We start from the raw sequence: 144,179 nt of genomic DNA, 5'->3' as shown, positions 1-144,179 counted from the left end.
CAAAGACATGTGAAGGACTCAGGTGATACCAAGATAAAAGCTAAATGGTTTTACTAATCAATCCGTCCTCCTCCCCCCTTCTAGATCTTCCCATATCCTCTCACTCCAGAAACAAAGGCAAAGGTGAGTAAGCCAACACTTCCTACCTAACCCCTGCTATGTTCCCAGCCAATTTCCTTGTCCATCTGTTTTAGGGTTGACCTAAATCCATCCAATATTTTTGTTACTCTGAAGTTAAAGCCATCAGTTGTTCCAGAAACCCTTTGCCAATTCTCTGGGGAAACCATCAGGACTTCGTTACATTACAAGATAGCACCTAGCACCCCTTGATATTAAGTATAAATATCTGCTCCAGCTTTAGCCTTGTATACTGTATGTATGGAGTCTCTTCCAGTCACTGTGTCACTCTCAAATGCCATATGAACGACATCCTGCTTTCTGTGGTTTCCTCTGCAGGACAGGTATATATTACCCTCTCTACAGCCCTAAGCTTCTGCTATCCAATTTCTGTACCACAGGCGGGTTACAGACCCATTTGCTCCATGAGGGAGCCGCAGCAGCCACACCGCACGGCTCTCGCACGGAGCAAAAAAGAAGCTCCATTTTGGAGCTTCTTTTTGCGGCGCCTCTATGACGTCACGAGGCGCCTGGGGCGGACTCGCGATGTCCAGACGCACAGCGTCCGATACGTAAAGATGGCAGCGCCCGTATGAACAGGGAGCCGCCATCTTGTACGTATTCGATACCGCCCCTTCCTAACCCTAGTACGTATAGAATACGTACTAAATGGTGGTGTGTAACCCACCTCAGTTTCGATTAGTTCTGTATGGTGTTGTTGTTTGAAATACTATTGTGTGTTTGATTGCACTCTTGTGTATTTCTAAATAAAAATCTTCTGTAGTCACCCAACTTGGAGTCCCCCAGCAGTTGTGTGTGTGTCATGATCCTTTCTGTCACTTCCAATTTATGGTGATCCTAAGGCAAATGTATCATGGGTTTTTTTGGCAAGATTTGTTCAGAGAAGGTTTGCCATTGCCTTCCTGTGAGGCTGAGAGCATGTGACTTGCCCATTGTCATCTAGTGGGTTTTATGGCTGAGAGGAGAATCAAACCTTGCTCTCCAGAGTCCTAGTCTAACACTCAAACCAATATGCCAAATTGGCTCTCCCTCCAGATGGAAATGATCCTCAAGTCACCTAGCCTCTCATAAGCTTCACTGAGCAAACCAATTTCCCCAACACTTAAATAAATGCTGACATAGTTGGTGGGGACCCTCCAGTCTCTCCCACCTTTGTGTTTTCTTTCCCTGGATAGATGGATGGATGAATGCACTTCACTGGATGCCATCTGCATAGTCAGACTGGCTTGAAGCACTGGCATAGGAGTGTGGGGTTTATTACCGCACACCCTGACACCAGCGTAATGCTGGCATCATGCCTTGCAACCAACTAAACAACGGGAGCATTACAGCGTTCCGTTGGCACAGCGTTGAGTCATGCTGTGCCAAAGGAATGCCAAAAAGCCATCGCCACAGTGGCAAAGATGCCTTTTTGCTGACACTAAAAGGAGTGGCATTTTGCCATTCTTTTTAGCGCTGCCAAAGTGCCAGATCAGGACTGTGGCATGTGGTGAGGAAAGGGGCGGTCTGTTTTGCTCCTTGGTCTCTAAATTCTACTACTGTACCATGACTTATGGTTATTATCTCCCTCTGAGAGGACCAGCAGAACCAGCAAGGATACACTCCAGTTAGCAGAACAGGTTATCTCTTTGCTCTAAGACATTCTTTACATGTTGAAGATTAGAAACAGGCAAATGATCACCTAGAGTTAAGGGTTTCAGCTATTGTCTCTTCAACAGAGTTCTTATAATTACGTCCTATAGAGGGGGTGAAACAGAATCCTCTTTCAAAGAAATATTTACACCCTCCACCACCCAATTAATCAGGCCTTCCTAGCAACTCTAGTCAGGATGGACATGTCTCTAACAAGTAGTTGGACACATTTCTCCAGGCAACTGGTCCATATGATTATGTTGAATAAACTGAAACTCTCCTACATCAGGGTAGTGTGTGCCTCCCTAGAATCTACCTCCACTGTGGAGCTCACATTCATTTGGACTGATTTTCTCTGCAAAATGTTTTTGAAAAAAGTGTTTGAAAAGAGTGCTGTCTAAAGAAATATAAAGACATGGGATGACACTACCCCTCATGCCTTGTTCCCGTGGAAAAATTGAGACTTCTTACTTTTTAAAGTTTACCAGCTTAACCTTGATTAGACCATACTCCCCAATACAGTAAACTTTATTTTCATGTCATTTAATTCCATATCGAGTATCAGCATGTTTAATTCATCCTTTCTTCCCAACACTTTATGCTTCATCTCATGTTTTCCATTCATTACAAGATCACTTAGTGATGGAACCCATCTGTACCTTTATGAAAGGATGATGGAGGAGCACACCACGTGTTTCTCTTCTTAGAGGGACATTTCAAATGGTGACACACGTTGAAATCAATGGTATCACATGCAGTCATCTAATCCCTTACATTTTGTGATGTTTGGATATGTCTAGGTAATCTCCAGCTTGTTAAATCCTGACACATCTCTAATGCAGATGACTGCTTATCTTGTTAAGCAATTATGCTGGGTTAATTGATTTCATTTGCTGTAGTGTTAACTCTGCATTAGATGTGAAATGAACAGTAGAACTGATTTCAAGTCCAACCTATGTGCCTCATCAACTGTTCCAAACAATTCTCAGCAGCCTACTGTTCTTCCCAGCATTCAATAAGGTATACTATCTACTCTTGACAGCTGGAATCACGTATCTCATTTCAGACACCCACCCCCCCCCAAAAAAAAAGCACTGTGTTGATGGAATGTTACAGGAAAGCTTTTATACACACACACACACACACACACACGGAAAGCTTATGTGTGATATGTATTTAGAACTTAAATGCACAAGACTAAAATAGAATAATAAAAGACTCATACTGTAAGCAATAAGGCAGGAGCCAAAGAAACTAAAGCATCATTTCCTATCCCCTCCCCAAGGGTTTTATGTTTCTTCATTCTATTTAAGTCTAATTGGAATTATTTCACTTTGCATTGCTACCAAGGGGATTTGACAACAAATGACTTTAAGTAATATTTAAAGGCAGAAATTTAGAAAAGGGGGGGAGGTGGAACCAATGCTTTACATTTCCTCTCTCTGTGTTTTTTCATCACATCAAAAATGAACTTTCATATCCTCCACTGTGGAGAGATGTGCAAGACATCGCCTCATTAGGAGCTAGATTGTTTCATAGTGGTGGATGGGAAAGAAATGTTGCTATTGCTGTTTGAAACTCCATTGTGGATTTTATAAGGAAGGCTGAACATTTCCCTCACAAAATACAACTATCCTTTGTGTCATTTCTCTCTGACAGTGCTTCAAAACAGGTTAGCAGTAATAAAGTTCCCTTTTCCAGTCTTGACCATTTTTGCTCTATACACAAAGGGAGCATTATATTGCCTGACCCCACTTGCAGAAAACAATGCAATATGTGGACATGTTTAGGAAGCACCAGAGAGAATGTCCAAGATGGGTTGTTTGGCCAAGAGGAAATCTCTGCTGTTCCTTACTCATACAATGTAAGTTTTTCCCCCCATTTAGTTTACAGAAGGCCAGTTCCTGGTAGAACATTAACCCTGGAGTGGGAGAATGTGGGTTTAAATCACTTTATAGTCTTCTTATTTATGTATTTATTTCATTTGTGTGATGACTTTCTCCCAGAAGGGACCCAGATAAAACCCATTTTGAAAAACACTACAATAAAAATTCAAAACAAAATAATCTAACAGCATAAAACCACATAAAAATATACAAAAGCTAAAAAGCACAACCAACACCCCCCCCCCAACAAAAGCCACCCTGGAATGATTATATATTAAATAATTAATATATTATATGTTAAATAGTTGCTTTAAAAAAATACGTCTTAGCTTGCCAATGAAAGGCAAGCAGGGAGGGGGGCAGCCTCCCTGAATGTCAGTCTTGAAGCTCATAGAGTGACCAAGTAATAAATCTGATGCCCATCCTACCACAAAGGGTTATAAATTTAGGCAAAAATCCTATTGGGCTGTTGTTAGAGCTGTAGCTGCACTTTTTTATACAAGGTGTTCAACAGTCTGTACACCTCAACCTAGAACAAGCACTTCATTGGAATGTAATCACAATCTCCATCATTCCAGCCATGTACTATGTACAGGATGAGCTTGATAAAAATGTTATAACCATCCATATCAACTCTGGGTGATAGAGGTTGTAGATAGATTGTTTTCACATCCATCTCTCTTTATTAGTTGAGCGACCTGAATTAAAGGGAAGATGCAAATAAGCAAAACCAGATCTGTCTGCACATTGCAGCATTTATTCTCTTATTTGGAAATATTCCATAAAATCTGTTCCCTGCCCCATTTATTTATGTGGTATTGTTTGCTTTTCTCATTATTTTTTTTGCGGCTGTTAATTTTCACTCATTTTGTAGCTTTATGGGGTTTTTCATTTTTGTAATCTCTGTTTATGCCATTTATACTTCAGTATCTGAGTACTTTTAAATGCTACATTATGCACTTCCAACTGCTTGATTGGCATTAAAAATGTTATGAACATCCAAATCCTATTGCTGTCTCAATCAACTCTAATCCTTGCTAAAATATTATTGCCAGGGAAATTACATGGTGACACTTCAAACTGTAGGTTGCCCTCCTTTATCTTTCTTTCTTCTTCTTCTTCTTCTTCTTCACCTTTGCCTTCCTGAATTAGCCATCATTACACTACAGTCCATGCATATGTGTTTATATGTGCTTGTGTATCTTTTTTATATGGGTCGATTCAGACAGGTGGCAGATTCCGTATTATCTGCTCAGGAGAGCATGATAACACCATCCTACCTAGCTCTGCTTACAGGATTGCATTATTTATGTCAGGGTGAGCAAGTACATGGACTAGCGTCTAATCTCTCCACCAGGCTTCCTGTGGCCTACACCTCCCCAGCAAGCCAAAATACCTCTGCAATCCCCCTCAAAGTGGTGACAAGAAATGAAAAATTGTCACTTTTTGACACCATATTGAAAGAACATACAGAGGAAAACTGAGGTATCTAGGTATAGTATTGACTTATGGGGGGTGGGTGAGTGTGTTTCCATGTGTTTTTGTGGGCTTTCTGCATGTTTTGGGACAAAATTTGCTTTAAAATCATGTTTATTTTTAAATAAAAAGTTGATGTGGAGTTTGAGCCTTTTGGGGAATAATGGTAGGCCTCAAGGCCACAAAGCGAGGACCAGGGATTGCATGCAACCCATGGGCCATACTATGCTCACCCCTGATCCATGTGACTGTTATTTAATATACCCATAAGTTTCATATGGAGTGATATATTAAGACTTCAGTTCCTGTGACAACAATTGATTTCCCAAAAACTGCTGCTCTCAACACAGCAAGTAGAGAATTCAAATATAAATAAATCAAATGGGGACACCATTTCACACAAGCAAAGCTTTTATTCACTGTTTTACTTCTGTGTACATGATGATCATTACCTCATGACTATGATGCTCTCACTCATCTCAAACAGCCTATATTTATTGTAGGGATGAATCCTATTGGTACCCGTAACTAAAGTTGACATATTGAATCAATGGGAGCCATGTAAATGTTGACTGACTCTTCAATCACTGATTTATTACATCTACTGTACTGTATTGGTGACTACCAGTAGGACTCGAGGCCAAATAACCCTGATAGTCTGTTATGGGCAGCAAATGTAGTTTATGGAAGATAAACCAATGCGCTGTGATCAGACTTTGTCTTGCAGTTATAAGAAGGCCATTGTAGAGAAATAATGTATACTTACTGCTCCTGACTGTTACATATAAGCAGATCTAATTAATTTTTTTATTTATTCATCTTATGGTTGTGATCATGAATAGCAGAGATAAACTGGACTGGGTAAATTTATTAAGGTTATTTTATAATCTAATCTCTCATATTAGTGTTATTTTCTTTCTTTTTAAGTAAACATCTGAATATTTGATGAGCATTTCTTTGATGATTCTTCTGTTTTATTTTAATTTCAACTCAGAAGGCATATTTAGAAGTATTTTTAAAAAGTGTTGAATTTATTAATGCCATTTCCCTTTTCTTTTTGTATAACTGTCATGTTTGTTTATATATAAGAAAAAATTGTTGGAGGAATGAAAGATTCCATTCTAGTGATCACTGACTGCATCAGTACAGTTAACTTCATGGAGTGAGACACTGATCCTATACAATAAATTGCTAAAGCTCCAGCCTCAAGAGTCATAGGTAACCATCAGATATCACATGCACTACTGCTCCAAAAAGTGATGAATCCAAATGCTCACTCTTCCTTGTTCCTCTCCTCCTACCTTCACACACCTATCAGTAAAGCTGAGTTCATGAACAAAAGACAACCAAGAAATCTCCAACCACTAAATAACCACTAAAAGCTTTGTAAAGTCAGTTTATCATGATGTCAAATGCATGAAACTGTAGTATGAAATCTTGATTGGTAGAGTGTACTACACCAATACTAAACTGTGACTGCAGCCTTGATTTGAAGGGAACACTCAAACTACTGCTTTTTTGATCAACCATGAAGTCTTGCTTCAAGATATGTGTAAGGGAAAGAGAGGACAGGACATTGCAAACTCCCCAATCTTATATGTTTCATAGGATAACTGAAAGACCATAATCTGCCACTCAGTTGAGCTTTCAGCTGACACTTCCAACTAGATCTTTGCAGCCATAAGATCTAACAGGTTTCTTTAAAATGAAAGTAGATTCTCAAATTGTGAAAATCTGTATTCCTGCAGCATTGATTTCTGTGGGCCAAATCCAATGGGTTACTTTCACTTGACAGAACTGCTTTTGTTTTAAAATCAGGAAAAGATGGTCCCTCTCCATACTGCAACCCACTCTATACCATTAAAAATTGCTCTAGAAGGCTGCAGGTCAGATTTCAGATGAAGGGGGCTGCAGGGAGAGGACCATGAGATCCCAGTGTGACACTGGATGTAGTAGTCTTCTGAGTAATGCCAAAGTGAGGATGGAAAAAAGCAGGAGAACATCTTGATGATAAGGAGATATTCCTCTGACAGTGAAAATCATTTTGTGATGCCTTCTGCTAAAAGGAAATTGTTTGCACAAGCAATTATTATCAGAAATAGTAGTGAGAAATAGTAATTTCATTAGTCAGAAATAATAATTTCCAAACATATGCAATTCAAATATGTATCAAGTTTGACAGTTTCTAGGTCAGAGTTTGGGAAATGGACCGATCCCAGATGCTGTGTACTAGCACAGGCAAAGCTGTTCTAAAGTATGTCCAGAATAAATAGTATATTCAGTATATTCAGAGTACTGTTGTCTCTCCTGATTTGCGGTTTTGCCATTTGCGTCCCTTAATGTTTTGCAGAGAGCAAGCTGGGAGGGACATAATGGTATACATGCCTGAGTCACGTGCACAGTGCTGCACATGGGAGCGCCCCCTCATTGTAATCCATGGGGCTCCAATGTTGTCAATTTCTCCAATTTGTGTGTGTGTGGGGGGGGGGGGGGCAATGGATCCCCTGTGAATCAGAAGGGACAACTGTATATTTAGGTGTTGGTTGCATAACTGAATTCATAAGTAGTTCTCATATGCTCTGTGAAGAACTCATAACTGCACACACAGCCTTTCTAAGTGGAAGAAGCAGAAGCTTTAAAAGGCTTGCCCTGAGTTGAAGTCATGCATTATAGCATTTTATGATATCTTCAAGAAGAGCTTATTGCTTCATCAGTCTCCATCATATTTAGGTGGTTGGTGGGCTGATATTACGGGGCTTCCAAATTCTTCACCTGACAATTTTGAATGACCAGTATGGGCTCAGTGGTGGACAATGTCTGTCATTCTTCAAGGAAGTTTTCTGTTTTTCCTCAGAATCTGCCTTTGGTTTGTTTAAGGGTAATAATAATAATAATAATAATAATAATAATAATTTTATTTATATCCCGCCCCTTTGAGGTCAATTGGGGCGGCTAACAATAATAAAATACAATACAATATATACAAAAACTTCCCTCTCCCCCCCTTAAAAAGTTATTAAATCACTTATAATTAAAACCAACAAATTAAACAACATAACACATACACACCATTACAAAACAGACAAAAACAAAACAGCAAACTGTGCCAGCAATCCACTCAAATTTCCAGAGAGGACCTTAGGGACTCTCATGAGAAGAGGGTTCTTGAGGGTGGGATTATCTATCCAGGAAAGGCCTACCGGAAGAGATCCATCTTGACAGCCTTTTTAAAGCTGTCTAAAGATGTCAGTTGACGGATCTCGTCCGGCAGGTCGTTCCACAATCTGGGAGTGACAACAGAAAATGCCCTCTGGGAGGTAGCCGAAAGCCTAAATCTTTGAGGCTGCAGCAAATTCCTCCCAGAGGACCGGAGTGTGCGGGGAGGATTATATGGGAGGAGACGGTCCCTGAGATAGTTTGGACCCAAGCCATTTAGGGCTTTAAAGGTGATAACCAACACCTTGTACTGGGCCCGGAAACTAATAGGCAGCCAGTGGAGGGACTTTAATACCGGAGTAATATGGTCCCTCCTCGATGTTCCTGACACTACTCTGGCCGCCATATTCTGCACTAATTGCAGTTTCCGAATCAAGCACAAGGGTAGCCCCATGTAGAGCGCATTACAGAAATCTAGACGTGAGGTTACCAGCGCGTGTACAATAGTCTCGAGATCCCTTACTTCCAGAAAAGGGCACAGTTGGCGTATCAGCCGAAGCTGATAACAGGCGCTCTTGACTGTCGCATTTACCTGATTTGTCATCAGGAGCGACGAGTCAAGGAGAACCCCCAGTCTGCAAACACAGTCACTGGAGGAGAGTGTGACCCCATCCAGGACTGGGGATTGCAACCCAATTCTTGGTTTCGGGGCTGCTACCATGAGCACCTCCATCTTGTCCGCATTCAGTTTCAATCTGTTTTTCCTCATCCAGCCCATTACTGCCCGAAGACATTCATTGAGAGAAGAGACACCATCAGAATTCGAGGCCGATGAACGAGACATGGAGAAATAGATCTGGGTGTCATCAGCGTACTGATAACACCCAGCTCCATAACTCCGAATAATCTCACCCAACGGCTTCATATAGATGTTAAATAACTTCGGGGACAGTATAGCACCCTGTGGAACCCCACAGGTGAGCTCCCTTTTACTGGAGCAGCTGTCCCCGAGTAGCACCCTCTGGGACCTGCCCGAGAGGAAGGACCGGAACCACTGCAATGCAGTGCCTCTGATACCTAACCCCCTCAGGCAGTCCAAGAGGATGCCATGATCTATCGTGTCGAAAGCTGCTGAGAGGTCTAGGAGCACCAACAGGGTCACACTGCCCCTGTCGATGCTCAGACGCAGATCGTCGGTCAAGGCAACCATGGCAGTCTCAACCTCAAAGCCTGTCCTGAAGCCAGTTTGAAATGGGTCTAGATAATCGGTTTCATCCAAGACAGCTTGGAGTTGAAGAGCAACCGCCCTCTCGATCACCTTGCTCAAAAATGGTAGTAAAGAGACTGGCCTGTAATTATTCATATCCAGAGGGTCAAGGGAAGGTTTTTTCAGAAGTGGCCTAACAGCCGCTTCCTTCAAACAAGATGGAATATGTCCTTCCCTGAAGGATGCATTGATGATATCCATAAGGAACTTCCTCAATGCATCCCCCCCCCCCCCAAGACGGCCAGCCATGATGGGCAAGGGTCGAGAGGGCAAGTTGTTTTCCTCACCCTACCTGCAGGATCTTTTGAGCAAACTCAGCATCTGAGGGGTCCTGAGGTTGAGTCACAGAAATATGTATGTACAGTTGCTTGTTCTTCTGCAATGAATCATATTTCTACTCCTCTCTGTTGCAAAATTTTAAACTACTCTTTCTTTAAATATAATTAAATAACAAAATCAGAATAAGCCATGCCATAGTATTACTAATTTCTATATATGACTGTGAAAGCTGGACAGTGAAGAAAGCTGACAGGAGAAAATCAGCTTACTTACATATGGTACCAGAGAAAATTTTTACAGATACCATGGATTGTGAAAAAGACAAATGAATAAGTCATAAGTTTAATCATTCTTCACTAGAATCCAAGATGACTAAACTGAGGCGATCATACTTTATGAAACAACATGACATATTGGAAAAGATGATGATGCTCAATAAAGTGGAAAGCAGTAGAAAAAAAGAGGAAGAATGCACTACAGGCAAATTGATTAAATCAAGGAAGCCTGAGTGGTGTTGATGGAAGGGGCTCTTGGATCTCTCATTTGCTGCCTTGGAGAGTGGTGGAGTCTCCTTCTTTGAAAGTCTTTAAACAGAGGCTAGATGACCATCTGGCGGGGGTGCTTTGATTGTGTATTCCTACATTACAGGGGTTGGACTGGATGACCCTTGAGACCTCTTCCAACTCTAGGATTCTATGATTCTGTTCATAAGATTGTCTGTCAAAATTGATTTGATGGCAAATAATAACAGCCCCTCTTTCAATACTGAGTTCTTACATGTTATCTGTTCCTTATTTGCTATAGTATTGAAAACAACAAATTACCATAAAGCTGAGATGAAAAATTTATGGTCTTCCAAATGTTAAAATCTAACATGCATCTGTCTAACCATCACGGCTGTCAGTGACCCCTAGGTGGACAGCAGCAGTTATACTCTAAAAACAACTGGAGGGCCACAGATTTCCAGCTCCCATCATAGAGAGCAATGGATTCATGATATCCTATGCAGAATAAACATTATGTATCCTTGCTTGTCCCAAGCTGTCATAATTCATTACTATTTTTATTTAAATAAGCTTACGTGCTTATTTACATGAGCCTACTCTGTATTATTACTGTCCTACAGCTGTTTTGGATGCCAATTTTTATGCAGCGAGGTAGGATATAAAAGGTAAGAGGTAAAGGTAGTCCCTTGACATGAATGTCTAGTTGTAACCGACTGTAGGGGGTGGTGCTCATCTCTGTTTCTAAGGCGAAGAGCCAACGTTGTCTGAGGACTGCTCTGGTGGTCATGTGGCCAGCATGACTACACCGAAATGGTATCTATTTATCTACTTGCATTTGCATGCTTTCGAACTGCTAGGTTGGCAGAAGCTGGGACTAGCGACAGGAGCTCACCTCATCATGCGGCACTCTGGCCTCAAACTGCCCACCTCCCAATCTTCCAATCACCAAATTGGTGTCTTAACCACTAAGCCACCACATCCTTGCAAGGTAGAATATAAGTCTAAACAAATAAATACCACCAATGCCAGTAGAAAAGGCTTCAGATCCCAAAGTGCTCTAGATAGCGCAGCTGACATATAAGTTTATGGTGTCAGTTTTGGATTTGACCTTCTTCCAGTATCATTTTGCTAACAAATATTTAATTACTCATTTCTGATTTGTAAGGGATGCCAAAATAGCAGTGCTATGCATTTTTAGAAAGCATACTGTATTCTAACCATTGCTTACTTTTTTTCTCTTGATTATCAAGGGGGCTCTCATTTGTTTTTTTCTCCCTTGGGTAATCACTTAGGCAGAATTTGTTCTACATCTTGACTTTTTTGTAACCCATTTGAAGGTTTCTGTGCTAATTTAATTCATGGAGTGTTACACTTTGTATACTTTCCATTTATGGAACTTGTTCTCTCACACAAATATAAACAACTGAATTAGCCTGCATTCTTCAGACCATCCTGTCCACACTCTGGGAAGCAAACCAGGCTTCAGAAATGTCATTCTCCCATTTCTCAACTCATGTCAAAATTGCTCTGCAGTTCTGCAGTTTACAACTTAGGGGGCTGGACTGGATGGCCCCTTTGGTCTCTTCCTACTCTTTGATTTTATGAATCTATGAACTCAATCTCGGCAAGGACTTTTGAAGTTCTCTGACACTCTGCTTCTGGTGGTTCCCCCTCCCTTTCCCCATGCCTGCCCAGGCCCTGTAACCTTCCTTTGTTTGAAGGTGATTAATTCATTTGTTCTGCCTCAGATAACTGCAATACCTCTCTGCTGTCAGTCAGCAATTCTCATCCTATGAGTTCCCTTATCCTTTCTCTCCCTCTCCCTTGCTGAGCAATCCAATAGCTCTACTTTAGCAGCAGTCTGCTTACAGTGGGGTAATGTCAGCACAGCTTAGTTTAACACCACACTAAGTGAATGGTAGCCACTCCTCTGGTCACAAAACTGTTAATATATTGAAGGTGAAAATGTTCAGATGTGGCAATGGTTGCAGAAGCCTAGATTAGCTACAGCTGGAGTCCAGAGCAGCAGATGGATGTTCAAGGTCAACTGAGCTGGACTAAATGTAAATATGCTATGTCACTAGTCTAAAGAGGGATTGGTGTCTATGGTGCATAGCAGCTTGTATAGGAAGAGGCTGGGCTAAGTGGTCACCTCATGGTAATTCTGTATATAAGCAAAACGCTGTGCTGTGGGATTGTGGGAGTTTGAGACAGTGTGGTGTGTTGGTTAGTAAGAGATTTTGTATAGTGGTGATTAGCTTGTGTTATTTGAAACAAAGCAATAAAGCCCTCTTAGGAGTGAACTGCTGGAGAGTGCTTCTTTGATCTAGCAGCTGTTTCTCCAGGCATTCTTCCAAGCAAGCCGAAAGCTTGTGTCTGGAGCTTTGCTCTGTTCCTGTGTTGGAGAGATAGCCGACGTCTTCATACATCAGACTGGAATCACAGGAATCACTGGCAAGATTCATCACCCAAATATCAACAACTCCCTCCTTGTCAGCCAAGCAGACAAAGTTAATCAGAAGCTCCAGAGTTTTATCAGAATAGGGGGGGGGGGGGAGCCAGTGTTAGGGGGACCTTCTTAAAAATCTATTTGCTTTAATAGTAATGTTTGGACTAGATTACAATGCCCAGAATTCTTCAGCCAGTGGTTGCCATAATAGCTGGGCAATAGGAGTTGCAATCCAAAAAGTAATCTTTACAGACACTGCTTTTAGCTTAGAGCCTCTTTTGTTGATGTAATACAGATCTAGTGCAGGACCACAAGTATGGTTTGTCTTTATCCCCACAAAGTCCATAGCAGTGGCATTAAGAAGTAACAGGAGTTGAAAAGGTGACAAACTGGTCAGAACTGGGAGAAGACAAGTATAGTGGGCCTTTGTTATCGCTGGAGTTTGGTTCCAGGACCCCCCGGGTATAACAAAATCTGTAGATGCTCAAGTCCCATTAAATACAATGGCATAGCAAAATGGCATCTCTTTAATAAAATGGAAAGTCAAGGTTTGCTATTGCTATTTATAGATTTTATACTTTTTAAAAATATACTTTTAAAAAATATTTCAAGCTGTGGATGCTTGAATCCATGGATAAAAAATCTGTGGATAAGGAGGGCTGTAGTTGTCCTGTACCCAGGAAGCAAAATATCTGGTATGCCTTTGATTTGGTACATGGTGGAAGGGTAGCACACATTTTGTAGTGCTTGAAAAAATTAATTTTTGGATTCTAACTTCCAGAATCACCTAACTAATATGGTCATAGTCTAAAAAAAGTACCTTTTCCTAACCTCTGGTAGAGCATATCCTGGTTTGTGTATGTGTGGCAGATTTTCCTATGTGATCATCATGGGATCTTTAAGAGCGGCAGAACATCACTGTATCTCTACAGCATTAATAATACAGTGATGCCTTTCTTAAAAAGTTGTCTGCTTATTCCAGATGATTGCATGGTTGTTTTCAAGCATAAGTACTTGACTTACCTTTGACTTATGATGACTTCATGAATTTATATGGTTTTCTTGGGCAAGGAATCCTCAAGAGGTGTTTTTGCCAGTTCCTTCCTCTGAAATGCAGCTTACAGCACCTGGTATTTGTTGGCAGTCTCTTTTTCAAGTACTCACCAGAATTGACCCTGTTTAGCTTCCAATATCAAACTGGATCTGGAGCCTTTAGAGAGGACTTCAAATCTGAAAACAATCTAGCAAGCACATCTGGAATATAAAATTATGGGATGAATGTAAGATTTATTCTGGATGAGACCTGTTTACCCAGAAGAGGAGAGATGGCTTCCACCCCTTTCTTGAATGATTAAATCAAATTTGATTTGATTCTTGATTGATTCAAAATTATAGGGAAGAAGAATGTGCTTACATATATTCAAACACGGGCTTCTCTAAGATAAACTGCTTCCTTCCTCTTGTGCTGTTTTTCTACATTATGTCTGCACCAAAGGGGATCTAGGTCACACATTCCTTTGTGCAGTTTCTTTAGGAATTTTGAATAAAAGTACAGTTTTCATACCCTTCAACAAGAGGACCCCCAGAAAAGAAAAGCAAAGAAAAGAACTACAGCTTCCAATAGTCACTGGTCCTGCTGGCTGCAGGGATTTTGGGAACTGTACTTCAAAATGTTACTCTTCTGCCTTGAACAACATGAGGGCCTATTTTGTATCACAGGGCAGTATGTGAACACTGAAGGTAAAATCCTCAAATGAGCATTTAAAAAAAAACACAGTGATATCAATCATAGTGCTAAACATGAACTTAATTTACTGTCTGGTAACAGGGCTCAGCTTTAATTGGATCCTACCTGGGATTTCCTAATTATTCAGCCACAGCTAAAAGAGTCAATGACATGGAAATAACAGGGTGTGGCAAGACTGCAGCTTTGCAGTGTAAGAGCAAATAAACTGGTTCCAGCCCTGAGCAAAACACACTTTGCAGTGTTTATATCTTTTCAGCATGTCACCTAAATCAGCATAGCTGGATTTTAATTTTCTTTCCTTCTTCAGTGTGATGCTGTAAGCCCTGGTAACACTGCCTCCATCCGTCATAAATCAGAAGCTTTATCCTGTAATCCTTCTGCACTTGAATGAGCACTTCAGCCTTAATGAAAGGAAAACTTCAGGCTGCTTCTTTCTGTGTTATATTTTTGAATTTCTTCAGTGTTCTTATACACTGTTTGCAAGACATAACATGCAACAAGGGGAAAGGGACACAGTTCAATGGTAGGGAACTGTTCGTTGCATGCACAATGTTCCATCTATACTATGCCCAAGTTAAGGGCAGGATAGGCTCTGGTCAGTTGCTGCCAACAGTCTGATGCTCTCGAGGCAGATATATTCAATGGCAGCTCGTAGCTTCCATGCTAGAAAGATGGTGAATCTACTCCAATCTTTAATCCAAACTTTAAAGGAATTATCCAAAGGGCTGAAACCTTTTCACAAAATAGGATGGACAACTTCTTTAAAGTTTGGACTAAGATTCAGAGTGCGTTCTCTGCCCACTGGCATAGAAATAATCACCAGTGTGCTCCTATTGCACATCAAGACCCAGAATCCTGGCCAGGGTCATGTTGGCTGGAGTATTCTGGAAGTTAAAGTCCAAAATAGCAAAGTTTCAAAGCTCTCTGTGTGCAACAACTGCAACATCTTTCCCTAGTCTACCACCCTGTAGAGGTGTTTGATTCCAGCTCCCATCAGCCTAAGCCAATACATTTATGCAGGAAGTGGATGATACATACTAAAATCCAATACAACTAACTGGAGGTGCCAGGCCAAAGGAGAATGAACAGGACCATAGTCTTCAAAAACTTCAACGCTGTTGTTTATCTCATCTGGAGTTATAACCAATATTAATCCAATGAACACATTTGGTTCCTTTATATATACAGTAGGAAAAAGTATTTGGCTTTTAAAATTTTGTGACTCCCAGAGATGCTTGGCTATGGAAAAAAATCAGGGTGAAATTAATCCTTTTGATGGCACATTTGAATGGATGAGCTGTTTAACTCTTATACCAGCCTTCCTTGTTGATTTTATATATCTTTTTTGCTTTGAAATCAGGCTAATGGGCTAATTCCCATTTGAGGTGCTTTTTTCTTTTCCACAGGCCCTCAAATGCATTAGCACCTTTGTGCTAGGCTTTCAAGAGGAGCTACAGAAAACCATCACTTACAGAAATGTACTCATCCTTTCAGTCAAATGGCATAAACAGTTTTTATGTGGTAATGGCTAATGATCCAGTCAGCAGAACAAATTTCAAATTAGGTTTTTAATAGATAAGTATAAGGCCCAGGCTTATTATGGGATTATGTGATTGAGGAGAAAGTGGAATATTTTGAGAAAATTACTTTGTGTTGTCGATGATGCGATGGAGTGCACTCTTTATCATTTGCATTTCCAATCCTAGCCAAGTTTAGACATTACTGAATGTGGGCAGCACAGAGACTGTGAAGCTTTGATAAATATCCCTCCCTCCCCAATTCTACTTTTATACTGATTATATATATATATATATATATATATATATATATATATGCATGACTGTTTGCACCAGAATATAGCAACAGCAATAGCAAGGACCTTTCTGTATCGCTTATCAGTGAACTAAGCACTGCCTAAGCGGTTTACAATGTGTAAGCTAATTGCCCCCCAACAACCTGGGTACTTATTTTACCAACTTATGAAGGGATGCAAGGCTGAGTGGACCTTTGAGCCCCTGGGATCAAACTCACAACCTTTTGGCTGCAGTACAGGCATTTAACCACTGTGCCACCAGTGCTCCTTTAAACTTTTATATTTCTACAAATCAGGCAAGCAAGAATCTAGAAGGGAATAGAGCTGCATTTAAGCTTTTTCACTAACAAAGATTTCAGTTACAGAAAATTAATTCCATACATCTTGTAAGCATCGAGATTTAAAACTTTTTCATCGTTTCAGGTGGGATAATTTCTGACATTTGAATTTGCCAATAAGACACAGAGTGAATGATGTCATTTGTAGTACTAGCAACTGTTATCTGTGAAATGGAGATATTTATTTGGGGTGGTAATACATTGGACCACCACAATTAGTAGAATATGATAATGAATCTAAATAGGGTTTTAAAAAATATATGCCAAATTTCCACATTAACAGATAATATATGTAGTTTTACTATATGAATATCCAAAGATGAGGCCAATCCATAATATATATGGCAGTAAATATACTTTACCTATACTGCAGGGATGTTACATTTTTATAATCCTGTACGTGAAGCAGTCCCTTCAGATTTTTGAAAACGTGGAATTTTGAAAGCATGAAAACCTCTCACCCAGGGCGTGGGAAATGGCTTTTGGTAATGGGAGGAATATTAGAAAATATTTGAAAAAATGGTTGGAAAACATGTTCTGTCAAGATGATTTCTGGGATTCATGAGACTCTTTTGCAGCTCAGGACTTATTCCTCATTAAATTTTCTTATGGTTCCATTGCACAGAAAAGAGACTATAACAGAAATTTTCTACACAGAAAATAGGATTTTTGCAGAGAAATACTATGTTCTGTGCAGAAAATAGTGCTTTAAGTATAGAAAACAGTGTAGTTTTTAACGAGTCTCACAGCAGGAAAAAAATTGTTAAAATTGCTTGTTGCTTCCTTTGAGAAGACAATGAGTGAGGAATACATCCCTAATGGCTGTTCATCCAGAATACAACACAGCATGAGGGGTTAAACTCTCTGCACCTCACACTATGGTCCTGATTCAGACTGGCTGTTATTTAAACTTTCAACACTACACATATTCTGTTCACAAATTTGACAGCTTGCCTAGTTTAATTCTGAATAGCAGCTCTGCAGAGCTCCTTTTAGAATGTGATGATGGCTTATGATAAAACTGTGTTTAAAAAAGGACTAGAGATTTCTGAACCCCCTCACTATAAAAGGGATTTTCATGCCAAGGAAAGAGGTCAGTATATTCATTAGGCAAGGTGAGATGGCTGTGAGGAGACTTTGAGAAGCTCTGAGAACCCAACCAATGCCCACTGAGAGGGTCCCACTGCTCTGGACAACCTCACTGGATGTGAAGGCCAGTATGAAACTCTGCAAAGCTGATCAGATCCAAATGCTTGGCTCTGAATAATCCTCCTCAACCTCTTCCAAGGATCAGTGGAGCCTGCTGAATAAGGCAAGCTGTGACATGGGGGATGTCTCATGGGGAAAAGAGGAAATTTCCGAAAGCAGAACAGACATAGTAGCCAAGAATGGGCATGCCATTTAACTGCCATATACACATTGCCCAGTTTTCATTGTTTTCTCTCTTCCCCCTTGGACCACAGCCAACCCCATTCAGCAACGTACCTGATTCTTGAGAAATGGTTGGTGGGTTGAGGAGGCTTCCAAGAAAAGGTAGGAAAATCATGTACTACCAGCTGTGATCTGCTGGTGTGTCTCTGGACACAAGCCAAGAACTTGGTTTTGATGGTTACCAGTTATGACTGCTGGATTTACCCAAAACATAAAAGTGAAATACAACTGAAGGAAGCAACTGTTAAAAGCATTTGCTGTATCAAAGTGCAAAACCATTCCTGGGATCTTTCTAGGGTTATGTTTATGTTTGTCCATGTTTGCCTAACAAATAGCAAACACATGCCAAACTGGTGATTGGATGGCACATATGAGCTGAAGAGAGTACACAAAAGATATAGAGGGAGCTCCTAAGCACATCTGCCAACATGATATGAATTTAATCTGTGCTTTGAAAATATACACAGCATGAATTTGTTGGGAGCTGGGTTCTGATAAACTAATTGTAAACCTTGTGACACTACTTGAAGACCTCCAACATGCTGGAATGAATATAGTGCTCTGTGGACTAGGGAACGTCTCCTCATAACTTGTCATCAGTCCCAAACCCCTACTATTAATTGCTCAGTTATGACAAATTGTCATTCATTAAAATCCAACAGTGTAATGAGACCAAAGAATTCTTGCACTGATCTCGACTGTGCAATATGTAAAAGCTCCTATAAATATTGTATGATATTTATTTATCAGTGATCACTGCACTTTCAAATACTTAAGGACATAGGCTGGCAAAAATTCAAAATCAGAAACATGAACATGTCCAAATACAAAGCTGAAATAATATACAGTCTCTTTTTTACATGCAAATGAATAGCAAAGATAAATAAAGGACAGTCTACAGATTTTAAAAAGTATTATGTGAGTAGTGAACAAATAAAATATATTCACAGTGAACCTGTCATCTTAGCAACAGAGTATGTTCATTAAAACCAGCTCCTGACACATTTCCTGCTCTCCCACTGTAATTCATTCCAGAAACAGTGGTATGAACTGACGGTTCCCTGGTCAAAGACCAGCATCAAGCTGCATGCTTTTTGAAATTCTTCCAGCTTCAGTTTCACAAATTTGTTAATGCTGCAGAACAATGCTCACAGGCCTTTTTGTTCCTGTCATTTTTCCCCATTAAGGAAAGCTATACTTGCAAGTGATGTGTATTAAAACAAAAGAGGACATTTTCAATATTGTTGGTATGAAATCTGGGACATAATCCCAATGGGACCTGGATTGGAACCAACTGTTGCCCCATCATGCCACCATCCTTGAAACTGCAAAGCTGTTTATAGGTGCAAAACCTTTTCAGGACTCAGTCTTAGAACCTGTTTTAGTACTGCAGTGGTTCTCAAACATGGGCCTCCAGATCCTTGGGACTCATCTCCCAGAAATTGGCCATGGTGGGTGGGATTTCTGGGAGATGAAGTCCAAAACATTTGGAGGAGGAGAGATTGAGAAAGACTGGGGTAGAGGATTTATTGCAGGCAGCTTGTGAATAATAATGAGTGCAAATGATTAGAACTAGCCAAAAGCATGAGGAAGAACATAAGAGAAGCTGTCCCACATTAGACCAAAGGTTAGTTGGCCACAGTAAGAACAGTACATAGGAAGCCCACAAACAGGACATAAAAACAACAGTATTCTCACTTCATGCAGCCCAGCTACTGATTATGAGAGGCATACTGCCTCTGATGAAGGTTTAGAAGAGGTAGACATTGGACTTGAGTTTGACTAGTCGTTTTTATTACAAGTAAAAGATGCCCTTCTCAAAGGAAACTGGGTTGGCTGTCCAGCTGCAAATATCCCCCTGCCATTTGACTCAAGCCTAACCACCTAATTATGTCTTACATCCATTGGGAAGTGAAAAGCCCTATTGGTTCCAAGCCAAATGCTGTCCAGCTCTGCTGTCTGGCATCTACTACTGAGACAAGAGCCCAGCCCAAACTCCCTGACAATGTTCTCAAGGACAAAACTGTTCAGGATGAAAGAATATCAAATTTGCAGATGACACCTAATTAGGAGGAGTAACTAATACCCCAGAGGAGAGGATCAAAATGACCTTAATAGATTAGAAAGCTGGGCAAAAACTAACAAAATGAAATTCAACAGGGAGAAATGTAACCTAGGGAAAAATTGAAATGCATAGATATAGGATGGGGAACACCTGGCTTAACAACAGTACATATGAAAGCGATCTAGGAGTCCTCGTAGACCACAACTTGAACATGGGTCAACAGTGTGATCTGGCAGCTAAAAAGACTAGTGCAATTCTAGGCTGCACCAATAAAAGTATAGTGTCTAGATCAAGGGAAGTAATCGTGCCACTCTATTCTGCTTTGGTCAGGCTTTACCTGGAACACTGTGTCCAGTTCTTGGCACCACAATTAAAAAAGCATGTTGACAAGCTGGAGCGTGACCAGAGGAGGATGAAGGGTCTGGAAACCATGCCCTATGAGGAGAGACTTAGGAAGCTAGGTATGTTTAGCCTGGAGAAGAGAAGGTTAAGCGGTGATATGATAGCCCTGTTTAAGTATTTGAAGAGGTGTCAAATTGAGGATGGAGCAAGCTTGTTTTGTGCTGCTTCAAAGACTAGGACCTGGAGGAATGGATGCAACCTACAGGAAAAGAGATTCCACCTAAACATTAGGAGGAATTTCCTGGCAATAAGAGCTGTTTGACAGTGGAACACACTCCCTCAGAGTGTGGTGGTGTCTACTTATATGGAGGTTTTTAAACAGGGGCTGGATGGCCATCTGTCAAGTATGCTTTGATTGGGAGTTCCTGCATAGCAGGATGTTGGACTGGATGGCCCTTGAGGTCTCTTCCAACTCTATGATTCTATGATTCTAGGACCTTCCCCTAAACTTTCCAGGTTAGGGACTTTCACCACACTAGCCCACTTGTCATAGGAAGGTGTTTTAATTCCTTCTGTCCTCATTTAGCAATGAAAGCAGATATTCCCAGTCCATGTATGATACATAAATATCACATTCTTCCCAAAATGGGTTGATGGCATGCATCTCAAATTGATGTGCCATATCCATAATAATGACTATCACTATACACACTGTGAGATCATAATCTTGGCAAAGTCCCTATTAACACACAGAGCCAAAACCAATCTCAGCCACAGTAGGCTTCTTGGCAATCTTGCGAAGGTGACATTTCTATCTGAGCCACAGAATTATTTAGAGCAGCCCATGGATAGTTATTTTAAAACAATTAATTACAATTATGGGTATGAAGTTCCAAATCAGTTGACCTTAGAGCTGCCATTTTCAATAAGGAAGTCTTTTGTGTTTTTTATTTTTGTGTTTCTCAAAAGTAATGTGAACAATCGCATTTAGTAACTCTAACAACCCTGTCTGTATGCTATATGCTGCTGTCCTGCAGCGCAAAACATACTGTCTTTCTGTCATCTCATCTTTGCCTCAACATCCATAACACAGCAGGAGGCACAGTAGGAGTCTGGACTTGAACCACGTAATATTCTTTGCCCCTGTTTAGTAAGGATAAGCCAACCTGCTGTAACTACAAAACTAATGTTGTGTAGCTAATTTACAAAGTAGAGTTATTAACAGTTAAATTATAATCATAACATAATGAAGTTATATTCTATTACTGGAAAAGGGATTACAAGAGATTTTTTTAATAACTAATTACTTTCAAATTCAACATTAAAGGAAAACTCCAAAATATTTCCCAAATCCCTGAAACTTGGGATCATCACAATCCATTTTCTTCCATATTGGTGAATAGCCAATTCTTATTTTGTCCTGGTCCTATGTCCAAATGTGGTACTTCCCCCTGCCTTCTGGCATAGAAATTTTTATTTTTCAGACAATTCATAGAATCATAGTTGGAAGAGAACACAAGGGCCATTCAGTCCAACCTCCTGCCATACAAGAAATCATAATCAAAGCACCTCCAACAGATGGACATCCAGACTCTGTGAAGTCAAAGGCTTTCATGGCCAGCATCCATAGTTTTTTGTGGGGTTTTGGGACTATGTGGCCATGTTCTAGAACATGGCCACATAGCCTGAAAAACCCACAAAAGACCATCCAGACTCTGTTTAAAAACTCCAAAGAAAGAGACTCCACCACACTCTGAGGGAGTGTGTTCCACTGTCAAACAGTTCTTATTGTCAGGAAATTCCTTCTAATGTTTAGATGGCATCTCTTTTCCTGTAGCTTGCATCCATTTCTCCAGGCCCTAATCTCTGGAGCAGCACAAAACAAGCTTGCTCCCTCCTCAATATGACATCCCTTCAAATACTTAAACAGGGCTATCATATCACCTCTTAACTGTCTCTCCTCCAGGCTAAAAATACCCAGCTCCCTAAGTATCTCTTCATAAGACATAGCTTTCAGACCCTTCACCATTTTAGCCACCCTCCTTTGGACATGCTCCAGATTCTCAACATCCTTTTTGAATTGTGGTGCCCAGAAATGGTCACAGTATTCCAGGTGGGGCCTGACCAAAGCAGAATAGAGTGGCACTATTACTTCCCTTGATCTAGACACTATACTTTTATTGGTTAAGTCTAGAATTGCACTAGCCTTTTTAGCTGCCACATCACACTGTTGACTCGTGTTCAAGTTGTGGTCTACTAGGACTCCTAGATCTCTTTCACATGTACAGTTGTTAAGTCAGGTGTCCCCCATTCTATACAAGTGTAACCATACAAGTGCAGTACCTTATATTTCTCCGTGCTGAAATTCATTTCATTAGCTTTGGCCCAGGTTTGTAATCTTTTAAAGTCATTTTGAAATTCGATCCTGTCCTTTGAGGTACAGTCGGCCTTTCTTATACACGGATTTTTTATTCATGGATTCAAACATCCACGGTTTGAAAATGCTAAAAAACCCTATAAATTTCAAATATCAAACCTTGATTTTCCATTTTTTATAAGGGACACCATTTTGCTATGTCATTATATTTAATGGGACTTCAACATCAACAGATTTTGTTATCCATGGGGGATCTTGGAACCAAACCTCAGCGTATAACAAGGGTCCACTGTATTAGCGATTCCTCCTAATTTGGTATCATCAAATTTGATAAGCATGTCCTCTATTCTTTCGTCCAAGTTGTTGATAAAGATGTTGAATAGCACTAGGCCCAAGGAATTCCATTTCAGTTATATTCTATGGAGGCACTGTTAAATTGTTTCATGATGTGTGTGTGAAGCATGCCACTGACTTACTGCTTTCCTTTTCTGAGAAATACGTGATCACAAGATCTTTGATCAAAATTGGAAAAATGGGATATAAATAAACTATTTATTATTATTTATTATTATAAGATCTCAGAAACAAATGTTAGTGAGATAATGCTCCAGGATGCATGCTGGAAAAATAATAATGGTTTTTTTAATGTGCATCATTGTGTGTACACATGGCTTATGTAAATGGCAGCACACACTCAAGCAAAAGGAACAAAACGTTGCAGCAAGCTGCTGTCTGAAAGAATTTCTCAAGGGGAATTCAGGAGACCAAAGAGGATGCAGAAAAGAATCAACCCATAACAGAATTACACAATGGAACATGGGAAATCTACTCAGTCCTAGTTAAAACAGTGTTGACACTGACATTTATTAAATGCATAAAGAGATTTTAGGCTAAAAATCATTAAAATGGGATTTAACTGTACAAGCCGAAGTTTTGAGCTTTTTTAGTCTTTGGAAGCAGCTGGGAAGCTGAGCAGTCTTGTTAAATCTGAAGCCAAATAATGTTTTATTTTTATTTTTGAAAAGGGATGTCACAAAATGTGGACTCTGTGACGGTTATCAAGGGCTGTCCATTTTTGGGGAGCAAGAAAACAGACTCAGCTTGAGCCTGAGTTCACACATTGAATTCACCTCTAACTGACTGCATGCTCCAGTGATACGTTACAGATGTGAAACATCAGACAGCAGATGACCATATACATAGCACTTGTATCACCTCATGTAGTTTCAGATACAGTCATCATAGTCCAGGGAAGAAGTCTAGTAGATAGAATCCTATTTCTTTCTGCAAATTCCTACTGACTCAGAAAACACACATGCAAAATGGTGAAGCTGATTCCCATGACCAGATTCATACAGGACTCAAATTTGGCTTGTTATTGGCTTTGAACTGCATGGACTATGCTGAAAAAATGGTCAGTGTGCCCATCTTTGGCAATGTCTTTTATCTAACTGAATGACAACCAGGATCTATATTTTTCAACACAGACAAGCCACACACTCTGCTGCAAATGGCTGAGTGCTAAATAACAGTGATGACAGTATATAGGTCAGTCAGCCTTCAGTCAGCCAAAACTAGAAAATAATGTAAGTCAAATCAAAAGCAAATCCTTTGGTTAGCACCCGACAAGCCCAGTCATGGGGCATCTTCCTAAACTGAAAGAATGAGATTTTAGTTTTCTTAAAATAATAATAAATACAGAAAAGTTAAATAAATTGTATTTTGATAGGACATGATTTGATAGTGATGTGAGCTTAAGACTCATTCTTTTCACCAAAGTAAAATGCTATGGTTTAGCTTGCTCTCATATATCATTTTATATGCTATTTGATGGGCTTGAAGGTAGGACTCAATATTGACAGATGCAACTGTCAATTTTAAGGGCCTGCAGAAATCCACTTTCATTTTGCTTTATCTCTTCTGTCTTTCATTATTATTTCCCTCAAAAAAAAAAGTATTTCATTGCCATCCCTTTTTCTTCCATTTTACTCTTTCTTTGATAAAGTCCTGAGCTTAATCTCTTACAAGATACCTGCAATTATAAATAACATGTCATTAATGCCATTAATTCATTTTCCTAATAACAAAGTATAACCACATTATTACTTGGGGGGGGCATCACTCTATTTGTGGTATAATTGTAACTTACAATGGTAGTTGTGGGGTAGTTGTATACTCTCACTAAATGGTGGAAGAGGAATATCACGTGGCTAATGGGTTGGCTCATGCTGCACCAGCAGTCTGCAGCATCCCAATTTGTTTTTCAGAGTAATTAAAATGTACAGTATTCTAGTTACTTTGGGGAACAGAAAAGTAAATTAGAAGTATAATAGAATGATATACTTTTGAAATAATAACTACAATAAATTATTTTGAAAGTACCTAACTATCTGAGCTTGGATGCCTCCCAAAGACATCACATACTCCAACTTTAGGAGGCTATAGCCATTGTTGTCTTGGTCCACTTAATTCTCACATCAGAAGGAAAATAGTCTCTTCATGTAAACTACCTCCACCAAGAATATAAAAGTATATTAAAAGGGACAGATGTGTGGTACTGCACATGCAGTATAAGCACAGGACTCCTGTGTCATATATCATGACATATGCTTTAGTACACCGGCATGGCAACCAAAATATCCACCTCTTTTTGAGGCACAGACTGAAACTATGCAATAAAATAAATCCCAATCCAAGCAATTTTATGATTGACAATAATCTAACAATGTGGAGTTGAAGGCTTTCATGGCCGGCATCCATCGATTTTGTGGGTTTTTTGGACTATGTGGCCATTTTCTAGAAGAGTTTATTCCTGATGTTTCGCCAGGAAGTCACTCTTTTTAATACATTAAATGTACACAACAGGAATTGTCCTTTTTCATTCCTACAGCTTTTGAAAATACAAAATAGAAGTTAATTTGGAAAAAGTTATATTCAAAATCTAAATCAATTTACATGTGGTCAGATAAAATATTATTCATGCAGATGAAAGTTAATACATAAATTCCATGCTTTTCTAATTTGTTGTTAACTGCCCTCAAGTCGATCTCAGCTCATGGCGACCCTATGGATGAGACATCTCCAAGATCCTCTGTCCTCTACTGCTCTGCTTAATTCCTGCAACCCCACACCCGTGACCTCCATCTAGCATGTGGTTTTCTTCTCTTCCTACTTCCCTCTACCTTTTCCAGCATTATTGTCTTTACCAATGAGTCCTTCCTTTTCATAATGTGTCTGAAGTATGATAGCCTCAGTATGGTCATCTTGGCTTCCAGGGAGGTTTCTGGCTTGTTCTGTTCTGGGACCCATTTGTTTGTCCATGGAATCTTCAGCACTCTTCTCAAGCACCACATATCAAATGAATGGATTTTTTTCATAGAATCATAGAATAATAGAGTTGGAAGAGACTGCAAGGGCCATCCAGTCCAACCCCCTGCCATGCAGGACCTGTCTTCTTTCTTAACTGTCCAGCTCTCATCCAGCTCTTACATCCATACATGTTAATAGGGAATACAATGGCATGTATTAACTATCATCTTGGCCTCAGAGGGAGCGATCAGGCAGACCCAGCAACATCAGGGACTGCCTGAAGGAAGAGGCCCCTCCCTCCTTAACTGTCATCTTGGCCTCAGAGGGAGCGATCAGGCAGACCCAGCAACATCAGGGACTGCCTGAAGGACGAGACTTCTCCCTCCTTTAACTGTCACCTTATATTTTGTATTGTATTGTAATTTTTACTGTACACCGCTATGATCATTGTGGAATAGCGGTCTATAAATAAAATGTATTATTATTATTATTATTATTATTATTATTATTATTATTATGTATGATTCTAACTTTTGTACTCAGTCGTATATCTTTGCATTTTAGAATCTTTTCAAGTTCTTTCATAGCCACCCTCCCCATTCTTAATCTTCTTCTGATTTCCTGACTGCAGTCTCCATTTCTATCAATGTGTGATCTCAGGTGTGGGAATTCTTTTATTATTTCTATTTCTTCATTGTCTAGGTTGAACTTGTGAAGGTCCTCGGTGATAATTATTTTTGTTTTCTTTATGTTCAACATTAAGCCTGCTTTTGCACTTTCATCTTTGATCTTTCTAAGTAGGTGGTTCCAGGTCTGTGAGGTTTTCTGCTAGTACTATGATGTCATCTCCATATCTTAGATGGTTGATATTCCTGCCTCCTATTTTCACTCATCCTTCTTCTGTGTCCAAGTCTTCTTTTCTTATAATATATTCTGCACCACTTTATTACCTTTTTCAGTTTGCAAAAGACTCTGAAAAAAGTTTTCTTTGAAATGAACAAATACTGTATATGTTTGCGTATAAGTTGACCTCACATATAAACTGAGACCAGGTTTTGGGGCCAAAATTATGGATTTTCATATATTGAGAATAAAACCTAAGGCCATGAAACAAAGGATGTAAAGGATAAAGCAATGAAAATGATGCCATAAAACTTACAAATTCCAGCAGGCATAACTATTTGTGCTCAGCTTAAAGCCTGCATTGATGAGGAGGGAACTACCATAAATGGTGGCTGTGTGATATTTAGGGGAAGTAAGTAGGCATGAGTGGAGCTAAAAAAATGCACACATACCAAAAAGAAGAAGAAGAAGAAGAAGAGGAAGAAGAAGGAAAGAAAGAAAGAGAAAAAAGATGTAAAGGCAAGAGTTAAAGTATAGTATTAACTCTTATCAAAAAAGACCCATCCCATTCTCTGACTAGAGTAGGAAAAGGTGACAGCCCATTAGAGTGGCAAAAGGTGAAAGCTTAGCCTGGGAGAACAGGATGGGACTTAAACTGTTCTGGTGGCAGTTTCCAGTGCTCCTTTGAAGGGAAGTGCCAAAGAGCTGCCATCACTGCTATTTCTCCAACCAAGCATTCAAAAAGGCCAGAAGTAGTGCCACAGTGGAGAGAGCAGGGGTTCTCGTGGGACAAACTAAGCTCTCGCCTTTCACCATTCTACTCAGAGAAGGGGATGGTTCCGTTTTTTTGTTTTCATAAGAGTTAAAGTAAAATACTTACATTGACCCCCATGGATAGGTCAACCCAGCTTTTTTGGGTCAATTTTATACATGAGTATATAATCTATACAGTCCAGTTTTGGGGTGCGGTGGAGTCTGTTAAGGTTTACTGTTTTTTAAGTACTTCCTTTGAGAATTGTTTTATTTTCTTCCTATCAAAGTTTTTCTTTTCATTTATGCACTGGCTACTCGCCTATTTTGGGGTGAAATTGGAAGTTCTAGTTATGACCTATGAAACTGAAATTATCTGGGATCAGGCTACTCAAAACTGAAATAGTCTGAGACAAGGCTATTTTCAATCTCTCACCACCTTTTTATACAGTCAAGTGGGACACAAGAGGGTTTTCTCAGATTTTTGAAGCCTCTGGGCTGAAAAAGACTGTCAAAAATGGGCAGCTTGAAGCTGTCCCTTTCAAAGACAGATTGTGGCCACAGAATCCACATGCCACACCCCTAATCTGCTTTGAAGCCAGCCCAAAAAGGAGTGGAAAAGATCCATGCCTTTTGGGGCTGGAAAAAAACCCTGGCTTTTGCAGCTCCACTGAAGCCCAAAGCCAGCTTCAAGATGCTTTGGCAGTGTGCAGTGTGTAAATGGTGTGCCGCTGGAGCATCTTGAAGCCGTGCATGTCTGGGCAGCTGCCTGACTTCCAGGAGGCTTCAGAATGCATGGCATATAAACACCGCACTCCCAAGCTGCCTAGATGGTGGCTTTAAAGGGTAGTCTGTTCCAGTCCTGTTAAGAGAGTCAAGGCTGGTTCCCTTCACTGTCATTCTACTGGTAGGCAAAGCTAGATTAAGTGCCAGAAAAGCCTTTCACTGTTTGAGTGTTTCTCTTAACACATGTGCTTTCAACTATGCTTTAAATGTGTTTATGCTTTAATTGGGATTTGTTTTTAAACACATTTTATATCTGACAGTTGGGCTGAGCATCATTTTAATTTTTTAAAAATAAATAAATAGTTAATAAATAAATACATGATTTGAGATTTTTTAGCCTGATCAAGCTATCAGGTTTTCCTCCCTCCCTGTAGTCCTGTGAGAAAAAAAAATGTAAATAGTATTGATTAGCTAGTTGTGAAACAGAGGGGAGCCCAATTTAATTGTTCATGCTCCACCTCCCAAACAGCTAATCAGTATGTCAACACACCTAATCAATGTGATTTACTCCATTTCTAAAACTGTTATCCAATCATAGCCTTGACTGTTGCACACATATACACCCAAATTAAATTTCTTGTGTTTAATCATTTTAGGAAAGATCAACATGTAAAAGATGATCTAACAAGGCATCATCATCATCACCCCCACGTGATTTCACAATTTCTCCAGGCAATATTATGTCTTGAAATTATATGCACCCTTTCTCAAAAATGGGTTTGGCAACACTTCCAGTTATGTCCTCTTACTAAGGCTTGCATGAGGAACGAAGAGGTCCAAATTTCTGAAAGAAATCCTCCTCGGCACGTACCAGAGCTTCTTCATCAATATAGACAGCTGCTCTCCTGGAGGCCACAAAATACTGCACTTTCCTCAAGTTCCATCCCAGCACATATTTTAACCAGCCACAGACTGCAGCTGTGGACCTGCCAACACCTGCATTGCAATGAACATAGACAGTGTGCCTGTTCTCCAACAGCCCATGCAGAAGACAAACAGCCTGGGGCAACATCTGTACTCTACCTAGGATTAAAAAGAGAACAACTGTCACATGCATGTCCCCTTCAATAAAAGGAAGTTAAAATGCTGCGATAGCTTTAAAATGTATTATACTTTATAACCATAGTCCTATAAAGAGCAGTATTCACTGTGCAAGAATATTAAACATAGAGATACATATATACACACAAATATACAATGGTAAATTTTTTTTTAAAAGCCCCTCTACTTTTGTGACTTCTAATTAAATACCTGTATTAATGAATACAGATCCCTACCCTCCCAGCCTGCCTGCCTGATGGAACTGTACTCTAAGGTTTTGTCTAGATGGGTGATTTACCCCAAATTCCCCATGGGCTCATTGTGTTTGTTCACATGAGACAGTGCCAAAACTCCAAATTGGTTCTGGACTGTTTTCATAATACCTCTGCCTGATTTGGGGCTCACTTCCCCTAACCTGAATTTAAATAATTCATCTTTTGCTGTGGGGTTTAAGCTTTCTTTGCAGTGATGGCAGTAGCTATCTTTTCACTTGCAGTCCCTGTGAGCTGCCCAGCACCACGGCTGCAGGTACAATTCACTCTGAGGTCAGAATAAGGCATCCATTATTGATAGCATGACTAAGCACCTCATTATGACCTCAGCAGCAGTGCCAAGGGATGAACAGGGGCCGCATGGGGAGGTAGCCACCCACCATTCATTGCGCAAGCCAAAAACACTCAGCAAAAGATACTGTAATTAAGGGTGCTCTGTTGGTCGTAGCACAGGTGCCATCCAACTGACACTATAATAAAAACTTACAATATGTTATTTTGGATTATTGGATAGCTTTTATAAAGAAAAGAAATGTGATGAATGGAGGATTCAGAATAAAACACATGCCTTGGCCCAATCCAATAACAATGCTTCACCCACAAAAAGGGCATGCATGCATACTGCACTTGAGATGGAACAAGCAACTGTGTGCATGAATCCATGTTGAGCAAAAGGGGTTCCCTCTCATGTCACCATATTTCTCTCATCCCCAGATTGCCTGATGCTGCTTCCTAAGCAGACACTTCTATTCCATGGTTCCCCCCCCCCCCCCCCCCTATTTCCATCCTATATATAATGCAATGCATTTCCTAAAAGGCTGAAAATGCAAAGAACTAATTCACAGTCTCCCAGCCCATCTTCTAGCTCAGATTTTCTCAACATTTCATTCCTAGAGGAACTCTTGAAATAATTTTCGTGACTCAGAGTACCCTTGTATTAAAATTATTTACACCTCTCTCTCTCCTCGCCTCCTTCTGTAATCATGATTTCTTGTAGAACCCCTAACTGTCTCTTGTGGAACTCTAGGTTTCCAGGAAAAAACCTGCTCTAAGAGATATCCAGCTCCACTACCAAGAATGGAGAAATCCAAAGTTTGTGTCAGCAAGAAAAAGGAAACAGAAATGAAGAGCAAAGAAAAGGGCATTTAAAACTTTGTAACACTTCCTCCATGAAACTACTAGTATTAGTTGACACTGCCCTTTGGCAACTGCCTGAAGGTTGATAATAATGATGTAGAACAGAGCAAAGTATTCAGTAAACGTGTAACATGAATTCTAAAAATAATGGGATCACGCACTCACACGAGTAATAACAAATTACTACTTTTTGTTGCATATGTAACTGAAAAACAGATTAAAATTAAATACGCTGTAGAGTTTAAAAAATATAGTCTCCCAATTTTGTAAACTAAATCCTCTTAAATGGGTACCCAGAGGTGCAGGGAGGGATGTACAAATGGCCTGTCTTCTCCTTGCCATTAGTCTCATTGCTTCTCATATTTTTCTGTCCCATAGAAAGGAAGAAGAAACCAGGAAGACTGTGTGCCCACATGGTGGTCAACAGGCACAGAATGACTGAAATCTGTTCAACATTTTTAAAGGTATTCTTTTGCAAGTTATAGATTCTGGAAGCAGTTAGTGGACAAGCACATATTGAATGTGCTCATCATAGAACAATTTGGCAGGGATAAGTTAATCAAAAAAGGGACATGTCAGTGGCAGATTCTGGCAATAGATGGATTCCTGAGGCTCTTTATAGGGAACACATCCTACCTTGCTGTTTCTAGCCTGCCCCCTTTTACTAGTCCACTCTCCATCATATATCAGCACTAACAACCAAGCAAACTCACAAACTAGGCATTACACTGTTATGTGTAACAAAATTAGCAATCTCTTCTAAATGAGAGGCTAAAACTGAGAACAGAAGAGCAGCATGGAAGTGTGTGTGCATGGGAAAGTAATAATTCCTTGCCCTACCTGCTGCTTTTCCACTCAAAGCCTGGTTTTTCTTGCCACCAAAACAATGGGAGAGGATTTTCAGCAGAAAAATGGCAGTCAAGGAAAATATTAAATACTCAGTCTCCCCAGCTATTTTCTATTTCTGATTGCAGGTTCCCAGTAGCAGTAATAGTAGTAGTAGTAGTAGTAGTAGTAGTTGTTGTTGTTGTTGTTATTGTTGTTGCTATTAAAACTTCAGGACAGAATTCATGTAACATCTAGTTAAGTTCTTTGTAGGAGTCCCATTGCCAAGAACCTGAATAAGAAAATGAGCAGCAGCTGAACCGGGTGCTATGGAATTCATGGTAAAAGTATAATATCTAATCCTAGACACTTATTTTATAGCAAAAATTTTATGATGCCTGATCCAACTCCAGTTGTGGTCCTCAATGGGGCACTGAACAAGTTGCAGCCCTTTGTCAGAATATTACTTCCCCATCTGTATTAAAGATTGCATCAACAGATTATAGGTGAGCACTGCAACACCAAAGCCTTTCTAGATGCTAATCTGTTTTTACATTAACTTTGCAAACGGAAGCCTACTTTTATATGTGCCCCTTCCTGTACTGAGGAATTTGCTTGTCACCATTTTAGGAAATGCAGATGTGAGTTCCTGAAAATGTAATACAAAGAAACCCATTGATTAAATATGTGATAAGTTTTGTCATTTCCATTCAGGGAAAAGGATGACCTGCTATAGGATACTATGTTTTTAGATGAACAGAATAAATTATTTTTAATAAAAGCAACTTCTAATGGAGATGGTGCATTGCTCATCACTTGTGATTTAAGAAGAAGGTGTGGAGGAGAAGGAGGAGACATTTCTCCTAAAGGATGTCTTTGGAACTGAATGAAGATCATTAATGAGTGCAGGAATTTAGTAACCCATCCTGAGGTAGAGTAGCAGAATCAGCAGAAAATGACTGGGCAGGATTCATATCAAGCATGCCAAAGGCAAGACAGAACAGTCTGAATTAAGACTCAGACTCTTTCTGATTCCTTTACAGCAGTTGGGTAATTTTGGTGGTGCTAGAGGAAAATTTCAATAATCTGGAAGCTACCAGGAGCCATAACGCCAACATCATGGTATTTGGTAGCAAAACAACAGAAGCAGAGCCTCGTCCTTCTAGCAAGGTTATGTGAATGTGTATAAAATATGGAGCTTTCAATTAGTAAACTGCCAAATTTGGCAGTGACAGTGGGTCCCCACAAAAGCATATCGGGGTATGTGTTGTTCACACCTACTTTATAGAGACTTCTGGGCATAGCAGAAGTCAAAGAAGGCAAGGCTGCTTGATGATCTCAGTTGAGTCTGTATTCCAAAGTGGGGGAGATGAAAAGAGATTACACACACCATTGGCCTTGTGAAATAAGTCAGACAGCTCATCACTTTAATTCTATGGATAACTTTTCAATTACTCATCTGAGTTTACTGACATATATATATATATATATATATATATATATATATATAAACTGCCTTATATCCAAAGAGTTAAATATTTATATGACCTCCACTCCTATTTACCCAGTTACAGTCTAAACAATTACTTACTGGTAAAGGTAGTTTAGCCCAGAAAATTAAACAATCCTCAACTGCATTTTAATTTTATGAAAGTATTCAGTCTAACAGCCAGTATGGTAAAAGTAGTTTGGGGCAACAAACATGGGTGGAATAGGAGGATAAGTATGGGAATTTGTATACTTTCTGATGATTGACTCTCTTTGCAAGGTACCATTTCTCTTAAAGTCATAGGCCTAAACCCATACAAATTTTGTTTGCCCTGTCTTTTTTGCCTTCCAATTAAAAATGATTATCTGCACTATACAATCTTACCTGAACCTTAATATTATTATGTTTGTTTCTTTATGTATTTATTTTGCAGACACTTCTGCAACTTTTCTTTCCCTCTTGAGATATGAAAGAGAGGTGGATAATACCAAATTAGGAGGATTTTTTCAACAGAGACACTTAGGCTGCATCCTCACTGCAGAAATAATCTCGTTTGACACCACTTTAACTGCCATGGGCTCAATACTACAGAATTCTGAGAACTGTAATTTGTTGTGGCGCCAGAGATTTCTGTCAGAAAAAGGCTAAATGTATACAAAACTACATTTCCCAGAATTCCATAGCACTGAGCCATGGCAGTTAAAGTGGCCTCAAATTGGATTATTTCTGCAGTGTGGGTGCAGCCCCAAGCTCTGGGACTCTTTTATTGGGGAGATCAATTCTGTCCCTTTCCTGTTGGTTTTTCATCTATAAGCAAAAGTAAGGATGTTCTGAATCTGAAGTAATCTTTCCTGTTGACTGCTCTGATGGGCTTGTTTTGGTGGTTCCTTGTTGTGCTTATTTCTGGTTAGTTTTATTAGATGGTTTTGTAAACTATGTTGTGCTTGTTGAACAATTCAAATATGAAAACCAATAACTGTTGGCAAATCAGTGTTGCCTAAGTGCAAGTTTTGATCTTGAGTCTTAAAATCAAATGAGCAATTGCTTTCATCATGTAGCCATTGAGAAATTGACAAGAAATAGTCAGTCTGTTTTGCAAACAAAGGTATTATATAATCTTGGGGCATTTTACAAAGTAACACATTTATTGTGTCATGAACCTTTGTGTCAGAGAACAAATTTCAGATGCATTGAAGTCACACTGAAAGACCTTAATCAGTTGTGATTCTTTTGACAGTTTTTGGCACATCCAGTTCCTGGGGCAAAGAGAAAGAATAGATAGGAGGAAGTATATTACTTGTGAGATCAACTCTGCTGTTCTGCTTGAAGGTACAGTTATTTATATGTGCAGTGATATCCCACATCCTGAAATAAATCACTATGTTTTGAGTACTGCTGATAAAAACAAATTATAATCCACTGGGTATGTGTGGTTTCTTACCCTTACTGCCATCATCATATTATTAATCTCAACAAGAAAAGTAGAACATTCCCTCAAGTAGTGCTGAACATTAAGTGTATTCAGAGTATTACAAAAATATTCAGAGAATAGTTAATTACAATAATAATTTAATTGAGATTTTATATATGAGAGCTACGTTGTAACTCCATGGATCAGTATAAGAACACCATATCTGGTGTATGGTAGCATGATGCAATTACATGGAGGTTAAGATTAAGACATGAGAGCCAGTGTGGTGTAGTAGTTTGAGTGTTGGACTATGACTCTGGAGACCAGGATTCGATTCCTAGCTTGGCTATGAAATCCACTGGATGACCTTGGACAAGTCACATGCTCTCAGTGTCTGGGGAAGGCAATGGAAAACCTCTTCTGAACAAATTTTGCTGAGAAAACCGCTTGATGGATTCACCTTAGGGTCACCATAGGTCAGAAATGACTTCAAGACACACAACAACAACAAAACAACAACAAAGAGTAAGATGCTTGTAAAGCTGTATAAAGGTTAAAAAGCTAGCCATTCACAGAAGATACAGTAGCTATATTTCTGAATAGATGTTTAGTTCTTCTGTTAATTCTACTAGAGGAAGAACGTGGATGTTACCTTCTGTACTCATGTCTGGTGTTGGCATCCAGACATAAGCAAGGCCTTCTTCTTTATATAGCTTCATGAGAACTTCTGGGCTCATTGGTTCTGGATAGCGATTGCATCCCCAGGAATTCTGAACAACATCCCATTCAGTCTGGAAGTTCATGATAGCTGTAATACCCAATTCATGTTTTAGCTTCACAGTCACATGTTCCACTTGACGAGGGCAACTTCCTAACCACAGATTTGGCAAAATTCTATCAGAGGAAAAAATGGTCATATGTTGAATGTTAGAATAATATATATAAAAAAATCTATATAGCAATATGATGATATAAATACATTAGAAACACAGCATAGGGATCATGGTTGCAATAGCAGAAAATTCATGCTGTACTTTCAATGTATTTATCCTGATGTACAGACTGCTGCAATTCATGTGCCTTCTAGTTTCAGGCTTATCTTTGCAAATGGACCCCCTCCCCCGCATCTAATTACCCATAATTTTATGAGAAGAGAATGTGAACAAGATATATACAGAGCACATAGGGAATCACTGAAAGCTAAACAACAAACTAAAAAAAAAAAAAGGGGGGGGGATAAATTGTAACAAGGTTCTCCTGGTTACAATAATAATCTTCTTGCAACTATGTAATTATTATATACCAGGGGAAGTGTGACCCTGCTGGTGCTTTCGGACCTCTCAGCAGCCTTCAATACCATCGACCATGGTATCTTTCTGGAACGCCTGAGAGAGTTGGGAATTGGAGGCAATGCTTTGCAGTGGTTCCAGTCCTACCTCTCGGGAAGGTTCCAGATGGTGTCGCTTGGGGACAGTTGTTCGGCAAAGAGGGAGCTCAAACTGGGCGTCCCTCAAGGCGCGATTCTGTCCCCAATGCTTTTCAACATTTACATGAAGCCACTGGGTGAATCATCCAGAGTCATGGGGTGGGGTGTTATCAGTACGCTGATGACACCCAAATATATTTCTCTGTGTGTCAGACTGCTGCAGTGACTAAGGAGGGCATCTCTCCTCTGAATGCCTGTCTTAATGTGGTAATGGACTGGATGAGGGAAAACAAACTCAAGTTGAATCCAGGTAAGACGGAGGTACTAGTAATAGGAACGCACAATCCGGGAATGGAATTATGCCAGCCAGTTCTGGACAGGGTCATATTTCCCCTGAAGGACTCTGTTCGCAGTCTGGGGGTGCTCCTAGACTTGTCTCTCCATTTGACGCCCCAGGTGGATGCGATGGTCAGGAGCACTTGCTTTCAGCTTCAGCTAATGTGCCAACTGCGCCCCTTCCTGGAGCGGGAAGACCTTGAAACAGTAGTACATGCACTGGTAACCTCTTGGCTCAACTTTTGTAATGCGCTCTACATGGGGTACCTCTGTATCAAGTTCGGAAACTTCAATCGGTACAGAATATAGCAACCAGGCTGGTTACTGGCACATATAGATTTGCCCACATTACACCAGTTTTAAAATTCCTTCACTGTCTGCCTGTTAGTTTCCGGGCAAGATACAAAGTGTTGGTTTTAACCTTTAAAGCCCTACATGGCTTGGGTCCTGATTTCTTGAGGGAATGCCTTCTCCCATATCATCCTCCCTGCACTCTTCGTTTTGCTTCAACCAAAGAGGACTAAACTTTCGGCAGTGACCCAGCGTTCCTTTTCAGTAGCTGCTCCTAGACTCTGGAATGACCTGCTGGACGAGATCCGTCAGATTACCACCTTGTAAACCTTTAAGAAGGCTATTAAAACGGATCTCTTCCGGCAGGCCTTTCCAAACTAGATCACCTCCATTTACCTGCCTCCCCACCACCTCCACTTTTTCTCCATCCTCATTTCCATCCTATCTGGACTCCGCTATAAACTTTCTACAAATCTCCTACATAGTTTAACTGTTATTTAATACTATTGTTTTAATGTTCTTCTGGTTCAATCTCCTTTTAGTATTACTATGTTTTTATACTGCGGGGAGAGGGGTAGATTTTTTTTAGAATTTTTAACTGTATCTTGTTTTATTGTTGCAATCCACTTGAATTCCGAGTGGTTAAGTGGAATGATAATAATAATAATAATAATAATAATAATAATAATAATAATAATAATAGATCATTAAGCCTTACCATAATGAGTCTTCAGAAGGCAAGAAAACTACTGTATAAGTCTACATTGAGGCTCCAGACCAGGAGTCCATGGATACAAAGTCTTTGAACAACTGTAACTCTGAAGGGATGTTACTGCCAGAGCCCACACTCTGTCTCCTAAGCCCTGGATAAGCCCTGGATAATGATGGGTGAACCTCCCACTCCCCAAAGCATCCATAGAACTTTTCCCAGTGAAGCCTCATGACTTCCCCATAACAATCTATTGCCTAGATTTTGATAGAAGCAATATCTTCATAAAATGTCACTGTCCTTTTAACTGAACAGAAGCAACATTCAAAGGGTGATGCTTTGGCTTTTATTCTTTGGTACACATATTTTAAAACTGGCAATTGCTTCAAGTCACTGCTGAGAAAACTTTTTCCTTCTGTTACAAGACTGCTAGCTGTGAGTCTGAAGTGTAGCTACTCAACTTTGAATAAATACTTCTGTCCCTATCCAGGGTACCGACAGCACCTAAGCACAAGGTCAGCTCTGGAACATTATACTAACCGATATCGCTGTCACTTGTCTCACTGGCTTCTTGCAATGGCAGAAATTGTGGTGCATCAGGATGTTTTACCCACTGTCAAATAAACACAGTCTCAAGAGAAACAGTTACTGGTCCCTTCCTGATAAGAAAGCTTTTTGTTTTTATGGAGACTGCCTGAGAATTACAGTCTTCCTCTGACGTGCTTCATTGTGTTCACTGACTCTCACAACCTGGCTCAGTTTGTAGATCCTGGTTTACAGCTTTTGGTCCATCACTGATAACTATCTATAACTCAGTTCGACACAAAGATGGAAAATTTAATTTTCCCCTTACTCTGGTACCTAACGGAAGTAAGAAAAGGGAGGGAACAGATTTAGAGGAAACTGACACTTTACATTTCTAAAAATCCTACTATGGAAGTAAACTTATGGAAGTATTTAAAATATATCAAATAATAGAAGTCAATAAATAGGTTAGGTATATATAGGGCAGCCTTCCCTAGTTGGGTGTCTCCCAGCATTACAACTTCATAACCATTGGCCTTTCTACTGAGGTTGTAGAAGGAGTGAAGTAAAAAACATTTGGAGGGTATTACATCAAAGAAGGTTGATACAAGTGTTTCAATTTACACTTGTATCAATTTACACTTAGTTGCTTGTATTTGTTTATGACTAAAGAGAACGAACGGAGAAGAGCTGCAGGAGACACATTCATCAAGATACTGGAAGATGTGTTTTCGGTATAGCCCCACAAAGAAAACCTCAGAGTATCCACAGGCTGAAATACAGTATTCTTTTCAGCAAATAAAGACTATCTTCTGGCATCTTGAAACTTGCCTCTCTTCAATCTTATTATTTATTACTCAGCCAGGATACTTATTCTTTAACAAGGAAGCTGTTCTTCACAAAGAAAGAGGTGGCTGAATTTTGATGGTACATTTTAAGCTGGAGATGAGATCCAGGGCCACCCATATAACACCGATATTAAAAGATCTCCATTGGCTGCCCATTCGCTTCCGAGCGCAATACAAGGTGTTGGTTATCACCTATAAAGCCCTAAATGGCTTGGGCCCAGGGTACTTGGAGAACGGCCTCTCCCCATATAATCCGCCCCGCACACTCAGATCGGCTGGGAAGCATTTGTTGACAGTCCCAGATTCTAAATACGCCACAACATCGCATAGAGCCTATTCCATCTCGGCTCCTTTGCTCTGGAATGCGCTTCCCAGTGAGCTCCGCTCGGCCACCTCCCTTGAGTGGTTCAGGAAGGAATTAAAAACCTTCCTGTTCCAAACAGCTTTCCCCTAACTTTTCCCCTTTGTAGCCTCCTTCCTCCCCCTCACCATTATTATCTTTGTTGTAAACATCTTATGCTAGTTGGATATTGCTATTGTGATTTTAATGTATAATTGCTGTTATTGTGTATTGTGTTTTTACTCTGTAACTGTTATTGTTGTAACCCGCCTTGATCTACGGAAAGGCGGGCTATAAATAAATATTTTATTTATTATTTATTATAACATTTCAAGTTCTCCACAAATAGTAAATTAGCACATTATTGCTATAATTTTCTTCATGGTATGCAACTCTACAACATGCAGAATTTTTTTTTCAATGTGAAGGGGTATCTACAGTGTGAAAGGATTCCACTTTCAATCAACTACTTAATTCTGGGCAATAATCAAAAAAGCTTCTCATAACCGTCAAATTCAGTGCTCTATTGAAAGTACAGTTGTCCCTTCTGATTAATGGAGGATCCATTCCGGACCCTCGCCGAGAATCTGGAAAATTGCACAAGTGCAAGCCCTATTTATTTGAATGGTGGTGCATGCTTGCTTGCACTAACACACGCAACCCATTTTGTCCCTCCCCACCTGCTGTCCACGAACGAGTGAGGCCGCTGACTCCAAGTTTATGTATCAAGAGGGAAGAGTGTAGTTTATAACTTCTTAGAGAGTTGCTGTCATACTTTGGCAATCTATGGAAAAGGTCATTTCCATAGCCAATGGTTACTATTATACATGGGACACAAGTAAGCCATCACACTTCAGAACTTTTCATGAGAGCAATACTGAGATCTAGTAACTGAGAAAAAAGTGGCTAAGAATCCACTCACCTGGGAAATCCCCGAATCATTACTAGGCTTATCTATTTTTGATGTCTAAATCAGTCTGCAACAGAATCACTCTGGATGTTATAAAGCAGGATGCAATGTGCCATTACTTTTCATTTGTACTCCATTAACACTCACATTCTAGGAAATATTTTTTTCAGAATGAAGACAATTTTCTTGACAGCTTAAGAAACCATTTTTAACAGCTTAGAGAAAGTCCTTCTGCATTGATAGCAACGAAGCCTGTTAGATGAGTAATAGATACGAACATACGATATGGCATATTTGTTAAACAATGATACTGACATGAGGATTGTCATTATAAGGTATAATAGAAAATTATACTATAGATTCAAAACTTTCCTAAGAAAGACTCATTTGATTTGACTGTGCTTTAATTAGAATAGTTTAAGTTCTGCATGAATATCTTCTCTACAACAAGAGGTTTTTGCTTCCCTACAGCAGAAGCAAATTTGCCAACTAGTGCATAATTCTTCTTGTATGATATGCTTTAACTACAGTGCTGCAGAAAACAAACATTAATGTCATATATAATTCTCATGCATTCTCTTCTTTGGTATTACTTCTGCCAAGAAATATAGCTAGACTGAAAAAACAATGCCCCCTTGCCATCAATGTCCAACCTTTAGAGATCAACTATTTGGACAGATGGGTGATCTGTCCATCCAGATGGTGGACAATCAGGAATGTATTAGACTCTCTAATTAGCCTTACACTACAGCAAATCTGGCCAGCTACCCAAAGCTTGGAGACTGAAGATTTCCAGATATGTTGCTGGGGGTTCAGAACTTTTGGCCCAACTGCGATGATCTGGTGTGGGATACAGAAGAGGACAACATGATGTACTGGTGGTGTCGTGTGTTCCCAATGTTTACAAGGACTGTCAGGTACAGAATAGAAAATTTCAGCCTCAAATAAATATTTGGAATTGCCTTTTCATTTATCCTCTCAGTAGCTCCTTTCAGAGTATATCTGGAACTAATCCTGTCTAGTCTTCATTTAGTTGTCTCTAATCTACAGTATCATGATAACTTTTTGTGGGTTTTTTGGACTATGTAGCCATGTTCTAGAAGAGTTTATTCCTGATATTTAGCCTGCATCTATGGCTGGCATTTTCAAAGAATGCTGGCATGGAAGAGAGTTGTGTGTGTGTGTGTGTGTGCGTGTGTGTGCGCGCACACACACACACATATACACATACAGTGTTACCCTGGATAGGGAGTAATGATTTCCATGTTAATCTGCATATTGTTCTTTGCATATCCTCCCACCCCGAGGCCTTGTCATCAACAACAGAACAATACACAGATTAACATGGAATGTTAATATGGAACATTCCTCCCTACCCAGGGGTCACACAGTATATATATATATATACCCAACTCTCTTTCAGAACTAGAAGACTCTGAAAACAAAAGCAAACAGATGGTACAGAATGCTAAAACTGTTTGGACTTAATATCCAACATTCATTTCATTTATTATTACAGCAAATAGCCAGAATAAAATATCCAACAAAGCCATTTTAACTAGCACTTTCTCTGACAATACCTGAAAACACACACAAAAGCCTGACATAAAGTCAATGAGGTCTCTAAGGGACGGAGCAGACAGGCAGGAAAAAGTGGCTTGAACTTGCTTTCTCCAAAAGTGGCTCAAATCCCCACTGTCTACATAGTCCGCTCCCAAGGTGGGCCAAATATGCACACTAGTGATGTAAAGAATTCTTGTCAAAATTCGATAAACACATAAAATATCTGTTATTCAAAGATTTCGTAAGCTTTTTAAAGAGAAGAAATTATTAGAACTTCTCAGTCAATGAGTAAGAATTTTGGTTTTTCATCATTTCCAAATGAAGTGAAGGGATGGGATCTTTCAGCTGACAATCCAATGGTCAGGATTTGTGTATTTTGCATAAGCAAAGTTGTCATTCATACTAGGTTTTACCAGAGGCTTTTACCAGAGGTGGTGGTGGATATCTTCAGGACCTTCTCCCCTTTCTCATCATGCTCTCTCATTCAAATCCTCACAGAAGAGAAGGAAGTCGCAGGGGTGAAATCCTAGCATTGGAAGGGATTTCCAAGGGTCATCTTGTCCAATCCCCTTCTACCATGAAGGCACACACTTCTACCATGGATTTACATGGCTGAGCTGGGATTAGAACTCTAGCCTCTGATTTCACCATGGAAACATAGACCTTGGCAAGTCACATGCTCTCAGCCTCCAAGTCCAACCCTAGAATCCTAGGTATTATTTCATGGTAGAAGGGGGTTGGGTGAGATGACCCTTGGGAATCCCTTCCAATGCTAGGATTTCTCCATGGCAGAATTCCTGCTTAGCAGAAGAACATATTTGGCATTTCACCCAACCCCCATCCCTTCTTCTCTTTTGTGAGGGCCACACTCTCTCAGCCTTAGGAGGGCATGACAAACTTCTGTCTACACACTCACTCTCTCATGTTGATTCTAAGGCAAACTTATCATGGGTTTTTTTTTAGCAAGGAGAGCTCAGAACGTCCCTAAGGCTGAGAGAGTGTGACCCACCTAAGGTCACCCTGTGGATTTACATAACTGAGCTGGGATTAGAACTCTAGTTTCCCACAGCACCATAAAAAATTGGACAAGTCACATACTTTCAGCCTCCAAGTCCAACTCTAGAATCTCAGGTATTCCTTCATGGTGGAAGAGGGCTGGACTGCTTGGCAGAAGAGCATTGCCATTTGTGACCCCACCCCACCCCCTTCTCTTCTGTGAGGGTCACACTCTCTCAGCCTCAGGGGCAGCCCATAGCAAAACTCTTTATGCCAAGAAAACTCTGTGATAGGTTTGCCTTAGGATTCCATCCTCCACTGCCATCCTGATGCTGAACAGGAGGTCAGACTACATGTCGTCTATAATCCTATGTATTCCTTCATAGCAGAAGGGGGTTGGACTGGAAGGTCCTTGAAGGTCCCCCCAACTCTACCATTTCTTGTTGGGGCTGTAATCAAAGTTTATTTGTTGAGACTGGTCCTTTTTTTTTTCTTTTTCTGTGCCTTCAAGTTTTTTCAAGCAGAAGAATGTTCTTTAAACCTCTGCCAAACTTTCATTTGACATGCTAATTGAGTTTGAAATGCAATTTAAATTAGCACTAATATACGTAATTAGCATAAATGTTCGCCTTGTCTTTTATTGTCATTTGGGAAATCTGTGAACAATACTTCTGTCACCCCTGACAGGGAGAGACAAAATAACCATTTGAAAGTGGGACTTTTGAACCGATTTTTTTTTAAAAAATCGCATCTAGTTCTCAATGGATGAGAAGGAAAAAAAGTGGTTTGTCACAACACTAGGCGCAAGCTGCACCACTGGCTATTTTTTCTTTGGTTGCCTCCCTACCATGCACGTGCACCATTGCACAAACACAGCACCTCCAACCTCCAAGTACCTCCCATGTCTGCCCAAATGCCATCCCATTGGATGGCTGCCACTTTGATTGACCACACAGTCACATGTGCAATGTTCTACCTGTAGAGGACATCAGTGCATCCATGTGAAAGTGATACACTGGCAAAGCACAATCATACATGACCCTTTACCCCCCTCCTTCCCCATTGGACTGTCTGGTTTGTGTATTTTTAATTACATCCATTGGAATTATTACACTTTCATTTTATTTGCTTTGCTGCACCCCACACTCACATTGGGGCATTTATATGCAGGCAAGAAGATGTGCATTTTCCAAGCTAAACTGGAGTATACTGGCTTATTTTTTGCTTCCGTTTTTAGCACCAGAGTGCAGCTTCATTTTGGTTTCTACCTGCCTTGGAGGCGTGCATCATATAAATACCCTGCCTTCAAAGCAGCTGGAAGCAACTTTATTTTGCCCAGCTGTTTCATCCCAAGAAACCATTGTAATTGTAATTACAGGTACAATTACAATTATCTTATGAGAATTTGCATGGACCAGACATTTACAGGGAAAGGTCTGAGAGCAATACTCTGAAAGCATATTCTTCACCAGTTTAGAGTTCCTCAACTCATTATTTCAGTTGGAGGACAATTTGACCCAAACTGGTAACATAGGCAAGATCTCTTCCATTCAGCTATGATAAGGTGTAGGACAGATTCTGGGAGGTTTTAAAAATTTGCAAAGGAAACCAACATAAGCAAAGTAAACATGGGATTCTCAAAAGCCACATTTACTGTTAGCATTTTGTCAATCACCACACTTATAATTATTGTAATGATGCCGAAGCACAAAATGCTTGGATGATTCCCTTCTCAATTTTGCACATTCTTAATTAAATTTGACAATTCACTCTGGATACAGCTGAAACTACACATTCATTTTATTTAATCAATACACATGTGAATCATCTTCTGACCCACAGAAATGCTATGAGCCTGGAGCCTGAAAAGATCATTGCTGTTCTGACACTATTTTGCACTGTTCTCTGCTACTTGGAAGCATTAAGAAATTATCAGCTTCATAAAGCTCCTTCTACTCCCCTGAGCAACCCATCCCTATCCAGAAACCCTGTCAAAGCAATCCTGTGTAAGCAGACTTTAAGTGATGCATTTAACTTGTTTATCCATAATGAGGCACTGTATGGCCATCACCTATAGTTAAAGCTAAAGACTTGCCAAAATTAAGCTACTTTGCAAAAGAGAATGGAAATAAAAACACTCAGCAGCCATTAAAGCTGCTTATACTGCTGATGGGAGCCAGTGCAAAACATACCAATGAATTTCTGCTTTGAGATCTGCTTATAGTAAATTGCACTAAGTTTCCACAACTTAACAGCTCATTCTTCTTGGTCAATCTTATGCTTGGTTCAATTTTATTTAAGCTTGCTTCACTTTTTGGATGATAGGTTTTCTTGCATGTCTATCCCTAGGGCCATTAATTTCAACTGGTTTAGGCTGTGCCTAACAGGATATAGGACTGAGCGTGGCAAGCGCACACCTATTCATACATACTAGACATAAACCAAGGAACTGTGACTGTTTTTAGTTTTTGGATTCAGGTCCACGGGCCTCAGATCTCATTTCCCCTTCAAAAGGACAGTCATGTACCTGGCCTTCCCTCCTCTCCCAAGGGTACCAGGACAAAAAAACCCTGCTATAACTGGAATTTTTCTAGTGAAATATTTGGCCCAACACATTTGTCAAAAGAGAAACTGAATGACAGCCAACAAGACATCAACTCCAAGGAGCTTTGCAGGCAAGTCACAAGGAGAAATAGGTAGCAGGATTGGTGGGATAACAGGAAACCAGCTCCCTAGGCTTGGGAACAAAACAGGAAAAGGCAGACTTAAAGCAAGAAATAAAGTCTGGCAGTTGCACAAAGAAAAGAAAGAGGAAAGAAAAGTAAGTGACCAAACACAGAATAGCGATGGAACAACATAAATAGATAATATAAATAGGACACAATATGTGGGCTTCAAAAAGCCTTGGGCTTTTGTGAAAAGATGCAACCAGTGGTGTTCGAATGTAGTGCCAAAAAAGCCTGATGCTCAGCATGGCATCCAAAGATAAACTCCTTTGTCCTCTTGAATTCAAGCTACACACAAACACAAACACACCTACATATCTAGAGATATGCCTTTGAGCTTTGTGTATTGTGCCATTTAACTTCATATTTCTCTGCCGTTGTGGGGCGAAACAAACTGCCCTTTTGCTTGGTAGTGGCATCAGAGTGCCTCATGATGCAAAGCCACAGAGGCGGTGGAAAAGCCGGCTTTTTGCTGGCTCAAAAAGGAGCGGCATCATGCTGCCTCTTTTTGGGCTGGCAAAAAGCTTGATCAGGACCACAGCATGCAGTTGCTGTGGCGCCAATCTGGCTTTCTCTGGGGAGGCTTGAATGGCTGTCTGTTTTGGCCCTATGACAATGTTTCCCAATCCACAGTCACAGATGTTCTTGGAATTAAACTCCGTCACCACTGATGTTTGATCATACTGACTGTAGAAGATAGGAGATGTGGTGCAAAAACATCTGAAGACTCAAGTGTGAGTAACACAGTGCAACACATTTCAAACCTTTTTAAAAAATAGAAGGCATTATGTGCAAAGTTAGAATGAGTTTAGACAAGGGGTGAGCAAAATGTGGCATGCAGACCCATGACTCCATATTGTTTAAACAAATTTATTTTGCTTAAATATGTAAAACAATAATCAACATATACACATAAAACAATATACAGAACAATAGTAAACATATCCGCACAAAGACAAACATTAAAATGCATAAACATTCTACAATACAAATATACATTAAATAGCACAAAAGATTAAAAAATGTCTTCTAGCTTTCTTACTAGAAAGCACAGCATATTTATCAGATTTAAGTTAAATTGCCTTTAATTTGCATATTAATATACTAACTCACCTACCTATTTTGTGAATTTAGCTAGTGTTCTGCTGCCTTCCTGTATAAATACCCAAAATACTTTTCGGGGTGGGGAGATGTCCTCAAATACCCTCTAGTAGGCATGGGGGAAATTTTGCCATATTGCTCTCCCTTGGGCCATTTTAAGCCCAGAAGAGGCCTCTTTTCTGACAGCAAGTGACCTTGCCTTTGACTTCCAGGTCACTTCTGCTGTAAACAATGCTTCTCCTGAGTCTAAAACACCTCCAAAAACATTGCAATTGCCTCCATGCTTCCTAGAAGGGATTTGGGAGTAAATAAAGAAATTTGCTTTTATTTGTTTGCAAGAAGTTGTAGCAGTTGCAGCCCTGTAATGTCTACTGGGAAGGCCTTTGGAACAACCCCAGTTGTCTTTGCTAATTCACTAAATAAAAGAGTTGAGTTGGACCAATTTAGTTATTTATGTCAGGGATGATGGGAGTTGTAGCTCTTCACCTCTGGCTCGAACTCACCACCTTGTTACGCACCGGCGCTGACCAGTTTTGGCCAGTGGTTAAAGCTTTGCTCTAAAGCAGCAGAGTTACAGAGAATAGGCTGAAGACCCTGACAAACTCTCCAAGCCTTCTCACTCTCGCTTCCACAGAAGTCTTCACACTTCTTCAGGATCCAGCTGGCTCCAGTATCTTCACCCAAGACACCAGACAACTCAGTAGTCTTATATAAAAGATCTACTTTATTCTACTATATACAGCTCCAAAACTATCCAATACTCCTCACTACTACTACCCACAAAATACATTGGGATTCATAGCCATTATTATAGTCATTGGAAAATACCACCCACTGTTGTCTGTTTCCACCCAGTGGGCGTGTACACCATTCTCATTGGTTCAACCCACAATTAATGATTTCATCATTTCACCTTGTCCACTTAACAATTCTCAGGTGTGTTCAATTATCCACTTTACATTTCTGTCCTTGGCATTTAGGACTTGTTAATTCCATTACCTTTTACACCTGTGTGGCTCTTAGTTGCTTCTGCTGAGTCACCCTGACTCTCACATACATGTTTTATTTCATTCACTGTATATCCCATGTTGCTTTTTCCTTAACAATTTAACCATAAGAGCCTCATAGTGAAAAATCAGAGATGGCTGCTATAACTTTAATGGCTATGTAGAAGAGGGAATTTCAGCTGAAATTTCAGCTGCTTATTACTTGGTTGTGCAACAAGCAACACCTGCTGAAATTCCCTCTTTTACTAACAGTTAGAAGTAGAGGAGCTGTCTTCAGTCGTCACTCTGGCAACCGTAATTTCATAACAATAATCTGTATTGTCAAAAAAGGATGCAACCACTTGCAGAAAAAGATTCAGTGGCCAGTCTACATGGCATCTCTATGCAGGCAGGCTGACCAGATGTCATAACTGCAAAGGAGGACAAGGCACCGTAAAATATAGGACATTCAAGAAAAAAAGTAGGATGTGACCAAATAAAAGCAAACAACACTAATATAAATATAAATTCATGCTTCTTAGTCATGTTCAAAACTGACATTTTAACATTCTTCCTGGGCAGAAGGTTGAAATATAGGACCTATCCTAGAAAGGGACAACATCTGGTCACCCTGTACACAGGCAGCAGGCAGGCACTATTTTATTCTCCTGAAGATGAAAACTATTTTGAGCTGGCCCCGCATGATACATAACCATTCACATAAACATGCTGATCCTATGCATGTAAAGGATCTGCCTACAGAACTTTCTAGTGCTATTTTTGGTTCAGAAAAAAGTTTCCTGTCATAGGGGAATCAAGAGGAAAAGAATCTTGCCTTTTAAATTTCTATCTTATTTGTTACAGTAGTTTATTTTTTTTAAAGTCAAATCTACTCTGGGGCTTTTTAATGAGGGGACATAGGCTATAATACATTTTCTGTGTTCATTCCCCTTACCTTTCATTATTTGTGGCACCCTGATGAAAAGTAATTAAGCAGTGGCAAATTTTCTTCTTCAATGTAATTTAGTCTACTAATCTGAGCTCCTCACATGGGAAGAGATTTGGCAACTAAAGTAAGACACCTGTTTTTATCACTGCTTAACACCTCATTGTTTGTGTGGCAATACACAACATCTTTGAAACCATGGAATACAAAGCATTATGCCAACTGTTTATGTTACTGTTTATGCTGCATCAATCTGGTTTACTGATCTACAAGGTGAATCGTCTACTAAGATGCCTTCTCAGTGTAATGGAAGGGACACAAACAGAAAAAACAAAAACAAATGAGATACATGCATCAGGCAAAGACGAAAGCACTACAGAAGTATGCAAATACTGCATTTTAAAAATTAATCTCAAGGTTGCAAGGTGTTAGAGAATTGCAGGAAAACTGTGAGAGTATTAACAGGGAAGCAGTTAATTGGGCTGCTTATCATCGTAAGAGGGCAATTCGCTGATGATATTCTCTCATACATTAAAACTGTATGCATGAACTAATATTTCTGATTAGCTACAGAAACATAAAAATATTCCTAATCAACTGGAAGGCAACACAGGGGACTGACTTATGAAATGGTTACATGCACATCATTGCAAGTTGCTGCTTGGTAAAAACAGATCTCAGGAGTCACCATTGTCATGAAAACTGAGATACCTGTACCATTAATTTCCAAAGAATTAAGATATTTTGCCCCATTTCAATATTTCTATTTCCCCACTACAGTACTCCAGAAAAAAGTGTAATTACTGTGTCTTTGGGGGGGGGGGGGGGTTTCACTGTTAAGATGAAAGAACTTCATTTTCTCTGATTTTTCAAAATTCTTTTTTCCCCCTGTTCTAAACTACTTAATCTCTTGGCAAACCATTTTAGTTTTTTTTTTTTTTTTTGGTGAGCTTTATTAATACACGTTTGAACATACAATTAACCATACTTAACCATGATTATTTCATATTCCACCATATCTCCACAAAGTGATAAACATTATATTATTAAAAATTATAAAAGTACAAATACATACATTTATCTCTTTCTATAAATTTCAATTCCCATTTAATCTACTGTAGTTCTCTTACCCCTAGTATTTGTGCTCCAACCAATTTTTCCATATAGATTAATATTCTCCCCCTTCTGGAATACTAAAATTCTTGATTGTTTTCTAAGTCTGTACAGTATCTTGAGCTTGATAATATTTTTCTTACTACTAGTGTGTTCTCTATTTATCTTTCTATTAATAATTCTAAATCCGTGTAGAGCTTAAATTTTTCCTCTCATTGCTGTATATACCTTTTCTTTAAGAAAATGACTGATATGTTCCAGGAGCACCTAAATTTAGAAATTATATCTTAAATTCAGTTATTTTATACTCACCACATAACATTGCATTTGATTCCACCTAACATTAATATTAACTTCAATTATACCACAAATAACCACATTAGAAAAGATCCCTACTGTTATTTTTCAACACATTCTTTTTTATTATTATCTTTGTTTTATTTTTGTTTATTTTTATTCTGTTAGTCTTTGTTCTTAAGAAAGTTCATTAGTAACCTCCAATCTTTATTACAGCCCTCTTTCCATGTTCCCTTTAGTAACAGTGTAACTCTGTCTATCTAGATCTATCATTTCAATACTTTTTAACAGCCATTCATCTCGTGATCGTGTTTCTTTTTGTTTCCATTTTTTTTGCGTATATAATTCTTGCAGCAGTAATCAAATATAACCACTGGCAAACCATTTTATAAGGGAGACTACAGATTGAGATGTGCCCTTATTTTCAAGTCCAATGCTGCTAAAGAGCAAATAAAATTCATATTTGAAAAAGCTGGAAAATTGATAGAACTCAGTTTTTATTGTTATTATTATTATTATTTTATTTTATTTTATTTTATTTTAAAACTGTCATAGGAGCTGTAACTCCTCTAGTATCACAATAAAATCTCCCATGGCACAGCACTAAAGTAGAAGAATGGTTTTTGTTTTTTTCAAATGAGCCTTTTTAAGTATGCCTTCTACAAGAGCAGCCACAATTCAGCTGTTTGGAGTTGGGAGTTTTGTGGAAACAAAAAGTTTCTTGGGAAAAGAGAGCAAGAATTCTGTAATGTTTATTTACTTCCAGAAATAAGAGATTTTGTTCCAAAACATGAGCTCTAGGCAAACTAAAGGGAATATCCTAGTTCTATTTCTGATAAATTCTATGCTGGCTTCCCAGCTCACATATGGAGGCTTTAGATAAGCCCTACACAATATACAGCCAAAAGACATAAATCAATCACATCTGTGGGATTTTGGCAGTCCCTAAGGGAACTTGTTTTCTCCTGTTATATGGCCTACTGTATATGAGAAGAAACCCTGTATTCTCATTGGCTGGTATGAAGCTGGAGTATTGCCAAAGAAGAAGGTAGAAGGAATTTTGCAGGAGATGCTGAGATCATAAGTGCTCTCGCAAACAAAATGCACAAGATGAACATTTCACAGGCATGATGTTTGCACAAGAGAACAAAGTGGGGGGTCTAGACACTGAAGATATGACTCAGGAAACATGCCACCAGAATCTCCTGTGACATCACAAAGAATATGGGGAGGAAGGGACTTCTGAATTTTTGTTCTGCCCTTGTATTGGTAGAGAGGATTTCTACCAAAAAGAGACCTATCTAAGTTTATTGCTAAATCAACATTCTTTAATGAAATTACAGAATTGTAAAGTCAGAAGGGACAACAGTAGTCCAAATCACTGCAAACACCAATGCCATAGTGCATATTATTGATCATTAGGAATGGACATTTGCTGAGTGCCAAGACTTAATGTTTGTGTTTATTCTTTTGACTGGGCAATATAACTTTATGAGGATAGAATCTGAGATTAATGCTTTGCAGATTTGTGTGTGAGAAACATGGTTGGCGATCTTTTTTAAAAAAACAGGGAGAGGATGGAAGGCAAATGGGAGAATAGTTGAGGCGTGGAGATATAACATACACGCCCTCATTTCAAAGAAGAAAACTGGAACACGTGGTCAACAGGGCAAAAATTATTAAGAAGGAAACAGGCAAACTAGCAGAGGCTGCAACCATTTGCTTTTGCCTGAATCTACTTTGAGGGACAGGTTTCATCCCTTCCTTCTCTTCTCTCCTCTGATACGTTAATTGTGTGCAGATTACTTTGTACTCAGTTTGCCATAACTGAAGTAAGCTGAGGGAAAGGGGGGGAAATGAGAGGAGAGAGAAATTGGGGGGAGGAAGAGTTTTTGTTTTGTATTGCTGGGGATACCTTGTGCATTCAGTGAGCAATCAGCCATGAAAATATCAGAAAACTAATGGGAATGAATCAGAAGCATGCACAATATGGAAACGAAGCAGATTCAGAAGCGTATTTGTTTCATTCTAAGATCCTAAGCTGCAGAAGCAACAAGAATGACAGTGAGAAAGATGAATTATTGGCAGCTGATTTTGAGCAGATCAACTCTGTCAGGTCAAGCAAAACATACCCCTTGGCTAAATATTTGATCAAAACCATAGGTCTGTTGGTTAGGCTATGGATTAGATTGGTCTCGGGACTAATTAAGGAGCAGCAAAAAGAAGGAAAAAAATCCTTTACAAATAGGAGATAGGAGAGTTGAAGACAATGGCAATGTGTCCAGGAGCTTTTGCTGTAGAGTCTGGGGCTGAACAGGCCACCCCTTTCAGCGCCAGACAGGGGCTGTGGCAACTACATGTCATGCCCCCGATTTGGCTTTTGTGCTGTGAAAAGGGCGCCTTTGCTTCTGGTGTTCCTGGATGCAGTGCCAAAGGAGCACTGTGATGCCACCCACCATGCGGTTTGGTGCACGGCATGACGGCAGCGTAAGGGCATGGTTGTGTGATCACCATGCCCCCACTCTGCCCCGAGGCTGGCGTTTCTTGCCGTTCTATCAAGCTGTAAGAAACATAACCAAAATGGACACCTTCTATTAAGGATGAGAATATGGTTAATCAAGAAAATGAAAAAGTGAGAGTGTTAATCTGTTTTTTCTTATTGGACTGGGGCATGTTACAGTCTAACTCAGGAAAAAGGGACTTATAATCTTCCAGATGTACTTGGACTACATCCTCCACAGTTTAGCTAACAATGCCAGATCAGAGGCCTGCAGGCCAACAACATCTGGAGAGCAACAAGGCCTACATCCCTGGTTTTCTTGTTCTGAACCTGGGTGTATATCTCTTGTTTAGGTAGAATCTCTTTTCCTGTAGTTTTAATCCATTACTCCATGTCCTAATCTCTAGACCAGCAGAAGACAAGCTTTCCTTTTATTCAATATGACATCCTTTCAAATATTTAAACAGGGCTATCATGTCACCTCTTAACTTTCTCTTCTGCAGGATAAACATATATAACTGGCTCCGCAGATGGTGCCACCAAGAACGGTTTGGATTTTTGGATCATGGTCTGAGGTTCCATGAGGAGGGACTTCTGGCAAGGGATGGGTTGCATCTCATGCCAGTTGGCAAAAACGTTTTTGCCAATAGTCTCAAAAATTTGATCAGGAGGGCTTTAAACTGAGTTATGTGGGGGAGGGAGACAGTATTTTGGAAGGCAAAAGGGCTGGAGAAAATAGTCAAACTGTCATAGAGGGAACAAGGCAAACAGTGCAAGGACTCAACAGTTGGAGGCAAAAATGTTTGCACAGGCAGCAAGTCAAGGGGACACATGGTCTTCAGTGTCTCTACACTAATCCACAGAGCATGGGAAACAAGCAAGATGAACTCGAACTCCTAATACAACAAAGCAAATATGATACAGTAGGCCTCACTGAAACCTGGTAGGATGAGTCTCACGATTGGAATGTAGAAATAGAGGGGTATAACCTTTTCTAGAGAAACAGGCCAAACAGGAAAGGAGGAGGAATAGCCTTATATGTCAGGGACATTTACACCAGTGAAGAGATCCAGAACATCAATCCTGGAAGCCAGGTGGAGAGCATCTGGATAAAAATTAAAGGGGAGGGAAACAACAAGGATGTTATGGTGGGAGTCTACTACAGACCCCCAAGTCTGATGGAGGAATTGGATGATGCCTTTCTAGAACAGATGACCACACACGCAGAAAGGAGAGATGTAATAGTGATGGGCGACTTCAGCTATCCTGATATTTTCTGGAAGTCAAACTCAGCAAAATCCTCAAGTCTAGCAAATTGCCTGGAAGACAATTTCATTGTCCAAAAGGTGGAAGAGGCAACAAGGGGGTCAGCTATTTTAGATCTGATCCTAACCAACAGGGATGACCTAGTTAATGGAGTGCAAGGGGTGGGATCCTTAGGTGGAAGTGACCGTGTACTACTGGAGTTTGTTATACAGTGGATCCTTGTTATACGCTGGGGTTTGGTTCCAAGATCCCCCGTGTATAACAAAATCCATGTATGCTCAAGTCCCATTAAGTATAATGACATAGCAAAATGGTGTCCCTAATAAAAAATGGAACATCAAGGTAAATTTATACTTTTTTGGAACATTTTCAAACCGTGTATGCTTAAATCCGTGTATAGAAAATCCGTGTATAAGAAGGGCCGACTGTACAATGGAAAGGAGAAGCCAGGCATAGTTTCTCAGAATGGCTTGGAGAGCAGACCAACCATTCCACAGAACCTCACTCTGCTCCTCTGCAATGCCAGGTCAGTCAAAAACAAGACCCACATCATCCAGGACCTCCTTCTGGATGAGGATGCCGACCTGGCCTGCTTCACAGAGACCTGGCTGGGAGAGGATAGCGCAGTCACCTGGGCGCAGGCCCTCCCAGCTGGGTATTCTGTCAGTGAGCAGGTGAGGAGAAGTGGGCGGGGGGGGGGGGCGGAGTGGCTCTGGTTCACAAGAACCATCTGACCTTGACCAGGATACCTGTCCGGAACACAGTCCACTTCGAGTGTATGTATCTCAGCCTGAAGACCAGGGATAGTCTGGGGATTTTGCTAGTCTAACAACCACCCGTTGTCTAGCAGACTCCCTGACTGAGCTGACACAGCTGGTCTCTGAGCTACTGTTGGAGTCCCCCAGACTTCTAGTTTTGGGGGACTTCAACATTCCACTCGAGACCAGCTTAACAGGTGCGGCTCGGGAGTTCATGGAGACCATGACAAACATGGGCCTATCCCAACTGGTCATTGGGCCCACACATTGTGCAGGTCATACACTCGATGCGGTCTTTAGTACGGAACAGCAATATCCGTGGGCGGAGGTGGTAAGTACCTCCGCATTGTCATGGACGGATCATTTCCTGGTCAAGACGGCACTAAGAGCCAATATCTGCCCCACCGGGGGTGGTGGACCCATTCGAATGGTCCGCCCTCGAAGGCTAATGGAACCAATAGGATTCCAGAGAGCCTTAGAGGGTTTAATGGTTGGGAATGCCGGTGACCCTGTCGATGCTCTGGTTGATACCTGGAACACCGATCTTACCAGGGCTATCAACACGATCGCTCCCAAGCGTCCTTGCCAATCCGCTTCAAATCGTAGGCCATGGTATACACCAGAACTTAGGAGAATGAAGCGGTTCGGACAACGACTAGAGCGTAGGTGGCGGAAGACTCAACTCCTATCTGACATAACTCGCCATAGGAACTTTCTTTGTTCCTATCGGGAGGCAATTCGTGCAGCAAAGAGAGCTTTCTCCTCTGCACATATTGCGTCTGCAGAGTCCCGTCCAGCACAGCTGTTTAAGGTGGTGAGGGAAATGACGCAGGTACCTCCTGCGCCAAATTCCTTGCTTAACCCGACGACGGCCTGCTGTGACGCGTTTAACAACTTCTTTGCAGATAAAATCTCTCAGATAAGAGCCGACTTAGACGCCACTGTTGCAACAGAATCTATAGGCGAGGTGTCCAGTAACTCCGTCGACGAAGTTATTCTGGATCAGCTCCAATCAGTGAGTACCGAGGACGTGGACAAGCTGCTTGGTAAGGTGAGGAAAACAACCTGCCCTCTCGACCCTTGCCCATCATGGCTGGCCGTCCGGGGGGGATGCATTGAGGAGATTCCTCACGGATATCATCAATGCATCCTTTAGGGAAGGGCATGTTCCATCTTGTCTGAAGGAAGCGGCTGTTAAGCCGCTTCTGAAAAAACCTTCCCTGGACCCCCTGGATATGAACAACTACAGGCCTGTTTCTTTGCTGCCATTTTTGGGCAAGGTAATCGAGAGGGCGGTTGCTCTTCAGCTCCAAGCTGCCTTGGATGAAACCGATTATCTAGACCCATTTCAAACCGGCTTCAGGACAGGCTTTGGGGTTGAGACTGCCATGGTTGCCTTGACTGACGATCTGCGTCTGAGCATCGACAGGGGTAGTGTGACCCAGTTGGTGCTCTTAGACCTCTCAGTGGCTTTCGATACGATAGATCACAGCATCCTCTTGGACTGCTTGGGGGGATTAGGTATCGGAGGCACTGCATTGTGGTTGTTCCGGTCCTACCTCTCAGGCAGGTCCCAGAGGGTGCTGCTCGGGGACAGTAGCTCCAGAAAGAGGGAGCTCCCTTGTGGAGTCCCTCAGGGAGCTATTTTGTCCCCAATGTTGTTTAACATCTATATGAAGCCGCTGGGTGAGATCATACAGAGTTATGGTGCTGGGTGCTATCAGTACGCTGATGACACCCAAATCTATTTCTCCATGTCTCGTTCATCGGCCTCGAATTCTAATGGCATCTCTTCTCTCAATGAATGTCTTCGGGCGGTAATGGGCTGGATGAGGAAAAACAGATTGAAGCTGAATCCGAACAAGACGGAGGTGCTCACGGTAGCGGCCCCGAAACCAAGAACTGGGTTGCAACCACCAGTCCTGGACAGGGTCACACTCTCCTCTAGTGACTGTGTTCGCAGTCTGGGGGCGCTCCTTGACTCATCGCTCCTGATGACAGATCAGGTGAATGCAACCGTCAGGAGCGCCTGTTATCAGCTTCGGCTGATACACCAGCTGAGCCCTTTTCTGGAAGTAAGGGATCTCGAGACTGTTGTGCACGCGCTGGTAACCTCACGCCTTGACTTCTGTAATGCGCTCTACATGGGGCTACCCTTGTGCCTGGTTCGTAAACTACAGCTGGTTCAAAACATGGCAGCCAGGCTTGTGTCAGGAACATCCAGAAGGGACCATATCACTCCGGTTTTGAGGTCCTTCCACTGGTGCCTATTGGTTTCCGGGCCCAGTACAAGGTGTTGGTTATTACCTTTAAAGCCCTAAATGGCTTGGGTCCAAGCTATCTCAGAGACCGCCTCTTCCCATACAATCCTCCCCGCGCTCTCCGGTCCTCTGGGAGGAACTTGTTGCAGCCTCAAAAATCAAGGCTTGCGGCGACCTCCCGGAGGTCTTTCTCTGTTGTCGCCCCCAGGCTCTGGAACGACCTACCGGACGAGATCCGTCAATTAACATCTTTGGACAGCTTCAAAAAGGCTATCAAGACGGATCTCTTCAGGCAGGCCTTCCCAGACTGAAATATCCCGGCCTCAGGATCTCAGGATCTCCCCCCTCCTCAGTAATGTCTCCAAAGCCCCCTCTTCTTTAGAACTGAAGTTGCAGTGGTTTGTTGGTTGGTATTATTTTGTTTAATTTATTGTTATTTTAACTAGTTATTGTGGTTTTAAATTAGATATGTTGTTTAATAACTTTTTAAGGGGGGAGGGAAATATATTGTTTTTATGCTGTATGTTATTTTAATGTTGTAAACCGCCTGGATTGGTTTGCCACAGGGCGGTATATAAATAAAAATTTATTATTATTATTATATAGTCAGACAGGCATTCTAGACTTTAGGAAAGCTGATTTTAGTAAACTTAGACCCCATACAGACAGGCCAAAATAAAGCTGCTTCAGGTCACTTTGGAGGTATGCTGTTTCAATTATGCATGCATAGTAAGAGTCCAGAAGCTGTGCCAAAGCTGCGCTCTAGTTCTTAGAACTGGATCGTGGCTTTGGCGCGGCTTCCGGACTCTTAGTACGCATGCATCATTGAAATAGCATACCTCCAAAGTGACCCGAAGCAGCTTTATTTTGGCCTGTCTGTATGGGGCCTTAGAGAAATACTAGGGGCGATACCATGGTCAGGAATATTAAAAGAGAAAGGAGTTCAAGATGAATGGGAGTTTCTCAAAAGGTAGATACTGAAGGCACAATTTCAAACAGTTCCAATGAGGAAGAAAAAATGGAGATGTCTCAAGAAACCAGGATGGATGACTAAGGAACTTTCAACTGAGCTAAGTTTGAAACGAAACATGAATAAGTCATGGAAAAACAGGGAAATCACCAAAGAGGAATTCAAACAAATAGCTAGCATGTGTAGGGGTAAAGTCAGAAAACCAAAGCGCAGAATGAACACAGGCTTGCTAGAGAGGTTAAGAACAACAAAAAGGGCTTTTTTGGATATGTCCGCAGCAAAAGGAAGAAGAAGGAAACAGTAGGGCCATTGTGCAGAAGGTGGCAAAATGCTAACAGGGGACAGAGGAAAAGGCAGAATTACTCAACACCTTCTTTGCCTCAGTCTTCTCAGAAAAGGAAAAGGGTGCTCAACATGAGGATAAAGGAGCAGAGGACAGAATAGGGGAATTTTAGCACAGAATAAGTAAAGAGATAGTAGAGGAATACCTTGTTAATCTAAATGAATATAAATCTCCAGGACCAGACAAACTACATCCAAGGGTATTAAAAGAACTGGCAAATGTAATATCGGAGCCATTGGCAATAATCTTTGAGAACTCCTGGAGAACAGGAGAAATCCCAACAGACCGGAGGAGGGCAAACGTCATCCCCATCTTCAAAAAGGGGGAAAAAGAGCATACCAACAATTATCATCCAGTTAGTCTGACATCAATACCAGGAAAGATTCTGGAGCAGATCATTAAACAGAGTCTGTGAACATCTATAAAGCAATGCCATAATCACAAAAAGTCAACATGGGTTTCAGAGAAACAAGTCATGCCAGACAAATCTAATCTCTTTTTTTGATAAAATTACCAGCTTGTTAAATGAAGGGAATGCTGTGAATATAGTATATCTTGGCCTGTTACAGACAGCCAAAATAAAGCTGCTTCGAGTCACTTTGAAGATATGGTATTTCAATGATACATGCGTCCTAAGAGTCCAAAGGCTGCACCAAAGCCATGCTCCAGTCCTAAGGACTGGAGTGCAGCTGTGGTGAAGCTTCCAGACCCGTAGGGCTCATGCATCATTGAAATACCATACCTCCAAAGTGACTCGAAGCAGCTTTATTTTGGCTGTCTGTAACAGGCCCTTGATTTCAGTAAGATTTTGACAGGGTTCCCCATGACATTCTTGCAAACAAGCTAATGAAATGTGGGCTAGACAACATAACTGTTACATGGATTTGTAACTGGTTGACTGGCCGAAGCCAAAGGGTGCTCAACAATGGCTCCTTTTCATCCTGGAGAAAAGTGACCAGTGGGGTCCCACAGGGTTCTGTCCTGGGCCCAGTGCTATTCAACATCTTTATCAATGACTTGGATGATAGAATTGGGGGTATACTTATCAAATTTGCAGATGACACCAAATTAGGAGGAGTAGCTAATACCCCTGAGGACAGGATCAAACTTCAGATTGACCTTAATAGATTAGAAAGCTGGGCTAAAGCTAACAAAATAAATTTGAACACAGAGAAATGTAAGGTAATGCACTTAGAGCGGAAAAATGAAATGATGGGGGACCCTGGCTGAATGAGACTACGTGTGAAAGGGATCTGGGAGTCCTAGTAGACCACAAATTGAACATGAGTCAACAGTGCGACGCGGCAGCTAACAAAGCCAATGTGATTTTAGGCTGCATCAATAGAGGTATAGCGTCTAGATCAAGGGATAGTCCCACTCTATTCTGCTCTGGTCAGGCCCCACCTGGAATATTGTGTCCAGTTCTGGGCACCACAATTTAAAAAGGATGTTGAGAAACTGGAGCGTGTCCAAAGGAGGGCAACCAAAATGGTGAAGGGTCTGGAAACTATGTCCTATGAGGAACGACTTAGGGAGCTGAGGATGTTTAGCCTGGAGAAGAGAAGGTTAAGAGGTGATATGATAGCCCTATTTAAATACTTGAAGGAATGTCATATTGAGGAGGGAGCAAGCTTGTTTTCTGCTGCTCCAGAGAACAGGACCCGGAACAATGGATGCAAGCTACAGGAAAAGAGATTCCACCTCAACATTAGGAGGAACTTCTTGACAGTAAGGGCTGTTTGACAGTGGAACAAACTCCCTCAGAGTGTAATGGAATCTACTTCCTTAGAGGTTTTTAAACAGAGGCTGGATGGCCATCTGTCGGGGATGCTTTTAGATTTCTTGTATGGCAGAGGGTTGGACTGGATGGCCCTTGTGGTCTCTTCCAACTCTATGATTCTATGAACTTGACACAGTATTCCAGGTGAGGTCTGAGCAAAGCGAAACAGATTGGTTCTATTACTTCCCTTGATCTTGCCACTATACTATTGATGAAGCTTAGAATCACATTGGATTTTTAAGATGTCACATCACATTGTTGAATCAGGTTTAGCTTATGCTCTACTCAGACCTCTAGAACTCTTTCTGTGTTTTTGCTTTTCTGACTTTTTTCCTATATATGCTGACTATTAATTTGAATTCCTTTTTGGTGATCCCCCCTTTTACAATTCTTGTACTTGTTCCCTTTAAATCTTATCTCAGTTTAAAGTTCTTTAAACGTCTATCCTGGTTTCTTTAGAAACTTCCCATTTCTCCACCTCATTGGAACTGTTTGAAAATTGTGCCTTCAATATCTTACTTTTAAGAAACCCCCATCCATCACTAACTCCTTTCTGTTTTAGTATTCCTGACCATGGAATCACCCCCAGTATTTCCCTAAGTTTATTTGAAATCAGCATTTTTGATGTCTGGAATACATATCTCACAATAATAATAATAATAATAATAATAATAATAATAATAATAATAATAATAATATAAATGATTTATTTGTATTCCTCCCAGTGACAAAAATCCGGGTGGGTAACAATACATTCAAAATACAATAAAATTCAGACTAATCTCTTCCCACCCCCACCCCCCCATCCCAGTGCTAAAACAAACAATATCAATAAACAATATAAAAACATTAAGATGGATTAGCTAAAACCTGGGGGAGGGAATTAGGTGGACAGAGAGAAGGACAGTTAGCAGTCGCATTCATATATTCTTGTTCAGGGAGGGGAAGCTTGGCTTCTGCCTTCTGCTGTTTAACAAACTCCAGGAGAGCATGGTCACTCCCACCTAAGGATCCTGCCATTTCCATCCCATTAACTAGGGTTCCAAACATACTGCAGAAATAAACTAGTTTGACACTGCTTTAACTGCCCTGACTCAATGCTCACGAATTCTGGGAACTGTAGTTTTGTGAGACATTTAGCCTTCTTTGTCAGAGAAGTCTGGTGCCACAATAAACTACCAGTTCCTAGGATTCTCTAGCGCTGAGTCAGGGCAATTAAAGCAGTCTCAAACTGGATTGTCTGAGCAGTGTGTTTTGGATCTAGGTTATCCCAATTGATTAGGATCAGATCCAAAAAGCTGATCCCCTTGTTGCCTCTTCCACCTTCTGGGCAACGAAACTGTCAGCAAGGTAAGTGAATAATTTGTTAGACCTTATATTCTTAGCAGTGGTTGACTTCCAACAAGTATTAGGATAGTTTAACTCTCTCATTAATATTACACCCCTCCTTTCTGAATGTATGGTTATCTGTGCCAGGAAGGTATCATCCAAGACCTCAGTCTAGCTTGAGGTCTGTAGCAGACCACCATAGGGACGTCCCTGTTGTTTCTGTTTCTCTTAATTTTTACCAAGATGCTCTCAAATCTGGCTTCCAGGATTTAAATAACTGATCTCATCACAGGTTTAAACATCCTTGATATATAATGCTACTACTACTCATTTCCTGTTTGGACTATTTATTTGAAATAGGTTATACCTCTCTATTACTACATTCCAATCATGAGAGTTATTTCTCCAGGTTTCATTGATACTTATTACATCATATCTGCATTGCTATGTTGAGTTCAAGTTCCTCTAGTTTATTTCCCATGCCTGATCAGATTTGTGAGACTGCTAGCAAAAATGCTCCCTCCAACTTTTGTGAGTTGCAACCCATCCCTTGCCTGAAGTCCTTCTTCATGAAACCATAGACCATGGTCCAAAAGGTCAAATCATTTCTGGTGGCACTATCTGCAGAGCCAGTTGTTCACAGACATCCTTAGTCTTCAGTGCTCTGCCATCCCATTGCATGATATCAGACTCTGCCTGAATGTATGCATGTGCACGCACATACACACACAATTTTTTCTTCATAATTGTGAGAAAGTCCCATTAAACTCAGTAGGATTTTAAAGTAAGTATTGAGAGGGTAAATTTCATGGTAAAACTGGCCCGATACAAATAGGCACTTTGTGGAGCCCTGGCGCCAAAACTAGGGTTCGGGAGAGTGGAGCGGCCACACACTCGCAAACCCTAGTATGTAACGGTGTTGCCATTGTGGCAGCCTCCCGTCCACAGGGGGGCTGCCATCATGATGCAAGCACAGCGCCCACATGGCGCGCTGCCACGATTACATCATCAATGTGCGACAGTGCACCAATGGCGCACTCATGGCATCCGCCACATAAGAACCTGTTTTTAGCAGGTTCTTTTTGGTGTGGAGGGAGACCATGTGGTTTGGCTGCTGCAGCATCCCTCAGGAACAAAAATGCGCGCCTCCAGCGTGCCCTTTTGGGGCGGTCTGTCGAGTCCCACTATGAGTAATTCTGAGGCAACTCTTCTTGACATTACTTTGAGCTGTTATTGTTAGCCACATATCTATCTGGGATATTTCAATCGTAATTGGTATGCTAAATACGTTTAACGTTTCTGAGCCATTTGAATTCCAATGCTGTTCACTCTTAAATCATAGAATCATAGAATCACAGAACTGGAAGAGAGCACAGGGTCCATCAAGGCCAGCCCCCATCATGCAGGAATATATAAAGCACCCCCGACAGATAGCCATCCAGCCTCCAAAGGAGGAGACTCCACTGCACTACGAGGCAGGATATTCCACTGTCAAACAGATCTTACTGTCACAGAAAGTTCTTCCTAATGTTTAGGTGGAATCTCTTTGGTAAATCTCAATGGTAACATTTCCAATAGCTTCAAAAAGGACAGGAAAACATATTAGCATACATGAAAATAAATACTGTTCCCATTTTAACTGAAACCCTATATATCTCTATATATTTTTAAACCTTGCAATACAATCGGTAACACTTACTCTGTGGGTTATTATTTTTTAGCCTCATTACTGATGCAGTTAGAATAAGAGAAAGGAAAATGGAGTTCATAATTTTGTTCCAAAGGTAAAAATCCCAAAAGACGTCATAGCTCTGTTCTTAATTAATTATTTAACCACAGGGCATCATTTTAGCTTTCTACTCAAATGGCACAGCTCACTGAATTCCAGTTAAAAGTCATCACTTTCCCCACCATAGTTCTTTTTATAATTTAGCAATAAAAATCACTCCAGGGTGACACTTAGCACACAGGTTATTTTTCTATAAATTGTTGAATGGATTTCTTTCTTTCTTGGTTCAGTATAGGGAAAAACAGACAAAAGTGTTTTTTCTTCTGAGAGGTGTTCTAGTTACATAATTCAGTGTTGACTGTATGTTATTAATGGCACTCAGGAGTGTTAATAGCCTCTAAATAAGAAGTCTATGACCAAAAATCCAAGTTAAAAGTTAAAGAAAAAAATACCACAAACATTTATTACTATAAAAATGTTCATCTAATTTACAAAGAGATATTTTGAGCATGAGATTTTTCCTCAGGGCAATGATAAAGCAATATTGGAAACTATATACAACTTCAAGGTAGCATTTCCAGATAAGCTTAGTGTTTCTTTTCAAATGTTATACTTTAAGCATTGCAGTACCATACTTACAAATATAAAATTTGTGGTACTGTAATTTTGAAGCCATGGGAAATTAACATTTTCTCTGGCATGAGGGGGGGGGGGGCAAGGAGTGGAAGAGACAGAAATGTTTGCAAAAATTAAAACAATGTAATAGTTTTAAAGTTGATTTCTTATTTTAGGAATATAAAATGAATTACCATATATTCTTGTGTACCAGTCAACCTCATGTATAAGTCGAGGGAAAGTTTTAGGGTCAAAATCATGGATTTTTATATGACCTGTGGATAAGTCGAGGGTAAGACTTAGGGGGATCTAAAGGGGGAAATGCCACTCCTGTCCCTCCTTCTCCTTCTCCAGACCTCTCCCAACCACCTAACACCACTTCCCTGCTGCTGGAAGAGGCTTTAACATGGGATGGGGAAGGGAAAGAAGTGGTTTTTTGTGGGTTTTTCGGGCTATGTGGCCATGTTCTAAAGATGCCAGCCACAGATGCTGGCAAAACATCAGGAAGAAAATCTTCTAGAACATGGCCACATAGTCTGAAAAACCCACAAAAAAACATGGATTCCAGCCATGAAAGCCTTTGACTTCACATTGGAAAGAAGTGGATTTAAATGTGGGGTTTGGTAGGGAAGAAGGCTTTTAACATTGGATGAGGAAAGGAAAGAAGTGGATTTAATGTAGGGTTTGGCGGGGAGAGAAGGCTTTAACATCGGATTTGGAAGGGAATCACCTCTTTCACACACATACACACACAGACACACTTACTCCCTCCTTACTCTCTTTCTGAAATCTGCCAAGGCACATGGGGTGATGCATCTTTCAGGACCTTTCTAAGCACTATTACTGTATTGACCCATATATGTCAACCCAGGATTTTAGGGTAAATTTTTGGGCATAATTTTCTCAACTTATATAACTTAGTCTTATCTCACTTTGATATATCAAATTCTAAACATAATTTAATTAGACAACAATTGTTTTTACTTTAAAATATTTTTAAATTTTGGTAAAAGTGGAACCTTATGAACTTTAACAAATTTAATATTTTTAGTTTTTGTAAATTTAAGAGAAGCAGGTAAAAGGTTAACATTGAAAACAGAAGAAAGAATCAAGATTATAGTACAGTGGGCCCTTCCCTAACGGGGGTGATCCATTCCAAACCCCTCTGCATAAGGGGAGTTCCGCATATGCTTGAGCCCCATTATAAATAACGGGGTTTGTGCCCACAGCCCATGCCATTACCCCTTTTAGGATGCGCTGAGGCTTCTTCTGGCACGGCTTTCAGTATATGCTGAAAGCTGCGTATATTGTGTCTGCGTATGGCGCAGGCATACTCTACAGCAAAGAAAGTTGTTATGTATTGTGAACTTAATCACTTCCAGTGTCAAGGAAACACAGAAGGCATTCACTTTCAGAAAAAGAGCTTAGAAAAAAGGGAATCACCTAATATCCATTTTGCTACATTAACATTTATCTAATCAGTATAATTTATGAACTATTAGAATTAGCAGTTTTTCCTTCTTCTCAACCTTTATTTTCATTGTTTTCATAGATTTCTGAAACCTAAAGCTTTGTCTGGCTCCCTCTTAAAGCAGACAGGAATGAACACTGAGAGGGGAAATGAGCATGGAGTTACACTGCAGGGGTGTAGCAACACGGAGAGCAAAAGCGGGTTATTACGACTCCCCACAAAAATTCTTCTTTCACAAGAAATTTTCTTTCAGTCTCAAATTTCTAACATTGCAGTAATGTCAAACTTCAACGGATCACTTAGAAATACAATTTAGGCACCCAAAGAAAAGGAGCAGGCAAAGTTACCAAGGGAATACAAGCACAGCATATATGAGTTCTAAATATGAGCAGTTTTCCTTGTCTCACTCTCTGCAACGCTAGAAATTTGGGGATAAAGAAAAATTTCATGGAGGGGGCAGAATCTCATTTGGAGGGGCAATACCCTCATTTTGCCCCCTCTCCTCCCAGCTATAGCCCTGCACTGTATTATATCCCAGTTTGAATTTTCAGCCTATTCAAGGCTGCTACTTTCCAAACAAATTCCAATGAAGGTGCCATCGGATCTTCTCTGCTTCCTTCTGTAATTTACAAATACACATGCACTCTGAGGTGAAAAACAATATTCTATAGAACCTGTTTTATAGGCATCTTTTTGTTTACAAATAATTAAACATAAAGTGGATATTCTGGGGAAAACAGATTAGAATTCCTTCCCCTGTGCTATGTAATTTCTGTGGGAGTCATTTGCAATTTTACAAAGAGAGAACACTTAAAGAATAAACCTTGGCATTGGGTTCTCCCATAAACTTCATTCAGTTTGTTCCACGTTGGCTAATTTCAGTCACATAAATATCAGGGAGACGTAAGCTGCACCTGCAGTCTGACAGCAATCTGGCTCTGTTTACAAGAACCAAACTTAGCTTATCTCCAAGTGTCAGACGATTGGCACTGCACTCACCTTCCAGTCTTATACTTCCTACTGCCCAGCTTTTTGACCCTGCCACTGGCTTCTGTCTCTGTTGCCAGCTTCTGTCTTAGTTCATCTCTGCCAGACAATGAATTCCTTATCTCATCTCTTTTGTTTTCCACATTTATTTTCTCATTGTTCAACACCTGGCATTGGATATTACTGATGTGTTGAAAGTGGAGATCAGCTACCTATCTGAAAATGCTGCAAATGGCTATTGAAAATCTTGTTAACTAGACAATAACTATTTTAGTTCTGGAGGACAGAAAAGACAATCTCTGGATACTTCAAATGAAATGGAGAGCAGTTGGTGTTGAAACTAAGCATCCCACTTCATTCTAAAATTATGTAAGAACAAACTGGCAGTGTTTACTTCTGACTGATACCAATCAATGATGTTTCCAATTGTATCAGTAAAACAGGGCATTTATCTAAATGTATTAAGCATGCAGAATGGTCTTCTGGTTGTCCAGGGAAATCAAAACTTTGACTTCACAAAGGTGTGTGAATTATTAAACTATGTTCTTTAGACAAAATGAAAGTTCTTAACTCTCACAGTTCCAGGCAAAACCTTTGAAAATGTGACTGAAACACATACTATACTATACGTTTCTAAAATTCTGATACTTATATATGATCATGAGGAAAACCAAATTTAGTTGTTTCATTAACATCCTACCTTTCCTCCAATGATTTCATAACAGTATATACAGATTTCGTCTTCCCCATTTTATCTGTGCAGGATCCCTGTGAGGAAGGCCAGGCTACTGTGGCCCATAGTTACTCAGTGAGGTCCTTGGCTCAGAAAGATTGAACTCCCTGGCATTAGTAATGACTAAACTACACTGGCTCTCAGATTACATAACAATTTGCATTTGCCTACATTTGCAATGACTGTATATTGCAAGGATTGTAAGTATAGGTATTAGGGTGCAAATCATTTTGCAACACAGTGCAACTTATTTCTGAGTAAACATGTGACAAATTGCCATTTAAGTCCCCAGATTCCTAATCTGTTTTCTGTAATGCCTAACACTTCTCTGTAGCTTTGGTGGGGTTTGGGGGTTTTTTGGTGGTTACCTGGAGTAGTGAATAGCTTGATGTCCAGCAATATTAAAATAAAAATCAGTTGTATGCTTCATCTCATCAGTGTGCCCAGAAACTTCAATCCAGTGCCCTATTGGGAGGCAGTAAACTCCATCAACCAAGTTGCTTGGGTTATAAACACTACATCGATCATGGTGAGGCCCATTACCTGAAAGTGAAACACACATGCTGCTAGTCAATATCGTTCAAGGACATAAACATGAAGATGCTTGAATTTATTGGTTTTTCATGCAACTGACAGATAGCTACACATTCCCAGAAAGCCACATGATACAGTTAGAAAACAGGGGCAATCATCTAGTGGGGGGAGTCATCCAAGGGCACTGTAAATAGTTTTTGTTGAGCATTATGTGAATATCTAAAGAACTGAATCGTTTCATATGTGAAGCAAAAGGACTCCATTATTTCACATGTGCACATAATGGCAGCAACCAATATAGAGCTGGGTGTATGTAAGCCTACAGAAGCATTCCTAAATCTGTCCCTGTTGTTGGCTGATTTTATATGACCCCACACATTGCAACATTTTTGAGAAGGTGCAAAAGACAGAATTTCTGTTAACAATTACTAAAGTTCATTTCTTTGCAAGCTAACTTTGTTTAAATTATCAGATTACCTACGAAAGATGTTGTTTGTACACATATAACTTAAGGTGCATCGTCTTATCTACCAGGCTTTCTAACATCTTTTACTATTCTGACTAAAAACCCCATTGCTTTAGATATGCAATGAATTCCTGAGCAGACAAGCACTAAATTAGGCTCTGTGTGAACTGACCTAAACACCAGCAAACACTTTGTGCTAATTTAACACCAGTGATTTCAACACTGTAGAAAAGACAGCATTTTGGTGGTGGATTCTTTCCCTAATCTAGGCATTAACAGTGCCATCTGCTGCAGCAAAAATGACATGTGCCATAATTTGGCAGTTTACTTCTGAAATCTGTGGCCTGAATTGTAAACTTGAACCCCCAATGTAGAAAGCTAAATGAAGCTTTTTACAGCTTTCAAATAGACAACTGATGAAAGAGCTAGTTAATTTTCATGGAAAGACACACGAAGTGAGATGTAATGGGCTAGAAGGGACTAGTTTTACAAGAAAGGTGGATGAAAGAGACTGGGAATAATATCAAAGATGGATCAAAATGCTTCATTCCTCTGCTCAGGAATAAATCCCACTAACCCATGTACTTACTCCTGAGAAGGTTGAGGGGGGGAATTACATTCTGTTATATCAAGATCCGATATAAACCTTCCATCTCTTAATATCTCAGTGGACATCTTGCTTAATATGATACTAATTAGAATTCAGTTTAAAGCACAGAGCACAATCCTTATGATAATGGTCTCTTGTTACAGACTTCTTCCCCGAAACTTGCCATAGCCAGCCCAAGCATTAGGAATAGCAATTGCCACTGGCAGCAGATATGGGGTGTCTTTCCACACACGTGTCTAATTTGCAGTCAATGTATTTTTTAAATTTTTTTTTTACTGCCAGTGATAGGGAGGGATACTTCTGGGTTTCTCTGCCTCACATTGGCCAAATTACACTGTCCTGTTCTGGATGCTGTGCAGTTTAATTTGGGCAATGGAACAGGAAGTATTTGCTTAGGTGGTGATCATGGTCACATGTTGCTCTGTTTTAGGCAGAAAAATGTCTTGGACAAACTCTGCCTTGTTGCATAACGTACCCCTGTGCCTATGTTTTCTCCCTTTAGGAAAGCTTAACACAGTTCCCTTTTAATAATGTCTTTTAATCTAGCAATATTTGGGATCATGATGTGGTTTTAACTCTGTTATAGTTGTCCCTGTCTAGCTTCACTGTATCAGATTATGTCTCACACATACTTCTCTTTGTCTCTATGTCTGTTGACTAAGACTGTCCCGATTCTAAAACCAAAGTTGTCACACAAGTGGTTAAATATCACAGGATGCTATTTTTTCTGTTGGGTGCCTTTCCAACTTATGGAGACCCTAAGGCAAACCTATCACAGGGGGTTCTTGGCAAGATTTGTTCAGCGGAGGGTTGCCTATGCCTTACTATGAAGTTATGACTTTCCCAAGGTCACCCAGTAGGTTTCCACAACTGAGCAAGGATTCAAACCACTATTTTATCTATTGTTAGATAAATTATCAATTTCATTAAAGCAAAGGCTTCAAATTGCCATTACTGAGTAACCATTATCTTTATATTGGGAAGTCCTATGACTGGCTACTCAGTTTTTATTTTCAGCAGTCTGCATTATGCACTTCCAGAAATCTTGGCCTCTTCAGTTTCCACTTTCCCCCCTTTATCATAGCCAGAGTTTAAAACACAACAAAATTAATCTTTCTACCTATCCCCTCCTGCTCTTGTTGAATAATAAATGAAACAAGAACAAAAATCACCTTGGAATTGGGCTGTTTGCAAACAAGAATGTATTGTAAAACATAGCTCAATTGAAAAATACATTTTCCATTCATCTTGAGAGTTTTTGCTTTTCTATTAGAACAAACATACATTTAAAATGCTTTTTTTAAAGGCATTCTCATGCCATGAAAAAGAACACAATTTTATATTACACCATTTACAAGTCATAGGCCTGGATCCTAGATTAATTTAATTTAGGGATTGGGAATCAAAAGGAAACTATTCATTGTGGTTAGAAGCTAGAGCCATTAGTCACAAAACTTCAGCCTTCTTTTCTCTCCCTAGTCTTTGTTTATATGGAGACCTTGGAAACAGCTCTTTTTTTTTCATATGTGTTGTCCTGATTCTCTGTTTTCTAGAGCAGATAATTAAACACAGGGTCTGTGAATATTTTGTGATTCCCATAATCACAAAAAGTCAACATGACTTCTAAGAAACAAGTCAATCTGTTTTTTTGATCAAATGACCAGATTGGTAAATGAAGGAAATGTTGTGGATATAGCACATCTTGATTTCAGTAAGGCCTTCGACAAGGATACCCACGATATTCTTGCAAACAAGGTAGTAAAATGTGGGCTACACAGAGCAACTGTTAGGTGGATTTGTAATTGATTGACCGGCTGAACCCAAAGAATGTTCACCAATGGCGCCCCTTTATCCTGGAGAGAAGAGACATCTCAAGTCACATGTGCCACAGGATTCTGTCCTGGGCCCAGTGCTATTCAACTTCTTTATCAATGACTTGAAGGGATAGAGGGCTTACCTATCAAATTTGCAGATGACAGTACAATAGGAGGAATAGCTAATACCCCAGAGGAGAAGATCAAAATTAAAAATGACCTTAAAGATTAGAAACCTGGGCCAAAACTAACAAAATGAATTTGAAGAGAGAGAAATGTATGGTACTGCACTTAGGCAGTACCATGAAATGCATAGATATAGGGCACCTGGCTTAACAAGACTACATGTGAAAGGGATCTAGAAGTTCTAACAGACCACAACTTGAACATGCATCAACAGTGTGATGTGGCAGCTAAAAGGGCCTATGTGATTCTAGGCTGCATCAAGAGACGTATAGTGTCTAGACTGAGAGAAGTAATAGTACCACTGTATTCTGCTTTGGTCAAGCCTCATCTAGAATACTGTGTCACGTTCTGGACACCACAATTCAAAAAGAATGTTGACAAACTGGAGCATGTCCAAAGGAGGGCAACCAAAATGGTTAAGGGTCTGGAAAATATGCCCTATGAGGCACAACCTAGGGAGCTGGGTATCTTTAGTCTGGAGAATAGAAGGGTAAGAGGTGATATGACAGCTCTGTTTAACTATTTGAAGGGCTGTTATATTGAGAATGGAGCAAGCTTATTTTCTGCTGCTCCAGAAAATAGGACCTGGAGCAATGGATTCAAACTACAGGAAAAGACATTCCATCTCATCATTAGGACGAACTTCCGGACAGTAAGAGCTGTTTGACTTTTTAACACACTCCCTAGGAGAGTGGTGGAGTCTCCTTCTTTGGAGGTTTTAAACAGTGGCTGGATGGCCATCTGTTAGGATGCTTTGTGTGTTCCTATATGGCAGAGGGTTGGACTAGATGGCCCTTCTGGTCTCTTCCAACTCTATGGACTTTATCAGACTGGCAAAAAAGACAGGAGCATAGTGGTATGCTCCCATTAATATTACACAATAATGCGAAGAATATCACACAACATCGCAATTATCCCATAAATAAAGAGGAATTCTAGTGCCACTTTTTATTCACGGGAAAATCAAGTGAATAAAAGCAGCACTAAAATGCCTCTTTATTCATGGGATAATCGCCTGATAATTGTGACATCATGTGATGTCATGTGATAATCTTCACATTATTGTGCGATATTGATGGGAGCATACTGGTATGCTCCTGTATTTTTTTCCAGTCTGATAAAGTCCTGTGATATCTCTCCCCACCCTGCCAACCATCAAGCCTAGAGAGGAGCTGCTGCTACTGCTTACTGGTGAGGAAGAGAGGGAGGCAATTCATAGGAGGAAGATGTATCTCATTTCAGCTGTGAGGAGGGGGAAAAAAGAATGTTTTTCTAGATGGAGTGCACTTTCTTTCCTTTTCCTTTATAGTTAATATCAGGTACTTCTTCCTCCTCTGAGTTGCTTCCCACCTCCCCTTCCCGCCAGGTGGCATGACATAGTAAGCAGTAGCAACAGCAGCAGTTGGCTACACCGGGCGGCTCCACAACTGCCTGGCTTGGGAGAGATTTCGGATGCAGTGGAAAGCTTAAGGAACGGCCCCCTGCACCCAATCTAAAAAGACACATGGACACATCAGCCACACTTATATGTGCATATATCACCAAAAGGCTGTCAACTTTTGAGTTTTCATCTTCATCTTGAAATCACTCTAAATATATCTAGTCTGCCTCCCTGAGCTTTAACAGTGGTAACTCTGTTGTGCTTAGCCTCCTAAACCTTGTTATTTCAGTACTGTTCTTCCTACTTTTTACTTGGAAAACCTTTACTACTCACCCTTTAGGTACTAAGACTGATACACCCATAAATTCTGCTTTCTTTACACAGGTAAGATCAAAGCAAAAATTATGTGTTCCAGCTATAAGCATTTTTGAGCTAACTTCCTATTTTGTTGAGCTGCAATATAATATTTGCCATGTGCACACATCTCTGTAAAAGATATGTGTTTTCAGGGTTATTGGATATATACTTTTGAACAAGGACATCTTGTAACAGCTTGAATATTCCACATGGAAGGGTATTTTTATGTCTAAAAGTTTAAGAGAAAAGAAACTGAACCCATCACTGCCAAACATTAGAAACCAAAATAATGATTATTCTTGAAATAATATATATTATTCTATGTTGGATTCTTAACGTAAGTCCTTTTGTTAAAAAGCAAAAACAAAAACAAATTCCATGGTTGTTTGAAGAATCTTCCAAGCAATTTGCTTGCACGCCACCATGTTCAAGAGCAAAGCAATCAGCAAAGTCTGCCTTACGAATCAATCTTTAAGAATAGTTATTCCTTTCAAAGCCTGCAGGACTACCCATATGGCTCCTGGCATGATGTATAAGAAAGATGATCAAGCTGGCATATCAAAAAAGTCACTGGCTTTATTACAAAGCAGATTAAAACAAAGATCTCTGAGCAATGTGTAGTTCATATGGGAGAAAAGAACAAACAAGAATATAAAAAGTGGGTAAGACATGATCAAAAGAGATACGTAATCCATTGTAGCCAAAGATCAGTGATGGGTGGAAAACATAAACTCCAACACCAAGAGGGGAGTGTGTGTGTGTGTCTATCTCAAAAGAGTTAAACTGAAGCATATAGCATAGCTGTGTGGTATACTGTGCATTGCAAGCTGTACTGTGAGCTGAGTAAGCATCCAGAGCAGTTCACAAGTTCTTCAAACTCCTTACATCCAAGTTTCTTTCTTGAAAAATAAAGTAAGTTTTAGCCTTTATGACTGCAAAGAAAAAAGGGCAAAGGTGGCAAAGTTTCTCAAAGAAATATTGTGCTAGCCAATTAAGCAGCAGGGAAAAAAATCCTATGGATACATCATATATGATACCCAAGAAGATTTTCCACAAATAGAAGCAGGTTTCCACCTGGTGGCATCTTCAATCGCTCTGAAATCATGTGAGCAAATTATAGCTGTGGCTACTATTTCTGAAACGGGAACATTGGAGCTGGTACCAAGGGTGCATACCAATTTTCATTTGATGGACTGAGACTGCATATGACATGCCAACCACACACACATCGTGACTCCTCACCATAGCTTTGGCTGTGTCAATCACGTGTGCGTATATTGCTGTTTTGTTGTTGTGTGCCTTCAAGTTGTTACCAATTTATTGTGACCCTAAGGTGAAGCTATCATGGGGATTTCTGGGCCTGAGAGTGTGTGACTTGCCTAAGGTCACCCAGAGGATTCCATGCTTGAGTAGGGAATCAAATGCTGGTGTCCAGGACTGTAGTCCAGTGTTCAAACTACTACATCACACTAGCTCTCAGGCCTCTTTCTCTCAATCCAAGTGAGTAGTGAACTGAAAACTGATATCATTAACCCCCTCACTGAGGACAAGCATGTGTATACCTTTGGAACAGAGCCATCATTTCAAAACCTGTCTTGTGCTTATAAGTAACTGATAAAGTGTCTGTGGCCAGTTCCTGCTGTAGCTAGAAGAGAAAGTCTGTAAGCACTTAGTAAGTAATGCTGTAATTACTGAAAGTCATCATAGGTTTCTCAAAAAAAAAAAAAAAAAAAAGTCATGCCAGACTGATCTTATCACTTTTTTTGACAGAGTCACAAGCTTGGTAAATTATGGGAATGCTGTGGATATAGCATATCTTGATTTCAGTAAAGCCTTTGACAAGGTCCCCATGATATCCTTGCAAAAAAGCTTGTAAAATGTGGGCTTGACAATGCAACTATTAGGTGGATTTGTAACTGGCTGACAGACCAAACCCAATGGATACTAAACAATGGCTCCTCTTCATCCTGGAGAGAAGTGACCAATGGGATGCCACAGGGCTCTGTCCTAGGCCCAGTAGTATTCAACATCTTTATCAGTGATTTGGAAGATAGAATACAGGGCATGCTTTTCAAATTTGCAATTGACACTAAATTAGGAGGAGTAGCTAATACCCCATAGAACAGGATTAAATTTCTTGAAAAATTTTCTTCAGAGGAGGTTTGCCATTGCATTCTTCTATGGCTGGGAGAGTGTGACTTGCCCAGAGTCACCCAGTAGGATTTCATTTACTCCATGTGCAAAACTATTCAAAAGTAGCCCCTTCCTTTGCTTAGGATACTTTCTCTCTTCTCCCCTCCCAGTAGAACAGTGGAACTAATACCAAGAAACAGGCATGTGGGGGAGAGGCGCTAGGTTGTCACCCAAGAGGAAAGGGGGCGGTAGCCTGAGAAAGTTTAGGGACCACTGATCTAGATCAAGGGAAGTAATGGTACTACTCTGTACTTTGATTCCATCACTCTCCAAGGCAGCATATTCCACTGTCAAACAGCTCTTACTGTTTTCCTGTAGCTTGAAGTCATTATCTCTTAACTATATGTCCTGAAGTTAAACTCCCAGAAAGTTGGCTAGATTTGGCAATTATTTCCTACAAAATAGATTCTGCAAAAACAAAAAACATGTTTGAATATAAAGGTTAAGGAAGTACATAAGCAGTATACTGCTTGCTTTCGGCCACAGGGGAAAGCAGTGACAAACATCACCTGAACAAATCTTGATATGAAAACCCCATGATAGGTTTGCCTTAGGGTCACCTTAAGTCAGAAACGACTTCAAGGCACACAACGACAATAAAAGCTTAAATAATAGTACATAACCAGTGTCTGCTCCATCCCACCTCCACTCCACCCAGCCACAATTTGATAACTAAAAAACCCCCAAAAAACAACTAGTGACAATCTATCATAATTATTCGTTCGGGAGGATTCCTTGTAAAGAAAATATTTACCCATAAGGAAAGTATGGGTCTCTTCCTCCCAAATCCACAACATTTCTTTGTGCACTTTTAATATGTAATAAAGGAACCATGCACTTGATGAATGGAAGTTGCGAGTGTTTCATACTGTTGTGGATTGTTTCCTGATGCAGGTGGAATGCATTATAACTATATCCTAACTACCCATATTATTCTATCCAGAATTCAAATGTCTGGTATTGAATTATAAGGATCTAATAACTTGGGTCTTGCAGAACTTAAAAAATGTCCATGCTCATTATGATCTTCAAGCCAAACTGATAACATCTTTCCAATTATGAAAAGCATATTTCAAGCCATCGAGATAGGCAGACAGGCAGATCTAGCCCAGCTTGCTACTTTAAGTGTTTAAAAAGATGCCACAAGAAACAGAAGTGTGATACAAACTTTATGTCACATTGCCACTCTGACAGAAGGGTCACTAGAAAGCATGGGGTTTGCCCACCCCCCACATCGGGTGACAGCAATCATAGTGACACTAGTGAGTACAATGATCTCAAAAATAGCTGTTCCCCCAAATTTAGTTTAAAAACGTATATTTTTAGAGCCTGTGATGGACAAAGCTGATACACACCATCTACTGGTCAGGGACGTAGCCGGGGGGGGGGGGGTCCTTGGGGTCCGGACCCCCCCTTCCATTAGAAAAATGAATGGTGTGTGCTGCTGCGCCGCCACACCCAAGCCCCATTATAATGGTGGCACTTAGTCTGGACCCCCCCTTCCTAAAATCCTAGCTACGTCCCTGTACTGGTTTCAGTCTATAAAAACCTATCCAATGTTGTGCAAGGAAATTGGAGAAAAGAGGGGAATCTTGTTGGAACATTTTTTGCATTCTTTCTTCCCTTCCTTAGATTTTCCTGCATGCAAATACTGCTGTCTCATCTCATTCAAACATCCCATTTGCTCCTACTAAATCACAGGGCAATAACTTTGCAAATTGATTTCAGGTCACTTCCCCCTTTTGGAAAGTTCTTTCTCACACAAAGATTCTTTCCTGCCCTGTTGGGTTTCCTATCTTCCTCCTCTCTCAAGTATCTTTGGAAAGATGGTGACATAAAAATTTCTTCTTTACCAGAACTATTCATTAGTTAGATTAGGATATACCCTCTATGCATATGTAGATTTGAGCCATTTGTAAACTTTTGTTTAAACTGCAAGCTACTTGTGTTGTTTTAGAATCAGTCTCAGGACCTAAAGAAGCTTAGGCAGGGTACAGACCGCCCCTTTGGGGCAGCCTGCAGGCGCCACAATTCCCGCCATATCGGGGCCTGAGCAGCCACAGTGGCAGCCCTGGAGACCCCAATCCACTGCTTTTCCAGGCCTCCGGGAAGCAGCAAAACACCGCTTTCCCCTGGCCTGAAAAGGGGTGTCCTTGGGGCTTCATGCCCCAGGACATCCCAGGGAGCTGTTGCCGGGAGAGAAAGCGGCTGCTTGGCCCCTGTCCCTATGGCTTCGTTCCCGCAGCCGTTTGGGGGCTGCGGGAACGAGGCACTCCTCAGGAAGGAGCTCCATTTTGGAATCCTTGCGGCATCTCTGAAAGGGCGCCACAAGTGCCCTGCAGCGGCGCGGGCACGTCACAATGGCGGCGCCCATGTATACAGGGCGCTGCCATTATGGCATGGCAGGTATGTGCTAGGGTTGCTGGGCATCTGTAAAGGACATCCCGAGGCAACCCTAGCACGCCACGATGGTGCCCCATAGTGCCCTTCTGTAAAGCACCATAGTTAGACAAGGACACATTTCTGCTACTCTGCTGATTTAGTTAGACCCTAACAGGCTTGGTTTTGGTATTTTGATATTTAACTTTTTTTTTCCTTAACAAAGGCTGAAGCTTTAGGGAATTTGAATTGCCCTACAAATCTAAAATCAGTTTGGTAGTTCTGGAGATCTAGGAGGAGGCTGTATTTTTTGGAGAAGCAAGAGAAGGCTAAATTCTGGAGGGATAGGAGTATTTCAGAGGAAGAAAGAAGCAAGACCATATCTGAGTATTCCTTGTGTAAGAAAACGCTATGAAATTCAAAGGACCACCATAAGTTGAAAGGCGACTTGAAGAGTCGCCTTTCAGATGGAGAAGGGGATAAGAGAGATGTGTGGTAGAGTTCAGGAAATGGTTAGGAAGGATGCAATTCTATAAGACTGAACTGAGTACAGTAAACTCATTTATACAGTGGCCCCTTGTTATATGCTGGGGTTTGGTTCCAACATTCCCCGTGTATAACAAAATCCGTGGATGTTCAAGTCCCATTAAATATAATGACATAGTAATATGGTGTCCCTTATAAAAAAATGGAAAATCAAGGTTTGATATTTGAAATTGTTTGTACAATTTGCACAGAGTCAGGGTGCCCTGAGGGGGGCCGAGTCAGTCATGTGTCATCAGGATGCTACACCTCAACTCTGCCCTCAGGCCAGCCTTTCAGGCCAGTCTGGACAGGGCCTTACTCATGCACAAGGTCTTCTATGGAAGGGGTTGGACATTTTTGTCCAATATGGAATGTCCTCATTTAGTTCAAAGTTTCAGGAATGGGGTTGTGCATGGTACGCATGCTGTACCATTGCATGTGGATTTTATATATATATATATAAAAGATGGCAAGGGAAATAATGAGTATCTTCAAGCATTGTGATGGCAATTTCTCCTCTAATGGTCCAAAAGATGGAAGCAAAGCTGCCATAAATGGGAAGAGGAACGGCTTCAAAATCTAGAAACTGCATTAAATTGGCAGCAATGCTCAGCTGCTGAATTTATACCAATGCACTCTAAAAAAAGTTATAGTATTTTAGTGGGAGCAAGAATATCGGCAGGAAAGAAGGCAATTATATCTCTCTGCATTTGTCTTTCAGACGCCTAACATGAAAAAATCATATTTCCTAGTATTTTCCCAGGGGGTGCTGCAATTTCAGTAACTTGTGACCTATTACACTGCTTTTAAGCATGGAAGGCACCAGAGAGGATAAGTGAGGAGGCCCCCTTTTTTCTTGCCACAACCATCCACATCCTTTATATGTAACTAAGGAAGGTACCGCAAGCCCCCAAACACATACTTTCAAGTCCAGTAGAGTGCTGCAGCATCACTTCTCCTGCAGAAAAACAAGTTCAGGAAGAAAAAAGATTTTCATAGAGACTTATAAAAATGTTTGACATTTGACAGGGTGACAAAAATACAATTTTCATGTTGTCTTAACAGATGTTTTCTAACACATACATCCTTTTTCATTAGAGTAATCCCTTCCTGCTTTCTGTGATCTTGCATTACAATGAAATAGAAAGACCACTGAATATTTCTAGTAATCCATTTTTTTTACTGCATGGCATAATTTCTATTGCTATCATAATTTGGCTTCCATTACTACATACACCATGTCTCCTTTTAAAACAAAACAAAACAAAACTTTGATATTGGAGCCTGTTGTGGCAGCCTCCCTGCTGTCTGTCTGAAATTCAATCTTAGATGGCTTAGAACAGAGTCTGCTTCCATTCAAGTAAGACTGAATTGTTATTGATTGTTCCAACACAGAACTATGGACGTGTTGAACTTCCCTCATCTAAATATAGATGGCTTAGACCTTTTGGCAGGGGGTGTACGTTGTTTCTAGTTGTCCTTTTCTCCCATACGTTTCCAAAACTGTAGCTACCAAAAATGTAAAATACATCTCACAAAATAATATTTTTTTCTCTCTGTTAGAGACTTATGGCTAATTGTGAATTTTAAAAACGGTACAATTAATAATACACCACTTTTTGTTGTTCTGAGGTTTGTTTTAACAGTAATATTAAACCCAGCTTTGTCAGAAAGTTAAATATTTCCACAATGGCATATATTTGCTATCCTAAATGTGCTCAGTATTGATCATAAGATAATTCCAGAAATGTATCTATTTCTCTTTTGAGAGCTCCTGCTTGATGTTACACATAGTATCTATACATACAAATGTGAGCTTTATCATACAAAGAAATAAACACACAGGCCTAGATCCAAATGTTAGCCCCAACAAAAGTAGATTCATTAAAACCACTGGGAACCTGGTAAGTCAACACTGATGTAAGTTCCATTGATTTAGTAGGTCCAATTTAAGACTAACAATTGGATTTAGACCAGAGGATCCAGAATTTCTCCAAACCAGTAAAAGAATTAAACTTTCAAAATTTCAGCTCTCAGATCATTTATAGACAATAGCATAAGTGTGTGTCTGTGTGTGCATGCATGTGTGTCATAGAAAGAGAAGAGATAAATAAGCCCCGGTACAGATTCTCTGGATTGTTGCTGCGGCAACTGCACAGCCGTGGCAACGATCCACCCCAAAAAGGAGCTCTGAAATGGAGCTCCTTCCCACAACGCCACCAAGGCACCATTTGTGCCCTGGGGCGTCACAGTGACATGTCTTGTGCCATTGGGCGCCGCCCATACGTATTAGGTTTTGGGAGCATGCAGTTGCTGCATGCTCCCGAACCCTAAAATCACCACCAGCACGCCACAAAGCGCCCATTTGTACTGGGCCTAAATCTCTCTCTTTGCTTTTTCTTGCAATTGAAATTGGACCAAATATAAACATAGGACCAAAGTCTTCCTAGTTTAACGAATTTTCACTTCCAACCCCTTTTAACCAAACAAAAAGCTTACATACACATCAATAAAAATAAGAGACTCTCCCTCATTCTCCTGTAATCTGACTGAATGGCTGCTACCAGGTGGCAATTGATAGCTGAGACCTGACCTCAGCTAGCCATACATCCTTTTTCTTTCTTTCTTTCTCTCTAAGCACTTACTCCACAACGTTGTGTAAGAGTGGTCTCACTATATGTTGCTCAGTGTTGTTTTTCCAACAAAGAGGTTTGCTGAAACACTCATAGAAGCTTGTAAACAAGGCAGAATGGCCACATTCTTCTTCTTTTTTCTCAGAAAATATTTGTTGCCTGAGCAAACAATACAGACGTCCCTTTTGTCTATCATGGTTAATGCTTGTACAAATTAAGTTTAGTTTGTGTGAAGTATCACTTTTTTTTATCTGTCATGAATCTATCACTAATCAATTTCATAATACAGGATTGTATTACCCAATAGTGGCTTTGTATGTATGTGTCTTCAATAGGCCTCCAGACTTATGGCAATCTCATTAATTTTTCATAGGGTTTTCTTAGCCAAGGAATACTCACAGGTGGTTTTGCCTGGTCCTTCCTCTGAAATATAGCCTACAGCACCTGGTATTTATTGGTGGTCCAATTCAAGTACTAACCAGGGCTAACCCTACTTGACTAACAAGATCAGACAGGATCGGGTAACTTTGGGTACTTAGGCCCTTTGAACTAGTGGAAAGGACTTGGGTGAGGCATCCATGTCTTCCTAATGTGCTGTCTTTTAAGATGCTCTGTGCTGTGTCCCATAAAGTTCCACAGCCTCCACTAATCCTCAGGAGTAAGTTTATAGGACATAGGAGGTTGTATAAGAGAGATCTGGGGAGGGGGGGGGGAAGTGTCCTGCCTTTGCTAGTGAAACTACTTTCCTCTAGTGCAAACCCACCAATGGCTTCTAGCCAGAGTCTATAAAATATTTCTTTTTATCGAAGCAGTTCATAGTTTTATAATCATTTGGCCTGTTTGCTCTTAAGGCCAACTGAAATGTTACATGATTGACGCACATTTTGTCATTAATCACTTCTGTCTCACTGAGTCTATTTCCTAAGCTGAAAAGTCTGTGTCTATATCCTCCCTTCCTAGAAAATATGCCCGAAACCTTATTTTGATTTTTCAAGCTTTATAACCTTTCTGAAATGAGATGATTGCGCCAAAGATTGTACCAAAACAGACTGAGCCGGAAAAAACAGAGTCACACGAGGTAGAATGTTTGCTGCAGTGGTTGATAGCCCTCTGTGTTTGCAAAAGTTGCAGTTAACATGAATGATACAGACCTTTTGGTACCATTTTCTGTTTTTATTCTGTATCTGTAAAAAGAAAAATGTATTTAGAAAGTAGCTAAAATAAAGGTTGCAGGCTGTGAAATTCTGCACCAAAATGTAATTCTGAGGACTAAAGTGATGAGTACTTACTTCATGATTTGCAGTCTTATACTGTAAGAGAATTTGCCTTGTTTATTACTATTGCTGTTGTAATTACAACTGTTGTTAAAGACCCATTTACTAGCTAAATCTTCTAAAGAGGATCTTTTTTCTGTTGCCCACCTTTGCTGCATTGGACAGAATATCTGCTATTTCAGATGTTGGCAATTCTTAATGCACTTGGTCCCTGCAAAACCTAGAGATCCACACTACTGGTACCTTCAGTTTTTTAGTTTAATTTTTAAAACTTTTTTAAAACTAAAAATACATCCATACTTTCAGGGAATGGGGAATACATTTTGCAATGTTTCTGACTCCCTCCTAAGGGTGTTTTAGGCCAAAACAGATTTTTATTTAACTAGGAAGAAAAATGAAGTTAACTTCTTGAAGAACTTGAAAAATGGCCTTGCAGGTCATATGTAGCCTACAGACTCCACTTTCCCCACTCCTGCACTATGTGAAGCCCATTAATTTCCAGAAACAGAGTAAATGACCAGATGGGTCCAGAACCATCTATAGAAAATTAGATGATATGCATGCTCACAAATACAAACATACTTCTATAAGATATACCATAACTGTCTCCCATTGATTTTTTTTTTTTGGGGGGGGGGGTTAGGGCAAAGCTCAGGGGTGGAAGGCAAAATACTCCAGTGTCCATGAAGTTCCTCCTCCTTGCAGACTGCCATTTTTCTTTCCAGATCCTCAGTATGAGATGATATAACATTTCTCTGATGAAGACTTCTCATGGTGGTAGTTTCTCCCTCTAATTCTCCCTGCCTAAAAAAAAAAAATCCTGAAATGATTCATCTACTTTCACATCCTGTGATTATAGGCATAAAATGGGGAGGCAGTGATTTCAAGCTGTACCTCTAGATTTCTCTGCAGAAGAATGCACTGCATGCAATATTTTGATTTTACAACATTAACATATTATACACCATAAAAGGCAAATTTATAAGTACTGCATATTTAATTTAGATACATAAAAAACGATTACTCTATGTCAGGTCAAATTTATTTCTGGTCACCCATATCAGCAAAGGATCTTTACACCTGAAAGCATAAAAGCTTTGTTTCTTAAAATAAATTATTAGGCAATAAATGTTTAGTTAAACATAATGTTCCTTCCTTTTCATTATTTCTTAGGCAAGATTGAACTGAGCAACAGAAATAAATGTTTAATTTGTATTTTACCATCAAACACATAAACACTGGATAGATTCCACTAAATGTTGATTAAGTTCTTGTAGTAGAGCTTTGTAGGATAAAAGATTTATTCTCAGGTAGAACAGTGACATCTAATGGACATTGTAAGTAAGTCTTTGATGTACATTCCACTGATTTTATCGTATGAGGAAAGTAAAAGTAAAGGGGAAAGCAGAGAAGAGATGAAGGATGTGTGTTTATGTGACTTCAAGTCACATGTCAACGTATGGCAACCCCATTAATTTCACAGCGTTTTCTTAGGCAAGCCAGTTCCTTCCTCTGAAATACAGCCTACAGCACTTGGTATTCATTGGCAAAGTCCCACCCAAGTACTAACCAAAGTTGTCCCTGCTTAGCTTCTAAGATGGCCTGAGAAGGCAATTGCCTTTCCTAGATATACTTAATTATCAGTAAAATGTGCTTCTGAGGCCTCTTATTTTGAGTGTTCTATCCTCTGGCATTAAAACCCCCACAGCAACATTCAGAGTATAAATATTTAAAATTTATTTCCAACTGTTTTAAATGTAATTTGGATTCCACCAAATACTCTACACTGGCATATTCTGTCACTGTAATAGCAGGCTTCTTCATTCAAATCACACATAGAAATTCTGAGTGATGTGATAATTCATGTGCATCCCCTACTGCAAGCTATTTGATGTCACATTTTCTGCAACTCAAATTTCATTCAAATTAGATGTTGCCAACATTGGATGGATCTTGAGGAAAACAGCTTCTTGGCACTGACTTTTTGTATCATGAATACTAAAAAATAAAAGCTACACAATTCTGAACAGTTACAATTTGGCTTTGCTGCTACAATATGGAAACAAGTGGTAATACAATATCTGATCTATTTGTCTTCTACTAACTGAAGTAGTAGCTCCTGAACCTCAGCTGTCCTTTTGCACTGTATCAGGAAAGTCTCAGTGGCCTCAATCAGAGATCCTTAGAAATCAGATTTACGACACTCCATAGCTAACTTCAATATCTTGGTCCATTTTAACCTTCAGTTTGATTTATTTGGTTAACACATATCCACTCCCTGCTGCTTCCAATACCGTCACTCTTTTCAGGACATTTACAAATGTAGCTGGGTATGTCAGCACAGTAAAAACTTCCTATGCATTTCTAAGTAGAAAACTTTATTACTATTATTGACAGTTACACACAAAATCCATCTGATGGACCCTCAAGCATTTTGCAGGTATTAAAAATGTCCGCTTTGAACTTTTGCAGCAATATAAAGGAATACCAATATGGTGTAGATATATCACCCCTGCCTTTGGCTAAATACCAGATGTATACAGTGCAACTTTCAAGCACATACTTTGAAGTGTAAGTAAAAGTATAAGAAAAAAAATATATACCAAACTGCAAAAGTAAATGTGTTTATTTCCATTTGTCATTCCAACCTTAAATCAACATGCCTCTTAAGTTTCCTCTCTGTAATACAGATAAATATTTTTGTAAGATATTAAAACATTCAAAGAGATTCCTTTTTACCCTGTAATAGTTTCTGTAAGGATGACACCGTGAAGAAATGTTTGGTTGTATTTAGTATGTTTAAAATGTGATGGTATGATTGTAATATTGCAGTTTTAATCAATAAAATGTTTTATTTTAAAAAAGTTTCCTCTGTGGAAAATTTTCGTAGTTCTTTAGTTATAGCAATTCATGAACATTTTTATCTGGAAGCTATATCAGGTAAAATATATCCCTAGCTGTGGGTTATGCTGAGATGTTATCTTACATATTATGATTTTAAAGATATAAGCCCTGCCAGACCTCTATGAAGGCAAAAGTCTCCTCTGCCATCACTCTTTTGGCTTCAACTGTGGACAGACAAGTGCTTTGCAGATTGTTTCAGAAATCCTCCAATTTTTAACAGCTGGATTGACAGGACTCACATAGAAGCACTCCTGGTTAGATTAAGAGTCTCATACTTGCACTGCCATACTTTCCTACTTTGGTGCTGATGTGGGGAAAGAGGACAAGAAATGCCAGCACTGCACTAGATTCTCCCCGTATTTCTTGTGTGGGGTTGTTTTATTGGTAAAAGGCAGCAGGAAGGAAAAGATTTACTGTAACAATAGGCCATAGCAGATGATTTAATGGCACCTTATGGCTTTTTATGAGATCAAGTCTTCCACTTACTTTTCTTATTATCTGCTGTTTTACTTGTTGTTTTGAAACAGCTTTTGCTTTACTATTTTACTGTTATGTACTTTTGTTGACCATCTGAAGGTGTATACAAAAGGAAGGAAATAAATACCTAAAATAAATAAATAAATAAATAAATAAATAAAAACTTTTATTTATATCCCGCTTTTCTGTGACAGGACAATCAAAGCGGCTTACGTTAAAAGTCTTCCACTGGAGAGAAGTGACCAGTGGGGTCCCACAGGGGTCTGTCCTGGGCCCAGTGCTATTCAATATCTTTATCAATGACCTGGATGACAGAATTGGGAGCATACTTATCAAATTTGCAGATGACACCAAATTAGGGGGAATAGCTAATACTCCAGAGGACAGGATCAACATTCAAAATGACCTGAATAGATTTGAAAGCTGGTCCAAAGTTAACAAAATGAAATTCAACACAGAGAAATGTAAGGTACTGCACTTAGGGCAGAAAAATAAAATGCACAGATATAGGATGGGGGACACCTGGCTGAATGAGACTACATGGGAAAGGGATCTGGGAGTCCAAGTAGACCACAAGTTGAACATGAGTCAACAGTGCGATGCAGCAGCTAAAAAGGCCAATGCAATTTTAGGCTGCATCAATAAAAGTATAGTGTCTAGATCAAGAGAAGTAATAGTGCCACTGTATTCTGCTTTGGTCAGGCCCCACCTGGAATATTGTGTCCAGTTCTGAGCACCACAATTTAAAAAGGATGTTGAGAAACTGGAATGTGTCCAAAGGAGGGTGATTAAAATGGTGAAAGATCTAGAAACCATGTCCTATGAGGAATGACTCAGGGAGCTGGGGATGTTTAGCCTGGAGAAGAGAAGGTTAAGAGGTGATATGATAGCCCTGTTTAAATATTTGAAAGGATGTCATATTGAGGAGGGAGCAAGCTTGTTTTCTGCTGCTCCAGAGAACAGGACCCGGAACAATGGATGAAAGCTACAGGAAAAGAGATTCCACCTCAACATTAGGAAGAACTTCCTGACAGTAAGGGCTGTTCGACAGTGGAACAAACTCCCTCGGAGTGTAGTGGAGTCTCCTTCCTTGGAGGTCTTTAAGCAGAGACTAGATGGCCATCTGTCAGGGATGCTTTGATTTGGATTTCCTGCATGGCAGAATGGGGTTGGACTGGATGGCCCTTGTGGTCTCTTCCAACTCTATGATTCTATGAAAATCCACATTTACAAATTTATATCCCAAATTCCCCCCCATTAAAACAGGATTAAACACATTACAATTAAAACATCTGTTAAAAACACAATAAAAAATACAGCGAGGACAGAGCGGTGGGCTGATACATGATGTGTTACTGGCTATCTTATACTCTTCAAGCATCTCACTTATTGTCTATCAAGAGGGTAAGCAATGTGCCAGTCTTCCCTACCCACTTCCCATGCAAGGCTAGCACAAGGACACTTCAATCACTTCTTAGGGATCAAAGGAATTGTTTCATTCTAGTCTATATAGAAAAGATAGGTTTTCAAAGAGCTGGGGAAAACATTGCAGAACTGTCAAAATCCACTCTGTGTATCTGTCAGTGTCTGGACACATGTTCGTTTATTCTGTTCTGTCACAGTCTTTGGTCAAACTAGTTTTCCAGGTTCCCGGCGTGCTCCAAGTAGTATCTAAACTAGGCATGGACAAAGCATGATCTGTGGACAAAGTGTGGCCCATGGACTGCATGTGGGCTGCCAGACCCAAAAGTGTGCCCCCTGGCATCTGGAACCACCACAGCCCCACAAAATGGAGAAACTCCTAATACTTCAAACAGCTAATAACACTTGCCACATTTGGGCAGAAACAAGCCTTGTCTTGCTGTGGAAAACAAATGATTTGCAAATGCTCCCAGCCGCTCCTTCCATTCTCCTTATGCCAGTCTTCCCTTAAAAATCTTGTCCCTTGATGGCAAAAATTCCCATTCCCTTCTACCCCCATTACTCCAGTCCCAGCTTAAAATTAATTACTCTGTTAATATCAATATTATTTTATTTAAATTTTTAAAGGTGCAGCCCTGAGTAGTTCCCAATGCCTGAATCTGGCGCCTGTTCCTCCCGCAGTTGCCCACCCCTGATCTGATCTAAGCTGAGTAGAGCCAAAGCTAGCATCCAGAAGCATAACTACTGCATTTGTATTGCACTTACACACATTTTGTGTGATCATAAGCACCAATGGGCTGCTGCAGACACCAACTAGGTATAATGCTTCTGTCAAGAAGCCAGAATTTGGGAAATGGTTTTATTAGCAATTATTTAAAATGTAGAAAGGTAAGAATGAATTATACCGTGAGAAGTGAGATAGCAAAGCATCCTCTGTCAGCCTGGCTAGAAGCAGTTGCTATGTCTCACTCTCTCTTCCCAAACAAATCATAGGGAGCCCAAGGAATTGCTTGTTCATCTTTTTCTTCCATGCCCCTTTCCACCTCTGTATCAAATAAACCACAAGCCATTATTTTAAACTTGAAAGTACTGGCAGTATATAAATACAGTAAATAAATAAAATCAAAACATGTAGTCGCTTCCTTACTTGTCAGTTTTAAATTTTCTTTAGTTTTCCCATTCCATTTAATTCTGTTGACCACTATTTAGCCTTCTCTGCATGATGTTTTGACATTCAAATAATTTTTAAAATTCCACATAGACTCAACCGAACTCACTATTCACTGAGTGTTTATAAAGAATATATAAGATGGACTTAATACCTCCCCTACCACCTTTCCTTTTTACTGTGTATCCTGTGTCTTATTTAGATTGTATGCCTGAGGGCAGGAAACTGTCAAATTAAGGCTCTGCAAGCCACTTTGGGAGCCTTTTGGGCTGAAGGGTGGGTATAAAGAAAGCCAGCATGGCGTAGTGGTTAGGGTGCAGCTTTGGAGATCAGGGTTCGGTTCCCCTCTTGGCCATGAAACCCACTGGGTGGACTTTAGTACTTCACATGCTCTCAGCCTCAGGGATGGCAAGAGCAGCCCTCCTCTGAACAAATCTTGCAGCAACAACAACAACAACCACCCCATGACAGGGTTGCCATATGTCAGTAAACAACTTGAAGGCACACAACAACAACAACAACAACAAGAAGCTACCTTGGGAGGCTTTTTGGATGGAGGGTGGGTATAAATACTCTAAATAAATAATTATCACCATTTTTGTACTGCAGTCAAACCCCTGGGGCCACAAGGCACGCATGCCATGCAGCCTTTGCAGACTGCTCTTCTCAATCAAAAAATAGTGCACTTGCCATGGCAGGGATGGAGAAGAGTGCGCAGAGATGTATACACAGCTGAACTTCAGTCTACAGTTTGGCACTGCTTTGTCTGGCTCAAGGCTATGGAATTCTGGGAGTTGGAGTATGTTGTGGGGGCCAAACTCCAACTCCCAGAATTCCATAGCCTTTAGCCAGAAAGGAATTAGTCCAGTCTCGGACCGCTTTAATTGCCCCTGGCTCAGTGCGAGGGAATCCTAGGAACTGTAGTTTATTGTGGCACCCAGAGAAGGCTAAATGCCTCACACAAAACTACAGTTCCCAGAATTCCCTAGCATCAGGAGGCCCAAAGGCTGAGAACCAGAGGGAGTTTGGCCACGCCTCCTCTAGAGCAATGGGTCCCCAAACTGTGCTCTTTTTAAGGGGTTTCGGGCTTCAGCTCCCAGAATCTCAGGCTATTGGCCAACATGGCTTCTGGGAGTTGAAGTCCAAAATCTCTTAAAGGGCACTGTTTGGGGACCACTGTCAGTGCTCTTTAAGGGCTTTTGGACTTCAGCTCCCAGAATCCCAGGCTACTGGCTACCATGGCTGAGGCTTCTGGGAGCTGAAGTCCAAAATCTCTTATAGGACAGTTTGGGGGAACCACTGTTCTAGAGCGAGTTTGACCACGCCCCTCCTCCTCTTCCGACGCATGCGCACAAACGCAGATGCCCGCCAAAGAGAGGTGGGAGGGGCCGGCGAGCGACACTTACCTTCCCAGAGAGTGTCGCCAGTCTCGCGCCGCCTCAGGAACTTGTACCAGAAGGTGGAGGCGGCCTCTTCCTCGGGCAGCGCCGCCTCCGCCAGCCACAGGACGGGCTCTTGAGCGGGCAAGGGAGCCAGGGGCCGCACGGGCTTCATGGGCAGCGCTTGCTTGGGCTCCCATTGGCCCAGCTCCGGGCGGGAACCTGACACGCAGAGCACTGTGCCTCCTTCGGCCAGCCGCGCCGGCACAATCACCCCGAAACGGAACAGCATGGCAGCGGCGGTGGCCAGGGGCGCTTCCGTTCCCTGCCGCTAGGGGCGAAAGAGGGAAGAGCAGGCAATAGTAGAAGGAAACAGACGGCGCAAGGCTTGGCTTCCGCTCCCTGCCGCTAGGGGCGAAAGGGCAGAGACGACGATGACGATGACTGCGGAAGGGAGACCCTCAAAGGAGGCGGAGGGAGGGTAAACACGTGACTAGGGGGCGGGGCTTCAGCCACCGTTAAAAAGGGGGGGCGGAGAGACTAAGGCCAGTCCTCCTGAGGAGACCAAGCATAAGGTGACCAGGCTCTTCGAAATGGAGCACACTCAAGAAACAGTGTCCGTCGTGGCCAAATAAAAGTGTTAAAAGCACTCCTATGAAGTTAATAAAATAAATAATCCTTTTTTATTTCTATCAAGGATAATGGAGGCGGCCTCCATATTAAAACTCCATACAAAGTCCCAATATCCCCCTCCCCCACAACAGAATTAAACCATGAAATATTAACGCATCCTTCCCAGCCGTGCTCCCAACGGAGGGCATTCAGGAAGTCCTCCTGGACAGAGGCTCAAATGTCTAGGGTGTTTCCTAGACAAGGAGGGCCCCTGGCCACCCTTCGCAAGGTGCCCTGAGCGCACCCCAAAATGGGGAACGTTCCAAGAAAGGATGGTTTACAAGCATAAAGCCCTCATTTCTTAGTCATGCTCCAGAGGGCAAGCATCATGGAACTACTCCTGAACATTAGGTTGAAATGTAGGCTATGTCTTGAAAAAGGAGGACCTCTAGTCAACCTGGCACTGCAAAATGTAGGACTCTGAAAAAATAAGGGAGGGCATGACACAATAAAAGCTGTAAATTCACGCTTCTTAGTCCTGCTCCAAATGGAGGACATGGCTGAAATGGAGGACCAGTCCTGGAAGACAGGCACATCTGGGCACCCTGTATTCACCACAAAGCAGGACAAGGCACCACAAAAGGTAGAACGTGACCCATCAAAAGCCAAAAACAGTAAAAAATATATAAATTCATGGAAATAACCCGGTTTTCAGGCCAGGTTAGTTTTTCAGTGTGAATGGGGCCATTGTCTTTTCTAGTGATCCCTGCCTTCTTATAATGTGGCCAAAGTACAACAGCCTTTGCACTTTCCTCCCTGATTTTCCTTAGTAGCTGATCCAAGTCTGGGATGTTTTCTGCTAGTAGTATGGTGTGGCCTGCATCTCTTAAGATTGTGATATTCCTTCCTCCTATTTTCACTCTTCCTTCTTCTGTGCCAGATGGAAGGACTTAACCAGGAAGGCTGTGGTCCCCCCTTATCCACAGGGGATAAGTTCAAAGACCTCCAATGGATGCCTAAAACCACAGATAATACCAAACCCTATATCAGTAATGTTTTTGGACTCTGATTGACCATGGTAACGGAAGCTGAAAAGTAAACCCATGAATAATGTGGACTACTGTGGCTCTAAAATGCTTCCTAAATTGTGGACAATAAAGATATTTCCAGAACCACTGCCACAAATTAAGTGATGTATGAAAGTTAACCCTTATATATTCAAACAGAATGGTGTAAAGATGTAATAGCCATCAGAGGATATGATTTCATTATAATGCTAGAAGACAGACAAGAATTATTATAGTTCAGATAAACAACAAGAAATATTCCCAAAATACAATTTCGCCTTCAGACATCTCAAATGAATTTACATGTTCACTTATTAAAGTGTACCAAAGGAGAAATCCTAGAACACAGTTCTGGAAATTGTATTTCATAGTGACGTTCCTTCACCACCTTCAGCCTACTATGAGATAATTAAAAATAATTTTAAAACAGACAGCTTGGGGTGGGAATTGTGTGACTCTGCAGAACTTGCTGAACTGCAATGCTCAGCAGTGCCAATGGTGAGGAACATTGAATTGCAGCCCAATAATTTGGGGAGAGTTGTGTAAAGCCTGACTCAGGTTACCAACAAGAAAAATCATACACTAAATGAAAATGGCAAATGTGTTTTATTATGATTGACAAGATGTTGTAAAATAGCATTCACTGAAAACATTTAAACAAGGTAGTGTATTGGTTAGAGAAAGAAATTGCTGTGAATATGAAAGAAAGGCAATGCAAGTGGAAAAAATTACCATGAGAGACCCAAAGGCAAGGTACAGTACAGGAGAAAGAGTATTGAGAAATACCACTTTTTAAAAAAACAGAACAAAACTGCATAGCAGTAAAAAAAATACTGGTATCGGATTTATGTTGCATTTCTATACATAAGAGTAAACCAAACTGATTTTTACAGCGTTGTTTTAATAGCTCTGGATTAACTTTTTAAAAAAACACAGTATCTAGATTTAAAAGTAAAAGTGCATGTAGTGTTGAGAATGAAGTGTTCAAAATGCTTAATATGGTAGGAAATAAACCAATGGCTCACCACAGGTGCAAATGGTTTTCTTTTGAAGCTAGAGAGCCATCTAGTGTAGAAGTTCTTCAGCTGCAGTCTCTTCTAAGCAGCCAAGATATATTTCTGCCAACTTCTGTTCAACCACAAAATATGAAAGTTCATATGGGAAAGATATCTGATGGCAAAATAGTAGTGTATACAGAAGTAACTTGGTAAACTTGGAATGAATCTTCTTAGTTATTTCAAAATGACAACTCTCTTTAGAGAAATGCAAATGCCCACACACTGCTGAATGAAATCTTACTATACTTGCATACTGCAGGTTTTTTCTGAGTGTAGGGATAAATTAGATCAGAAGGTTCAAAACATTACCAGGCCTAATACAAAATGAGGCCTTGGATCCCCCTTCTCCAAACCACTATGCCTAAATCCAGCATTCTGTGAGTAGACAACACAGCTGAACGTTCTCATCCTCCCTTGCCCCTGCACATGTCTACATTATCCAAAGTGGGGATCTGGAGGGCTCTTCCGCCCTCCAGAGCTAGATGTGAATGCACATGGAGCTGGAATGGCAAGGACGAATCACCTCTTCCTGATTCCACTAGCATCTTTTATTCTGCCATCAACCATCTGCTACTGGATCCTGACATAAAGTGAGAAGTGTTCTTCTGTCAACAACATTCTGCAGGGCTGAAGGAAAACTTGCCTCTTTGAAGAGAAAGGCAGCTTATAAACAATTAAGTGATCCCAAAGTCCAGCATTACAAAAATCAGCTATACAGAGCAAATACATTCCTTAATGATCTCATCATATGGCACTAGAGAATGAGGCTGAGGTTTGTTTGTTTTTTAAGAAATGGGACAGCCTGAGTAATGAAAAATGTAATTATTTCCCAGATTAGATTCATATATATTGAACATATAAACTCCTGGATCAAGTATACTTGAGTTCATTAAAAAATTACAAACACAACCATTTTTATAATTATTTTTCAATGCTCTTCTTTAAAAGTGAAAACACTTTATCTGTAGTATCAAGCTCAATGATCCAGTAGTAGTATCAAGAATGAAAGCCTCTTTGTTATCCTAATATAGTTAAAGGCATCCTCATAGTTACAGTAAACATTCACCATAATGTCCTCATTAAGGAAGACTATGCTATGGAAAAATAACGGAGTTATAAAATGAATGCCTATGGGTTTAAGATATGCTTAAGCAATTAATAGGTTTCTCATCTTATAAAGATGGCACACTGGCACATCTATCCTAAACATTTTGATGTTAAGATCTGCTGAAATTTGCAAAGTGTGCTCAGAATCAGTCTCTTACAATCCAAAAGAACCTTGAGGCCTAGAGGTACATCTGTAGACGTGTTAACAGTAAGACGTATTTGATGAACATCAAAAATCTGAAGCCCTTCATTATATGTAGTAATCTAAAATTATGAATTCTGTGTAGCTAATGTACAGCAAGATTTTGTTAAATTCATCTTTTATCACGTAAATCAATAGAAGGAACATGTGTTAAACCAAAATGCTAGTCCAGGTGTACATTAATAACTGAAATACAATAGCAATTTGTTCCATTAGACTGCTAGTAGGAGCAGCAACATATATTGACCATCAAGAGAAGGTATCATTAGAAACAAATCTGCTGCCTATCAAATTCAGGTAAGACAATTTTCTGCTCTACTAAAAAGACTTTTGCCATTGCCTTCAAAGATTTGGGGACTGATGTATAACAACACTAAAGTATACATCCTATAACCAAAAACAGCATTAAATATGATTCATTCAACATACAGTAAATGAGCAGTCTTTCAAAAATGAAAAATCAGATCAAGACCTGCACTGCTAAATGCTGACTAGACTTCAGTTTTTAATTTGTTATATCCTAATTTGTAAAGAGACGAAACATATAAATTGTTTGTCAAATTATTTTCTATACCATTCAAAGTCATCTCTGAATATGCATACCTGTAGTAATCAGAAGGTAATCTTAAAAAAATGGATACCAATAAATCAGAGATATTCCCAATTAAAAGTTTACAGATTGCAGAAGTTATATAAAACTATCCTGTCCAGCAAGTTCCAATTTTTTCCAAACATTAAGGCAACTTTCATTATTTCTAACCAGGCAATGTTATAAAAAAATAAATGCCACTTCAAAACATTATGTACATAATGTCAAAAAAATCATCTTTAGTAAACTAATAAAGTGTCACAAAACATTACAGAGGTTATATATCAGGTGCTTGAGTGTGTGTGCAACTGGGAGAAAATTCTTTGTGTCTAAAGTACAGGTTTCAAGACAGAGCGCAATGACCGTCCTTCCTTTGTAAGCTCTCGTGTGACACACATACATGGCAGTGGCACAGCTTCCTCTCGTCTCTCCACAGCATTATAACTGCATTTCTTCAAGTGGTCAGCCATGCTTACAAGGTCAGCAAACTTCCATTCATTTACAGTACAAAAAGCTGTGCTGAATCTCCACACCTAGGAAATTAAAGAATAGTATCAAAGTCCATTACATTTAATTTCTTAAGATTCAAAGACCACATCAAGATGTTTAGCCAAACTAAACCAAACTAATTAAACAAAACAAAGGACTAAGCAGTCTTTTTTTCAGCAAAAAAATTTCTCAGAAGTTTTTTTTAAAAAACAAAGAAAAAGATTTTTATAATTATTTTATATGTGCTGTCTTTTCAGAGATAACCTAATATTTATTGTGGCAATATTTATATTTTGCTGCTGGAGAGCACTGCTCATCTTAAGTCTGTAGCTTAAGCTGACCTTGAATACTCTTTTCTGGATCTTGTGATTTATACACACATTATGAACCTGTTAACTTCAGCTGGGGCTGTTCTCAGCGCTGGGATGAAGGCAAGAGACTAACCACCTGATTTACCCTGCAGCCTACCTTGCTGCCGCCTCAGGTACGACACATCTACTTGGGTCTTGTATCCAGAAAATAAGCATGGTTGGCCAGGAAGATGAGACCAGCATTCCAAGACTCCAACAGGACTCTGCCAAACAATGTCCTTGCTTATGCCTCCCTCCCTAATTTCACTTCTATTATTTCTGCCTTAATTTATACCAGTCACAAGTTGATGGGTCTGAGAAGGAATTTCACTTAATGCTCCTGAATGGCTATTAGTTTCCAAGGTTTTTGCCTTCCTCTGTAGCAAACATTTTTGGTTGCACACATCTGCTTTCATACCTTTGCTTTTATTGTCTTAAATACAACTAACGTGTTTAGCGCTGGGCACCATGCTGGGACCACATCCTAGTCTTTTGGGAATGCATTATTGGGCCTTGTAGCATTGCTCTTAAAAATAAACCATAATTTTTTCTTACTGAGATTGTCATTTTATACAATATTCATTTATTCTTAAAGTTGCTGAACTTTATCAATTTAAGAACATCTTCCATCTCCTGTATATATCACTGTATAAAGTATATTTACAGCACACTGTATAGTACTTTTCATTCTCAAAACTTATATGCCTGTCTTTCTAGACTTCTGGGGGAAGAACTGTGAGGCTTTAGTGACTAGGTGAGGGGAAGGAACCATATGGCTCTTCAGGTGTTGAACTGCAATTCCCAAAAGTCCTAGTCAGAATATTCAATGGCAAAGAGATACAGTCAAAAGCATCCCAATAGGCCATAAATCTCACCCTTACTCTAGATAAAGAACATGAACATTCCAAATCACTAAAAAACCAATGTTCCTATCAAGGAAAAGTATACAAACCTTTTCCTTTACTTGCCATGAAAAACTTCCATCTGGATACATCCTCTTTTCCCAAAGCAGTACAACCATTCCACGTGCCTGTAGCAAACTTCCGCATACATCCCTCATTAGGTGTGATACTCGTGAAAGCTGACACAAACTAAAGCCATCCAGAAATCCTGCAATGTGCTGCAGAACTTCAAAAGGAAGATTACTCAGATGATCACTACGCAGTCCTAAGCAGCATCTCTTGTCAGGCTCTGTAAGCTTAGTGGATATACAGGGCTGCACCCCAAATGATCGAAGATGTCGATCATGAATAACTTTTGCCCCTTGTATTGAAGGACAAAATCTGCGCTGAGAGTATGTACATCCATAATAAGCAAGAGGACACCTCTGCTCCATCCAACCATTGAGACCAGCATGAATATCACCATGTACATTCTTAAAATGTGAAGAAAATTCATTCCGTCTAAATAGCTGTCCACAAACAAATGTAAACATTGAACGCTTTGTTTGGTATCTAGCCACACATTCTAGTACCAAGTCTAGCCCAAGAGTCTGGAAAGGGCTTGGATTTGAGAGCTGTGGATTTGCATGATCACACGCGGAGGCTGAAGCAATTTCTCCTACCATTGTGTTTGTGGCTAGGATTGCAGATGGGAGAGAAAATGTCTGAGTCCCAAAATCAACATGGTATCCATCAATAATACGACTATCGGATATTCCTCTCCCACCAGGAGAGTCTCCAAGGCAAAACAGTAAAGCTGCTGTGATTAAATCTATTCCCTGAACACCCATAGGATCTTCTGTTATTTCCAAATCTGATGTATCTACTGCTTTGTCTTCCTTTGGTACTGGTACTTTACAACATGTAAAATAGTGATTTGCAAGGAAATTGTAGGAACGATGAGGAATTAAAGAAAATGCATCAATGTTTCTAAGTCTGTCTTGTTCTACTTGCCTCTGTAAAAGTTCCTCACTACAGTCACGTGGCAGGTATACATGATTAATGGTGCCATTAGATAAAGTATGCAGAGGTATTTCTTCCCTAACTTGGGTTGATACAGGAATAGGATTGCAAGAACTCAATGTTTCATCACAAGGAGATACATTACATATACCATTTGTCAAACTAGATTGGTCAGATTTGCATCCATCTAGTTCTTCACTTTGTGACAACACATTTGTGTCTGCACTGTCTACATGGAAGCCATTACATAAAGAGGTATTATCAAGGTTCATATTCAGTGTGTATTGTTGGATGATATCATAACAAATGTCACTTGAGCCATTTTTTTCTACCTGGGCATTTTGAGTCAAGGCATCCAGCTGCATGCCACCAACTGCTCCTGTTTTATCATCATCTAGATAGTCATGCTCTGCTTTGTCACACATACTTGTATCAAAATTCTGCTCTTTTGTTTTAAAGTTTTCACTTGCTTCACGTGGTGAAAGACTAAGTTTCGAACTCAACATGTTTATATCTCTAGTAGCAGTGTTAAGGATATCTAGAGCTGTAGCTAAACTCTTAGTTGTTTCCATAGTAGCCTGATAAAGTGCACCATATGACTCTTCATCTACAGGCACCAAGCCGTTAGAAAGTGTAGCATCTGGAGCACTTGCAACAGAAGTCTGTTCTCTGGATTTTGATATTGGATCAGCTGTTTTTGATGTCATCGTTGCTACTCGAAGAGATTCTAGAAGCATTCGTTGATCTTGAAGGGCAAGAGCCATGTCTAACTGTTCAACTTCATCAACATCTTTACTTAGATTTTCGTACGATTTTCGATCTGCATAACTAACGGGCCATCGATTCCATTCCATTGTGCAGCATACCACACTTGCAGGGCAAGTTTCTAAATGTTCAGCAATTTTGTTTCGAGCTATAGTAAATGGACAGCCAAAACCACTGTTTAGACAAGGCACTCTTTCAAGTGGACAAAGAAGGCGATGTTCTTCAGCTTTACATGAATGAAACACTGCTCCACAAACCATAGAGCAACCAATCAAGTCACAGGAAACACCAGCTTCTGGTCTTGTCATACAACGTCGGCTTACACAGTTGACACAATGTAGATGTTGATGTTCTTCCATGGTATTAGGTTCAGCCCTAGGAAGAGGGTGAAAAAGCCAAGAAAAACAAGATGTTTGTGTTAACATCAAAACAAAATATTTGCTCTATTTGATTTATATACTATCTTTCTCCTAATGAGAACACATTGAGATACAGCTCACTATTAGATATAAATAAAAACACAAGAGGCTGAAATATTGAAACACAATGAAACTGTAATATTAAACACAATTGAATTAAAAGCAATTTTAAACCACAGTAGTATACTGTAAAAGGATAGCACTCATTCATTTGAAGCCCATACTTAACCAGCAAGCATAACTACTGTATTTTCTGGTGTATCCACGTATAAGACTTTTTAACCCAGGAAAATCTTCTCAAAAGTTGGGGGTCGTCTTATACGCCGGGTGTCATCTTATAGGGCAGGTACTGAAACTTCTGAGCCGGACTGGAGAATCTGCGATTGCAGCATGTGGTGGAGAGAGCTCAAAAACAGCCGCAGCCACATCCCCGCCATATGCGACAATCGTATGAAAGCAGCTACCGCTCTGATAGTCTTGGGGACAGGTAGGGCTGGGCAGGCAGGGAGAGCTGACCAATCCTAGCAGGCTTTGTATACAACAAGGTTTCCTGCTAAGTACCTGCATGTTATTTGAATTAAAATTACCATATTGAAATCAAATCTGATGTTTTTAAAAATTTTATTTGGTGTGTGTTGGAAGAGGGGTAGGCTTATATGGAGAGTATATCCCAAACTCTATATTTTAACTGGAAAGGTTGGGGGTCATCTTATATGCCCAGTCGTCTTATACGCCGGAAAATACGGTAAATAAAAAGGTCTTTGCCTGCCACTGAAAGGATATAAAGGAGTAAGCTAGCCTAGTGTTTTTATTCTAGAATAGATATATTAAGGTTGTACTGAAAATAATGCATTTGTGTCATTTTTCTCTGAAAGTATTAATCCAAAAGTGATCCTATCATACCACAACTGATATAATTTCTGCATTTCTAGGTGTTGCATAACCATGGATATGAAGCAGAAACAGGAAAAAGTCATCAGCTTCTTGACCAAAGAAAGATGTACTGCTGCCAACATCCACAAAGCTCAGAAATGTGTACAGTGAGGTGACAATTGATGAGAGTAATATGCAAATGTGGGTGAGAAAGTTTAAAGAAGGTGAAACCACTGTTGAAGACAAACCACGTCACTAAAACAGGGTGGACAACATGATTCAGGCAGAGCAGCATATGACTGTCCAAGAGGTTGTTGAGGAAACTGGCTGTGGTCACAGTGCTATTGAGCAGATTATCCACAACCTTAGACACAGGAAAGTGTGTGCCAAGCGGGTTCCTCATCAATTAACAGAGGGTTTGAAAAAAGAAGGGATGCACATTTGTTCAGAACTGTTGGCAGCATTTGAAGCTCACGTGGACAGCTTTGTCAGGAATGTTGGCATTGGTGATAAAACCTAGACATATCTGTATGACCCAGAGACCAAGAATTCGTCCATGGATGGCAACATTCAGCATAGAAGATTATGGTGAATGTCTTTTGGTATGACAAGGGGATGATTTTGCTTGATTTCCTTGAGAGTGGGACAACAATGAACAGTAACCACTACACTGCATCACTCTGGAAACTTTGAGATGCCATCCGTAAGAAAAGACCACAGAAACAGCTGAATACAATCTAGTTACAGCATGATAAAGCATGACCCCACACTTCTTCGGCAATGTCACAGGCTCTTGCACAAATGGAATGGTCAGTGATGCCACATTTGCCTTCTGATCTGATCACATCTGATCTGGGACCTTCAGACTTTCACTTGTTTGGTCAGATGAAAGAAAGCCTTTGGGGACGATGATATAAGCAAAGTGGAAGACGCTATCAGGCACTGGGCAGGGAGTGCCCAAAAAAATATTTCCAATTTTAAGATATTGTACAATTGATTTTTTACTCACCTTGTAGCGTTCTTCAATCGTTGCAAGGAAGCAGGGAAATTTCTTCTTTTTCTTCTAGACACAAAGTTTGCATCAAGAAGAAATCTCCCTGCTTTCTTGCTTTCCTTGCAACGGTTGAAGAACACTACAGAGGGAGCTCCATTTCCTTGATGACTAATGGGTGCTTCCAGCATTCAGACAGAGGCTCATTTCCCTTTTTACCAACTTTTGGAGGGCGATTTCCCAGTGATGAAGGCAAGTGTGAAAATCTTCAAAATGGTGAAAGGTCTGGAAACCATGATCTATGAGGAGCGGGTGTAGGAACTTGGTATGTTTAGGCTGGAAAAGAGAAAGTTAAGGGGTGACATGATAGCCTTGTTTAAATATTTGAAGGGATATCATATTGAGGATAGAGCAAGCTTGTTTTCTGTTATTCCAGGGACTAGAACATGGAGCAATGGATTCAAGCTACACGAAATGAGATTCCACCTCAATACTAGGAAGAACTTTCTAACAGTAAGAGCTGTTTAACAGTGCTACATACTCCCTTGGAGAGTGGTGAAGTCACCTTCTTTGAATGTTTTTGAATAGAGGCTGGATGGCCATCTGTTAGGAGTGCTTTGACTGTGTATTCCTGCACGACAGGGGGTTGGACTGGGGATTCTACTTAGTCTGCAACCCTAAGGGATTACTTCTAACAGTGAAATTTTTCAGTTTGTCTTGTGAAACCCTGACAGATGGAGCACTACTAGACAATTTGTGACTCTCTCAGACAGACCGAAAAAGCAGAGAGAATGCTTGTCAAATAGAGAGACTACAAGATGAGGTCATAAAATGTGAAAGAAGAAAAGGGCAAAAGCCCAAGCGTGCGTGCACACACACGCACACAAAACCCAGCGGGGGGGAAAACAGGAAGACAAGAGAAGAAAAACAAAAGTAAAACAGAATAATACAAGATTAGAGAAAGAGAAGGAGAGAGAGACAGAGAGATGAGGCTACTTAAGTGATCAAACAGATGATGAACACTCCAAAAGACACTGCTCTTGAGGAAGACAGAGAGACAATTAAGAGAGGCTTGGGCAGGAGCATGTGATATAGAGAGAAAGGGCAGGGTTCCCACCCAGACTACACTCATCCCTTCACATTTGCTGGGGGTAGGCACACAGGACCCCTGTGAATGTGGAAAACCACAAATAAAAACACTACATTTTTACCTGAGAGAACACCTCTCTAGGTATCACTAGCTCCTCCAATGCAACTCTGTGATCAACATCTGCCAGACACTGACTATAGAATTGCACTGGAGAAGCTACAAATGCTTAGTGGAGTGTTCTCTCTAGGAATCTCTAGGTCCTTCTGTGCAGCTTTTGGTTAAAGTTGACCATGGAGTTGTGCTGGAGGACATAGATATTCCTAGCAAGAACATATTAATAAAATCTATGAATAATCAAAGCCGCAGAAGTAAAAGCATTCTTAATAATACAGTTGGCTCTTCCCTTACACGGGGGATCCGTTCCAGACCCCGCTGCGTAAGGGAAAAACTGCGTAAACTCAAGCCCCATTGGAAACAATGGGGCTTGTTCTCATGGTGCGTACCTGGCATGCCCCATTGCTTCTTCCAGGGCATGGGAGAAGTCTTTCCGGTGCAGCTTCCAGCATATGCTGGAAGCTGCATATGGCACGCCCATGTATGACGTGGGCGTGCTGTACTACAATTTCATAGTTTTAAAAAAATAAATAAATGTTAAATTGGAATAATAATGTTTAATTTCAAAACAATGATGAAACTGGGGCAATTTGTTCTCAGTATCAGATTAAGACAGTGATTTTTACAAGCACTGGAGTCTTAATACTTACTTTTTTCCTTCAGGCAAACTCAAAGCTGAAACAGTAGGAATTCCATCTCCTGCCAACAGTGCAAACATGGTGAAAGAAATATTTCTCTCTTCCGGAATCCTGTGATACCTGTTATTAAGACACATTGTAATCACTAGATTATTTCAAATAAATTTGCAAAAACAGATTTTTAAAAAATTGCTTATTTAACAACTTATTCAAATGAGCTGTATTTCTATATTATAATTACAATACTTATAGTCCTTTGGGTATCTTGCCTACAAGCACAGAAGAACACAACATTCTGCCAACTCACAAGTACTGTAAAGAAATTAATTAATTAATTAATTAATTAATTTTTTAAAAACCTCTATCTTCCAAACAAACCAAACATTACTAATATAGATACATACTTGAATATATTCTCCCAAGTTTTTCAGAGGTCCTGAAAAAAAAGATTGACATTAAATGAAAAAAGGAAATATTACTACTTCCCAGAGAGTCCCATATAGCATTAAAATCATTTAATCCCTCATTTGTCAAATGTATTCATCTCTTAAAGGCAAAATAAGACAAATAAAAGGATAACTGTGTTTATGATTCAAAAACCAGAGAAGCACCCTGAAAAAGAATTACAGTATGTAGGCACTTAATCAGTATTTAGAAGTTTCCAGCCGCAACAGAGGCATCAAAAGTATCAACCAGCTTTATTAATAAATAACAATTTTACAGATAATCTAAGGATTTTGTCCTAGGAAAACTAGAGAAACCATTATTTCCCTGGATTGTTTTGTATCAACCATTACTAATGCTTTCTTGAAACAATGAGCTTAGATGTTTGCTTTCTTCAAGCAGTGTTCAAGATTTTCTATCAAGCATCAGAAGCACTAATCCATGTTAATGTAGTTGCTGCAATGATTTATGTCTTATTATGACCCTAATATGTTGGGAGTATAGCCAGACTCTCTCCAAAAAAGCATTACTTGTGTTAATATTTACAATTTACATAAACCATTTCAAATGTTCCAAATACCAAGTTCCCACAGACCAGTATGAATCTCACATTACAGATGAAAAACCAAGGAAGCTTCCTGAAGCTACCTTGTGAGTCAGTGATCAATGCAAGACTTGAACCAGGAAACTGCAGTTCACACATCTCAAACACCAGCAAGCACAGACTAAAAGGCTTCTAAATGTACCAAAATAAGCACTGATCTTTTTTCTTTCATGCACCAATTATATCTTGGACATTCTTAGATGGAAAAACTGACTCACCAAATCAAGACCTTCCAAGAGATAACAAAGCAAAGGGACTTTTTGTGTACTCTCCATTTCTGTTATATGCAGGTGAGGATAATCCCACAGCCAACACACTGGTAAAATAGATTCAAAAATAAAAACTGAACAAAACTCAGTGAGCTTGGGTATCAAATATCAGAAGCTACCAATTATCATAATCCCTTTCCCATTTATGGCAGGATTGAATGGTGTAAATGTTACATCTTAAGACTATCTTGTAATTAAATAGTTTAATCAAAATGATACCATGGCCTGTTACAGACTGCCAAAATAAAGCTGCTTCGGGTCTCTTTGGAGGTATGCTCTTTAAATGACACATGGGTCCTAAGAGTCCAGAGGTTGCGCCAAAGCCACACTCCATTCCTAAGCACTGGAGTGCAGCTTTGGTGCTGCTTCTGGATTCTTAGGATGCATGCATCATTTAAACAGCATACCTCCAAAGAGATCCCAAGCAGCTTTATTTTGGCAGTCTGTAACAGGTCCATGTTTAACGAAGTTCACCCCATCTCTCCAGTCTATGAACTATAGGCCTGTTACAGACTGCCAAAATAAAGCTGCTTTGGGTCTCTTTGGAGGTATGCTATTTAAATGATGCATGAGTCCTAAGAGTCTGGAGGTCGCGCCAAAGCCACACTCCATTCCTAAGCACTGGAGTGCAGCTTTGGTGCAGCTTCAGGATTCTTAGGATGCATGCATCATTTAAACAGCATGCCTCCAAAGAGACCCAAAGCAGCTTTATTTTGGCAGTCTGTAACAGCTTTATTTTGGCAGTCTGTAACAACAATAAACTATAAACTCTATTAACTTACCTGCATATTATTGCTGGAATGGTGGTTGGTTTATTTTTTCCTGTAAAAACAAAACAAAAAGACAAATATGTATAGTAAGGCTAATGAGGTGTGTCCTTTCCTTTTAATTTAATTTTAACTTTTTGATGCATGTTGACTTATTAGAAAGAAAAAAATCCATTGTCGTATCATTGATGTGAATTTACACTGCCATATACTGTGGATGGAACTATAGGTGGCCTCGCAAATATTCTCCAAAGTTACTGCCCAACAAAGCTCTGTCATGCATACTTGTTCATTCATACTATTAAGTCATGGGAATTTTGTAACTTGTGTGTAGCTAGGCTATTATATTAGAATCAAAGTACACTTTTACAGACATTTCACTGAAATAAACAGTGATTTTCAAGTAAAAGTGTTCAGTAATCAGTATCAAGTTACATCGAATTGACAGAATACCATGCCAATGACAACAGAATGCCTCACTTTGTTTGTATTTCACAATCCTGTGCTGTGTCATTCTTTTCATGGCTATAATATTTTAATTCCTAGTAATCCAAGCACTAAACCGGTTTGCACAGTTAGAAGTAGCAATCTTGTGGGTCAATTGCAATGCATGTGACTGCAGATTATGATAAATCCCATAAATGCTATTCAAACATATTTTGACTGCTTCAATAGATCTTGATCTGTAGAATTTTCCTTTCCTAATTTGTTAATTTTAGTTAATCATTTCTGTCAAAATGCAACATATCCACATTTAATGAAAGCTCTCATCTTCTGTCTCAAAGATCTCATTTTCTTACTTTCAACTCAAGCAGTTTATTATTTTATAATTTACTGCAGGAGGGATGTGTCTCTTTTGTAGACAGCAGTGTTTCAAACCCAAACAAAACCTTTCTGGAAGTTATGCTTCACAGGTACTGCCATCTCAAGATTAGAAATGCAAATAAACCCTACTCCATGTTCTTAGAACCATTATGAGACAGGACTTTTAATAAAAATACAAATATGGAGATTTTTTTAACATACTACATCATACAAGTCCACACATTGGTCTTATTGTAAAGAAGACCAATGAAAAACAAGAATAATGGGCTTGCAATCCAGCCTAGTAAATCTATTAACTCGAACAAATTTATTTCATTTATTACACCCCAGCAGCAGTTCCCAACCTATGCTCCAAGGAGCCCTTAGGGCTCTGAATGCACTTCCCAGGTGCCCTGCAGCCACTCGAGGAAAACAAAAGGAATAAAAATAGAATGAAATTAAAGGATAAGAAACAAAATTAACACTATTCCATTAACTTGTAAAACATAGGGTAGGTCTCTTAGAGGCTCCATCATAGAAATTGATTCTAAAAAGGGCTCCATGAGTCAAAAAGGTTGGGAATCCCTGCTCTAGGGCTTTGGGCATGAATGCTTATAGAGTATTTTTGTTCCAATTATTATCAGATTTTATTACAAACTTTTAAGTACCAGACTTGAAAAAGCCTAAGTACACAGTGAATTTTTGGTTTCTAATTCTATACAGACAAGCTTATATTAAGTAGCATTTGCTTCTGACTTTTACATTTGTTATCATCTTTTGTACACAAAAACAACTTTTTCAGTTCTAAAGGTGTATGATTCCAAAGGGTTGGTTGTCTTATAATTTACAGAGCTGATGGGAGAAATGCAGTTTTTCCAGACACACTATCTTATCTTTTTAAAAACAAAGATTTAAGGTTAAAAATATGTATACATCCTTGCATTAAGCTGCAATTTGTGCAAAAAGCATGAAAATGTCAGCATGCTAAGAGCATAATATTGATTATCTTTGATAGAGAGGCAGGATATAAATAAAAATGTTTATATTTTTATTATAACAACCTCTGATATATAGTTTCTTATCTAACAAACAAACCTAAAAGAACAGCTGCTCATTTCTGATTAGGCAATGTCAGCAAGTAAGTTCAGTTCATCTGAGATGTTGAAGTATGCATGCTTGCCTGTTACCAACCAAGAAACCTAAAAATACACACAGTTCTAGTAAGATGTTCACTGCTCTCAGAAGGTACACACCACCTGATGTTATTGTACATACTACTCAGCTGACTAGAGTTGTCAAAGTGTCTGGAAGGTCTGCTGCCACAGCTAAAATTCCAGCTGCAGCAAACAACCCTATGACCAATGTTTGTATGAACAACTAAGATCATAATAATGAATTGAAATAGAAAGCTCGTGGTATTCCAAGTGTAATCCAAATCCTTCTCAGCCTCTTGTGTATCCAGTTACTATAGCTACAGTTTTAAACTTTGAACAGAGGAATTATAACTCCAGTTCAGAAGGTATTTAACTATTTTATATAATTAACATGTTACCATAAGGTCAGTACAAATTTTCCTACTAATTTGCTGGACTCGGACATCAGATCAAACCAAAGTTTGTGGAACTGACTTAAACTTCCCAACTTAAAAAAGGCAAACTGTGATTTTGAACTACTTGTCTGTTTTTGCTTTTTCACTGGCTCAGCACTGCACTTCATAAATTCACCCTGACGTCCATGACACAATTTCTCCCATTTCCTGAGGCAAAGCAATTTCTAAGTATGCTTTTGTACACGTGCACAGAGAAATATGTTACAGTTAGAACAAACTGGATGTGATATGTTCAATAAAATGCTGGCTTAACCACTTCATATGTCCCTAGTACAAATAGATCCCATGTTGAGAGAAAGGAGAGGTATAAATAAAATGAATTCAAAGAAGCTAGGAAGCAGGAGTTAACCATCTTTCCACTATAGTTAAACTAGAAAATGATAATAATAATAATATAATATTTGTTTACTTATACCCCGCTCTTCAGCTAAAAGGTTATCAGAGCGGCTGACAAATTGTTAACTGGACATTTCCCTGCCCTCAGGCTTAGAATCTAAAGAGACAAGATACAAAAGGAGAAGGCAAATGTGTTCCAAGACATTGATTCTTTAATGGAAAATACGGTACCGGAAGCAGAAATAACATGGAAAGAATAGGGATAGGTTCCTTGATGTTGTTTGCCTTAAGTTGGTTCTGACTTCTGGCAACCCTAAGGCAAACTTACCATGGAGTTTTTAAGAAGGGGGTTGCCTTTGCCTTCCTCTGAGGTTGTGAAAGTGTGACTTGTCTAAGGTCACCCAGTGGGTTTCCATGGCAAAGCTGGGCTTCAAACCCTGGTTTCCAAAGTCCTGGTCCAGGACTCAAACCACTACACCACACTGACACAAGGTATTTATTGTTGTGCATAATTTCCAAATTGTGGAAACCCTAATGTGAATCTATCATAGGGTATCCTTGACAAGATTTGTTCAGAAGGGGTTTTCTTTTGCCCTGCTCTGAAATAGAAAGAATGGGACCTGCCCAAGGTCACCCAGTGATTCAAACCTTGGCATCTGGAGACATAGTCCAACACTGAAACCACTATACCAAGCTGGCTTAACACCACAGAAAAAAGAAGAGCAGTTCAATGTGTTTCAGCCAACCTTTCATTCAAAACTGATAATATAAACATGTGAAATAAAAAAAGCAACAAGTCAGGTAAGCCTTGCATAGAGAAAAACACTTTGAGCCTTGTAGATGCCACTTGAAAACTTGTTCCAAAATGCATCCAGGGATGTTTCCCCCCCCCCCCTTTTTTCAGCAGCCTTCACTTTTTAATGATTTCCAAACTTACAGATCTATGCTTTTTAAACATGGTGGTCAGACAGATTAATCTGCTGTCCCCTTTTCTTTCCATTTCACTGTTCACTCATGCTCATTAAGGGATTCTAAAGGCAACTGCTGTCTGCCTTGCCTGTTATAGGCAAGCACATACAGTTAAGTGTGCTCCAGCAGAATCCTATTCTTTCCCAGCTTGAGCTTTATTACATTGTTTACTGCAGACATGCTGCTGCAACCTGGCACCAAAATTCTTTTCTTGTAATCCTCTGTAACTACATTCCTAATATTGATGTTGCTAAAAGAAATTCCAGCTAGATAGAGGACAAAGAGACAAGGGGACTGGGCTGGTATAAAAAGGCTTTGCAAAAAGGAGCTTCTATGTCACAAGTTTTGTTAACTGAGATATGCCTTTATTAACATTTTTAATAAGCTGTGCTCTTGCTATCATAGCTCTATTTTTAAACCACTTCAGATATTTTCCTAGAATTGTTGGCCTTTTAAGTTTACTTTCACTCGCATTTAAAATGGCACCTCTCACGAAGTTAGCTAAACAAAAAGACTGAGGTTGATTTGCATACGTATAATCAAAGATCTAATATATTCAAACTTTTGCACAGGTCATGCTATAAAAATTTGCTTTGCATCAGAAACGTGTTGTTGTTTTTTTCCTGTACAAGGCTAACAAAACATTCAGAAAGTAGGCAGGAAAAAAATAGTGATGTTTCTTCATGAAATACATATAGAAAGAAACACTAAAGAAACTATTACAGCTTTGATTATATAAACCATAGAATTTTAAACTGTAACAAAACTAAGCACAGATCACCTACTACTGTTACTTCCGATATGTAGGACAAAAGGACTTGTTTTGTTTCTCCATTGCAATTTTTATGGTGAATAAGCCACACTGAATTTATACCTAGAGTACAAACTTCAATATAATTTCAAATGTTTGGTCTCCAGATTGTATTTCAGAAATACAGTCTTGACAGGTCTCTTTCATAATGTCTTCGTGACAAAACATTATAATCTCCAGAATGGACTGAGGAATATACCGTAAATGTATGTATTGTCTATAAAGTATATATAAATACAGTGCGCCTTGCTTTATGAGGGGGATATGTTCCAGACCCCTCTGCGTAAGGCAAACAGAGCGTATGCTTGAGCCCCATTGAAAATAATGGGGCGCATATATGACGTGCGGCGCAGCATACACCATTGCAACCCTGTTGCGCTGAAAGCCACATAAAAGGCGCCCACGTATGACATGGGTGCACTGTATGTGACTGTATGATAATCAAAACCATTTATAGAAGCTTCAAACGTAGTTATACATAGTGTACAGATATAATGTACAGTAATATCAGAAAACAGTAATACAATCACCCTTCCTAACTCGCGGATCTGAAATCCGCATCCTTGAATATGCACAGAGGGGCACCTCCACTATTTACAATGGCACGTGCGCCCAGCCGCATGCCCCATTCAAGCCTATGCGGCTTGAATAGATGCAAGCCTCCGTTTTTGCAGGGGGTCCAGGATGGATCCCCCACGAAAACAGAGGGTCAGCTGTACATAAATGATACAAGTAACTCAGACAGGATGATGAGACATCCATTCCTAAGATATTAAACAGGACATAGTGACCTGACAGGTCTTCTTCAGGTCATTTTCTTCAATTAATACTTACAAGGACTATGTTTATAACTAAGGGGATGTACAGACTGGCACTTTGTGCCGGCCTCTATGCACAGTGAGGGCTGAGTGTCCACACGCTTGAAGCCCTTACTGCACCACCCAGGCACCATTTTGGCATGCGCCCATCCACACAGCACATACCATGATGATGCACACTGGGCACAGCGCCCAAACAGTGCAGAGGGGGCATCAGCATGGTGCACCGGTGTGCCTATGCCCTTTTCGGGGCTTCTTTTTGCTCCCTCCAGAGGCCGTGGCATGTGGTTACTGCAGCCTCAATCTGGGGAAACAGGGGCTGCATCCCACCACCCGTCTGTACAGCCCCTAAATGACACTTATAAAGTTCAGACCTCATCGGGAGTAAACAAATTTTTCTATACTTCTTGGGTCCAAACTACAATGTAGAAATAATCCAGTCTGAGACTACTTTAATTGCCCAGGCTCAGTGCTAGGGAATCCTGGGAACTGTAGTTTATTGCGACACCAGCACTCTCTGACAGAGAAGGCTAAATGTCTCACAAAACTACAGTTCTCAAAAATCCCTAGCACTGAGCCAAGGCAGTTAAAGCAGTCTGAAACTGGACTCTTTCTGTAGTCTGTTTTGGATATAACTCAGCAGTTTTAATAATCCATTCTTCCATTGCCAATGCTTCAGTGTTCTCAAACTGGATTATTTCTGCAGTGTGTTTTGAACCTAAGTCACTGCACCAATTAAATGTCACATATACTGGAAATATGTATTGTCCTAATTCTCTTTACCACTATAGATAAATATTACAGTCACCAGGCAGCAAAGCTGTATGTAGAGCTCCAAATCATGTTCTGTAATAATGATAATATTAATAATAATACAATTTATTTATATTTCACCTTTTCCTTGCTAAACTTTCCTAAATAAATAATTCATTTGACAACACAGATTATTATAGACACTTACTATATATAGTCAGGTATAAGTCTAGAAATTTTAGTCAAAAAATGATTCCCAAAACCTGGGTCAACTTATTCATGGGTCACTGTAAGTACTGTACCATCCCCTTTTCTGAGTAGAGTGGCAAAAGGCAAGAGCTTAGTCCATCTTACAAGAAACTAAAGGAAGAACCACCCTTATCTATTTTTTCCACTGAGGTGCCATTTCTGGCCTTTTTGAATGTCTGTGTGGGGAAATAGCAGTGTGCATTGGCATCATTTTTCTTTCCTTCATCCTTTTCATCCTTTCTTACATGGCCCTAGGTTTTACCCTCGATTTATACATGGGTTATATAAAAATCCATAAATTTGGCCCCAAAACCTGCTCTCGATTTATACATGAGGTCGACTTATAGCCAAGTATATACGTTATTCCAGAGATAATAAAAATAGAAGGTATTCAGAAGCAGTACCTGAAGAGAGTGTAACACAGGGGACAAAAGCAGAGAGCCTGATTTCACATTTAAGGCACTTCTGCACTCAGCTCAATGTCTTCTTCCTCGCAACAGCAGACTATGTAGGGGAAAGAAGAAAAGAAATGTTTTAAAAGTATTCTTGTTAGGACCCTAAGAACTAGCCTAGGGTTGGGAAATGACTCAAAAGATGTGTATGTGAATCCAAGTATACCAATACAAATTCCAACGTTTTTACTTTGTCTTGAAGTAATCTGAGGGTGAGTGAGAGGTGCTGCTAGTAGAAGTCAGGGTAGCAAGCCATTGTGGTGTAGTGGTTTAGTGTTGGATTATATCTCTGGAGACCTGAATTCGATTCCTAGCTCAGCTATGGCACGGGACAGACTTCCCAAAAAGGGTGGCCTGCCAGTGGCCTAATTTCCTCCGGAGGGAAGCTGCATCCGCCAAACCATGCAGCTTACCTCTGGAGGAAAAAGAACCTGGAAAAAGCAGGTTCTTTTTGCACAGCAGGGCCAACGTAACAAGTACACCAGAGGTGCACTCACTACGTAAGCAACATGCGGTGACGTGTGGACGCCGCACGGCACTTACATAAGAATGGCAGCGCCCGTGTACACGGGGTGCCCTCATTGTTATGGTGCCACACTGTGTTAGGGTTAGGGACCGTGCAGTTGCCACACAATCCATAACCCTAAAATCGGTGCCATTACGGCACATTTGCGTGATCTGTACTGTGCCTATGAAACCCATTGGGGAGTCATATGCTCTCAGCCTCAGGGGAAGGCAATGGAAAACCTCCTCTGAACCAATCTTGCCCAGAAACCCCAATGACAGGGCTGGCCTAAATCAAAAATGACTAAAAGGCACACAACACACAGAAAGAGAGAGAAGTCAGGGTATATGTGCTATCCTTTATTTTGTTTCAGGTATTTTAGACCTTCTGAGCTAATGTGAAGTAGTGGCTTGAGTACTGGACTAGGACTCTGGAGACCATGGTTCAAATGTCTGCTCAGCCATGGAAACACAGTGGGTGACTATGAGCAAGTCACATTCTCTCAGCCTCAGACAAAGCCAAAGGTAGATTATCTCTGAACAAATCTTGCCAAGAAAATCCTATGATAGGTTCACTCTAGGGTAACCATAAGTCAGAAATCAAAAACAACGAGAAGGCACACAACTTTATGTCTTGCAATTCTGTCTAGTGAGTCTTTGCCTTACCCTGCTGCTAATTAACCATATGGTTTAATCCTACTGGTGAGGTTATCCTACAGCCATATGTCATTGCTACAAACATCTCTAAACAAGAACTGCCTGAAATGCAGGTTTCATGATAAAGCATGAGGCCAAACCAAGTAAGACATTACGGCAGGATGGACTGAAAATGCCCAGCAAAGCCCAAGAATACTAGCAAGTTCATTACATATACTGTAGAAAAGGCTTCCTTTTGATCTGGGATGCTGTTCTGTGAATAGCTGTATCTATATATAGTGTAAATTGTTTATGTTCCTTGTTACAATTCTTTATAATGAAATAAAATACTATTTTTAACTGTTATGGATATTCTGAGATATAATATGCATGGTATCTGTGTGCCATGACATAAACCTTCTAGCTGTTGACACCCACACATACAATGAAGACAACTAGAAGGTGGACTTGCTTGGTGGGGGCAAAGCAAAAATTGTGAATGAGATGTTTGAGTTTTATATGGCTGTGGTTGCAATCCAGATGCATACTAGTATAAGCCTTACTGAGTACACTGGGAGCATGTTATTTATGAAAGCCTTTATTCTACTTGAATTAAAGCATTTATTTAAAACAAGACACATTGGATTATTACTTCTTGCTCTAATATGTTTTTAGCCAGCACTATTAGTGATTTTAAAAAATGACATTCATGAACTTTCTTTGATTTTAACAACAGATTATAACAAAAAAAAAAACCTCACCCCACTCCTTGCATTGGAGGGTTTAATACAAATAACCAAATCCAATCAATACTGCACCCTATTTACATCAAGCAATCATCTTAACTATAAAACCCTGGGAGTAAACCATAAAGATGTATGGAGGGGTGTATATACTTGAAGAAAGGTGAAATAAGGGTGTCTATGAAATAACTCCTCTGAAAGTAAACAAGAAATGAATGTTTAGGACATGGTATTCTAAAAGTATTAAGTTCAATCCTCCAAAATACTAGTATCTAAACTAGTAATCTAAGCATTACAAATGAATATACCAGTATGCTATTTAAGTATTTCACCATTATGTAAATGTTGTCTAAAGTTTCTTAACCTCCTTCATCTGGAAAAAGTTTGTCCACCAGTTAGCACCCTAACAATGGCTAATCCCAGGCAGACTATACACAAGAAATCAATGGAAATTCAGCAAGTATTCAGTAAGGAGCTGTCCATACAGCCCCTAAGGAGTGGCATGCTGTTGCCCCTTTCCTAGCCGGATTGGGGCCACAGCAACTGCACACCGCTGCCCCAATTCGGCCTTTCCAGGGCACAAAAAGGAGCCACAAAAAGCGGCTCCTTTTTGCACCCTGGAAAGGACACCATAGCAGCGGCGGCACAGCTTTATAGTGCTCCTTCAACGCCATAATGCTACCCACTGTGTGGTATCACACCGCCCTGGGGGCAGAGCAGGGCATGCGTCATGGAGATGCTCAACGGCCGGTCTGCACAGCCCCTAAATCTACTCCAGCTGGGACTAACAACTGAATTATGCCCACAATGTTGTTGGTTTCAATGCTGGACTAAAGGCTCTGGAGACCAGGATTCAATTCCCAGCTTCAGCATAAAACCCACTGGGTGACCTTAGGCAAATCCATGCTCTCAGCCTCGGGGGAAGGCAATGGCAAACCTCCTTTGAACCAATCTTGACAAGAAAACTCCATGAGAGGGACACCATTAATCAGAAATGACTTGAAGGTACACAGCATACACACCATAAGCCAACGGGCGACTTGAAAGTGTGGACCCCCACCCACATGACATTTAAATGGTTAAAGAAATACTAAATATTAAAATTATTTTGTTCTTAGAGATTTTGACAAATGTGAATGATTTCAAAGCCTTGTTTTCAAAGAGCAGTTGGCAACTGTGACTCAGCTAAAACATGCGTTGAGGCACTACAGCTGTAAGACACAGACCATGCTGTTTAAAAGGACATTCCAATTGGACAATGAATTGCCTTCCGGATTTTTTTAAATGTCCCAGTTTAAGTAACTCGCTTTAATGTTAATCCTATTTGCATTGCTTGCCTATACAGTATACTGCTATATAAAGCTATATACTGTATTGCTTCAGAAATATGGTGGCTCCTTTGTGCAGGAAAGCACAGCGTTCACATTAACTTCTCTAAGAATAAGGCCGAGTATCTATGTTCACTGGCCTTTTTGCAAACATTTCACTGTAATTTCACACTTTTCTTATTGGCTGGGTTTTTAAAAACTATATTCTACTTTGAAATATTGCACAGTGTCACCATTACCTACTCCCTTCAAGCAGGCTCTCTTTCATGCCCTATGTGTGCCTGCAATGTGAGTGGGCTTCAACAAGTTAATTTTAAAAGCCGACGCTACTTTCACCAGAGCTCTGCTCTTCCTTACAAAGTGGTGACTAAAACAACAATCCTTCCCTCTGGCCCTCATGGGGAGCCAGGAGCAGTGATGCCTCCTTTTAAGGCACAGACTTTCCTTCATAAGACAGCCCTCCTCACTGGAGCCAGTCACTTGGGAAAAAATCCAGTTCCATGTAACCATTTCCCACACTATCTACTCACATCAGGAAGTCAGAAACTGTCAGACAGTGGGTCCAGAGCACTTCTCTGTAGAGAAAATTATTTAACACCTTGCCTTGAGCTGGGATGGGGGTGAATCTGGGGAAACCGCCCAGCTCTTGTCAGGCACAACAGGGCTCTTTATTGCATCGCTTGGGAGGAGAGGAGCATGTGCTTGTTCTGCCTGAACTACTGCTGTTGCTGGGTGCCTTCAAGTCTTTGGTGTTTCTGACTTATGGTGACCCTGAGGCAAACCTATCACAGGGTTTTCTTGACATGTTTCTTCAGAGGGAGTATGCCATTGCCATCCTCTGTGGCCAAGAGAGTGTGACCACCGCTGGGTTTCATGGCCGAGGGAGGATCCGGACCCTGTTCTCCAGGGTCCTACTCCAACGCTCAAAATACATACAGGGTGACCAGAGGTCCTCCTTTCCCAGGGCCTGCCCTACATTTCAGCCTTCTGTCCAGGAGGAATTTCCCAAACGTCCTCAACTCTGAGCAGGACTAAGAAGCATGCATTTACATTTCCTGGAGTGTGCTTTTAGCCTCATGGTGACCAGCTGCCTTTCTTTTCCAGGAACTGCCCTTCATCTCAACCTCCGGTTCAGGAGGAAGTCCATATTGTCCTCCATTTTTGAGCAGGACGAAGAAGCTTGGGTTTACATTTATAGCAGTGCTTTTTTTCTGGACTGTCCTCCATTGAGGTGCCTTGTCCTCCTTTGCAGTGAGGCTGTCTGGTCACCCTATATATCTATATACAAATGTGTATGTATGTTTATGTATATGTGTGTGTGTGTGCATATATGTGTGTATGTACATATGTGTATATATATGAGCATCTATATATTAAAGTGTATGTGCAAGTATACATATATGTATATTTGTGTGTGTATATATATTGTATGTGTGTTTATATGTGTGTGTATATATGTAAGTATATATGTGTGTACATGTTTGTGTGTGTGTATATAATAAATGTCTATGTGTATATACATATATATAAAACTGTGTGTGTATACACAATATGTGTACAATATATGTCTACATATATGTGTGTTTATATATATATATTAAAATGTGTATATATATATATATATTTGTGTGTGTATGAAAATGTATGTGCGAATATATGTACGTATATATGTGTACCTATATTTGTGTGTGCATATATATATATATATATATATTGTGTGTGTGTATATATGTGTGTTACATATATGTGTGTGTGTGTATACAGAATATGTATGTCTACATATATGTGTGTGTGTGCGTGTATATAGATATGTTAAAATGTGTGTGTGTGTGCATGTATATGTCTCCATATATATATATATATATATATATACACACATCTCTAACCCCCCTCCCCCGTGCCCCTGTCCCGAGCAGCGCAGCCTCCGGTGCCAGCGCATAAAGAAGGGCACCCACCAGCTGTCAGCCCAGTCATGGCCGCCTTCCTCCTCGGCAGCCCTCCTCCCTGGGCCAAAGGCAGCCCCCACCCAGGCGCCTCCGACGCCGGCGCCCTTTGTTTCCTCCTCGTAAACCGGGTGGGAAGAGAAGAGAAGAAACGAGGAAGGAAGAGCCCAAGCGCCTTCCTGGCTCACCGGCTTCGGGCCACTGGGCGCCTCGGCCTCTTCTGCGCCAGGCGCCTCCAAGACCAAGCAGCGCTTCTGCTGCTGCTGCTGCTGCGGCGGCGGCGGCGGCCCCGCCCAGGCCCTCCAAGATTCGATCCGGTTCCGGTCAGAGGGAGGGAGAAGGGCGACGATTGCTACGCGGCCTCACCGCCTCGCTTTCCGGCGGCTCCCTCGCCTTCGCTCCACACAGCGGGGGCGGGGTGTCGTAAAAGGGGGCGAGACACCGGCGCTGGCCCCGCCCACCCCTCTGACGTCACGTCTGTCATAAGTAGAAGGCAGTATGACCAGAGGGCCAGAATATAGCGCTGCTCATAAATCAACAAATAGATAACATTACATAAATATAAGCCTACCTTTAGTAAAATACTAAAACAACACACATTAATACAAAGGAGGCAACAGATTAAAAACAACCTTTTTACATTTATGTTAAGAGCTTCAGCCTCCTTCTGTCCAGGAGGAATCCCATAATGTCCTCCATTTTGAGCAGAGACCTATATATTCTATGACTGTTTCTAGCTTTTATTGGGGCATGTGTCATACATATATTTTTCCCCCTTCAATCTCCTACATTGTCCTCCTTTTTTCCCCCGGACACGTCCTACATTTCAGCCTCCTTCTGTCCAGGAGGAATTTTGAGGACGTCCTCCGTTTTGAGCGTGACCCAGCATCATGGATTTACATTTCTAAATAAATAAATAAATAAATAATAAACCTTTTATTCATATCCCGCTTCTCTCTGTTTACAAGTTAAAATTTACATACAATCCCATATTCCCAATCCCTCCCTCCCTTTAAAACATCAATTAAATCGTAATAATTTAAAAACCATACATTAAAACAACATCAAAACAACAACATCATCATCATTTCTAGGAGTATTGGGGTTTTATTTTACCTCAGAATGAGCAAAAGCTCTTCCTTTTTGCAGGACCTGCCCTACAGTACATTTTAAACACTCATTTATAAAAGTGTTTTTAGTTTTGTTTTTACCTCAGGGTGACCAGGCTTGTCCTCCTTTTCCCAAGCCGTGTCCTACATTTCGACCTTCTTCTGTCCAGGAGGAATCCCAAAAGGTCCTCCATTTTGATCAGAACCAAAAAGCAACAATTTCTATTTCTAGAAGTGGTTTTTCAGCTTTAGTTTGGTCGTGTCCTCAATTTTTCTTCAGTGCCCTACATTTAATGGAGCCTTGTCCTCCTTTGTGGTGAGGACAATTTGGTCACCCTGGGAGAAGGGGCCCGTGGTGCTTGAAGTGCTGGATTTAGGACTTTGAGAGACCAGGGTTCAAATCCCCTCTTATACATGGAAGCCTGCTAGGTGATTTTAGGCAAGTCACACTCTCTCAACCTCAGAAGGAGGCCAAGGCAAACCCTCTATGAACAAGTCTTGACAAGAAAGCCCTGTGATAGGATTGCCTTAGAGACTTATCATACGGAGGTTTTTGGGTCCAGCAATGCGAATTCACGCAATAACATGAATGTGTTATCACAAGCGATTCCTTTCTATGGGGGCTCCTTCTGTAGCGCTTCCGCAGTGAATCCAAAGTGACTCCTCATTTTGATGAATTTGGAAAAAAGTGAATTCACAGAATTCTCTTCCAAGCTCACTTCGATTTCACTCCGAATTGGTCTGGTGTGGAATGCAACTTTGCTTCTGCTCTGGTACACCACCGCAACCCCCCCGGGCGGGTTGCACATTTCCCATGATGCGGCGCTGCAATTTCCCCCCCATTTCCTTTCAGTGGTCCTTTCACTTTCAGAGCAACTTTCAGGGCAACTCATTTTTGGGGAATATACAGTGGGCCCCCACCTTACGCGGGAATCCGTTCCGGATCCCTCCATGTAAGGCGAATTCCGCCTATGCTCAAGCCCCATTGTAAACAATGGGGCTTGTGCACGGCGGTGCGGCGGCGCACAGGGTGCAACGGGCGCACGCGCCCATGCAATTGAATGGGACGTGCCGCCCCTTCCGCCCCGCGCGCGCCCCGCAGCTTGAGTGCGTATGCTCAAGCCGCGTAAAGTGCGCCTGCGTATGGCGCGGGCGCACTGTATATGTGTATGTGTGTGCGTGAATGTGAATATACAGATATGTATGTCTGTTTATCTATCTATGTGTGTGTTGAAATTGCTAAAATGGAAGGGAAAATTAAAAAGGGGGATGAAGAAGACACAGAAATATTCACGATGCAAATATTCACGCGATCACGCAATTACGCGAAACAGATTACAAGAACTTGCGCCCCTTTTCACCCCAGAAATGTACAAGGCCACAATGCGTTCAGACCCCCACTGAGTATGCACAAGGGTGCCGATTTGAATTGTTGAATCCCAGCGGTGTGGTAATACAGTTTTCAGTCACTCCGCTTTGTGTGAATCCGCATCACGTGACTTGCCTTGGATTCGATTCCCCCTCGATTCAGATGTGCAACAGAAGGGCAACCAGGTGTGATAAAACATTCACGTTATAATGTGAATTCGCATAGCTGAGCCAGGAGTCAACCGGATCTGAGCTGCAAAAACCTCCGTGTGATAAACACCTTAGATTCACCATAACAACTTGAAGGCATACAACAACAACAACAACAACTTTGCACCAGGGAGCGAGGCTGTTGTGGAGCAGATGAGGTTCCCTCTCTGGGTGCCTCTGCGCTGTAGAAATAATGCACTTTCACACCATTTTAATGGTCATGACTCCATCCTACAATATCCTAGGATTTCTAGTTTTGTGAGGCACTCTGGCAGAGCAGCCTAAAGACCTTGTAAAACTACAAATCCCAGGATTCCATAGGACGGAGCCACAGCACTGAAGGTGGCGTCAAACTGCATTATTTCTACAATGCAGAAGACGCATCCTCGCGCCACCTTCTCAGATGAGGAAGTGGACCAAGTCTACAAAAGCTCATGCTATAACTTCTTCTATGGAGTTTATCACATGGGAGGAAATTGGGACTTCAGTGATTATCCCGAGAAAATCATGCAATTGACATTAAAACACGATTAAAATGAGGTTAACACAAGAGCCGTTATCCTGTGAATAACCAGGGAATAACCAGGCAATAAACAGCAAAAACTCATTCACAGGAAGATCCTGTGAGTGATTTGCTGCTCTTTCTTGCATGGTTATTCACAGGTTAATGGCACTTTAATCAGGTTTCACCTTGATGTCGTGTGAAAATGATTAGCGCAATTGCGCAAATAATAACAGGTTATTCACGGGATAATATCACTTTGAACATGATGTCATGTGAAAACCATTAGTGCAATTGCGGGATTATCAAAGTTTAATCACCATTTATACTTCCAGTTGTCCCCCGTGTGATAAACTCCTATGCTGTTAGCTTCAAAGGTGCTACAAGATTTCTTTGCACGCTGAAGTTATTCCAGACTTATAGAATCACAGAGTTGGAAGAGATTTCAGTTTTCTGCAGGTCTTTTAAAGATTCCCCCTCCCCCCAAATCACTGGATAATTTAATTTCTTCCTTCTAAATTTGCACCCTCTCTATTAAATTCTGTGGCATAATACTATTTCACACAGAAAATATTACACACAGATTTGAGGTTGTTATCAATTTTCAACTATTTTTTAGATGCAAATGGAGAAAATGAAGGGTCTAAACTAGGCAAAAATAAGATCCTGTGCTCAAGAGGCTAGTAGCCAGGGTAACCTACAAACATTTGAACCGTAGTCTACCCTTTCTGGCTAAACAAATTCAAAAGCTGGAATCATTTTAGGGAATGGAATAACTAAATAAGGTGGGGGGGGGGGAGAGGAAGGAGAGACAAATAATGACAAGAGAAAGTGTTTAAGCTTATCAACCATGCATTCATTAAAGGAAACTTTTAACCTTGAATAAAATAATTTTACATGTCTAAAGTATCCAGCGTGGTGTAGTGGTTTGAGTATTAGACTGTGATTCTTGAGAACACAGTTTGAATCTCCGCTCAGCCATAAAACCCACTGATTGACCCAGCACAAGTCACACTCTCTCAGCCTCAGAGGATCACAATGGTTAATCCCCTCTGAAGAAACTTGTCAAGAAAACCCTGTGATAGGTTCATCTTATGATTGTCATAAGTAGGAAATGATTTGAAGGCACACAACAACAACAACAAAAATGTCCCCAAAACCTGATTATTTCTGATCATTCATTCAGACTGGGCAAAAGCTTTGTGAACGGGGCCAACTTGTTGCTATACTGAGTGGGCTATTTTTGAAGCTGCAGGTGACACTGTTCTTATCCTGGTCCTTTGAGGGTGCCTTTGCAGATTCAACCACAACTTTTTGCACCCAGTACAGAAGAATGTTCACTTGAAATGTACAGAAGCTTCTGAAACAGCTAGGGTAAATTCCCCATCTGGCTTCCTTTTCTTGATTCCTTTCCTATCCTGAGCATTCCCAGGAATGATGACATGGACTGAAATGCACCCTTTCCCACCCTTTCCAGAGAGAGAAGGAAATCTAATCTATTCACACCATGTCAGTAAGATCAAAAAACCCCAGTATGCTTGTGGCAGGATTGGATGCTGGGGTGAGAGCAACCACACCAAGTCCTGTTTTCCAGGCACAGAAAATCCTGATACTTCTTACAGCTTTTAGTCAGTCAGAATGAACTCATAATTTCATATGGTAGTTTGATTTTTCAAACAAGGTCATATCTGCTCAAGCATAAAATATGAGAAGCATTTTATTCCAGTAATTTCAGATGTTGTTGTTGTTGATGATGTGATTCTCCAAGTTGATTTTGATTTATGGCTACCCTAAGATGAACCTATCATATGGTTTTCTTGGCATGTTTCTTCAGAGGGAGGTTGTCATTGCCGTCCTCTGAGGCTGAGAGAGTGTGACTTGCCCAAGGTCACCCTGTGGGTTTTTATGCTTGAGTGGGGATTTGGTCTCCAGAGTTGTAGTCCTATGCAGAAACCACTACACCATGGATACTGTAGATTCAAAACTTTGTACAGTACATGTGCCATCTTTTGAAGTCCTTATGTAACATTTTCAAATACAGCATATTTTTAATAAATGTGACACTTATAGATAAAAGTAATTACTCTTCCATGCACTAACTCTCTGTTGGACCTTACAAGCTAAAAGTTTTTAAAATGGACAGAGTGACTCCAAGTGAAAATGAAGATTTTCCACCTCATGTACCAATGACATGTACACCTTTAGGTAATGTGCAGCTTGATCTGAGCAGGTGAGGGCACCATTTGTTGTTCCACGTCAAGCTGCAAAATGTCTTGAGCTTACCTTGAAGAGCCCTATTTGTGAACACAATATATAAACACTGAACCATATCCTTCAATTGTTTAGGTTTTCACACTTTAAAAAAAAAACAACACTTGATTATTTCTTTGGAAGCAAATTCTGTTAGAAAATAGACCTTTATTCTAGAAAAAAAAGTTTCATCATCTTTATCACAGAAGTGCAATAAGACTACTTCAAGTATCATGACAATTTTTTTACTCAACATGCTTTTGTAGGGAAATAATGCTTTCCAGATGTGTAAACTGAAGCAAAATCACATGTGTAAACTTCTCCAGATGTATGTCCTTTTTTGTACATAAAAACACTGTTCAGATCACACATGGCCCTACTCAACAACGTATTATAGGATCACTTAAATTTATTATTTAGTCTTCCATCTCACTTTTGGTAAGCTTGATTTACAAATGGTGATAAATATCCTTACTAACCTAGGCCTGTGAGATGAAAATGAAGAAAAAAATACAAACGTATGCAAATTAATGTTTATAAAGTACAATACAATTCAGTTGCTGGAATGTGGGTTGATTCTGTGATACTATTGGGTAACTGTTCAATGTTGTGGTATTTCAGAATGGTGGAAACGGGACATTGTCAGCTGTGCTTGCATAGCAGGGTATGTCCTTCTTGAATGAAGCAAAAGGTTTCCCAAAACTCCTGTAATCACTAAAACAGCCAGTAGAAGCCCACCAAGGACCAACATTTCTAGTGGTGAAAATCTTCCTTTATCTGAAAGAGAGGATAGCAGTTTAAAAAAAAAAAAATGAACACTTTACCAATGAATCTAACTTTAAAGAATCAAAACTGAATTATATTTACTGTACATGTTATCTTAACAAAGCAGAAAGATGAATTTCACTTGGACAGATGGCAGAGAAGGTGAATACATTGATCTTAAACACTCATAACAAAAGCATGGAGCTACATTAGTTAGACCATTGATCATCCATTTTAGTCCAACATATTCTACTTGGCTGCTTCAGCATCACCATCAGATGCTGTTTCCAGTCTAACTAAGGCGAGGTAGAGACCGCCCAAAAAGGGTGGTCTTCCTGCGCCTTGTTTTGTTCCATGAGGAAACCACAGCGGAAAAACCGTGCGGCTCCCTCACAAAACGCGGGTTCTTTTTGCAGCGCCATAATGATGCTGCAGCGCGCCAACTGTGCACTCAAGATGTCATTATGGTGCGAGGCGTCCATTGTGTCAAAATGGTGGTGCCCATCTGTACAAGGTGCTGCCATTTTGACGCCCTCGTCACGTGCTAGGGGTGAGACACGTATGGGCAGTGCGCCCTCAGCCAATCCCTAGCACGTGACAAGGGTGCACTATAGGCCTGTCTGGATCGGGCCTAAGGCCCTGAACAGATAGGCCAAAATAAAACTGCTTCAGGTCACTTTGAAGGTATGCTGTTTAAATGACACACACATCTTAAGAGGCCAGAAGCTGCGCCAAAGCTGCACTTCAGTCCTTAGGACTGGAGCATGGTTTTGGTGAAACTTCCGGCCTCTTAGGACACATGCAGCATTTAAATAAAATACCTCAAATGACCCGAAGCAGCTTTATTTTGGCCTGTCTCTTCAGGTACTAAGTCACTGAGATACCCCTGAATCTGGAATCTGCAGAGATATGCATGTAAGAAAAAAAGGGGGATGAAAAGTCTGTGGTCTTTCCAAAGGTGGACTTCAGCCTCATGAATCTTATCCAATATGGTCAATGCTTCAGCTCCAACAACTTCTTGATGTAAAGTCTGTGCTTATTCTTCATACTATTAGACAGTGCATTTGATAACTTCCCACCAAGGGTTTTGTTTTAGTGAGAATGGACAGTGAACACCTTCTCATTTGCTTACACTTTAATCCATTAAGAAAATGGCACCTTAGTGTAATAATTATCAGTGGGCATTGCACTTAGTTCTGGGCACCAGACTTAAGGATGTGGACAAACTGAAATAGGTTCCAAAAAGGCAACAATGATAGACAAGACTTTGGAAAACAAATCTCATTGAGAGAGGGGGGAAAAGTGAAGGTATGGGGTATGCTGATTCCTGAAACATGAAATTTTTGTAATCACATCCATATAACTTTCCATTTATGAATGAAATGGTTTCAGGTTTGTGGTGAAATGCACATGCAAAAGAGAGAAAGAGAGAGAGATAGAGTGGATGGGAGAGGAGGTTGAAGGAAAAATAGAAATATTCAGAAAAAAGTAACTTGTATACATTGAGAAGCTATTTTTAAAAGTTATGAGAGATGGAAAGTTGCCCACAGATACTGATGAAGTAATTTAAGGTTTTCAAGGATGGCCCAATCCATGTTCAACACCACTCATCCACACCCACCCCACAGACTCATCAGAAGGGAACTGGTAATCCAAACTATACAGTACAACGAAAACTGAGTTCCAACCAACAAATGCTGAAGAAATACTGGTTTTGTTTCACCCATGGTTACAAAATGTTGCATAAGCATTGGAGTAGAAAAGGAAAACTAGGGGTGGGACTGTGTTCCAATGGAACTCAGATATTAGAATTTTGAACAGAAGCATCATATTTGTTGTAGGGCCACATCAGACAATGGATGGATGGATGGATGGATGGATGGATGGATGGATGGATGATAGATAGATAGATAGATAGATAGATAGATAGATAGATGATAGATAGATAGATGATAGAGTTAATACATTGTAAAAAGAGAAAAGTATTCTTTACTAGGGGTCAGTTTGAGGGATTTTATTTTAAAGCACGTGTACATTAATTACTTACTTATACCAGTTTCTTCATTACCTATCAGCTTTCGTTTGATAGGTCCATATGACACCATGTGATTAGAAAAAGGTGTGACTTCTCTTTTCTTTCTGATTAGATTATCATCATCTGTACAGTTCTAGAAAAAATGTCACCCAATAAATGCATATATGCCATGTGAGAGTATAGACTAGTACAAATAATTGGAGTAAAATCCCATATGACTATTGAAAGACTAGTTATTTCATCTCACAAATTAAAATAAAATGTTATGTTTTAGCAATGTTTTCCAGTTACACTATGTGCATATGTTATTGCCCAAACATAAACTTTCTGAATACACTATCCGGACTCTTAGAACGGATGTGTAATTTGCTATTTCATTGCAGTCTGTGAAATGACCAAAGAAATGCAGTAAGGGAACAAAAAATGATGGTGTGACTGCAGTGGAGGTAGGGAGGGAAGGGAGTGGGAGAAAGAAAGAGAAAGAATTGAGGAGCTGGAAGGTATTGCAGGAGAAACAACTCAAAAACATGGAAATCAGTAAGAATATTATGGTGCTTTCCTACATGCCACAAAGTAAATTGACATACAGGTTGAATCTCCGTTATCTGAAATGCTGGGGACCAGAATGGTTTTGGATTTTGGATTTTTCCAGATTTTGGAATATTTGCATATACATAATAAGATATTGTGGAGATGGGACCCAAATCTAAACATAAAATTCATTTATGTTTTGTATACACCTCAGACACATAGCCTAAAGATAATTTTATATACATTTTAAATAATTTTATGCATGAAACAAAGTTTGTGTACACTGAACCATCAGTAAACAAAAGTGTCACTAGCTCAGCCACCCATGTTGACAATTTTGGATTTTGGAGAATTTTGGATTTTGGAATTCTAGATAAGGGATTTTCAACCTGTATTATGTTCTCTATTTTTTAGGCAGCTCTACTTTTATTAAGTGAGCAATGACTTCAGAGTGACCTAGCTAGAAAATTCACTATGATCTGCTTATGGGACATGACTCACCATTTTGGAATCATTACTCCTCCATAAAAGTTTTCTTCCTGCATTGGAGTTGGAAACTCCCTGCTATTGTTTATCACATTGGCCTGAAGAGTTTTACCAGCTATGTGGAGTTAGTATTTGATTTTATAGCAGCCTCCTTCCAAAGTGTCTCACTGACTCCTGGTTTCAACCTGACCTTGCTTTTTCTGTCAATCTAATTATGTTTTTGATAGAAAAATAATTCTTTCTGTGAAGCTTCATCTCTACAACTGCACTTACTGCTAAGGTAAACACATCTATTTTCTTTTTTAAAAAACCTGGAGAGAGTGAAGCTTATGCTCCACTGTCACCTACCTATGGTCCATGATTCAAGTACAAAACACCTTTTAAGGAGCAGGATATTGTGCTGCATCCATTTGAAAATTCTGTCTCAATTACCAAGATAATATTTTAGTAGATTGCCAGTAAAGGTCATCTAGTTAAACTGCCATGAAGCGCCTTCAGATGTTTTCCTGTGATGTTATGTGTTTGAAAGGGTAGGATGATTCAGAAATTGGGAAAAGTGGTGCTCACATTGTTTTCCTCCCAAAACCTCTCCCAGACTTCCCTTGATCAGCTGCAAGCTTAAAAAATAAGGATGGAAGGGAATCCACAAAGGCTCCCATACTGGCAGTAAATTGGAATTCCTTCACAATCTCCTTCATTGCCTTATCCCCCAAGGTCAACCAGGAAATGAGGCTAAGAGACCTTTTTGGTGACTGTTCCTGTATTGTAGCATTACTTTTCTCTATGTGTTATCTTTCTGTTGGAAGAAATAACTTTTTGAAAAACTCTATTAAACTCTTGACAACTGACTCACTGCTGAAAAATAGCCTTTTAATGGGATGTGCTGCACTTTTGTGGCCTAATCCATGTGTTGTTAAAATTGTTTTAAATTGGTTGCTTGTTTTAATAAGATTATCCATTGTGTTATATTTCAACATGATAGCCTACTTATTTTTAGCCATGTTGTGAGCCACTTGAGGTTCCAGCAATGGGATGAAGGCAGGATAGGAATAAATAAAATAATAGATAATGCCAGGCACAGAAACCATTCCCTGTCTACCACACCTTATCAAGTCAATTCTCTACTTTGAGCCTTCTCCTTCTCTAAAGTTCTCCCTTCAGAAACCCTTTCGGGATTTGGGGATTCTTTGCCTTTCATTCCCCACTCCATTTCAAATTGCTGTTCTTCTCTTCTTCTTCTTTCCTCCTCTCTTCTGACTTTTCTCCCCCCCCCCCTCTTTAATCTGTCTAGTGGAAGACCTGAGAGGAAAAGGCTGTGGACAATGCTTTAGAAGTACTAGTGTTAATGCTACCACACTATCACTAAATAATTTAAGATAAATTACTAAAGTTATACTATACAGGAAATTTTATAAAAATCATAATTTTGTTACAGTATTAATTTTTTTTAAAAAAATCATTCAACCACTATTGAACACCACTAATGGACTAATGCTTCATTAAATGTTTATTGTTACTCAAAAGCTACACTGTGAGAATTCAGATAATGAATTTTAAAGTCATGGTTGATCATTGTAATGCATTTGGGATAACAAATTAATGTTTGATGCATAATATCCTAATTGGTAGAGAAAATAAAATCAATTAAGTAAATCTTTTAGCAGGCGAGTAAGAAAATTTAGTTTCTTCTTCACTACTGACTTTTTCAGTGCTAGGGGAAAGTACCAAAATCCAGATATTACCAGCATACATATTAATATGTGGCTCCATATTTATCAACTTACCGGTTTGCAAGTATCGGCTGTACTATGACAAATCTGAACTGTGCAGTGTAAGAAAACATGATTGAATGTGATGCCAACAAATTTGAACATTTGGATCCTAAACATTGCTTCTTCTCCTTCTCCATTTCTTATTACTGACAGAGTTTCATCTTTTACAGTTTGTGGACAACTGCACAGAAACACAAATAATGAAAACATGACCACATTGAGAGGAATTTCTTCAAATGGAGGAACAGTGTGAGGCCCCTCTAAAAAACCTGATCACCACAATGGATCCAGTAAACACCAGACTCATCTGAGCTGGAATGAGTGAGTGAAGAGTGAAACAAGCCAGACCTGGTAATCTCTTTATCTTTTTATGGCAGGGAATGAGTGGGTCTCCAGATATTGTTGGACTGCAACTACTATCAGCCCTAGTCACCATAGCTGTGGTGAGAAAAAGATGGGAGTACAGTGCAACAGCATCTGGAGAGCTACACTCCTAGTCCTTTCCTTATAGAGTACCTTGGCACATACTGATGTGCAGAGTTTCTTATGTAGATGAAATAGTAAACCTGGTTCAAACTGTAACATTTCAGGCTACAAGTGGGATACTCACGTAATTACATACTTTGAAAACAGACGTGTGTAGAACAATCTAAAACAAATTTTCCATCTGATCTGATGCCTTGTAAATTATAAGAATGTTGGTTCATTCATAGATGACAAAACATTTGGTATGGATCAAAGTATGAGAGCTCCTGGAACAGACCAATAGTTCCAGGAATGCTGAGCTAGCCTGTTTCTAGATGTCATTCCATGCCATGCCTCCAAAAGGTTGTGCCCACATTCATGTCCAATCATACCCTACATATACTGGAGTTTTGTCCACTCTTCCCCCTGTGCTTGATATGTGGTTAACTATACTCAGCCTTGTATATCAGTAAGGATTTGGTTCTCAAGTCCATATAAATCTATGGACAGTGACATGTGCACGTCCACTTTGGTACACATGCATACCCATGCTGCCATTGACTTATATAATACAGGGCTAGCTGTGGACACTCCAAACTGTTGATAGCTAGCCTACTGTACAAGTACGTTGTCTCTCTCCATTAACTTAATTATTCTGGCTCATGTTCCTCTCAAAGTATCAATATTCACAGTCTGGTATATCTGTTTTTTTTTAAATTACAATCATGGAAGAAACATGTCAGAGAGGTAAAGTCCTGTACCATCTTAGCACCATCACTGTAGAAAAATGAGAAAAAGAAAAGAAAATGCAGCACAGTGCAAATAAATTGTTTACCCTGCTTACAGAAATGTAAGAAAGGAAGGAAGACCAGAGGAAATCCTCTGTGGTAATATGTCACATATTTCTGGAATTGCCCAGAAATTTAGATGGTGGGACACCAACCTCTTCTTAATAAAGGAATACTGAACAACATGGACAGGATCATTTGTTGGGGTAGACCAGCAGTTTTCAAGTCTAATGATGAAGTTACCTGGAACCTGACAAAACAGAGAAACAGCATACACAAATTGGAATTTGTAAAAATCACTATTAATACATAACATTGGTATCTAATATATATAGCTGAGGAAAGACTGCTACCCACCACAACAATGAAAGTCTCCCACAGACAACAGTATTTCAGAAAATCTCATACTTTTGGTAGGCACATGTATGCACTGAGTGAATCCCAGGACACACACTCTTAGACTGATTTTAATTTACTCAAGAGACAAAATTAAAGGAAAGCTTTCTCTTATAAAACAGGTGCAAAGTTATGAATAGCAGATAGAATTATGTATTATTTTTGTCTCAGGCTAAGGCTACACTGTTCCTGATAGACTGATAATCTGTTCAAACATGCTGATATATGCTGGTACTGGTAAGTCTATGCTAAAATAGGTATTTGTTCCATAATGCTTATAATAGATGCTTGTTAATATGCTTATGATGTAATGGATGCTGTTATGATTTAACAGTGCTCAAGAAGATCAGTCCTTGAATGCCTGTGTAATCACAAAAGTGGTTAGAAATGTATAGTTCATCAATAGATAAGAATGTGTTCTTGAACAGAACAGGAGTGTCTTTGCCCAGAACCAGAGAGAACACTCTTGAAGTCAACAAATCAGTTATAACAGGAGATTTTTACACGGGCTTTTATACCATCATTTTCCCAACAGCATAAATATGTGTTTAACTTTAAGAATGGATCTTACTGCATTCACCCATTTGCAGCCCAGCTGCAACCCAGGCTTATCCCACAGCTTTTCAAACATGGGAAAATCCTGTGCTTGAAAAGCTATGGGACAAGCATGGGTTACAAATGGGCTGCAGATGGGAAAATATGGTAAGACCCATCTTTAAAGTTAAACATGCATTTATCACATCGGGAAAACTATAGGATAAAAGCCCGTGTTATAATCTCCATAGTTTCCATCTCCATCAGAAGCATGTCTTTTATGAAGTGACTGAGTCTTAACTGCTCATACAAGACCAAGCCAACTCAAAATACCAAGCCTTATGAGGAATAATTTAGGGAACTGGGTATGCTTAAGCTTGTAGAAGATAAGACTGAGAGGGGACATGATCGCCATCTTTAAATATCTGAAAGAATCTCATGCAAAAGATAGCTTGTTTTCTGCTTCTTTAGAGACTAGAACACTAGATTCAAATCACAAGAAAAGAGATTTTACCTAAATATTAGGAAGAACTTTTTTCCTGTAAGAGCTGTTCAGCAGTGGAATAGACTGTCTTAGAGGGTGATGGACTCTCCATATTTGGAGATCTTTAAAGAGAGATTGGCTGGGCATCTTTTGTTGTGTATTCCTGTATTTATAGGCCTAGACAGCCCATGCAACCCCTTACAGATCTATGATTCTATATAAGATTCTGTAAATTGGAAAATCTGAACTGAGTGGCAAATGAATGACCTCATTGTTCTTGCTAACCAGCAGTCTGACCCTATGAGTCCTGGCTGTATTACAGCACCACCTACTACAAAATATTGTAATGATCAAAGCTATGTAAGCTTTGAACACTATCATTTGAACACTATCATTCAAGACTGATTTAAAGATAAAAGAGCCTGTGAAGTCACAGCAGAGCTCTGAAATGGCTTTTCAAAAGTGTTAAATAGATTCACAGAGGTTAGGTCTATCAGCCATCACAGATCACAGGTACTCTTGAGTATCACATTCTAGGAGCAAACACCATGAAGCAGTTGCCATCTCCTTACTCTTTTTAATAGAGTGTACAGAGGACAGTGCTGTCTTTGAAGGTATCCTCTCTTTGAAGTGATATCCAGTTTAAACCGGGTTTAAAGATAAAAGAGACTAAGATACCAGACCGGGGATTTTGATATTGCCCATAAGAGTCAGCACCTGAGCAGGCACACAAGCATTTTTAAAGTAATAGTTGTGTGTCTAAATGGACACTCAGTACTAGCTTTTGGACTTGTAGTAGAGATAAAGGAATACATATAATTTAATCAACAAGCCAAGAACATAGATTCAGATTGGAAATTATCCTGACTAAGGCAAAGATCTGATGAAGTGGACTATGTCCACAAAAGGTTATTCTAGAAAGTTCTTCTCCATAGTGCTGAAATGTGCTACTAGATTCCTTTACATCTTTTTATGAGAGAATATGGTGTGTGTAAATGTACTTGCAAACTCATTTGTCTCCTCAAATATCAGAGTTATATATACCAAAGAAACACCCACTGACAAACCATTTGCATGAGAAAATGGACATCCAATAATGATTTCTTTAAAACTACCATGTTTCCCACTATGGTGAGTTGTGGCACATTTCTCTTTCAGTTCTATTTCTAAATTTGCTCCCATGCACATGAATTAACATAAGCTAAATTTATGCAAACTAGTGTCCTTCTTTGTCCTCCTTTTCATTTGAGTCCTCTCTCCCCATCTCTCTTTTATAAGCAAGACTCAGTGGATTGACTTGAGAGCATTTTTCAATGAGGGTTGGGGTGGGGAGGAAAACTTAATAACTTCCAAAACTAATTACCATAAACCAAACAGAGAGTGAGATCCTGCTTCAGGAGATCATGCACCTATGTCTCTGTGGCTACGTCTCCCAATGTTAGCCCCCAAACTCTCTTGTACAGTTCCCCCAACAGAGCCATTTCCATGTTATTGGAGTACAGGGGGATTAGTAGGAATGTCTCCAGCAGCTGGCTGTGCTACAAGGAGATGCTCTGCACAGACCTTCTTGGAGCCCTTGGAAATCTCAGTAGATGCTTCTTATGGTGCATCCAGCTATAGGAACATTGCTGCCCATGTTCCTGCTCATCTCCTTGTTCTGCAGCAACATAGAAAGGTCATGTGGGGATGGGCTGTGCTGTTTACAAGGTGAGTTGAGGGGGGTGATATTGGCTTTGCATAATTGGAACAAAATTCCAACTTCTGCAACAGCAACAAAAAAGTGACTGGGGATGGTATTATGCCAATAGATAAATGATAATTCATGGCATCATAATTCATCAAGAGGATGCCAGTCAGACTAAACAGATACTATAAAAGATAGAGAGGCACAATGAGCTTAGGTGAAAACACCTAAGTTAAAAGAAGAGCATATAGAGCTGAAAAAAGTAAAGTTAGGGCCCTCCAATGAATGTGAATTCTCTGGTTTAGAAACTGGTTTTCAACCCCTAGTCTCTTGTTTTGTCCTTCATGCCAGAAAGGCAAGTTACCTCCTTAATTCCACTGGCCTCCTCCACATGATGTCACTTCTGATATGAATTTCTTTTTCAATGATTTTTTGACATATACTTCATGGACCTTCCAAATACATGTGAGAGAATATAAGTATAGATAGCCCCAAAATCTCCCCCCTTTCTTTTTTGTTTTTCTTCTTATGAATCTTATCTTACACCTGGTAAGACAAAATTGCCTTTTCATTGCTACCTATGAAGTACTTTGAATCCCAGCTTCTTTGAGGGCTCAGTAATACCAGACAGGTACCATTTTAACTTTGACAAATATGTTGTCCTCTAGAGTCAGAAAAGGGATAGTAGTCCACATGTCTTCAAAATGTTGGTCCTTGTACAGCATCATGGACACAGAGAAGTTCCCATCTTCAGTGTTCAGTGTAATGGACCTATTGAACAAGAGACAGAGATGTACATCACAAATAAACAAAGCTGCAGAAATAATACAATTGTCATGGTGACTATATGACACAATGAGTTATGTATGTTCTTTTCACTTCATCCTTCTCACCAAGGCTGTTTTTGCAAGGGCCCCAAGAGTTCCTGCATCCCTCAAGAAATTTGAGGGTGTAATCATACACTGATAAAAATGTATGTTAATCTAGGCCAAGTTATGGATCAGCTATATAAATTAGAATTATTACACCAATGGAACAGTTTAATAGACAAACATTTAAGATCAGGCTGCAAAGAATGTAGTAATTCTAGATTGTGACATGGGGAACTTGTAGCCCTTCAGATATGATGAACTATTGTTTTTGCATCATGTTTCATCAGTGCCCATGCAGGCAGGGACTGCTGGGAGGTGGAGTCCAGCAACATCTAGAGGACCACAAATGCACTACTATAGATAGTATCCTTTTTTCCCCTAGTACTTTTAACATCTGGACTGTACAAGGCACAGAAAGTAATCTTGAGCTGCTTTTCCCAGTAAGATGACATGAGAAAAATATTTGATAGGCCCAGACTTCTCAAGGAAACCATCTCAGATGGTTACACTTACACTAACCCCACAATTTCATTAGTGTACTTAGTAAAATGATTACATCAAGCTGATGCAGATGCCTCTCAAGTGGCCTTACTCCAGGCTATAAAATGTCAACATAAAGAAAAACAAGAATGGTCTTACCTGATATCAACACTGATTTTATTTTCGCCATTAGGTTGCTGTACCATGTAATTAATAGGGTATCGGCAGGCAAATGTAATATTGATGAAAGTTCTAGTGATTACATCAGAGAAATTGTTCTGAATAGTGTTGAGGAAAATTATATAATAACCATCTGAATCCTAAAAAACATTAAAAAGCAACAACACAGTAAGTCTCAGGTTCTCCAGGAGGAAAAATAAAAGTTACTAAAGAATGAAACAAAAATCACAAGCCCCCCCTCCCCCCGGAATCTAGTTTATTAGCATTTTGCCCACTTTAAAAAAAAATTGTAACATTCAATAACATTTTGGATGAAAACTTCATTTGCATAAGAAGCACCTTTTTGTATAAAATATGCTTGTGCCAAGCATTGCTTTTTGTCCAGAAATGTTTTTTTTCTGTACAAATTCTAAATGAGAATATTTTTCATGCCCCTAATAGTAACACAGTGACACTGGTAACATTAGATTCTGTCTGAATTGCACTTTGAAAATGAGAAGATTTGCTCCTCAGCTAGCAAGAGCAGAAGTGGACAACTGTAGCACTCCAGATGTTTTTGGCCTACAGTTTCCAGCTGCCCTAGAAGACATAGCCAGTGGAAAGGGGATAAGGGAGCTGCATGCCAAAAACATCAGGAAAGACAAAGTTGTGACCAGCCTTGTGCTAGCACAAGATCAGGTTTTGCCAAGAGTCCATGAAACACACATCCAGACTTGGCACAAGTGCTAAATGAGTCCACTTTCAGCTCTTCCAGTTTGAAGAGAAAAGGATAGAATCAAGGGTCTAATTTTGCACTGCAGAAATAATGCAGTTTGACACCACTTTAACAGCCAAGAGTCAATGCTATGGAATTCTGGAATTCATAGTTTGTTGTGGCAGCAGAGCTCTCTGACAGAGAAGGTTAAATATCTCACAAATCTACAAATCCCAGAATTTCATAACACTGAACTGTGGCAGTTACTAGTATCAAACTTCACTATTTTTGCACTAAAGATTAGACCAACACCCCTAAACTGGAGTGGTATGTTCATTGTAGGCACAGGTCTGGAATGTTACTTTTAAACAGAAGTAATAAACAAATGTGGCATACAAGAAATCACAAAGAAACCGCAGCAATATTTTTTGCCTATTACCATTTGTGTTCCACAGTCTGTGAAGTTGGTCTTAATCCTGAACACATAGAGGTTTCCTACTTCAGTGCCATGACATTCTGGGTCATTGAGATGCAAATCAGAAATCTGCAAAAAATGTTTTACCTTTTTTCAATTTTTTTCCAGTGAAATAGTCAACAACATCATATTTATAATTAAACAACCCAATTAATATATCCTGGGTCATAAAATCTGTTCTTTCATTGAAAACAAAGCATGGAGTTACACTTAAAAAGCATAAAATTACAGTTTCAAGAGCTGCAAAAATAGTTACCATTATAGTTAGATTTTATATTAAAAGGTTACTCTACATTTTTCCAGATCTCAGAGTAGTTAAAATAATTTTCTCTTAATTACTTTATAAAATCTTCTGAATACTACAATCTGTTGTCTTCCGGTGGAAAATACACTCTCTTCCCATCCATATCACTCAACAGTTACAAGACATTATGAGGTAGAAGCACAAGATGCAGAATGAACCTGAAACTGAACCATATAATATTCTTCTTCCATCATTTCAGATGCCATACATGGATAACTAACAGTAATTACAGAGCTACAGTTACACCACAAAAAAGTAATGTTACTTTCTAAAATTGCAGATATAACTTCAAAACATTGTATTTTTAAACTACCATTTCTAGAAAAGCATGGCCAGTGTTGCAAACTCCAGTTAAAACCACTGGTCTACATCTGATAATCTCAACTACAGTAGAGTCATTGAATCAGTGGAACTTACATAGGTGTTGATTTACCAAATTCCTGTTGATAAAAAGGTTGATTTAGTCTTAAAAAAAAATTAGTTAGATTTAGGTCATAACGTATAACTGGCCTTCCATATCCTTGAATTCTGTATCCACAGATTCAACCATCCATGGTTTGAAAATATGTTTAGAAATAATATAAATTCCAAAAAGCAAACCTTGATTTTGCTATTTTATATAAGGGACACAATTTCACTATGCCACTGTATTTAATGGCACTCGGACATCCATGAATTTTGATATCCCCGGGGGGTTCTAGAACCAAACCTTAGAGGATAGCTAAGCTCACTGTAATGTATAGTTTCACCATCATTATAGGGGAAAGTAATTAATAACAAGTAACTAGCTGCTTCCGAGCTCTGCTTGAAAGTATGGCATTACTGTATGCTAAGAATGCCACTTTTCCTTGCCTGGGGAACCTGTGCCTTTAACAGCCACATAACAGTCAATAAATTTCAACCACAGTTTCCCAAGGTCCACTTTTTGAATCTGTATTTTAGTCAAGAATATTAAAGCCAGCAGACAGCTGTAAAAAATGAACTGGTATATTTGCATTCATAATAAGTTGGAGCTGGCAGTTGTAACCATTGCTACTGAAAATTCATGGAGAATGTAAAAATTAAACAGGCAGTGTGGGGAAAAAAGCTGTCATGCACAGTTTGCTGGTGGTGGTGCTTCTCACCATGGGTGTCAGAAATCATTGCCCATTTGCTGAAAGCCTCCCTTGGTTTGTCAAATTGTAGTGGTTTGAGCATTGGACTACAGTTTTGAATATCAGGGTTCATTTCCACTCTTGACCATGGAAACCCACTGGGTGACCTTAGGCGAGTCACATACTCTCAGCCTCAGAAAACCCCATGATAGGTTCACGTTAGGGTTGCCATAAGTCAGAAATGACTTGAAAGCACACAACAACAACAACAACAACAAGTTAAAATAATCCAGTATTCAAAAACAAAATAAGTGAAAACTGAAATATAATGCTGCAGTATAGAATGCTCCTGTGCAGGGTTTCACCCAATTAGTTATGTCCACTTCCAGGACATTATATTGATTCCATTTAATTCTCCTGAAACCAATTAGACTGAGAATGTCAGTCCTCACTGAGCTAATTTGGATCCTGCCCCCTTAAGGATTTTTTACTTGAGAACTTTTTTCCAACAAGTTTCTTTAAATATTGAGAAGGAATGATCTCATTTTGAAATGGATTTACTCATTTAAAATTATGAAAGAAGGAACTTACTAATATTGGAGGATTCCTGGACAGGAAAAATATACTTGGGATTTCCACTTCAATCAGATCCTTGGTGCAGATGATGGTCTCATTGATTTCTATAGACATATTAAAATTGTTGTTTGTTAAAGGGAGAGGAGGCCTATACTAGAATGGTTTTACACACACACACACACACACACACAGAGAGAGAGAGAGAGAGAGAGAGAGAGAGAGAGCTTTCCAATTGAGATGAATAACTTTTATTTATTGTGAAACATTTGGAATACAAATTGATTGCATATATAAAACTGCTGATGATTTTTGTGCACCTGTTGTTATTAGAGACCAAATCAAACACATTGGCTGCAAATCAGAACTCACATATAGACAGAACGAATTCCTATTGAGAACTAAATGAGCTGGATGTGTCTTCACTGGACTCTTTCCTTTGCAATTGCCAACAATGGGAAAGCCCTACTTGTATACATAGGATCATATTTCCCAATTGGAAACTATCATCAGTTTACAATGCCTAAAATACCAGTTGTTGCTACTTATCCAAGTTTATCGGTTTGGCAGATGTAAATAACACTAGCTTTCTTTCATTGCAGAAGAAAGGGATATAAGAATATTGTGAGTGAAAGACATAACAATGGCAGGATTAGCAAACCTGATTCTGTGGTCTGAAGCATAAAATCAATACAAGCCAAGCCAAACTAGACATCACAAATCTGCTGCATATTTGGAGTTTTTCTTACCTTTGCTGCTAAAGAGTCTTCTCTGCTATCTTAGAACCCCTTCTCTCACTGAGACCTACTTGGCCATTGCCAAGGATATTGAAAGGTCATCTACTCTCTGTTGTATATCCCTAGCGCAGCCTCCTCTCATTCTAGATACCATACTGTATGTGCCTTTAACTAATTTAGCATTTTAGTTTCAATGAAGAATGCACAAGAAGCCAAATAATGACAGGGAACAAATTCTACTTGATTTTAGTAGAGTATAAAAAATGGAAACGAGTATTCTTTTCCCCAGTACATGCATGATTTATTGTAACAATTGGATATGAATGATGATATTGGAAGTAAAGATGTGACAAAACTTGTATAAAGTAATTAGTGAGAGTAGAAAGTCTAGATAATGCCAACCATTTATTTTTATCTCTCTGTATCTTTTTTGGTCAACATACTCATGTCATGTTGAGGATGGAGCAAGCTTGTTTTCTGCTGTTCCAGAAACTAGGGCTCAGTACATACCAGCTCCGAAAGGCACCTTCATCACATGCAAGGGGCACCCCGCCCACACGCCCCTCACCCCTCGCATGTGATGAGGGAGTCCTCACTGTCTGGTGCTGAATAGACGGTGTGTGCAGCAATGATGACACTGCTGCGTGGCATCCAAATGGAGCCATGCAGCAGCAACATGCTCACACTGCTGCAAGCTATTTGTGGCGGCACAAAAAGGTGCCACTTTTTAGTGGTCCTTTTTTTGTGTAGCAGCACCACGCAGTATGGTTGCTGTGGCGCTGCTACGCAGCAACGAGAGGCAGCTCCTGGCCGCCTCTTCCTGGTGCTTTGTACCACTCCTGAGACACAGAGCAATGGATGCAACCTACAGGAAAAGACGTTTCACCAAACATTAGGAAGAGCTTCCTGACAGTAAGAGCTGTTTGATAGTGGAACACACCATCTGAGAGTAGTGGAGTCTCTTTCTTTGGAAGCCTTTAAACAGAGGCTTCTTGAGTTGCAGAATGGTTGGGAGAAGAGTTGAGGAGGACATATTTAGACCATGTCGTATTCTTGATTACATCAACATGAAGTGATGAAGTGTGTGTATGCGAGGGAGGAAATGACCTACTTTACAGATAAAGTTTGGTTTTCTAAGCTTCATTTCAAATAAGACAATTTATACAAATCAGTTTATCCAGTAGTTACTTTTTTTTAGAAGTTACGTACAGCTTCACAATTCCCTGTTGGTGTCTATGCCAAAAAAGTAGGGGATACATCAGCAAAACATTTTTTAAAAGATTTGCCAGAAGAAGGAGAATTGAACCGCACCAATTGATTTTGATCTGTAGATGCAAATATAACAGCAATAAGTACAATTTGAGAGCCAGCATGATGACTAGGTTTGAGCATAAGACTAGGAATATAGAAATCAGGGTTTGATTCCCTTCTCGGCCATGGAAATCCACTGAGGACCTTGAGTGAGTCGTACAATCTGAACCCCTGAAAATCCTGTGATAGGGTCATCTTAGAGTCACCATTAGTAGGAAACAACTTGAAGGCACACAACAATAAAGTGCAGTTCTGTTTACATAGAAGTTCAATAGCGCGAAACACTGTAACCAGATTACTTTTTATTCCTTTCTTTTACACTACTGTCCAGATACTAACAATTTGGGGTGGGGGTGGGGGAGGAATTCAGTGTTCCTGTTCTCCTTTCTTATTATTTTATTTGCTTCAAAATGATCTCCCTAGATAACCTTTCAAATGATTGTCCTCAATTAAAATAGGATACTTGGCTATCCAAATGGTGGCAGATTCTCCTTATCTCTGATGACTGGTGTTATCAGACTAAACTAGCCCACTATCACTGCAGGCCAATATATACGGTATATATACAACAATAATAATTGTTGCTATATAATTAACCACATTAAATCAACTAATGAAGTTATTTGAGAATTTTAAACTGGCATTGATTGGGCTAGCTTAAATGTTATTATGTGCCTTCAAGACATTTCTAATTTATGGTGACCCTAAGGCGAACCTATCACACTGTTGTCAAAAAGGACTGGAAAGATTTGTTCAGAGGCAGATTTGCCTTTGCCTCTTTCTGAGGCTGAAAGAGTGTGACTTGCTTAAGGTAACCTAGTGGGTTTCCATGGTCAAGCAGCAGTTCAAACTCTCTGTAGTCTAATGCTAAAAAGAAGTCATTACATTGGATTAATAGGAAATCTTAATTCCATATTCCATATCAACTATGATTTTTAAACCAGGTGGAGTGCTTTCCATTAAATGATGATAGGAGAAAAAAAAGCACTAGTCTTTAGAACCAATGGAAAAAACGCATGGAGCACTGATTAGCTGTGGCCTTTCAGAAATTGTGCATGCATCCGACAGATATTAAGCATCTTTTGGCTGATTGATTATTGTTCTTAACTGAAGCATCACAGAGTCTGGTTCCACTGAAGGTCCTTATATACAAATTGTCTTTTGAAATGCCACTGAGGTTATTGGCTTGAAAGAAGCATAAATTAAATTCAGGGCAGAATCATTAGCCTTTGGGTGGCTTAAAAGGAAGACAAATTAGCTTGCTCCTTTTGGTGGTTGATTAATGTATATCAAAATCTAATTTTAGTGCAGAATAATTTTTAGAAAATAATGGCTAAGTAGATGCCTTATCTATATCATATAAATGAGATTAAGTAGTGAGACCTAAATAGGAAAAGAAATATAGAAAGAAGGGAGGGAGGGAGAAGAATTGGAGGGGGAGCACCAAAGAGCAAGTACTATTCCAGCTCATTTTTTGAAATCCTGTTTGATTTATAGTCAATAATTGATAGAATCAGTGACTGAAGAAAATGGAACTGCTTTCTGACTGAATTAGCAAAATACTTTCCAAAGATATTTGAAGGTTACAAACCCAAATCCTGTGCAATAATGTAAGGTGAAGTCACCTAAAAATGACTTAGTAAAACAAGGATGTTGCACATGGACACACTAAGCACTTAACTGGGTCAGAGCAGAAGGGAAGGACTAACAGGTGTAATGTGGGAAGATACTTGTTTGTGGACATACAGCTCTGCTACTTCTGGACAAATCCACAGGTTATGCATGGATGCTTTGGGCATTTAAAAATATCCAAAAGCTGCTCTATGACAAGAAAACAATTATTTCTCAGTTTATATATACTATGAAATATTTTCAGGAGGTGCAATGTTTGCTCTTCTTAAATCGGTCATAAATAAATCCAGAATTTCAACAAAGACATAGAAGAAATCTTTTCCCATTATATATGCCCTCCACCCAAGGATTGAGAAAATTATTATTGTGTTTCTGTCTCTATTTACTGTCAATTTTTATTTAGATAGAGGTGTTATGCCTAGACGTGAGTGGATCAGTGTTACGTTGCTTACATATAAAATGGTGGGACCACAAACACTCCCATTTTCACATTCCCAGAGCTTTGTTGAAAGGAGCCAAGGCTTTGTGAGTGCCAATCTGTCAGTAAAACTGCTGAGAAGCAGCAGTTAATTTATGGGAAGAGAGAGGACAGTGCCAGCAGGGACTCTTGAACAAAAGCATGCACTGAGAAAACGTGGACAAGGACATGAGTGTGCTAAACTGATGGAAGGAGAACAGATGCCGCAGAGCACAGGATTCCTGTGCCTTTCATAGCTTTAGAACAGTAAGAACTACAGTTTTCCATTGATGACTAAATTCACCATCTTAAGTTCCCCCTTTTTTTTGTCTGTACAAGTGTCCATGGTATAGGAACATTATCCTCTAATGCAGAGATGGGAAAAATCTTTCACCCTCCAAATATAGCTGAACAGCAACTCCTATCATCCCATCCTACTAAAAATACTGGCCAGGGCTGATGGAATCATGTGCTGTCGACTCCAGTTCTAAATGCTGGTATTTCTAATTGTCACTATCTGGTTTTATTGTTTGCTGCAGCCCCCACCCTCTTTATGATATGCTATTATTGATTCATTCTCTCTCTCTCTCTCTCTCTCTCTCTCTCTCTCTCTCTCTCTCTCTCTCACACACACACACACACACACACACACACACACACACACACACTCTTCAAAATTTAACTGAAGATTCTTTAGATGCTCAAATCCTCTGATCTGGATTCCTTTTTTCAATGTTACTTGTTATTTATTTGCAAGTAAATGGATTTAGGATCCTCTGTTAAGGGGTCTCTCTCCAAACAGCTGTTGTGATTTTCGAATACCAACTTTCACAAAAAGTAAGGGAAAGCTTCTATGAAAGTTGCAATATAGATTCCCTTAACGTGTCTGAATGTAGACTTCATTCATGGACTTTACATCCTATTGAAATCAATGAGACCTGTTAGTCATGAATTAAGACCACATAATTACAATGAAACACAATCCAACCCTATTTTTAGTTTCCTGAATAGTAACAAGCAGAGGAGAGGTCACTCTCTTTTTTGTTTTGTTCTGTTTTGACCACTCTATCACTGTGCGTTCTTTGAATACTGATATTCCATTCAACTGATAAACTGATAAGGAGTGGTTTAAAGAGAAAAAAAAATTATTGGAAGAGAATTAAACTTTAAATCACCTTAGTTGCTCCTGTTTCATCCTTGTTCCTCAAGAAAGCTTGAATGTTTACATTCCCATAGACCAAGAAAGCTATCTAACAAATATTTCCAAATATTTTTTTCTCTCATTTCGAAATGCTTCTATTAAAAGCAAGGCTCTCTGATAACCTACAGGCACAAACCTTACTCTGAAATTTCTTACAATAAACAAATACTAGTTTATGCATTAACAAAACTGGCTAGTTCAAAGTGATTCTTTACACACTGACTTCCAACACAAACAAGATTTCAAAGAAGATATTTTAATAACAGTGTTATTATTTATTCTAAAACCTGTAATTTGCTTTTCAGGAATTCAAGGAAAGTGGAGATCAAATTATGACTATCTTTAAAAGCAAAGAACATTATATTATAATGCAACCAGATCAAATCAGTAGCTACTAACATTTGTAATATGGGTTGCCCTAAAAGCAGATCATTCGTGTTAGGGTTCTGATTTTAAGAGAGACCAATATGAAAAAATCCTCATAAGCCTTACTTTTCAGTTGTAGTGCTTACATAAAAAGGTACTTGAAAAAGACATGGTGTTTCTTCTTAACTGTTAAGGAATCAGTAAAACGATTATTTCCCCCCTGCAATATATAGCACTTGTATGCCATGAACTATGTTCTGAAAGATATATTTTCACAGCATCTTTATGCCTCTTTATAACAGAACAGAATGAGCAAGCATTTGGAAGTGGGCCTGAAATATTACAGAGCTGAGAAATTCTTTTGGGAGATTCTTGAAGAGAAACTCACCCTCTCCAGTGTTGGAGCTACTGGAAGACATCAAGAGAGAAGCTGCCAGGATGACAGCTAAAGACAGTTTGCGTGGTGCCATCAAACTGAAGTTTCCTCAAAGAGCACTGGCCAGGAAATTCCCTGCAACTTACTGATGCTTCCTGCTATCCTTTCCAATTTATGTCTTGGCTGAAGGTTTTAGATGAGTGTGTATTGCAAAAGGTTCTTCACAGCCTTTTCCCTTTCTGAACTTGTTCACAGCAATGAATGTCTCCCATCTCTGAAGGCACAAGGGTGTCCTGGAAGCAACAATAGGATTCCACAGAGAGAGCCAGTGGAGACCATGATTACTCATGCCAAACCCACTACCTATTTTAGTGCTGAATTCTCCTCAACAAGGAACCCCCTTCCCTTTTTTCCTCCCCCATTTTTTGTCTTTTACTATAGCAGCAACGTCCACATCACTCCATCTTCTTGCATTCTTGGTTGGTGTTTTATATCCTTCCATTCTGCTTTATAGAGGGACAGGAAATGATTTACAGCTCCTTTTTCTTGTCCCCTGAGAATGGAGAATGAAAGGACAACAAATAAAAGAAAGAACCTTGCAACGTTTTCCCTGCAAACAGAATTGTTCCCTTTTTTCCCTATAAGCAAAGCAACATACAATATGTTTAATTTTTTTAAAAAGCATTAATGGGCACTCCTCTCAGTCAGACACTCTCAATTTCAAAAAGATTGTCAGTTTGAAACAATATGTACTTCTCAGTCAAGCTTTCCATTATTTCCAGGCAATGACTCTTCCCATAGAGAAAGAATTTCAGTGAAGAAACACAATGGACAGGGCTGGAGATTGAGCATGGGGAAATACTTTCAAGATATATTGGGCCCATTACAATATAGGACTTTTTGTCCAGAGCTGCCAAACTGCTTTTTGAATTGTTTCTTGCAAGTTGCATCAGACAGACTATACTAGATCTTGCGGGGTCAGGGAAGGGGGAGGTGTTAATGATTTTTAGCAGGGAGGTGTTCATTCAAAACAAGGCTCTGAGATTTGATAGCTGTAAATTTGGAGATATTTATCAGAATCCAATTGTGAAAATATTATCAAAAAGATGGAAAGAAAAGTGATTTTTTTTTGGGTTGGGTGGGTTTTCAGGCTATGTGGCTGTGTTCTGGAAGAGTTTATTCCTGACATTTCACCAGCATCTGTGGCTGACATCTTCAGAGAAAGATGCCAGCCACAGATACTGACAAAACATCAGGAGTAAACTCTTCCAGAACACAGCTACATAGCCTCCCCCAAAACACCAGAAACTATGGATGCTAGCCATGAAATCCTTCATTTTCACAAAAGTGAAAGTATTATGAAAGCTCGATCTGAATATTTTCAACCTGAAATTTCAGGAAGGGTTCACAGTCTGGCAATTGCAATGGGCTGAATGGATGGATCACTATTCAAAGTAGCAGGGAACAAACAATTCTGCTGAGTTCAGCTGGACTGCATAGACTAATACTGATGCTAATCATATCTGCAAAAAGGCAACTTTAAAACACATATGTTCACATATGAAATAATAGCGGCAGCCAAAAGGAGCTAAAAGGGCATTCAGGGTTAAAATACCCTGATTGAGGTATTGGTCACTTGCTTCCAGAGGGATTCGGGGGGGGGGGGGGGGACCGAATCTGCCCAGTTCTACCCAGCGCAAAAAGGTGAGTCTGAATGGGGCCTAGGTTACAAAATGATAACAGAAGAGCTATTTCCAGGAACTTTGGGGCTCAACAGATGGCCCTTGAGGGGCTGCTGTGTGCTGCCCCTGGGAACACCAGATCGAGACTGTGGCAACCGCATGCCGCAGCCCCAATCTGGCCTTTCCTCAGAGCAAAAAGAAACCACAAAAAGCAGGTTTTTGCGCCACAGAAAGGGCGTCCTTGCTGCGGTGGCAGCAGCTTTTCGGTGTTCCTTTGGTGCAGCAAGTTTAAACGCTGCACCAACAGAGCACCATGATGCCCCCCACTGTGTGGTTGGCCATGCGGTGTGACATTGGCATGGGAGCGGCTGGCATGAGTACGCTACGCCCCCATGCTGGCATATAATACTGATCTCTTTAGCCCCTTTGGCTCCAAGATGACTTCTGGAGTCAAGGTATATCTTCAGTTTAGAATTGTAAAAATGAAAACAAAACAAACAAACAGAATATATGGGATATATGGGAGCAAGTGTGGTATAGTGGTGTGAATGTTGGACTATGTCTTTGGAGACCAGCATTTGAATCCCCACTCACCCATGGAAACCCACTGGATGACCTTGGACACTTCACACTCCCTCAGCCTCAGAGAAAGGCAAAGGCAATGGCAACGGCAACTCTCCCTCAAAGAGATCTTGCCATGAAAACCTCATTAAAGGGTGGCTTACATATGGTGGGTACAACATGAAGGTATAGTACAACAAAAAATGAAATGTATTCTATACAATATATTCAGAGCAGTTACAGTAAATATGCCATATATGGCAAATACAATTGTTTGGACCCTACCTGCCTGAGAGGTAGCCTACTGTGTGACCTTTCGTGATCTATCAGTTAAATCCTTTTCACCTGTTCTTGACCAGCAGAGCTGGATCTCTCATAGGGAAGGCAACCACCTCAAGCAGCAGATATTGAAGGGCAAGCATAGCAAGATTGATTCTCCACCATTAAACCAAGGACCCTATCCTCAGGTAGGATGGTGGCTGTTCTCCAGCTGCCAATGTTGAATTAGAAAGCTTGTAGACAGGATAATAATAATAATAATAATAATAATAATAATAATAATAATTTATTTTTGGCCCGCTTTTCCGCGATGATCAAAGCGGCATACAAATTAAAATTTCAACATCAAAATACATACATAGGAAAATATATATAAAAATATCATATTAAAAACTATTACACAGCCAGCTGAGTTAAATCCATGAAACATTACGAGAAACAATTGCAAAATAGGGGGAAAGGAAATATCACAACTCATGGGGGGAAAGCTTGATAAAAGAAAAAGGTCTTCAAATTTTTCTTAAAAAGATCCAGGGAGGTGGTGGAACGGAGCTCGTTGGGAAGGTTGTTTCACAATTTTGGGGCCGAGATGGAAAAGGCCCTTTGCGAGGTCACCGCATATTGCGCAGTTGGGACCCTCAGCAAATTCTTCCTGGCTGACCTGAGTGTGCGGGACGGATTATATGGGGAGAGGCGGTCCTTCAAGTACCCTGGGCCCAAGCCATTTGGGGCTTTATAGGTAACTACCAACACCTTGTATTGGGTCTGGAAGCGAATAGGCAGCCAATGGAAATCTTTCAAGATAGGTGTTACGTGGTCTGCCCTGTAACATCCAGCAACCAATCTCGCAGCCATGTTCTGCACTAATTGAAGCTTCCGGGTTTGGTACAAGGATTG

At 40.0% G+C, this 144,179-nt stretch overlaps 3 protein-coding genes and 1 long non-coding RNA gene across 8 annotated transcripts; 1 reads left to right on the top strand and 3 right to left on the bottom strand.

The window, feature by feature from the left end:
• Window positions 1–28,956: 28,956 nt before the first annotated feature.
• EPM2A (EPM2A glucan phosphatase, laforin) lies at window positions 28,957–88,927 on the bottom strand. Of its 4 annotated transcripts, none has more exons than XM_089530245.1 (6): window positions 88,350–88,419; window positions 80,850–81,776; window positions 77,988–78,023; window positions 66,989–67,163; window positions 35,418–35,659; window positions 28,957–29,613 (listed from the first exon to the last, which is right to left on the bottom strand). In XM_089530245.1, the coding sequence occupies exons 2-6, from the start codon at window positions 80,860–80,862 to the stop codon at window positions 29,339–29,341; spliced, it is 741 nt and encodes a 246-aa protein (XP_089386371.1). In that variant the 5' UTR covers window positions 80,863–81,776; window positions 88,350–88,419; the 3' UTR covers window positions 28,957–29,338. The 4 variants fall into 4 exon arrangements, with proteins under 4 accessions (XP_089386371.1, XP_089386372.1, XP_089386369.1 ...); XM_089530246.1 differs by lacking the exon at window positions 77,988–78,023 and adding an exon at window positions 86,681–86,820 and having other exon boundaries at window positions 80,850–80,882; window positions 88,350–88,409; XM_089530243.1 differs by lacking the exons at window positions 77,988–78,023; window positions 80,850–81,776 and having other exon boundaries at window positions 88,350–88,927.
• A 1,661-nt stretch (window positions 88,928–90,588) lies between these two features.
• Window positions 90,589–114,979, bottom strand: FBXO30 (F-box protein 30). 2 transcript variants are annotated; one of them, XM_089530241.1, is made up of 7 exons: window positions 114,642–114,979; window positions 109,428–109,527; window positions 102,690–102,729; window positions 100,995–101,026; window positions 100,603–100,710; window positions 94,749–96,840; window positions 90,589–93,490 (listed from the first exon to the last, which is right to left on the bottom strand). In XM_089530241.1, exons 5-7 carry the CDS (start codon window positions 100,668–100,670, stop codon window positions 93,287–93,289), a joined length of 2,364 nt encoding a protein of 787 aa, XP_089386367.1. In that variant the 5' UTR covers window positions 100,671–100,710; window positions 100,995–101,026; window positions 102,690–102,729; window positions 109,428–109,527; window positions 114,642–114,979; the 3' UTR covers window positions 90,589–93,286. The 2 variants fall into 2 exon arrangements, with proteins under 2 accessions (XP_089386367.1, XP_089386368.1); XM_089530242.1 differs by lacking the exons at window positions 100,995–101,026; window positions 102,690–102,729.
• A 5,636-nt stretch (window positions 114,980–120,615) lies between these two features.
• On the bottom strand, window positions 120,616–140,854 carry LOC149311030 (pancreatic secretory granule membrane major glycoprotein GP2-like). The gene is made up of 9 exons (XM_089528448.1): window positions 140,773–140,854; window positions 134,699–134,787; window positions 132,674–132,778; window positions 131,520–131,680; window positions 130,644–130,779; window positions 127,066–127,160; window positions 125,670–125,838; window positions 122,881–123,001; window positions 120,616–120,845 (listed from the first exon to the last, which is right to left on the bottom strand). Exons 1-9 carry the CDS (start codon window positions 140,852–140,854, stop codon window positions 120,670–120,672), a joined length of 1,134 nt encoding a protein of 377 aa, XP_089384574.1. The 3' UTR covers window positions 120,616–120,669.
• LOC149311029 (uncharacterized) lies at window positions 124,110–141,638 on the top strand. Its single transcript, XR_016281602.1, has 3 exons — window positions 124,110–124,165; window positions 125,828–126,008; window positions 140,687–141,638. It is a non-coding gene; the product is annotated as an uncharacterized LOC149311029 (long non-coding RNA).
• Window positions 141,639–144,179: the final 2,541 nt, after the last annotated feature.

Source organism: Sceloporus occidentalis, unplaced genomic scaffold, assembly GCF_023333645.1.
Source record: "Sceloporus occidentalis isolate IW3139 unplaced genomic scaffold, rSceOcc1.0.p SCAF_6, whole genome shotgun sequence".
In the NCBI taxonomy this organism is placed as follows: domain Eukaryota; kingdom Metazoa; phylum Chordata; class Lepidosauria; order Squamata; family Phrynosomatidae; genus Sceloporus; species Sceloporus occidentalis.
Note: the sequence above shows the minus strand (reverse complement) of the source record. Positions and strands in the feature narration are given on the sequence as shown.

Excerpts from the sequence above, each read along its gene's own strand:
- FBXO30 (XM_089530241.1), bottom strand. The coding sequence starts at position 100,670 with ATGTTTGCACTGTTGGCAGGAGATGGAATTCCTACTGTTTCAGCTTTG. Across the intron at positions 96,841-100,602 it reads AGTTTGCCTGAAGGAAAAAA|GGCTGAACCTAATACCATGG; the intron begins GTAAGTATTAAG and ends CCCTCTTCCTAG. Across the intron at positions 93,491-94,748 it reads CATGGCAAGTAAAGGAAAAG|GTGTGGAGATTCAGCACAGC; the intron begins GTTTGTATACTT and ends TTAATTTCCTAG.
- LOC149311030 (XM_089528448.1), bottom strand. The coding sequence starts at position 140,854 with ATGGCACCACGCAAACTGTCTTTAGCTGTCATCCTGGCAGCTTCTCTC. Across the intron at positions 132,779-134,698 it reads CCAGGAATCCTCCAATATTA|ATTTCTGATTTGCATCTCAA; the intron begins GTAAGTTCCTTC and ends CATTTTTTGCAG. Across the intron at positions 127,161-130,643 it reads TATTTGTCAAAGTTAAAATG|GTTCCAGGTAACTTCATCAT; the intron begins GTACCTGTCTGG and ends CTGTTTTGTCAG.
- EPM2A (XM_089530243.1), bottom strand. The coding sequence starts at position 88,614 with ATGCTGTTCCGTTTCGGGGTGATTGTGCCGGCGCGGCTGGCCGAAGGA. Across the intron at positions 67,164-88,349 it reads TGGCGACACTCTCTGGGAAG|GTAATGGGCCTCACCATGAT; the intron begins GTAAGTGTCGCT and ends TTTCACTTTCAG. Across the intron at positions 35,660-66,988 it reads CAAGCTATTCACTACTCCAG|AATTTTGCCAAATCTGTGGT; the intron begins GTAACCACCAAA and ends TTCCTCTGATAG.